Source organism: Cydia strobilella, chromosome Z (genome assembly GCF_947568885.1).
Source record: "Cydia strobilella chromosome Z, ilCydStro3.1, whole genome shotgun sequence".
Classification (NCBI taxonomy): Eukaryota; Metazoa; Arthropoda; class Insecta; order Lepidoptera; family Tortricidae; genus Cydia; species Cydia strobilella.
In genome coordinates this window covers 35084707-35196901 of record NC_086068.1, presented here as the reverse complement: position 1 = coordinate 35196901, position 112195 = coordinate 35084707, and the positions used below count along the sequence as shown (strand labels likewise).

Genomic DNA, 112195 nt, shown 5'->3' with positions numbered 1-112195 from the left:
TTTTAATAAACCGGATGGAGTACACGGGCCAAAAAGTGTGTCCACATGAGAAGTCAAAGTGGGCGGTTGCATCTCTTTCTAATTAGGGTGACCATAAGTCATATGTATGTGGGATATTAGGATAAGTTGGAATGTATAGTTTGGCCAAGATCTTTTTTCATTCATGCATAGGAAGTCAGAGAGAATGGATATAGTTTTTTTCTCCTCTGTAAAACGCTTCTCAAAACCTTACTTAATTTAGTCGTTATAAAAGCTGTTACTGATGAGTGATGACAGACAGACTGACAGACGGACAGCGGAGTCTTAGTGATAGGGTCCCGTTTTTACCCTTTGGGTACGGAACCCTAAAAATGGACACTTTTTTTCATTTGTAGTCTGCCTCTTTCGCACTCATGGTATGTTCGTATACGTAATGGCTTCTCTTTTGCACACTTCAGCTATTCTTTAAGCGTCATCGTAGTTAATTGCACCATTTTTTTTATTTGCCGCCTTCGTGTACTGACGGAAATATGTGTTCAACTTATATAGAATATTATGTATAAATGTGTCTGTAATATTTAAGGATTTTGGATTTAAATTTTGGCAATTATATAGCTCTCATTACGTGCACAAATAAATCATTTATCTATCTATCAACCAAATAATTAAACATGCCGAAATAAAGATATACTTATTTAGGTAAACTTATTTTTACATTAAGTAAGTACGTAGGTAATAAGAACTCTGTAAGGCCGATTCACATCGTGCCGACATCATAGTCACCCTAATGAGTTTGACAATGTTTTCTTGTATTTTTATCGTAAACTTTAATAGTTGAGGCTTACCTGTGAAAAGATATACCACAATCAACAAAACTTTCACTTCTGGAACCATTCACACAATATCTTTTACCCATTTTATACTTTATTTCGCAAATAAATCTTGAGCGCCGCCATTCATGTATTTTGAAAATTTCTTTATCAAGTTGGGGATACCAATTAATATTCAAAGTTACTCTACCATGTCTACCATATTAAAATTAATGTATGTTTTGTTGTGCACATGCTTGGTTAAATCAGTTAATAATATTGACATTATAACTATTTACAAATTACGTAAAAGATATCAGAACCGCACGTTGAATATAGCACTTAAATAATATAAGAAGGTATTTAATTTTAGTAGTTATTGATATAAATACTACCAAAATGGTATTTTTTTAACATTGGCAACATGTGCGAGTGGGACACCGCGACCCACTATTGCTATCTCATGTGGACCATTTTCTCTAGTCTGGTACGAACACCTTTCTGGCTCGGTGATAAGGTTCAATTTAGTATGGCAAAAAAAGTGACAGCTCGCTCCTGTTTAGGGTATAACTTCATGGTCCAAAGTAAGTCGTCCGGCTGACGCCAATGTGTCAAGATTGTCATAATCATCTACTAAATAATGCCTGCTGCAGTAAAACAACTTCTTCTGCGTTACACGTATAATTTTAGCACTTATACAAAAATATTTCGGTTCGGTTCGGTAATTAAGATCACATTTTACACGGTGTATAAAATGTCAATTTTCTTCAAAATTTATAAAAACACTTTTTCAACAGAATATTTTATCGGATGGTTGTGGATGTCTGTCTTCCGCATAAAGGGAAAAGGAATAGGTACAAAACAGGAACTTGGCCGAAAATTTAGCTGTGAAGGAAAAAATGGATTAAGGTGGTTCGATTTTCATACAAAATTCAATCTGCTTTAATTAAGGCACTACACACTATTACTACAGAAATATTTGCTCATTTATCTACTTTCGAATATTCGTTTGCGCTAAATTAATAGAAAAACTTTGTTTCATACAGAAATCATACATAAATCAACGTAATTTTTTCATCAATTTTACGTATGTGTGTGTCACAAATGTCGTGTACAAATACGTTGCGTGCGGCGTTGCCACTCTATGACGTTGGCGACGTTGCCTGGCCGACCTGGCAGGATTTGCAGTGCCGTCATGTTTAGTGCATTTTTATTTGACAGTGTTGACACTGACACATAGGGTCATGTGTATTGTGACATCAATTTGTTTGTATAAATTGAAAATGATAGCAACGTTTAAATCAAGTTACAAAAATCATCGGTGTTCTGGTCCGCGAAAATCCAGAAAAATTCAGACTCAATTGAAGCGGAATTCATGATGGTAAAGTTTCGTAAGGTAGGTACAGTTTCATTCCTTCATTGTACATTGTAATTTTCTCGTGCCGATCTTTTTAGAAAATAATTCTCACTTCTTCCGTAATGGTAGATATAAGCAGTGAACAATACCTATATAATGTAATTATTACTGTTTTGGTTGCCGAATAGTCAATGTGTCATTAACTCTAGGTTTTTTTAGGTATCGTGCAAAATGAAGAGGCATTCTTGGAAATAAAATGTTTTCCTTCATTAGCCAGAAAAAATCAGGACATCCTCACTGCAATAAAGTAAAATAAAACATTTCCTGGGGATGAAAATTATGGAATTTTGTCTATGAATGAAAAACACAATTATTACTAGGTAAGTAAATTATAACTTTATTAGAATCCATATTGTTGCATCATCTTTCTTCCTATAACATTAGAGATTTTGTGCTATCATGATATTATTTTTCTTTCAGGTACAGGGACAACTACGGATAACAAATATGAAAAAATGTTATTTCATTTGTTGTGTGAATCCATCTACACCAACAAGACATCCACTGCTGGACATAGGCCTCCCCAGGGATCTCCACAACGACTGGTCTTGCAAGACCGGCCAAAATATCGAGAAATAAATAATATAAATAAACATGATAAATATCCCGTTTACTATAATAGTTATAATTAGAAGGCCATGCAATGTTGTTACTCACTGTACCTACTTGAATCCAAAAAAAAAATATAATTTTTTTTTTGTTTATTTCACAATTACTACTTTATTATTAGTACATTACGATACAAGTTCGAAAAGTAGGAAATTGGCAACGAGTGGCGATAAATTGAAATACGACCGAAGGAAGTGTTTTAATCGACACGAGTTGCGAATTACCTTTTTGCACGTGTATTGTACAACGTTTTACATTACATAATTATGGCCCTTTACATTTTCGACATATGCACGTATTGTACTAATTGTAACGTATATGTAGCACCATATGTACTAAAAAGTATTTTACAGTACATATGGTGCAACTTTCTCGCCCTAGTGCGTAAAGAGCACTTTTCATGCATATGTCGAAAGTTTAAAGGGCCATATGTACTGTAAAACGTTGTACGATACACGTGCGAATAGGTAATTCGCAACTCGTGTTGATTTGAAACACTCTCTGCGGTCGTGTTTTAATCTGTGGCCACTCGTTTCGAATTTTCTCTTTTCCGCACTTGTATCGTAAATAACTATTTCAAACTGCAACATGATAGATCTCAATTCAATATAATTTTGCAACATTTGGCATTATTAGGTTATAAATTGTATGGAGATGAAATCTATCATCGTACCCTTCCTTATAATATATGTGGCGTTTTCAACCAAACGGGTACCTACTTATTGTTGTCATATTTCCATAAAGCTTCAAAGTGAAATCTACCTAATCGACAACCGACAATGTGGTACCTTTTAGTTCAAAATGTCACATATTTTTATAAAACGTTATAAACTAATTTATTAATAATACTGAATATCTGGGAGAAAAAGAAAACATAAGTAAAAACTCAAAAATGCTCGTTTTCCCAGAGATAAGACCTAGCTAGATCGAACCCCTTACAGCAAATTTCATCGAAATCGTTAGAGCCGTTTCCGATATCACTGAAATATATTTCGGTTATATCGGAATCGGACAAAAATTCGAAGAATAAAAGGTATAAGAAACATAAGATAACACAAAAAGGACAAAAAAAAGTACCCCTGACGTACCAGTCTCGAACCCGAATCCTCTTGCACGTATTTTCACGAACATACCGCAACGCCATTGCAGCATACTTACACTGCATGAAATTGTCTACTACAAGCATCACGGAAACACTGTTTGCATGTGTGAGTAATAGTAGGAAATAGCATGACAGAAACACTCTGTCGACTTTAAAAGTGTTTTTTGCACTAATGAAGTATTCAATGATTATTATAATAGTTCAATATTTATGTAAAGAGTGCGCTAAACATACTTTTAAGTATACAGATACCAACACTATACCACAAAAAAATAAAACCTGAAAATTTGCGAAAGTGACGCCATCTAGCGGGGTTTAAGCTTTGGGTAACCTAGTCGAACCACCTTAATGAGATGTGAGTGGTATGGACGATGATGGCTGATTCACTGGAAGAAGGAAATCTAAATTCAAAACCGAATATTTATATCGCCCGTCAAATGAGGCAATTTGAAATTTTGAGAGTTTTAAAAATGCGGATCACAGATAATTAACAAAGGTTGGCAAAAATAGAAGAAAAAAACTATGGCAAATAATTAACTGGTTACAAAAAAAGGAATCGGATTTATAACATTAAAATAAACTAAAATAAAAAGTAATCTTGAAGCTTGAAAAACTTGGGTTCAAATAGAGCACGTCAAGCCGCAGCTCGCCAAACCCTCAGTTCTACCTGACCAAACCGCGCGGACCACGGGCTCGAGTCCTTTGATGACGGCTGCCGATCGTCCCACAAGATCGGCACTCACGAGCGCCCTCCGGGGCCCTCCCAACGGAAGGCTCAAAACGCTCTCCTCAGCACCGCCTTCCGGAGACCGGAGCCCTCCCAACGGAAGGCTCAAACGCACTCCTTCAGATACGCTTCACAAACTTTTTCCAGCAACTAACTGATGTCTATGAGCACATATGTTTTCACAGATGCAAATCGTAATTTCTTTGGATATCACCCAAATTACATAAAAAATATTGACTACACGCCTTAAAAAATCGCGAGCGCACAAAATATAACGCTCTGCAGTCCCAGACTCAGTCACACACTTTCAGGGAGCAAAAAATGGACAAAATAATGCACTGTTCCGACTTTTTAACCGACTTCAATTTCATAGAAGGAGGAGGTTCTGTATTCGGTTGTGGCTATTTTTTTTTTGTTTTTTATGTATGTTCACCGATTATTCCGAGACCCGTGGTCCGATTTGAGTAATTCTTTTTTTGTTCGAAAGGAGCTACTTCCAAGTTGGTCCCATATTAATCTGGTTCTGATCTGATGATGGGATCCCTGAGGAATTGAGGGAACTCCTCAATTTTTAAAGGCACATGTATGGTGATTTGGGTGTTTTCATAAGCAACTTGAGCATTTTTTCTCGAAAACCACCAATTTGATGAAGTGGAGCTGATGATGATGATTGTTTTGATGATAATGATTTCAGCGATTACTCCGGCACCCATGATCCGATTCCGATTTGTTATTCTTTTTCTGTTTGAAAGAAGGTACCTCTCCAAGTTGTTTTCGTAATATTTTTGGTTTTAATCTGATGATGGAATCCGTGAGGAATTGAGGGAACTCCTCAATTTTTAAAGGCACGTGTATGGTAATTTCGGTGTTTTCTAAAGTAACTCAAGCATTTCCTCCCCAAAACCACCAATTTGATGTAGTGCAACTGTAGCCTAACCACGAGTTTGACACTAAATATTCTTCGTAACTTACTTTGTACACTAATATGCCAGTACGAGCGAGATGCATAAACAGTAAGTTACGCACATGATAGCGAATATATCAATGTCAAACTCGTGGTAAGGCTACTGATGACTTCCCTCGTATGTGTATTATGATTTTTGATGTAGGTAGTGTTGGAAACAACCAAAGAGACTGAGAGGTGAAGGTAGAGGGTATTAGTGTTTGGGGGGTTTGAGGTTGGGGGTTGAGGGGAGGTGAGTTGATGGGTCGGGGACTGAGGGATTGGGGGTTAGGGTTAGTAGTTAAGGGGTCGGGGAATGGCGGTTGAAGGGGTCGGGGAATGGCGGTTGAAGGGTTGGTGGTTTAGGGTCGAGGGGTTCAGCGATCAGGGGTTGATGTGCTGTGAGGTTGAGTGATCAGGGGGGTTTGAGGGATTGGGTGGGCGGGGCGGAGAATGGATTTAGTGACAGGAATGATTTCCCAGACGGACTTGAGGAAAATTCTGATTATTTAATAAAGTTTACGAATTTACAGTTAAACAGGATTATGTTTTTCATTCATCCGTCACGCTCTTAACAATGTCTTAAAACTAAAAATGGAAAAATTAAAATTTTATAAAAAAAAAGATAAACCGACTTCAAAAAGGATGAAATAAAATATTATCCTTTTTACGGTTTCGTGTTTAAGTATATGCGTTACCAACTGATATGTTTGAAGTCGGTGCCAAGCCAAGTACTCCAAGTAGTAACAATACCAGTCAAAAATAATCAGCTTTATGTCTATAAATCCCATTACAACTGTACAAATATTATAAACGTGAAAGCAATTATGTCTGCCTCTTTGTTACCTTTTCATGGCTAAACAACTGAACCGCTTTGGCTGAAATTTTGCATGAAGGTTCCTTGAATTGTTTTATATTTTGAAATGTAGTCATCAGGATAAGCGACAGAAAATAACTCAGTCCCAATCCCACACTTGCGTGCTATGACTGTTCAAGAATTAGTAAGAAATGCTCTTTAAAAAAATACGACGACAAAACGTATTAGATTTACACTAACGTGCCGACAAGCATGGTACGAACTGCGCCAAGAAGGTTCAACCGTGTGTTATGTTCTGAGGTATACAGAAAGTTCGTTTATTGTCGTCGTGTAACGCTGCGTCTTACATAGGCGAACACTCGCGAACGCGAAGCGAAGCGACGCGGCACGGCACGGCGCGGCCGGCCCAAGGCGTTCGCGTTCGCAACGAGATTGCCCACGTAGGACACTTCTATATAGGTATCAAAGGATTAATTAAGGCGCCGTGCCGCGCCGCTTCGCATTCGCGTGTTGTTCGCCTACGTAGTACGCTGCGTTAGGTAATCCAACGTACATACTTATATAGCCGCATCTTTATCGAATTGCACCAAAATCATTATGAATATATAGTTTAAAATTTGGCTTGGCACCGACTTCAAACATATCAGTTGGTAACGCATATACTTAAACACGGAACCCTAAAAAGGATAATATTTTATTTCATCCTTTTTGAAGTCGGTTTATCTTTTTTTATAAAAGTTTTTATTCTTTTCAAGTCTCTAGATCAATCTGACGTCTTTTACAATCTCAAAATTATAAAATTATTAAATCATTCAAAATTAGCGCGAATATTCTCTTAAATTTATAACTGCCAGCTCTCTCTAAAATACAAAAAAAAATCTAGGTTCTTTGGCAACCTTTGACATAAGCGCCATCTAACCGTACTTGCGTGAATCAATTCACACTGTACGACACGACTAAACGAACAAGCAAACTAGACATGGAAACGTAGTTTCCAAGAATGACGACAGATGTACGTCATGCTACAGCATCTCCCTACCAAACAAAGAAACAAACAAACAACAAAACAAAACAAGCAACAACAACAACAACAAGAGAACCCTAAACGAATTCCAAATAAAATAAAAACAAAACCAACCAATCATTATTAACATTACCTTAAAAGACTAACCTAATAAATTACAAGATGACACGAGGCCAACCAACGCGTCGCGCGGTCCAAGACGTGACGGCTGGGATAGGACAGAAACTGCACCTAGCCACAGGCCTTGATCCGTCACATCGAGTCATCAAATTACATAGCCAGGCTATCATAGACCGGGAAAGATAAACGAGATCTTAAGCACCAACGGTAAAAAAAGGTCAAATCTGGACAAAAAGAAGCAAGAAAATGCTCAAAAGGTTCCTTGAATTGTTTTATATTTTGAAATGTAGTCATCAGGATAAGCGACAGAAAATAACTCAGTCCCAATCCCACACTTGCGTGCTATGACTGTTCAAGAATTAGTAAGAAATGCTCTTTAAAAAAATACGACGACAAAACGTATTAGATTTACACTAACGTGCCGACAAGCATGGTACGAACTGCGCCAAGAAGGTTCAACCGTGTGTTATGTTCTGAGGTATACAGAAAGTTCGTTTATTGTCGTCGTGTAACGCTGCGTCTTACATAGGCGAACACTCGCGAACGCGAAGCGAAGCGACGCGGCACGGCACGGCGCGGCCGGCCCAAGGCGTTCGCGTTCGCAACGAGATTGCCCACGTAGGACACTTCTATATAGGTATCAAAGGATTAATTAAGGCGCCGTGCCGCGCCGCTTCGCATTCGCGTGTTGTTCGCCTACGTAGTACGCTGCGTTAGGTAATCCAACGTACATACTTATATAGCCGCATCTTTATCGAATTGCACCAAAATCATTATGAATATATAGTTTAAAATTTGGCTTGGCACCGACTTCAAACATATCAGTTGGTAACGCATATACTTAAACACGGAACCCTAAAAAGGATAATATTTTATTTCATCCTTTTTGAAGTCGGTTTATCTTTTTTTATAAAAGTTTTTATTCTTTTCAAGTCTCTAGATCAATCTGACGTCTTTTACAATCTCAAAATTATAAAATTATTAAATCATTCAAAATTAGCGCGAATATTCTCTTAAATTTATAACTGCCAGCTCTCTCTAAAATACAAAAAAAAATCTAGGTTCTTTGGCAACCTTTGACATAAGCGCCATCTAACCGTACTTGCGTGAATCAATTCACACTGTACGACACGACTAAACGAACAAGCAAACTAGACATGGAAACGTAGTTTCCAAGAATGACGACAGATGTACGTCATGCTACAGCATCTCCCTACCAAACAAAGAAACAAACAAACAACAAAACAAAACAAGCAACAACAACAACAACAAGAGAACCCTAAACGAATTCCAAATAAAATAAAAACAAAACCAACCAATCATTATTAACATTACCTTAAAAGACTAACCTAATAAATTACAAGATGACACGAGGCCAACCAACGCGTCGCGCGGTCCAAGACGTGACGGCTGGGATAGGACAGAAACTGCACCTAGCCACAGGCCTTGATCCGTCACATCGAGTCATCAAATTACATAGCCAGGCTATCATAGACCGGGAAAGATAAACGAGATCTTAAGCACCAACGGTAAAAAAAGGTCAAATCTGGACAAAAAGAAGCAAGAAAATGCTCAAAAGAAAACAAAAAAAATTAAAAGATAATAAACGAACAAGTAAGGATTACCGATAAGGGAAGGGCGGACTAAAGCACATTTTAGAATTTTGAACGGGCCGAAGGAAGAAACTATTTTAAAATATCTTTAATATGATAGGTACCGATGTGTTCGGAATCGGTATCAGCCAGTACGTATACCTGTGGAGACACCCGTCTAACCACACGGCACCGAACGAAACGTGGAGCGAATTTACCGCCCCGAAAAGGGTCAGCGGAGCCACGCTGGAAATTCCTGCGCCAAACGATTTGGTCACCAACGATTCTGGGCGAAGAACGGTTAAAAGTTGGACAAAATAGTAAATGTCAGCGCTGTTAAAAACGAAAACATTTTCTACGGACCAAGTCAATGGGGTTGGCAACTGTCAAAGGTTTGCAGAGATGGCGCCATCATAGCTTGCCCCTTTTTCTATGAGATTTGGCTTAAAGGGCTGGCATCCAGGGCATTAAAAAAACAAAAATTTGACACAATTCTAGGAACTGACAGGGCAAGCTATGCTGGCGCCATCTGCTAATTATTTCGACCGGCCAACCCCATTTAGATTTGCGGGACACTAGGGTCTAACTAATGCTCCTCCGTATTCGACAGTCGCACGTTGGTGCGCCGAATTTAGACGTGGAAGAACATCGACCATGGACGACCCCCGCTCCGGACGCCCTATTACAGCAGTAACTGAAGAAATTGTGAAAAAAGTCGAAAATTTAGTTAAAGCGGATCGTCGTGTCACGGTTCGTTTTATTGCTGAAAATGTAAAAATTTCAACGGGGAGCGTGCATAATATTTTTCATGAACGCTTGGGTATGAAAAAGGTATCTGCGCGGTGGGTACCAAGAATGCTTACTGACACGCAAAAACAAACTAGAGTCTTGATGAAAAACGGCGAGGTAAACTTTCGAAAGTTGTGCTGTTCCACCAGGACAATGCCCCAGCACACAAGTCTGCCGTTGCAATGGCCGCAATTCGTGATGCTAAGTTCGATATCCTTAAGCATCCTCCGTATTCACCAGATATCGCCCCCAGTGATTTCTATTTATTTCCGAGATTGAAAGAATACCTGAGGCCAGAAATTTGAAGACGACGACGCGGTAGTCGCTGCAGTACAAATTTTTTTAAGTACTCAAGATGAGACCTTTTTAAAAAATGGAGTTTTAAGTTTATGCTAAAAGGTTACTATGTCGAAAAATAAAATGACATTTAATAAAAGTTGTGTATAACATACTCATTCTCACTTTTTATTGAACTCCCGCGTATTGAGTTTTGATTGCCGCCTAATAATTTAATTGTTTCTAATTCCACAGTACCTGGAAATAACATTCCTAAACTTAAAACTTGTTCCGCATCATGTTGTTACTTGTTATGCATCATGGTGGGGCAGTGTGCATATGAGTTTATTTAACAATATCTTATGATAATACGCCTAAATAGGCTCAACAGTTTCTAGGTGCAAAAGTTGTATTATTTGATTGCCTCAATTTGTCCAGTCGATTTGTCATTTTATTATAAAATCTGTACAAAATCAGCGTAATGGCGTAGTTGCCTAAAAGAACCAGTAAAAAGGCAAGCATAGTTAAATTAAACCTTTTTTTATTACAACAAAATTACATAATGCGTATGTAATGTATAGAGGAGAAAGTTCATTTAATAGCCGCTTGCCACTTAGCTAAAGGAAGATTCTCCACACTCCTGTTCAAGGTGCGTACGATGATCTTGTTGATTTCTCGCACAAAGGCCGGCTTCAGGTCGCGGACCAAATCGTTCACATTCCGGTTCAGGGATTCGTTAATAGACTCACCTGAAAATAAACGATAAATACCCTTGGAATTAGGTCCTTCCATCTAGCGATTTATTCTGCCTTATTAAGTTGAAAAATCAATGACTCATGCATTCCAAGAATTGTACTTTAACACATTCACTGCCAGCGACCCGCTAGGCGAGTTCTCTGTTCGTAGGCGCTTTTCGCTACGTATGTTTTTTTCTTCGTTACCTATATCGGCTACGCTCGTAGTCCGTAGCACGCGCTGGCACTGAATGTGTTAGGTAGGTATAGATGGAATCATATCAATTGAGCTAATGCACTTACCTGTTTACTTAAAGTCTCAAGAATACAATGCCATTGAGTGGTAAACCACAAATTAGGATAACTACCTCGTAGTAAAAGCAGATTATTACCGCCTTGAAATGTTAGTATAGATTAACGACTCTATTTTTTAACAATAGGCTACAAAATACACTAACTAAATAATGGCTAACATAACTTTATTTGCATTTTACAACCGTCGAAACCCAAAACGAATGCACTTTGTAGAAAACCATTTATTACAACATGTTTTTAGACCATTTTAACCCCATTCAACTCCTGGAATAAGGTTAAAAATTAAATATACATGCAATGCAGTTCTAACTTATTTTGTAAGTAATTAGTTGGCGGCTACGAGAACAAAAGCAGATGTATTGTAATAATACAATGCCATTGTTAGTTGATATGATTCGATCTATACTCATACGTACCGACAGTGGAGCCCTTAAGCAAATTCTCCAAATGAAATTGCAAGTTCTCGACAGCAAAATCTGTTTTTGATTCCGACAGAAGAAGATGGCCGTTTTTGATAGTAAATTTATTTTCAACAATGGCGTCAACATCAGCTGGAAATAGTTTATAATAGGCATGTTAGGCATTAAATAGTATAAAAGTATGAAGTCCCTAGCTTCTGCCCGCGACTTCGTCTGCGTGCGTGGAATGATGATGACGATGACTGATAGAAGCTACCCTATGTCCAGAGTTGCATGGGCGTTATCAAGATAATTTCTTATCTAGATAATTATTTTAAATAAAATCATTTCAAATAAATTTATTCGAAGACAAATTCAATCACAAATCACAAATAGTGCGTTGACAACTTTTTTATTTAGATAAATTATCTAGATGAAGATAACTAACCTCGTTTGTTATTGAAGTAAGCTTATTATAATAAATTTATAGAATGTCACGTCGGGTCAAACCGTCACACTGACACTGTACTACTGACATTCATCTTTTATTTAAAATCCCAACTAATTTATCTTTATCTAGATAAAAATGAAACTGATCTAGATAAATTCAAAATAACAAATGATGGATTATTTAGTTATTTCAAATAAAAGATGTTTTAGTTATCTTCCCGGTTATTCGTAAATAGATAATTTTTGCCCAACTCTGCCTATGTCCTTCCTCGGGCCTCAAACGATATCCATGCCTGTCATGCAAAATCGGTTCACCAGTTTACAAGAACAGCAGACAGACAAACTGAGTTGCTCTCGCATTTATAATGGTAGCCAGCTAGAGCATAAATTTTAATCAAAAAGAAAAAAAAATGTATTTGTTAACGGCACCAATCATGGAACATTTAAGAGAAAATAATAAGTATTTTTGATATTTCACCGACACCTGTAAAATTTGTACCGCCTTATGCGTTATAAGTTGAATGTCCTATTCGTCCGTTATGTTTTCGATGTATTTCATGAAAGATACTGCAAATACTGCAATTGGTTTCAATATTATGAACTAATTAAAACTATGTTTTTTTTACTCCAGTCATGGGCAGTAGATATGGCGCCTTTAACTTTAAAACTAACAAAAATCAAGCATAAGCAGCTCTATGAAACGTTGCCAGTGTTTAAAAACTGATGAAAAATACTTATTTTACAGGATTTGTCTATACTATCCCATTATCGATGCCTCGCCCATCATAGGGGTGTTTGTTTACTATATTGGGACCGTGCACGACGACAGCGTCACACAGTGTGTGGCGACACAGCGGTTGCAACTATAGGCTTGTATTTTATCGAAACTATTAAGCGAGAAGTAAGTAAATCGTAATAATTTCAATGAAACTACTGAACGGATTTTTATGCAGCTTTTCCCTATGAATAGAGTGATTCTTGCGGAAGGTTAAGGCGTATAATTTGTTAAGGTTTTGTGTAAATTGGTTGAAATATGACGATATTTGCTAATGAAGTCAGAAAAAATCACGCTATCTTTAATCGAAAACGCTGCCCAATCCGTTTAAGATACCTATAACAACAGAATGTATGGTGGAAATATCTCTCTTTCATTGGTCTACAAAAAAGTCCGCGATGGTGTATGTCTATCTTTTAAAGAAAACTTACTATACCCATTTTTGTCTTCTACAAAAATATTTCATAGTATGTTGTATTTGCAAAGCTATTTACACGGTTACAGTACTAATAATTATTAAATTAAATACTTTAGTTATATTAAGCATTTCATACAAATTAGTTACAATGGTACCTTACACCATATAATTTAAATGAATATCTCTCTCATAATCGTAAATTAAAGTTCCAAATGTTAAAGACGCTAATTCCCGTTAGTGCCAATTTTTACCACCTTATGCGCTGCGATCGCTTTACTTACCCCCACCCATGGATGTAAGTAAAGGGAGGTAGATATGGTACCAGGCGCACGATCGTGAGCCATCAAATATAGGTTCCGGAACCTATATTGAGTTAGTCGTACAGGTGACGCCAATGTGTCAACATTGTCACAACCATCTAGAAAATTATACGAAAAAACGCCGTGTTGCGCCTTTTTCGGCTGTTTTAACAGCTCGAAATATAAAAACAAATCTCACGGAATCACTTTCCATTCGTAAGTACTGTTATAACATTTAAAAACATTATTATTTGTAAATAATTTTAAAATTATCTTTGTTATTGAGTGAGAGAGATAGCTAAATAATGCATTACCTATGTGAGAAACACGTTTATCCGAGTGTCAAAACTGTCAACTAGGCATGCCCGCTTCAGGAATAAGCTGCAATTGTATAATCTCTTCCCAAGCGTGTCTTTTCGGTCGAACCATTTCATGTGAAACCTCGAGATCCCTACTGCCTATGCGTAACCAGAGATCATATCTTTATACTGTTTTTTTTTGAGGCGATACGTTAGTTTAACATGGCGAATACTTGACCAGGGTTTCAGAAGTATAAAACGAGGGTCAATTTCATGCTTTAACCTTTTGACCGCCAAAGACGGTAAATCACGTCGTCGACATTTTGTGCCACTCACGCCGCCGACGTCATTTGCCGTCCAAACTTAATTTATCAAAGACTCTTTAATAAATGACTATATTTCTTTGTTTGTATTTGCATTATTTTATTTTGCCCTTCTACTTTATTGTATAACTTTATTACAATTCAACTATGAATAGAAGGTTAAAAAAAACAACATTATGTTATAATACGACTTACCCAGTAAATAGCATAGCTAGCCACGCCAAAAACGGCACTTGACGTCGCCTAGTGATGTGACCGAGTCATGGAGGAATAATATTATTATATGAAAGTAACAATCTCCTAATAGAAATCGTTTCGCGCAGTTCCGACAAACACGCTAGCGCCATCAATAATAGATATGGCTTAATCCCATACATTTTGTAATAGGAGTTGTTTTTGCTAAAATAACTGCTATTTGTGCTGTTACGGTACTTGTTTTCGTGCTTAATTTAAACAACTTGGTTTGAAAGACGGTACTGACCTTTTGTGATAATGTAACCCCTTATGCATTTATTTTATTGTAACGATACTGCAGTTTGCTAATTAGTAGGTAATAATAATCGACAACGGGTTTGCACATCTCTGAGTAACGCGCGCTTATCAGTGTTCCGTGCGCCCATGACGGCACTTCACGTCCGATGCCTGACGTCACCACCAAGTAGTGATGTTGCATTATTGTGAGATTTGAGTGGAAGTTACAAGTACATTTTGATATTTAAATACGTTATTTAAAGGTTTTTAGTAGAGCTAAAAGCCAGAATTATCTAATATTATATTGTAAAACACCTGTGTAGTGGTTCTTCTAATCTAAGTATGTCAAAAACGAAATCAGTGAAAATATCGATATCCTGTTTTGTAATCACTATTGTTCTCTAAGGTTTTATTTTGCTTCATTGCGGTGTCACGTCGAGTTACGTCAATGCTTGGCGTTCAAAAGGTTAAAATATGATATATACTCAATGATTCGATATTAATCTCAGTGCAACTCGCTCGCTTATATATTTGCGTGAGAGAGACGGACTAAGATTAGATAATATCAAATCGAGATATTTTTTAAAAATCGAAATTACTTAATGTCACCTTAAGACGACAATGTAAGAAGTATGTAAGTCTCGCCTACACATCTGTATGTGTTATAAGTTTATCTCTATTGCACCTCGAGCAATACGTAAATTATAGGGGTCTCGCTTGCACAGTTGTGTTAACTGTATTCGGTTATCCCTGTTGCTCGTTGTGCACATATACATTATAACGGTGTGTAGTATTTGCAAATGTGTGGGTGCTGGACCAGATCTCAGAATAATGACTAAAGCAAAGAAGCCGGGCAAAAATAAAAGCTTGGTAAAAGATATCGTATTCACAACACGTTATTACTTTTTGTCTATGAGTGAGTGAGACAACAATCCGCAAGTTCTTTCGTTTTTTTCAGTATTGTCATAAGATAAACTGAGGGAAATGTCAAATGGTCCTATGTGGTTCTATAATATAATCCAGCCAAATAAAATATATGTTCGTTATTTCACAGGTAGGTGTCAACTGTAACAACTTGACATAGTCGTATTATTTTAGTTGAAATATTTCGGGATGTTTCAGCGGTCATCTTGGTTTATTTTAATTATATTTTTGCTATTCCTGAAAGATTGTTGGAAAACGTGCTGAGTTTTTATTTGTAATGGTTTGAAGTTCCCTTTGTGATAATGTCTTGTGTGATCGAGGGCTGTAAATCGCATACAGGAAGAAAAGAAAATACGCACGAACCGATAACCTTTAATTGGTGAGTTTTGTTCAATTTTGAAGAAATTTATTTATAGGACCTGACCCTAAACATAGAAATCGATATGTTGTTTATGTAATTATTACTTGCATTCAAGTCTATATAGATTTTTGCATATATTTTCGAACTTTTCTGCTAAGTATGAAAGGTTATATTTTTGGCATAGTGATGTATCGACCTCAGATCAATAACCTATCGACATTTACAGCTTTCTTATAGTTTGGCCCAGGACTGTCTCATTTTAAATATATATACATTCCCAAAGTCTCAAAAATATGTGTACGCTCAGACAATAAAATCGTGTTCACATATTTTTAAGCCATTTGTCTGGATCGATATTTTTGCCTTCGACTGTACCTATAGTTTTCTTTGTTCCTACTTACTGACAGATTGTGTTTGCCAGACTATAGTTTAATACTAAAAACCGGTCAAGTGCGGGTCGGACGCGCGCACCAAGGGGACCGTACTTTTTAGTATTTGTTGTTATAGCGGCAACAGAAATACATCATCTGTGAAAATTTCAACTGTCTAGCTATCACGGTTCATGAGATACAGCCTGGTGACAGACAGACGGACAGCGAAGTATTAGTAATAGGGTCCCGTTTTTACCCTTTGGGTACGGAACCCTAATAAAAAAGACATTAATGATCATTGATGAATGTTCCTTTTATTAATATTGTTGGTCACAAAACTCAACTTTTTATTTCAGATTTCCAAAGGACGATGAATAGGGGATATTACTGCAATGTTCTGCCACCAGAGTGCAGCACTAGCTTTTTTAGTGCACCGTAGAGTAACTTATTCATACTGTACCTTTAACAGGTTTTTGACAAGTTTTCAGGGGACCTACCGGAAAACTCGAATCCGAAATTTCGTTATCTAGCTGCCTCTTTATCGCTCGAATACGCAAGAGTGACAGAGATGTTAGATAACGAAAGTTCGATTTTCTTGTTTCGCGATAGACCCTCAGATTGTGATAGTGGCGCCACCTACGCCGAGTTTCGCGTAATATTCCCTATTATTAAATAATAAAAAAATATTACACGAACATTTTTTATTATTATTTCCTATTTGGTACAGTCAGCTGCAGAGAAAAGGTACCCCACGTCAATACTAATTTACAGAACTTTGTATGCAGGGGGGTGCCTTTTCTCTGCAGCTGACTGTACATGACTAGAAACTATACTTAGTCTTTTAGCATTAGAAAAAACGGTAAACCATTTCCACGTGTCTTTTTATTGACAAGTTTTTTTATAAATATAACAATATTTTACTTATGAAAGCAAAAGTATGTAAATGATCGTATATTATATTTGTTGTGACTTATTTTCAAAGTGTTTTTCGATAAAACGACACGTTAAGATCGCTCGCCTTCTTTCTAATGATAAAAAAACGAGAGGTATAGTTAGACGGTTCTGAGTGGTAGACTGCAAATGAGATAAAAGCTATATTAGGTACATGCATTAATCCTCATATCAGGCGGCTCTTTGATTCCAAGGATTGCATAATTTTTATACTTTTATATGATTTTTAGAATATGAAAATTATAAAAAGTGTAAAAGTTATGCAATCCTTGTATTCCACGCATTTCATTTCAACGAGCCGCCTGCTACAGATTTCTTGAAATTGCCGCGTTTTTTCAGGTTCAACTTTCATTAGCCAGACTATTATCAATTTGCCAATTTCGTGATTATTATTTTACACGGCACATAAACTTATGCATAATTTATCGATATAAAAAGTCGACACAGTTACATCCCTAGCAAATTATCAAACTTATGACACCGTACGTAAATGAGAAATAACAAGCATATATGCATCTCTTTTCGGCACATTATCTAATTCGTAAGGAAGTAAAGTACGGGTATACATATTTGCGAAGCATTTTTGCCCGACTTCTATGCTTTAGTCATTATTCTGAGGACCAGATTTTAGTTTTGTCAACTATTAACGTCACATATCTACCTCTTTTTACCTACATCTATGCCCCCACCATGTACTTCGCACGGTGCCAAATAGTCTGATTGTTTTTACTTATACCATTTTGGTTATCGTTTTTGATAACAAGCCACACACTAGGTATATACCTATCTCAGTTGTTTTTAACCCGTGACGCAAAAAGAGGGGTGTTATACAGTACCGGCCAATAATGTATCAACTCCATGTTTTTACGGTATAACTTTTTTCCCCTCACTAGCTCGGAAAGCCGTCTTTTATCCATTCGTAAGTACTGTTATAACATTTAAAAACATTATTATTTGTAAATAATTTTAAAATTATCTTTGTTATTGAGTGAGAGAGATAGCTAAATAATGCATTACCTATGTGAGAAACACGTTTATCCGAGTGTCAAAACTGTCAACTAGGCATGCCCGCTTCAGGAATAAGCTGCAATTGTATAATCTCTTCCCAAGCGTGTCTTTTCGGTCGAACCATTTCATGTGAAACCTCGAGATCCCTACTGCCTATGCGTAACCAGAGATCATATCTTTATACTGTTTTTTTTTGAGGCGATACGTTAGTTTAACATGGCGAATACTTGACCAGGGTTTCAGAAGTATAAAACGAGGGTCAATTTCATGCTTTAACCTTTTGACCGCCAAAGACGGTAAATCACGTCGTCGACATTTTGTGCCACTCACGCCGCCGACGTCATTTGCCGTCCAAACTTAATTTATCAAAGACTCTTTAATAAATGACTATATTTCTTTGTTTGTATTTGCATTATTTTATTTTGCCCTTCTACTTTATTGTATAACTTTATTACAATTCAACTATGAATAGAAGGTTAAAAAAAACAACATTATGTTATAATACGACTTACCCAGTAAATAGCATAGCTAGCCACGCCAAAAACGGCACTTGACGTCGCCTAGTGATGTGACCGAGTCATGGAGGAATAATATTATTATATGAAAGTAACAATCTCCTAATAGAAATCGTTTCGCGCAGTTCCGACAAACACGCTAGCGCCATCAATAATAGATATGGCTTAATCCCATACATTTTGTAATAGGAGTTGTTTTTGCTAAAATAACTGCTATTTGTGCTGTTACGGTACTTGTTTTCGTGCTTAATTTAAACAACTTGGTTTGAAAGACGGTACTGACCTTTTGTGATAATGTAACCCCTTATGCATTTATTTTATTGTAACGATACTGCAGTTTGCTAATTAGTAGGTAATAATAATCGACAACGGGTTTGCACATCTCTGAGTAACGCGCGCTTATCAGTGTTCCGTGCGCCCATGACGGCACTTCACGTCCGATGCCTGACGTCACCACCAAGTAGTGATGTTGCATTATTGTGAGATTTGAGTGGAAGTTACAAGTACATTTTGATATTTAAATACGTTATTTAAAGGTTTTTAGTAGAGCTAAAAGCCAGAATTATCTAATATTATATTGTAAAACACCTGTGTAGTGGTTCTTCTAATCTAAGTATGTCAAAAACGAAATCAGTGAAAATATCGATATCCTGTTTTGTAATCACTATTGTTCTCTAAGGTTTTATTTTGCTTCATTGCGGTGTCACGTCGAGTTACGTCAATGCTTGGCGTTCAAAAGGTTAAAATATGATATATACTCAATGATTCGATATTAATCTCAGTGCAACTCGCTCGCTTATATATTTGCGTGAGAGAGACGGACTAAGATTAGATAATATCAAATCGAGATATTTTTTAAAAAACGAAATTACTTAATGTCACCTTAAGACGACAATGTAAGAAGTATGTAAGTCTCGCCTACACATCTGTATGTGTTATAAGTTTATCTCTATTGCACCTCGAGCAATACGTAAATTATAGGGGTCTCGCTTGCACAGTTGTGTTAACTGTATTCGGTTATCCCTGTTGCTCGTTGTGCACATATACATTATAACGGTGTGTAGTATTTGCAAATGTGTGGGTGCTGGACCAGATCTCAGAATAATGACTAAAGCAAAGAAGCCGGGCAAAAATAAAAGCTTGGTAAAAGATATCGTATTCACAACACGTTATTACTTTTTGTCTATGAGTGAGTGAGACAACAATCCGCAAGTTCTTTCGTTTTTTTCAGTATTGTCATAAGATAAACTGAGGGAAATGTCAAATGGTCCTATGTGGTTCTATAATATAATCCAGCCAAATAAAATATATGTTCGTTATTTCACAGGTAGGTGTCAACTGTAACAACTTGACATAGTCGTATTATTTTAGTTGAAATATTTCGGGATGTTTCAGCGGTCATCTTGGTTTATTTTAATTATATTTTTGCTATTCCTGAAAGATTGTTGGAAAACGTGCTGAGTTTTTATTTGTAATGGTTTGAAGTTCCCTTTGTGATAATGTCTTGTGTGATCGAGGGCTGTAAATCGCATACAGGAAGAAAAGAAAATACGCACGAACCGATAACCTTTAATTGGTGAGTTTTGTTCAATTTTAAAGAAATTTATTTATAGGACCTGACCCTAAACATAGAAATCGATATGTTGTTTATGTAATTATTACTTGCATTCAAGTCTATATAGATTTTTGCATATATTTTCGAACTTTTCTGCTAAGTATGAAAGGTTATATTTTTGGCATAGTGATGTATCGACCTCAGATCAATAACCTATCGACATTTACAGCTTTCTTATAGTTTGGCCCAGGACTGTCTCATTTTAAATATATATACATTCCCAAAGTCTCAAAAATATGTGTACGCTCAGACAATAAAATCGTGTTCACATATTTTTAAGCCATTTGTCTGGATCGATATTTTTGCCTTCGACTGTACCTATAGTTTTCTTTGTTCCTACTTACTGACAGATTGTGTTTGCCAGACTATAGTTTAATACTAAAAACCGGTCAAGTGCGGGTCGGACGCGCGCACCAAGGGGACCGTACTTTTTAGTATTTGTTGTTATAGCGGCAACAGAAATACATCATCTGTGAAAATTTCAACTGTCTAGCTATCACGGTTCATGAGATACAGCCTGGTGACAGACAGACGGACAGCGAAGTATTAGTAATAGGGTCCCGTTTTTACCCTTTGGGTACGGAACCCTAATAAAAAAGACATTAATGATCATTGATGAATGTTCCTTTTATTAATATTGTTGGTCACAAAACTCAACTTTTTATTTCAGATTTCCAAAGGACGATGAATAGGGGATATTACTGCAATGTTCTGCCACCAGAGTGCAGCACTAGCTTTTTTAGTGCACCGTAGAGTAACTTATTCATACTGTACCTTTAACAGGTTTTTGACAAGTTTTCAGGGGACCTACCGGAAAACTCGAATCCGAAATTTCGTTATCTAGCTGCCTCTTTATCGCTCGAATACGCAAGAGTGACAGAGATGTTAGATAACGAAAGTTCGATTTTCTTGTTTCGCGATAGACCCTCAGATTGTGATAGTGGCGCCACCTACGCCGAGTTTCGCGTAATATTCCCTATTATTAAATAATAAAAAAATATTACACGAACATTTTTTATTATTATTTCCTATTTGGTACAGTCAGCTGCAGAGAAAAGGTACCCCACGTCAATACTAATTTACAGAACTTTGTATGCAGGGGGGTGCCTTTTCTCTGCAGCTGACTGTACATGACTAGAAACTATACTTAGTCTTTTAGCATTAGAAAAAACGGTAAACCATTTCCACGTGTCTTTTTATTGACAAGTTTTTTTATAAATATAACAATATTTTACTTATGAAAGCAAAAGTATGTAAATGATCGTATATTATATTTGTTGTGACTTATTTTCAAAGTGTTTTTCGATAAAACGACACGTTAAGATCGCTCGCCTTCTTTCTAATGATAAAAAAACGAGAGGTATAGTTAGACGGTTCTGAGTGGTAGACTGCAAATGAGATAAAGCTATATTAGGTACATGCATTAATCCTCATATCAGGCGGCTCTTTGATTCCAAGGATTGCATAATTTTTATACTTTTTAATGATTTTTAGAATATGAAAATTATAAAAAGTGTAAAAGTTATGCAATCCTTGTATTCCACGCATTTCATTTCAACGAGCCGCCTGCTACAGATTTCTTGAAATTGCCGCGTTTTTTCAGGTTCAACTTTCATTAGCCAGACTATTATCAATTTGCCAATTTCATGATTATTATTTTACACGGCACATAAACTTATGCATAATTTATCGATATAAAAAGTCGACACAGTTACATCCCTAGCAAATTATCAAACTTATGACACCGTACGTAAATGAGAAATAACAAGCATATATGCATCTCTTTTCGGCACATTATCTAATTCGTAAGGAAGTAAAGTACGGGTATACATACTTGCGAAGCATTTTTGCCCGACTTCTATGCTTTAGTCATTATTCTGAGGACCAGATTTTAGTTTTGTCAACTATTAACGTCACATATCTACCTCTTTTTACCTACATCTATGCCCCCACCATGTACTTCGCACGGTGCCAAATAGTCTGATTGTTTTTACTTATACCATTTTGGTTATCGTTTTTGATAACAAGCCACACACTAGGTATATACCTATCTCAGTTGTTTTTAACCCGTGACGCAAAAAGAGGGGTGTTATACAGTACCGGCCAATAATGTATCAACTCCATGTTTTTACGGTATAACTTTTTTCCCCTCACTAGCTAGGAAAGCCGTCTTTTATCCTTTAAAACAAGCGGGTAAAAACGCATTTTATCCACTAGTGGGGAAAGTAATGTGACCTTGGAGCATGTTTCAGTAGTTTTTGACAGAAAACAAAACGTGTAAGACGCTCATAATAATGGTTCGTTCGATATTAATTATCATAAAATAAATGGTTTGAGAATTTAATAAAAAATACCAAATTTAGCTTTATTTAATGATTTTAAGCCATAAACCTTAAAATTCCATAAGAAACATTTGTTTTTTTATAATGATGTTGAATATAATTCTGAACGTACAAGTTGAGTCGATGCAATTTCAAAACACATCGTCAGAAATGGCAACATTGTCAACAAAAATTTTACATAATGTTATACTATATTGATGATGATTATAATGTGTACAAATAAAGACTTATTTTTTTATGAGCTGTTTTTTGCATGTTGCACTTTCCTCGCTATAGTGAGGTGAAAAGTTTTGTGTTACACACGTGTGCAAATGTTTTTACTTCTCTTTTATTCTATTTTAGAACCCTTCCGCTTGCTCGTGTTTCAATTCCACACTCGCGGGTAAAATACAACTTTGCACTAATAACTATTTTATATTTGTGAGTGACTTCCACCTCACTGCTTTAGGTAGTCTAGTAGTATTCTTTTGTACGGGCGATAACCTGTACTGGTTTTTTCATAAAATAGAGGTTTTTTTTAAATGTATTGTCAACTTCATTTTTTACTAGAGGTTTTTTAGTTAACGAAGCTTCTGCATGTGCATTCTAGCCAATCGAGAACGGCGCGCGCAGTTCACATTGTAGGACATGATCACGACTGTCTGCACTCCAGAAAAATACGCTTAACAAATCACTGCAAATGTCCGCCATTAGAACAAGTCTTGAAGCAAAAACATCTGGGTCTCTTAATTGACAACCGTTTTGGTTGGGATGCTCATGTTGACCTTGTATGTAGTAAGTTAAGGGCAGTTATTTATTTATTTATTTAAACTTTATTCCACAAATTTACACAAAAAGAGTACAAATGGCGGACTTAACGCCTTGAGGCATTCTCTACCAGTCTAACAGTCAGTTATGGCAAAAATGTATATATTACGTAATAAAAAATTTGCGTGAAGACAGCGTACAGAGCGGACGCGTCGCTAAATAAATCTAAAATTTAAATATTTGCCGACAAACAATTTTCATCTTTAAATGGTGGCTAGTATAGTAGCTTTTGCCTAGTGAAGAAGTGTTTTCTACGACCTTGTTCTACTGCACACGTCGAGTTACCGGCTTTCTGGCTTATCTGCACGTGAGTAACCACAGATCAATGTTTCACTCACCGACTGGAAGTGGCCGAGATGGCGAGCGCACTCTGCGCAGTGGATCTAATCCGGAGTTAACTAGTATAAATCTTCTTACGGAGACTCCTCACTTACGACAATTTATTAGACAAAAACGCAAACTATATGATGAGAACGAATCAATTACAAATGAGATATCCGAAATGCGCAAGCAAATGTCTGAACTGGCGTCATATATAAAATCAACACTTACGAGTCAAACAGAAAACCTTACCAAATTACGTGATGATATTACCTCGATTAAGAACGACGTAAGCGACATTAGGTCGACTGTGGAAAGATTAAATGATGAACAAAATCAAATGAAATTGGATTTGGTAAATTGTCTTCAATTAAACAAGGAAACCGAAAAAAGGATCGATCTCTTGGAAGCAAGCGTGCAGCAAAAAACACAAAACACGGCTGACTATGAAGACATAATGGCTGAAATGCAGAATCGTAACCAAAGAGCCAAAAACATAATCATTACAGGGCTTCCTGAAACGGTCGCATCGCTGGAAAGTGAAAAAGTAGAAATAGATGAAAATGCGGTCAAAGAAATTATAAAAGCTATTTCATCTGTCCAGAACCCATTAAAGTCTATCGCCTTGGAAAAGCCAATCCAAATAAAATAGACTCACTAAAGTCTGTTTTGCAGCTCAGGATACTGCCATATCTATATTAAAGCAGAAAAAGAAGCTGGAAAGTGAGGCAGTCAGAATTTTTCCCGACCAAACTCCCTCCCAGCAAGCGTTTTTTAAGAACTTAAAAGATGAATTAAATCAGCGAGTAGCGTGCGGAGAGTCAGATTTGAGAATTAAATACGTCAAGGGAGTACCCAAAATTGTGCAAATACCCCCAAAAAACACCAATGCGTGGAACCCAACAGTAACAACCCCGAAGTAATTACTGTTAACAACGCAACTTATCAACTAGCTACTTGTTATGAAAATATAATAACCAACAAAGGTGCACTCAAATTCTTTTACTGCAACATGCGAAGTACAGTAACGCCTGGGAAGTTCGACGAACTTAAATGTATTGTGCAAACATTTCAAGATATAATTCACATCGTAATACTGACAGAGACGTGGCTTAAGTCCGAAGACGAGGCGAAGAGATATCAACTACCTGGCTACACCCATTATTATAACTTTAGGACTCACATGCGAGGTGGCGGAGTTTCCATCTTTGCGCACAATAACCTTAAACATAACATTATCGAAGAAAAAACCCTAAATGAAAATCACTACCTATGGATACATATCGATAAATTTTCTGTTGACATTGGCGCTATCTATAGGACGAATCACTCAAATATCAATGACTTCCATGAAACTTTGTCACTGCAGCTACAAAGAAGTAAAAGGGCAATACTATTTGGGGCCTTTAATCTAAACTTACTCAGCAAAGAAAAGAAAGTTATGGATTATAAAATGATGCTAAAAGAGAACAAGTATAAAATTAAAAACAAAATAGACAAATCCTTTTGTACACGAGAAACACCCGAATGCAAAACAATATTGGATCATGTCTGTACTAACCTGAACGAAAATGATTTTCATTTTGCTATTATTGATTCAGCCTTATCAGACCATAAGCAAATATATTTTGAGTTAAAAAAGTATAAACCTAATCTTCATCAAAAAGTTAAATATGAAGCCATACATTACAACATATTATACAAGACAGTTGCAGACATTGAAAGCAAAAATTAACTCCATGATTATACCCTATTGGAAAACAAACTACTAGCAAGCATCCGGCAAAGTAAAACTACTAAAGTCAAGACCCTTAACTTACCGAAACAGGACTGGATAAATAAAGAAATTATTCAAGAAATAAATGCAAGAAACCAATTATGGAAGAAACTTAAACAAAACCCAACGAATAAGGAAATGGAAGAGCAATTCAGAAAGAAAAGAAATGAAGTAGCAACAAAAATACAGCAAACTAAGAAAGAGTACTACTACAAGAAGTTCATGGAATGTAAAAATAACTCTGGAAAAATGTGGACTCTTATAAATAGCCTAGCGATGAGGATAGATATTCCACCCGCTAAATTGATAAATGATAACCTGATGATTACAGACCCAAATGATATATGTGAATGCTTCAATGACTATTTCTCAACAATTGAATCAAAGCTGGCTGCAGAAATTCCTAATGTAGACTTTGTTCGAGAGGCCGACCACTCTACTCAACCTATGGGAGCAAGCTACAACCTTTCTGAGGTGACTCCAACAACGAGTGATGAAGTAAATAATGTGATAAATAACTTAAAATTAAACACGAGCTCTGGGTTAGATGGCATTAACACCAAATGTATATTATGTGTAAGGGATATAATTGTTGATGAGATTGTGTCATGTATTAACCAGTGCCTTGAAGCGGGAATGTTTCCAGATAGTCTTAAATTAGCAAAGGTAACTCCCATATATAAATCAGGAAATAGGAGTGATCCAAGCAACTATAGACCCATCTCGGTACTACCAACTATTTCCAAAAATTTTGAGAAAATAATTTATAATCGCCTAATAAACTACTTAAATTCTATAAACTTTCTATACGAAAAACAATATGGTTTCAGAAAACAATCTAATACGTTGTCAGCTACGATAGATCTTATAACGAATATTAAAGTTCATATTGATCAACGGAAAATAGTACTCGAGTGTTTATAGATTTGAAAAAAGCCTTTGATACGATTAGTCATGACATCATTCTAAATAAACTAACTAACATAGCCATTGATAGGCCGGCGTACAATATTATTAAGTCATACCTATCAAATCGTTATCAGGTTGTTAAAATAGAAGATCACACAAGTACCCCTAAACAAATAAATTGTGGCGTGCCGCAAAGCTCAATTCTAGGGCCTCTTCTGTTTCTGGTCTATATCAATGGTATTAAAGCGATAGGTCTGACGGGAGATATAACACTCTACGCTGACGATACAGCCTTATTTTACTTTGGAGACACTATAGACAATGTTATAACGAAAGCACAAAGTGACCTGGATCTTCTCAATGCGTGGTTTCAGAGTAATTTACTTACCATTAACACTACAAAGACTAACTATATTATATTCTTAGCAAAAAACAAGAAAATTGATGAATTTGATCCGATTACAATAAATAACCAAATAATTGAACAAGTAGACAAAGAGAAATATCTTGGCCTAATTTTAGACAAAAGCTTAAGTTGGAAACCACACATTGAAAAAGTAAGAAACCGAATATTTTCCTTGACAGCAGCCACACGGGGAATTGCACGTTTTCTGCCCAAAATAACGCGTTATATGATTTACAACTCCCTCATTAAACCATATATTGATTATTTGATTGAAGTCTGGGGCTCGGCAGCCATAACGAATCTACAGTTACTACAAGTAGCCCAAAACAAATTAATAAAAGCATTATTTCATTATGACTATTAACACCAACAACAAAAATATACAAAGAAACTCGGATACTTAATATCAAACAGACATATACATACAATACATGTTTATTAGTACGAAAAGTAATCAATAAAAATATACACACTCAAATAGGTTTTTCGAAAAAGAATACTAGACAAAAAATTAAATTCGGAAATGCCAATGACCTAATTCTACGGCAAACCAGAACAAAATTCGGACAAAAATGTATACTATATGAAGGCGCTCAGCTGTATAATAAACTGCCAAAAATATAAAAGAAATCAAGTCTATGTACAGCTTTAAAATACAATTGAAAAAAACACGTAAGCAATTATTCGCCATAGAATAAATCTAAATATTCGGAAAGTAAATGTCAATCATAAACAGCAGCTGTATAAAACAAAACAAAAATTCGCATACCTATATAATTTATATAAATTAAAAATAACATTACCAAAAAAATAGACCATTTAAAATTTAATCTTGTCTATATATACCTAAATAGCACCTTTATAATATATCATTGTGTATATAATCTACATATCACATTACCAAGAACGCTTAGAGTTATAAAATTGAACACCTAATAAATAAAATAAAAACAATAACTGTAATAAAACTATAATATAATTGTAATAAAACATAAAAACATTGCCACTTCCAGTATCTGTAAGTTAGCGTACTTGCTGCACTGCATTGTACCATTTATACGATAAATAAAATATGTACATGACCATTACAAAAAAGACCCTAACATAACTAGGTAATAAGATCGATAGTTCAATATTTAATAAGCTCATAGCAACTAAAAACCAGTCCCGACATTCGCGACACCTACGGTCTACTTACCCATTATACTGATCAGTACAGGAATGATCACCGCTGACGCACAGTTATTACGAATCTCGGAAATAAGAAACTGGGCCTTAGCTTACTGTCAACTACAAAACGTTTTGTGTACATCTCAAGTAGACGAAATGTTAACCATATGCACCACTAATCACCTTGTTTTGTTAAAAGTGTATCGGCCGATTTTATTTTACTGTATGTTTAAATAGTAAATACCCTCTATGTTATTAGTTCTTTCGCTATTTTCATGCAAAATAAATGTATTTGTGTAGTTTTAAGTTCTCATGTAAGTGAATTGTCAAATTCTTAGTGAGAATAAAGAATCTTAAACCTAAATACCGGCCGGCGTAATGACGACCGGTCTGGCCTAGTGGGTAGTGACCCTGTCTGTGAAGCCGATGGTCCTGGGTTCGAATCCCAGTAAGGGCATTTATTTGTGTGATGAACACAGATATTTGTTCCTGAGTCTTGGGTGTTTTCAATGTATTTATGTATTTGTATATTATATATATCGTTTTCTGAGTACCCATAACACAAGCCTTCTTGAGCTTACTGTGGGACTTAGTCAATCTGTGTAAGAATGTCCTATAATAATATTTATTTATTAGAATCCCGTTTAACTCGGTTAGATATTTATAACGCGCTTGTTGAAAGCATTACTTCATATGATCTAAGTAGCTATGGTCGCACATTTAAGTCTTATCTTGACAAAATATATAATTTACAGATTAGGTTACTTAAGCTTGTCGTACCCCCAAATGTTAAAAACAGCCGTAAATCTGATAAAGATCTCTTTAGTGTGTGTAAAGTTTTACCAATACACATGAAATTTGAATATCAAATATTAAAAGAACAATTTTCTAGGACCGAGGTACAACATTTAGTTGATCATCCAAAAACGACCAGGCAAGTTACAAAAAGCATGCTAAAGAAACCGCAATTTAAAAACTTTTATGGGTGAAGAACATCGGAATATATATTACTAGATCTCATAAATAAACTCTCAACTGAATGTAAGGCACATATCTCTTCTAATATCTCAAGGTATCTCAAAAGAGATATGCTGAAACAGTTGCAAGAAAATTAGTGAAGTGATCATTTTGTCCTTGTAGAAGTGGTACTTTCATGTAGCACTCTCATAATAATGTAACATTGATGCCTACATTATAATATTATTAAATAATTTTAAACATTGCACTAGGTAAACGTTAGGTATAATGGGTAGTTATATCGCCTCTTAAGTAGTAAGTTAATTTAATTCTTGTACTAGTAAATACATAGTTGGAGCATCCTGTACTCGGGCGAATAGACCGGTTCGGCCAAGCAAGACGGCCGGCACAACAATAGGATAAGCAAAACAAATTGCTGTTTCGGTGCTCGGTGTAATTATGTCGATTTTTATAATTTATAAACTGCTGATAAATAGTTTAGGTATAGTTATTATGTACAATTTAACACTTTGTTATATTTTTGTATAAGATGTCATGTTTCCGAATGCGGTATCGAGACAAACCCTACGGGTTTAACGATACTTTGTAAATTAGTTAGATATTGTTGTTGTAATTAATTAAATAAATATATAAAATAAAATAAATAGTAATATGCTGAGTATCCTATTGTAATTCACAGTATTTCATTGCAGTATTCATCATATATTTGTATAAAATGACTAGTATAATATGCAATCTACAAACTAACCTATTATATTGTTTTTCTACTCGTCGAGTATAATCTGTGTATTACAACTTGATATGCTACACTACAACCTTACTCTTTTCAACGTTGGATAGTCTATGGCACTTCCGACTCAAGCATAAGAATTTTATCGATACCGTTTAGTCAATTAACATCCTATCGAAAGCACAATACGGCTTCAGAAAAGGTATTTCAACGGAGGACGCTGTAACGGCACTATCTGAGCTTATAATTAATAACGTAGATAAAAACAAAAAATGTTTATCGGTTTTTCTAGACCTGAAAAAGGCGTTTGACACCGTGTCGGTTCCCATCCTTATTAACATCTTGGAAAAGAAAGGCATAAGAGGCACCTCTCTATCTCTCTTTAGTAGTTACCTCCAGAACCGAACACAGAAGGTCAAACTTGGTGATTGCATCAGTGATGAAAGCCCCATATCCTACGGAGTGCCACAAGGTAGTGTTCTAGGCCCTACGCTGTTCCTAGTTTATATAAATGAACTATGCAACATGTCTATTGAGGCGGGAACTATATTTACTTATGCAGATGACACAGCTGTGGTATTCTCAGGAGACACGTGGGAGGAGGTCCGCCTCTCTGCAGAACTTGGCCTCACAAAAATCGCTAACTGGCTGCAGAGACACTTGCTCACCCTTAACACCATCAAAACCAACTTTATTTGCTTCGCCAACTGTAACCGTTCACAGCCAGAGAAAGAATTCTCAATTAGGATACATAATTGCGGCAACTCACTGGCCATCTGCTCCTGCCCATCTATTTGCAAAGTGGAATACACAAAATACCTTGGAGTTACAATTGACCAGCGCCTCACATGGCATCTTCATGCTGAGAACATAATGAATAGGATCCGCAAACTGACCTGGACTTTCAAAAATCTTAGGCATGTAGTAACAAAAACTGTGCTAAATCAAGTTTACGTATCGCTGGCTCAATCCGTCATCACATATTGTATCTCTGTATGGGGTGGTGCCACAAAGACTAAGTTTCTTGAGCTTGAGAGAGCTCAAAGAGCATTGCTAAAAGTCATGCACCAAAAGCCATTCAGATTCCCTACTAACGACCTCTATTTACTCTGCAATCTATTATCTGTAAGAAAATTGTATATTCTAAATCTTATTCTAAAAACACACAAGCGAACCACATACAAAAAAGACAATACATGCACACGTAGGAAAAAGACTAATGTAATTAAAACCCATACAGTGAAAACTGCATTTGCCAGAAGACAGCAACAGGCACAATCTTGCAGTCTATATAATCAAATTAACAAACACATTGACATTTATTCCTGCACTACATACGAGTGTAAAAGTAGGTTAACTAAATGGTTACAAACTAAAAGCTACAACGACATAGAAAACTTGATTTTGAATTATAAAAAAATTGAAAATAGAATGTCATACATTTCGATAAAATATTTCTTGTTTAAGGAGACTCGATTCAATGCAAATTAGCCTACTTAAACACGCTGCTGGGTCGCATCTGCTTTGTGATTGGTTGGCCAACAAAAACATTTTATTTTATGAACATAAATGCGCATGTGACACCCTTCATATAGCAACATCCATACCCTACGAAAACCTCTTAGCGTTGCTTGTTAGTCTCCATAGGCTACGGTGGCCAAAATCGAGAAAAAAACTGTCTTAAAATGGAATTTAGCAAGGAGCAGGTACCAGGGCCTCATGAGTTACGAGGTGTCGTTGACCAAACCGCCGGGGGCGCCGGGCCCGCGGCGGCCGCGGCCGGGGCGCGTACGAGTAAGAAGGTATCGTGGGCTGCGGCAGCTCGCGTATCCTGTATACTTTTGGTTTGTTTACCTATATGATTCTACTAGTTGAAAGTGTTATTTTTTTGTCTCGTAGAAAAAGTATTGTATACAATAGTAATATAATCAAGCTATTCAATCTCGTACCTTACCTTAAGCAACTCAGCAAGCTTCGTTGCTTAAACACGGTACTCGACTGAAAAGCTCTCTATTATATCACGATTGTATAATAGTACATTATTGTCGAGGTTCGGAAGTAGCTACTTGCTGGCTGAGGATTCGTTTTAAACGGACGAGCTTGGGAGTCCGTTTAATTGAATCCGAAGCCAGCAAGTAGCCTTCCAGCCGAGTCATATATAGTGCTTTTCTCAAAAATGGCGCAATAAATACAAGTATAATAGAAATATTTTACAGAAGCAACGTTTTTATGTATATATTTTCACAGAAAAAAGTAAAAGATTTGCTTTGCCGCCGTTTTTTTTTTTTTTTATTAAAAATAGAAGTGTATTTTTCTGCTGAAAATATGCCAACCTATTTGAGACACCTAAATAGTCGCGGTACCAACATTATAATAATAAGTACTGATCATCTGTTTGGCTGTTTAATGGACCTATGCCTTCATTTGATATGGCCACTTCAACTTTTAAAAAGTTAGGAACTCGACAAATAATGGGATTTGTATGCAACATTGCAGTCCCGAAATCGAGACTGCAATGTTTTTAACTTTTTAATTTTTTGCCTGACCATAAACAACGCACTTCGCGACCAACTTTTTAACCGGCAACGTCGACTTTGCCGTCCATTTTTGAGAAAAATACTATTACTCTATACAAGCTCATACAAAAACACTCAAAGGTAATATATTATTGGCCGATACTGTATGTTTGACGCTAATGTGTGTCTATGTCTGTGGCATCGTAGCTCTCTAACGGATAGACAGATTTCGTGGCGGTTTTTTACCTAATAGCGATTTTCCTTGCGGTGGTTCTTAGGTATGTTTGATAAAAGCAGCAAGTTGAAGAGCAAGCACTTCTCCAAAACAATGTAAGGCATTTTTGGCATAAAATTGATTTTTTTGGCATATAGGGTAGGGGGTTTTTAATAATTTTAATAGTAGTTTATGTGACTGCTACATAATGAAAGGCATTAAAATATGTACGAGTGTGGGTTTAAGAAATTTAATAGTTATGGTATAAAGCATAGGTACGTAAAAACATAAATATAACACTTACTCAAATTTGCGGTGAACGGACCATGATCCTTCAATTCTAGGATAAGTAATTTACCATCTATATCGTAATTTCCTAGCATTTGTAGGTCTTGAAATCTCACCTTCATTTCAAAAGAGTACTTAGCAGGATGTGTCCTGAAAAACAAAAACGTATTGATTATAATAATATAATTTTATTTTCCCCTCACTAGCTCGGAAAGCCGTCTTTTATCTTTTAAAACAAGCGGGGAAAAACGCATTTTATCCACTAGTGGGGAAAGTAATTTGACCTTGGATGGAGCGTGTTTAAGTAGCTTGACAGATAACAAAACGTAAAACGCTCATAATAATGGTTCGTTCGATATTAATTATCATTAAATAAATGGTTTGAGAATCTAATAAAAAATAGCAAATTCAGCTTTATTTAATAATTTTAAGTCATAAACCTGCAAATTCCATAAGAAACGTTAGATTTTTTATAATGATGTTAAATATAATTCTGAACGCACAAGTTGAGTCGATGCAATTTCAAAACGCATCCTTGACACTTCATACGTCAGAACAGAAATGTCAAGATTGTCAACAAAATTTTTACTTAAAAACACTTCTCACCGACTCACGTAAAAATCAGAATTTCCAGTGTTTTCTGTTATAATATCGTAAATAAATAAGTGATTCCAGTGATGAAGATGATCTAACGTCTGTAAATGTTGCACTTTCCTCGCTATAGTGAGGGGAAAAGTTTTGTGTTACACACGGGTGCAAATGTATTTTTCCCCTCACTAGCTCGGAAAGTTGTCTTTTATCCTTTAAAACAAGCGGGGAAAAACGCATTATATCCACTAGTGGGGAAAGTAATTTGACCTTTGATGGAGTATGTTTAAATAACTTGACAGATAACAAAACGTAAAACGCTCATAATAATGATTCGGTTGATATTAATTATCATTAAATAAATGGTTTGAGAATCTAATAAAAAATACCAAATTTAGCTTTATTTAATGATTTTATGTCATAAACCTTAAAGTTCCATAAGAAACGTTTGTTTTTTAATAATGATGTTAAATATAATTCTGAACGCACAAGTTGAGTCGATGCAATTTCAAAACGCATCATTGATATTTCATACGTCAGAAATGTCAACATTGTCAACAAAATTTTTACTTAAAAACTTCTCACATAAAAACACAGAATTTCCAGAGTTTTTTGTTATAATATCGTAAAAAAATGAGTGATTTCAGTGATGAAGATGATCTAACGCCTGTGGATGTTGCACTTTCCTCGCTATAGTGAGGTGAAAAGTTTTGTGTTACACACGGGTGCAAATGTATTTTACTTCTCGTGTGTTGAAACACTTGCTACGCTCAGGATTCTATTTTAGAACCACTCGCTTCGCTCGTGGTTCAACTATAGAATCCTTTCGCTTGCTCGTGTTTCAATTCCACACTCGCGGGTAAAATACAACTTTGCACCCTTGTATAACAAATAACTATTACTTCTCGTGTGTTGAAACACTCGCTACGCTCCGGATTCTATTTTAGAACCACTCGCTTCGCTCGTGGTTCATCTATAGAATGCTTTCGCTTGCTCGTGTTTCTATTGCACACTCGCGGGTAAAATACAACTTTGCACCTTTGTATAACAAATAACTATTGATTCGTGAGTTGGTTTTAATTGCAGATCTTGGCGCTGGTTTTCACTCACTGGTTGTCTAAGAAATGTTAAGGTAAGGCAACCCTACGAGTGTAACAATTATAAATGTAGACACAAAAATGCGAATACAGCCGTTGCTTACCAGGATTATATTGATTGAATTGAAAAAATGCACAACTTACCGAATATACTCAATCTTATAGTCGGACAAACCATACACCCATACAGAATTAAATTCCGCTTTGAAATTATTGCCACCCTTGTTTTGTGTTATCTTTACTGTTTTCAAAAATAACGGATCTAATACAGGTATATTCCATAATTTTATGCCTGAAAATTAACGATTCAATAAATACTAGGTATAAATCCATTTAAAAATTACTACACTCACCGACTGACGATAAAATATGCACACATAGGCGATGCATAAACAAGTAGGTAAGTTTAATCAGGTGGTTGTAATCATTATTTTATTGGGCATTAATAATAACTCATTTTACATGCTCTTGCACTGCGTTCTTTAGGCTTTAATTAACGAATAACAACTCCACAGCAGTAAGCATGCGGTTTTAAATCAAGCACTATATGTTGTACAATATTAAAATAAATAACCCAGTCATTTAATTGGTATTTCGTACAAAAAATATTCAATATTTTGATTTCGTTTTAGTACAAACAAATTATTTTTTAATATTAGATACAATTTAAAAGCCAAACATACTCACCATGTTTCATGTAAGGTTTAAACAAATCCGATACCTTGTATAGAGCTTTATTGAGGCTATCTTCATCGTGGATATCAAACTGATTTATCTGGTTTTCTGGGAAAATTAAATATAGTTTGTCAAAGGACTGTCTCATTTCAAACATAGACAGAGAGAATCATACTATCTTTGTCTTACACTAGTACTAGCACCCAAAAGAAAGGGATGAGTATAATTTTCCTGGTTGTTACTGACTGACAAATTGGTTTGACCAACTGACCAACTATAGCTCTTTATATCTAATGCCCATTAAAATCTCAACTTCTAAACAAATCCACTATTAAAAACAGACTCACCGATATATTTTATTATTTCTTGTTCCTGTTTTGCCGTCAAGGGTTCGGCAGAACAAACTAAGACGAAACAAGCAGCAAATAATAACACAAGGCCGACCCGGAGGTACATCTCGGATAAAATGATGAAAGCAGCACTGACCACCTCTATATGTATCTTTACTTGACACTATTGTTTGCGCTGCATGGTCATTATAATTCGATTAACTTGGCATAAACTCGTTTATGTGTCTGCTCTTAAAACTGTTGCGGTCGCATTCATGTGGAGTGGATCATTAATTATTTTTTAATAGTCGCGTGTCGGTGCACGCGGGTACTTGATCCTCGAATCCCTTCCATTCCATTGTGATACAGCAACATGGTTACCACGAGCAGTTGAAAAAGATACTATTTATAAATATATAATCCGTTTAAGTACTTGAAAATACTCCTTCTTCCAGGTCGAACGATTTGCCACGGTCGTTCTACAAAGCAAACCCGATTCTGAAAGAGTATTTTGAATGGCCCATATAACCATTCCGGTCGCAGAATCATCAAAGTAGTAACTAAATGTCAGATGTGTCGTAACAGTTACTACACTTCGCGACTGTGTTCAGTTTTGGTTACTTAGTGTGGTAACAGCTTTCCGCTAACAAATGGTCGAAACATTGTGTGCACTTTGCGTTCAGTTTGTGACCAAATCTGTACACAATGTGTCGCAACGGTTACCGAACTGTTTCTAAACATTGTGACAGCAAATGACAATATAAAATACCTCTTGAAAACCAAGGTTTGTCAAACTGTACCATTAGTGTCTCGTGTGCTCGTAATGCTAGTAAGTCATCATGAGCAATCCAAATGATGATATATATAATGATAACCATATAAACACTTGACATTTTACAAAAAAGTGGGAATATTAAAAAATGTACAGAATAAAGATATTTTATTAAAATAGAAGAAAACTAATATCAGTAGTTTTGAAAATCGTCCCCCAAGGTGGAGAAAAATGGGTTGAAATGAAAGTTTGTAGAAAGGCATATTACTTATTAGAATACAAGAAAAGTAATTTCAACGTTTTTAAATATTCATCCCCTAAAAGAGTTAAAAGGGGGTTAAAAGTTTGAATCTCTTTCCTTTTTCTTCCTTTTTCTTGGGCTATCCATTTGCTGGGCACAAGAGATATTAACTGGGCCTTGCCCTCTCTCGTAAGGACAATTGAATAATTTTTAAGAAAAAAAAACCGACTTCAATGGGGGATGCCGCTAAAAGTTCACTTATTGTTGATGGTGCACTCTTAGATTCCAGACAATGAAATGAAAAAGACAGCATCTTTTGCCTAATTATGTAGAAAAGGAGGTAAAATGACCCACTTTTCTAGTAGCATTTCGTTTTTGTAAGGGTCGCAGTTCTAACCTAACCTAACCTACTTTTCTGATAGCATTTCGTTTCTGTAAGGGTCCCAGCTCTAACCTAACCTACTTTTCTGATAGCAGTTCTGTTCTGTGAGAATCGCAGTTCAAAACCAACCCACTTTTCTAGTAGCATTTCCGGGTCCGGGTCTGGGTCCGGATCCGAGATCGGGTCCGTGTCCGGCTGTCCGGGTCCAAGTTTGGGTCAGAGTTCGGTCCGGGTCCGAGTTAAGGTCCATGTTCAGACCCGGGTCCAGGTCCGAGTCCGGGTCCAAGTTTAGGTCTGGGTCAATAAGGAAGAAAACAAATCGCCAAACGTGAACTATGTGTCATTGAAGAGTTCCATTCTGATCATCATCAGCAGTTCCACTTCATAAAATGTCACTTTTTTAAATGCAAATGCTGGATTTGTTGATGAAAATACAAAAATCACTATATGTATGCCTTTCACATTTGAGGAGTTCCCTCGGTTCCTCGTGGGTCTCATCATCAGAACTCGAGCTTGACAAAAATATGTCTTAAAAACTTAAGTAGCTTAACAAACATAAAGAAGAGGACAAATCGCCAAACGTAAACTATGCGTCATTAAAGAGTTCCGTTCTGATCATCATCAGCAGTTCCACTTCATCAAATGTCACTTTTTAAAATGGAAATGCTGGATTTGTTGATAAAAAAACAAAAATCACTATATGTATGCCTTTCACATTTGAGGAGTTCCCTCGATTCCTCATGGATCCCATCATCAGAACTTGAACTTGACAAAAATGTTTCTTGAAAACCTAACTTGCTTAACAAACATAACGAAGAGGACAAATCGCCAAACGTGAACTACGCGTTATTAAAGAGTTCCGTTCTGATCATCATCAGCAGTTCCACTTCATCAAATGTCACTTTTTAAAATGGAAATGCTGGATTTGTTGATAAAAAAACAAAAATCACTATATGTATGCCTTTAATATTGGAGGAGTTCCCTCGATTCCTCATGGATCCGATCATCAGAACTGCTTTTTGACAAAAACGGGACCAATCTGTATGTATATACTTATTAAAAAAAAGAATTTTCAAAATTGGTCCAGAAATGACGGAGTTATGGAGTAACAAACATAAAAAAAAAAACAAAAAAAACATACAACCGAATTGAGAATCTCCTCCTTTGAAATCTTAAAGTCGGTTAAAAAGGCATTGATGTGTCGAAGTTTGAGAATGCCGCCATTATGTAAATTTGGTAAAATTGTTACTAGTACTACTTTAAGTTTCAAGTTGAAACGATGTGTACTCAATCTGGTACCTTTGTGACCGATTTAACTAAAATATTTTTCTTCTTGAAAACATTTGTTTTCATAATTAAATGGCTTATTCATACCACAAAAGCTTATTTTTATCATTAACATTTGTTCCTTTACTATTGCACAGGATTCTGTGGACTGGAACATTAAAAATATGTCACTAAAATTTATTAAATATTTGTTTACAATCGTTAAATTTTAATTATTTTAGAGGCGCGTTGGCAAATTTTAACATTTTGTTATAATAACACGATGTATTTCTTTTCGCAATACTTTTGCATCCAGTAATTAACAATAAAACTAAAAATAAAGTACTTACATTATCAAACAGCAATGGCGTGGCTTTTTTCAATTGTAGCACTATTACGTCGTACGTACGTTATTTCGTTTCACGTCAACTGATGACTTTTATTGAAATTATTTGACATTTGACGAAAGTGCGACTTTCCTCACTCCAGGGAGTGCCTTGGAGTGAGGAAAGTCGCACTTTGTTTCACAAAACAAAGTAGCTTTTTAATTTAGTGAAGGCCATGAACTGCCACTTCATACTTCGGGGTCTATTACAAATTCGAAATACATTTTAACCTTTAATATGTTCTCACTACTGAGGTGAAAAATTATATGTGTCACACGAGAGCAAAGTTATTTTACATCTCGTGTTTTCGAGTCCTTCTCTCGCTTCGCTCGTGATTCAATTATAGAATCTTTCGATTTCTCGGGACTCAAAATCAACACTCGCAAGAAAAACCAACTTTCCTCTCTTGTTGCATAAATATTACAGAATTTTATGTATTTTAGTCATAGCAGGTTTCATACAATTTTTAAATGCTAAACGGTCGGGCATAGCTATGATTAAAATACACCAAATTTGTAAAAATATTTTCAATAATGTTAATATCCAGAGAGGAAAATGGGGACTACGTTTGTATGGAATTGCGGTTTCGGGGCGGTCGTCCCCTTTCGTCTTAAATCATCGGCTATCGTAACGTGAGTACTGGGTCGATACGAAAGTGGACCTTTTGTGTGAACTTGTGATAAGTGGATAACCCTAGCATAAACGTACAAAAAAGCACAGGCTTATTGATATATATGCGTCTAGCGTATGCTTGCATGTGTGCGTGGCTGCGCCCACCACGATACCTATACGACAATAAAGCAGTGCATAACTAGCTACCGGTTGTTTCACTTGTGTCCACGTCTACGTATCTAACAGTGGCGACGAATACCCACATTTAAACAAAAAGTAACATGTCGACTGGATTATTTGGAATTTTGACCACAATGGACAGGAGTGGAAGACATACAAAAGTCGCCTGACACAGTGGTTTGTGGCAAACGACATCACCGATGTGACAGACGCGACTAAAACAAAGCGGAGAGCTATTTGCTAAGTGCACTCACGGAGGGTACGTACAGACTCGCTGCAGATTTGGTTTTACCAAAGGATGTACCAATGGTGCCCTACGACGATATCATAAATAGTTTGGATACCCATTTCAACCCTAAACAAGTTGGGTTCAGCGAGAGGCATAATTTCTACGCAGCGGTACAACGAGAAGGCTTTGTGCTTCGCTTTGTCGCTTTGTGCCTTCAATAATGTGGAAGAAACGCTACTCGATCGCTTTATTATGGGAATGAGGGTTGGTTACGAAAAAGAAAAGCTCTACGCGCAAGATTTGGCTGGCCTTACACTTAGCAAAGCTGTGCAGTACGCCGAGAATGTTAGCACAGCGCGTGCAGCTGCCGCCGCCAGCGTGAGCGGAGCTGGCGCATCTGCCGCGGGCGCCGCGGCGCGGGACCCGCTATTAAAGATTTCACGCAGTGCTAGTGCCAAGGGACCGGCCGCTACAAAGAGTAGCCGTGTAGGAAAGCCTAAGTGTACCATATGCGGTTATACCAACCACAAGACCGCGGAGTGTCAGTATAGTGATTATGTGTGTAAGAAGTGTAACGTTAAAGGCCATCTACGTAGGGTGTGTCCATCAAGTGAATTACGTAGACAATGGAGCCGGAGACGAGGACTTCGGAGACGATGGTGAGGTATTTACTATACGTTCCTTGCGGGGAGAGCCAATGGTAGGCACTGTAACTGTTCGCGGATCAAAATTAAATTTTGAGATAGATACCGGTGTCGCCGTAACTGTTATTTCAAATGATATTTATAAATTATACTTTAAAGATGTGCCATTGGGTCCGTTGCGAAGAAGGCTGGTTACTTATAATGGCGATAACATCGCATGTGTAGGCGTTGTGCGGTTGCCTGTGTGCTACGATGACTACACACATTCGTTAGACATACATGTCGTACGAGACGACGGAGTGTCTCTTCTAGGTAGGGATTTTATATCAGCCTTTCAATTGGAACTTGTCCGAGTTAATCACTGTCACCAATTGTCTTCAGTTGAACAGCTACAAAAAAAAATTCTAGATTATTTTCAAATTCATTAGGCTGTTTCAATAAACACAAAGTCAGACTGAGACTCAAAGATAACGCGAAACCGGTTTTTATTAAAGCGCAGCCGATCGTATTTGCAATGCGCGATAAGGTAAACAAAGAAATCGACCGGCTAGTACAATTAGGCATTTTTAAACCCGTAGATCATGCCGAGTATGCTTCGCTTCGCCAATAGTCCCAGTGTTAAAACGGAATGGCAGTGTACGACTGTGTGCGGATTATTCTGTTACTTTAAATAAGCAATTGATATAGTCGACCAGTACCCCTTGCCAACAGCAAAAGAATTATTTGCAAAATTATATGGTGGCATTAAATTTAGTAATCTCGACTTATCAATGGCTTACAACCAATTTGTTTTAGATGATGAGTCACAGTCGTACACTTGCATAAATACATCTCGGGGACTATATATGTATACTCGTTTGGTGTTCGGTCTCGCCAGCGCGCCGGCCGTGTTCCAGCGCGCCATGGAGGGCGTGCTAGCCGGCATGGAGGGCGTGCTGTGCTTGCTCGACGACGTGCTCGTCACGGGCCACGACGACGCCGAGCACGCGCGCAGGTTAAACGCCGTGCTCAATAGGTTGCAAGACGCAGGATTGACGTTACAACAAGAAAAGTGTGATTTCTATAAAGATGAAGTTAGTTATTTAGGCTATGTTATAGACAAAAACGGCTTACATAAGTCACCCGATAAGGTCGAAGCATTAGTAAAGGCTCCCATTCCGAATAATGTTAGCGAGCTCCAATCATTTTTGGGGTTAGTAAATTATTACAGGAACTTTGTACCAAATGCGTTGTCAATCTTGTGTCCTCTTTATGACCTTTTAAAAAAGGGGTCTAATTGGCAATGGAAGGATGCACACCATACCGCTTACATGGAGATAGAAAAATGTATGGCATCAGATCAGGTTTTGGCTCACTTCAATCCGGGGGCTAAGCTATTTTTGACAGTCGATGCTGGACCCCGGGGCCTTGGTGCGATTTTATCACAACTGGACCCCGGAGGCCAAGAGAGGCCGATTTCTTTTGCCTTGAGGACATTGTCGGTAGCCGAAACACGATACTAACAGCTTCAAAAGGAAGCTACTGCTATTATTTTTGGTGTGCGTCGCTTCCACCAATATTTATATGGAAAATCAGAGCCGTTCATCCTTCGCACAGACCATAAACCCCTTGTATCGATTTTTGGACCATATAAGGGTATTCCAGAAGTGACAGCAAATCGCCTCCAAAGATACGCAATATTTTTAAATGCGTATAATTATTGCATTGAGTATGTGCGAAGTGCTGACAACAGCGCTGATTTTTTGTCTCGCGCTCGTCTGTCGGCGCCGGCACCTGCGCCGACAGACGAGCGCGCGGCCTGCGCCGACAGACGAGCGCGCGGCCTGCGCGGGCGCTCGGGGCGCGGCGCAGGAATGTGCTGATGTCGGCGCGGAACCGTGCGATCGCGCCGCTTATGTACATTTCGTTCTAAGTGGTAGTCTGCCTGTCACCTTTTCGGACGTATGCAAAGAAACCCGTAATGACGTTATTTTAGTTAAGGGGCTACCCGAGGTTTTCATCGATTTTTGACAAGTTTTGAATCGTATCTCCTTCTTTTGTACTAGTACATATAGAATTATAAGACAAACGGCTATCGTTTCTTCAATCTTTTATCTCTATTTTTGTCTACCGGATTTTGAAAGAAATGAATACTTATTTATTTATGATTCTTTTAAACATTATCTAAAAAAACACTTGTTTCGTATCTCGATTGCTGTGAAGGATCTTACAGATACGAAATCTACATATTTGGGTTCGTCCATGACGTCTCTAAAAATGTGTCTAAGGTTTTAATTTTAAACTAATTAACCCAAAAGTTATGGCCAGAAAACCAGTTTTTTTGGCCTAAAATTGTTTAACTTTGATGCCAAATATCTCGAAAACAATGAACTTTGAAGTAAATATGGGATACTATATTGCTTAAAGCGATTGCTTTTATTATGATAAGCTACAAAAAACATTAGAAAACTAAGGGCTTCCGATCGAAGGTCATTGGGGCATGGGATCCCCTTAAGGTACGTAAATATATAATGGAGGGATGGCCAAACAAAGTTAACTATTTACAAATTAAACCTTATCTCTTATGTCGAACACAGCTATCATACGAAAACGGATGCATTATGAGGGGTCATAAGGTTGTAATTCCAGACACGTTACGTGAAAAAGTGTTGTCGGAGCTCCATAAATCGCATCTAGGTATAGTGAAGACTAAGGCGGAGGTTAGGTCTAGATTTTGGTTTAAGGGCGTGGACGAAGCAGTAGAACGAATGATAGGGTCTTGCAATATTTGCATACAGATGCGACCAGCGCCAGCCCGAGTCAAGCCCGTTCCGTGGACACCGCCTAAGGAAGCTTGTAGTCGTGTCCACGCCGACTTCCTCGGCCCAATAAATGGTCGAATGTACCTAGTGCTGGTCGATGCGTTTTCCAAGTGGCCAGAAGTGTACGACATGGCCAACACAACTACATCCACCGCCACTATCGATAAATTGTATGAATTTATGTCCAGATTCGGTATACCGCTAACTTTGGTAACGGACAATGGCACAGCTTTTTGTTCCCAAGAATTTCAATCTTTTTGTATCCTTAATGGAATAAAGCATGTCACGTCACCGCCGTACCATGCTGCAAGCAACGGCCAAGCCGAATCATATGTGAAAATAGTTAAAAAAGGAATACGGTCTAGTCTTATGTCGAGCAGTAACGTTAAACAAGCGAAAATGGAACTTTTAAAATATTTGTTTGATTACCGTAATTCGAAACACACTACCACTGGGTTCTCCCCCGCGCAATTAGTCTACGAACGTAAAATGAGGTCACGTATAGATCTGTTATCCCCACCCTCACCGCTGCCCTCGTCTGCGGCTCCAAAGTCTGATAAGCCCGATGTTCAGTGCTCACAGGATAATAATAATGTAACTAACCGGAAACAATTCGCAATTGGCACCTTTGCACTCTATACAAAAAATGTAAACAATAATAAAATTACGTGGAGTAAAGGAACGGTAGAAAAGCGAATAGGAAAGGTTATGTATTTAATTAAAGACTGGGATTCTCAAATAAGTTATCGAAAACATGTAAACCAACTAGCATTGTATAAAGGTTACCTGGGAGATGCTAATGTATGGGACTATGACGATCACGATAGACTTACGCACTCACCGCCTGCGCCAATTTCTATTTCGTCGTCGCCGCCGCCGCCGCCAACGCCGCCGCCGCCGCCGCCGCCGCCGCTGGCGCGAGCGGAGCTGCCACCGTCGGTGCCAACGCCGCCGCCGCCGCTGGCGCGAGCGGAGCTGCCACCGTCGGTGCCAACGCCGCCGCCGCCGTCGGTGCCAACGCCGCCGCCGCCGCCTCAACCGTTGATGTTGCCATCGCCTCACCAGAATGAGTCAGGCCATACTCACCCCGTGGAGGAAGAAGAGTACAGCGAAGACGAGGAAGAGTTTCATGAGGCAGAATCCGACAATAGGCCGCCAACAGGCGAGACACGGAGAGTGATGCGTCCCCGTCCCAAAATAGATTTAAAAAAAATATTACTAATGTTAATTTGAAATTAGGTTAAAATATTAATAGTTTAATAGGTGGAGGGATGATATATATGCATCTAGCGTATGCTTGCATGTGTGCGTGGCTGCGCCCACCACGATACCTATACGACAATAAAGCAATGCATAACTAGCTACCGGTTGTTTCACTTGGGACCACGTCTACGTATCTAACACTTATGGTGTTTTCAATTCTAAAACGCCCGTATAGGTAATTTTAATGTTTTACTTGCGACATCGAAAAATAAATAAATATTCGTTTATGGTATTAAGTTCCATTTATCCTGATTAACTTCGTGTAGTAAACTTTATTTAAAAATCTAAAATAGCGATTAAAGTGATAATTAAAATAAATACGTCGATGATTTCGATTGACCGAGGTTGATATGCTTGTGTTTACAAATCAGTTAAATGTACATACATTTACCTATAAACACATTAATAAATGATGCTTCGTTTTATTTAAAACTAGTAGTATAATCAGTAACAGTACACAATTACAGTTAGGATTGGGGAAAATGTAGGTACATACTCATGCATTCTCATTAAGACAACTCAACCAAAATAACTAAACACGATTTTGTTACAATAATAACATTGATTGAAATTCAAGCTACAAGATTTGTTGTTGTATAATTAACATTATTTTAAGCTGGCCACTAACGATTCTACTGATTGTAAGTAACACAACCTGTACATCAAAAGCATACATGTATATTTCTAAATCAACCCATCATTATTTTAACATAGACAAAGAATACAAAGACGCGTACAATGGGGCTGGCAACTGAACCCTTTTTTCTATTAGATTTGGCTTAAAGGACTGGCATCCAGGCTATGAAATTCCATTAAAAAAACAAAAAATTGACACAATTCTAGAAATTGTCAGAGCAAGCTATGCTGTCGCATATTATGCCAAATACTTCGAGCGGCCAATTCCATTGCGCCAAATAGCGTGGTCGCAAATTGGACACGTGAACCTGTACACTGTGTACATGTACATGCAGCGTCGTACATACATGATGCGACAACTATTTAGGTTCTCTGGCGCTGTTTGACACCAGTAACCATAAAGCAGTAAGCCTAACGCCGTTCAGCGCCATCTACTTCAGTTGTTTGTGCCCACCTTTGTCAATATATTTAACAATATAACATTTTTACTGTCACTGTCAGCAAAGATAGATATAACTCCGTAATAGATGGATACAGTCTAAGAAAAAAACGTGCCTCGAAAATCACGAACATTTGATTCTCGATCAGATGTCGCTACTACCTTTGGCCTACTCTCGTATAGAGGGCGTTGACGGTTTCGTTTGTTATTTAGCAATTTTAACGCATATTAGTGACAGAACATGGGTCAAAATAATAAAAATAATTAATGCAAATAAAAAAATCGTTTATCCATATTTAAATACATTTTATCGTATTTTTATAACTCTTCATTTTTAGTTTCAAAGTGTGTCGATAGATGGCAGTGAATTTACTGTGGTTACAAAATTTACTATGACAGTACCGCTCTATAATATTATATCCTCTTTGCTGTCAGTTATACCTAACTGTCGAGCCTAATTACTACTAGTTAACTTGATGTTTTAAGTGACGATCAGAATTGGTGAAAGATGTCATTTTAACTGAACGTGAGAACACACCAAAAACAGGGAAAACTGTATACATAAAAAATCGGCCAAGAGCATGTCGGGCCATGCTCAGTGTAGGGTTCCGTAGTTACCCTTCTGTCAGAATTGGCTAAATCTTCGCATCGCTTTGTACGTCTTTTTACTAAGAAGAGAAAACTTTTTGCAATAACTCAAAAACGGCTGTAACGGCTCATGTTCGCTATAGGTAGTTTTCATTAAAAGTATTTATTAACCCGTAAAACCCGTTCACTATCCTGCTGCACAATCTCTGTTCAAACAAAAAACACAAAATATTAACGCTCGGTAACGGTGTAGCGTGTATATATACATACATATATTATACTGACCGCATGTATATATACCTATATACATGTATGTCAGAACAAACACTACACTTGCATAAATCCAGTGGATCTACCCGTAGTGGCCCAGCCCGCAGGTTGCCTATTCTACTCGCTCCTAAATGCAGGCTCGCGAACTCACGAAAGTCACTAAATATTATGGGACCAAAGCTTTATAACTCAGTACCGACCGATATAAAAGAATCGAAGAGTGACACAATATTTAACATAAAGCTAAAATCGTTACTTGTAGAAAAGGCTTTTACTACTCGATCGACGAATTCATGCTGTCTATGCGACATGATCATTGATTCCATCTCGTAACTTCCTCTAAATAGTACTATGCCTTATGGGAAATGGTCGAAGACATAGTTCAGATCCGGAAACCGCTACCAAATTTTAGTATGTTGTTGGGCATGGTACTGAGTCTCCAAAACTGCCGGGAGACGGCGTCGCCGGCCATCTACTTCAGCGGAATGACGTCATCAAAATGACTCCCGCCTCGTTGCGAATATTGCATTTTGCACCCAAACTATGCATTGCACATACACGTGTGGGGTATTAAACGAAAGCCAATAAAATATGATATATTTCACTAATACACTATGTACGAAAATATACAATAGTTTAAGAAAAATTTTATAAATAAATAAAAATGAGGATTTTTTTTCCATTATTTGGGTTTTTCAACCAAACCGAAAGTCGGACGTTAAAGCAATGTACTACAAAATTAAAGCTGATGTCTCAAGCCATACACTGATATCAAAATAATCAAAATCAGACCAAAAACGTGAAAATTATGCATCAAAATGTAGGTATTTGCTAGAACAAATGCATTAAAGTTAAAGAATTCGAAATTGGTCATTTTCAGGATAATCCGCATAAGCTTCTAGTATATTATAACTATTATAAGCAATATAAAAAGGATCATAAAACTGCTGGGAGACAATCTCTATACTGCCTGAGTAACAAATAATGGCGTCATACATGGGACCGCTGCCGAAATTTGCAAAATCTAAATTATAACTATACCATGAGTCATACATACACGTGTGCTATATCAAACTAAAGGTTATTAAATATATTATGATTCGTTAATACATTATTTATAAAAACAATGTATATTTTAGGAGCTACAAACAAAGAAAAACAACTTTTTTTGAGCAAAGTTCGTGTATATATATTTTTCCCCTCACTAGCTCGGAAAGTTGTCGTTTATCCTTCAATACAAGCGGGGAAAAACGCGTTTTATCCACTAGTGGGGAAAGTAATTTGACCTTGGATGGAGCGTGTTTAAGTAGCTTGACAGATAACAAAACGTAAAACGCTCATGATAATGGTTCGTTCGATATTAATTATCATTAAATAAATGGTTTGAGAATCTAATAAAAATACCAAATTTAGCTTTATTTAATGATTTTAAGTCATAAACCTTAAAATTCCATAAGAAACGTTTGTTTTTTTATAATGATGTTAAATATAATTCTGAATGCACAACTTGAGTCGATGCAATTTCAAAATGCATCGTTGACATTTCATACATCAGAAATGTCAACATTGTCAACTAATTTTTTACTTAAAACCTTTTCTCACCGACTCGCGTAAATATACACAACTTCCAGAGTTTTCTGTTATAATATCGTAAAGAAATGAGTGTTCCAGTGATGAAGATGATCTAACGTGCGGATGTGGCACTTTCCTCGCTATAGTGAGGTGAAAAGTTTTGTGTTACACACGGGCGCAAATGTATTTTACTTCTCGTGTGTTGAAACACTCGCTACGCTCGTGTTTCAATTCTACACTCGCGGGTAAAATACAACTTTGCACCCTTGTATAACAAATAACTATTATAGCTCAACTAAAAACGTTATAACAATGTTGCGTCTAATATAAAAGAAACCAGTTATTCAACTGTACGTCACAGCTTAAATTTTTAATTTCTGATAAAAACTGTGGAAGTTGTACCAAAAAACTAAAGCGCGCCAACAATTCTACCTTAGTGCGCTCATATTATGCAAAGAATAGTTCTAATTATGGGGTTTAAATGAAAGAACATTACATAAAATACATGAAAACGACATTTTGGAGTGGAATCATAATTTATAAAATGAATTTGAAAAAAAAATTAAAAAATATATATATTGACAGAAGCAAGTACAAAATAGGTGTTGAAGTCCCTGACTTCTGAGCTAGGTAAAAAAACCTGTTACAGAAGTCAGTGTCCTCTCCCAGACAATAGAAATGGGCAGAATTTGCTGTCTACGTGTAATGTATTGTTTACATGGAACTACTGAACTGGTTTTGATAAATGAGGCGTCAATTCATTCGCCTTTGTGGCCCAGGTGCACAAAACTTAAATTTTAACCGACTTTCAAAGGAGCAGATTAGGTACGAAACGAAACCGTTGTTTTGGTTATTTATTAAAATAAATTCAATCTATAAATTATAATTCCACTCCAAAATATCGTTTTCATGTGTTTTATGTAATGTTCTTTCATTTAATACCCGATAATATGGACTATTCTTTGCATAATATAAGCGCATTAGGGTAGAATTGTTGGCGCGCTTTAGTTTTTTTTTGTACAATTTCCACAGTTTTTATCAGAAATTAAAAATTGAAGCTGTGACGTATAGTTGAATAACTGGTTTCTTTTATATTAGACGCAACATTGTTATAACGTTTTTAGTTGAGCTATAAAATATATATACAAGAACTTTTCTCAAAAAAGTGGTTTTTCTTTGTTTGTAGCTCCTAAAATATACATTGTTTTTATAAATAATGTATTAACGAATCATAATATATTTAATAACCTTTCGTTTGATATAGCACACGTGTATGTATGACTCATGGTATAGTTATAATTTAGATTTTGCAAATTTCGGCAGCGGTCACATGTATGACGCCATTATTTGTTACTCAGGCAGTATAGAGATTGTATCCCAGCAGTTTTATGATCCTTTTTATATTGCTAATAACATACTAGAAGCTTATGCGGATTATCCTGAAAATGACCAATTTCGAATTTTTTAACTTTAATGCATTTGTTTTAGCAAATACCTAGATTTTGATGCATAATTTTCACATTTTTGGTCTGATTTTGATATCAGTGTATGGATTGAGACATCAGCTTTAATTTTGTAGTACATTGCTTTAACGTCCGACTTTTGGTTTGGTTGAAAAACCCAAATAATCGAAAAAAATTTTTTTATAATTTTTATTTATTTATAAAATTTCTCGTAAACTATTGTATATTTTCGTATATAGTGTATTAGTGAAATATATAATATTTTATTGGCTTTCGTTTAATACCCCACACGTGTATGTGCAATGCATAGTTTGGGTGCAAAATGCAATATTCGCAACGAGGCGGGAGTCATTTTGATGACGTCATTCCGCTGAAGTAGATGGCCGGCGCCGCTGTCTCCCGGCAGTTTTGGAGACCCAGTACCATGCCCAACAACATACTAAAATTTGGTAGCGGTTTCCGGAGCTGAACTATTTTCCCATAAGGCAGTGCACTAAAACAGCTGTAACATTTATATCAACTTATTATTGTGAATAATAATTTTATTTTTAAGAATTGAGTGACTTGTAAAATGTATTTTATTTTACCAATAAAGATCTGTATATCTGTATATTAAGCTTTTGTTTTACGATTTTTTTCAGATTTTTTGGACCCATGGTTCAAAATTTAAAGGGATAGATTTTTTTTTCATTTGTCATGCTCTGAAAGTGGGTCGTTGTTGTTCTAAGAAGTGTGCAGAAAATGATACGTTTCTGTACTAGAGCATTTTACTTTCGTAGTATTTTTTTTTACGATAAGCAAATAAAATTTAATTTTAAATGGATTTGTTGCGCAATTTCCATTCTGATATTTAACTTCTCATTGCATAAAATTTATATAATAACGATACTTTTACCTAAATTGTTAATTAAAAGTAGTTACCCTCAAGAAAAGTTTACAAATAGCCATAGTTTTTTAAATGCACATGTATTTTACTTTCCTCGTATTCGAAATGAAAAGTAGAGTGTTTAACTCGGGTGAAACTACCTCGACAGAAATGGGTGCCTTTCATCCCTTGGTTAACAATCTACTATTTTCTATCGGAGCTATTATTTCCGAAAATATTCACTTTATTAAAAACCGGCCAAGTGCGAGTCGGACTCGCGTTCCAAAGGTTCCATACATTACACAATTTAAACAATGTATTTTTTATGTGAAAAAACCCGTAGGGGTCGGATCAAAAACTAAGTAATTAGGTTCGACTCACGCTTGACTACAATTTCTAATAGGTTTTCCTGTTATCTATAGGTAAAGATCTATTTTGTGTATTTTTTTCAAAATTTTAGACCCACTAGTTTCGGAGATAAAGGGGGGGAATGTTTTTTTTTTCTATTTTCTTGAATAACTTCTAAATTGTTTATCGTAAAATTATAAAAAATATATGTTTGAGATTCTCACAATTAGCTCTTTCATTTGATATATAACACGATATAGTTTGAAAAAAATTATTTTTTAATTTTCTCATTTACCCCCCAAAACATACATGTCCGTCTTTGGGTCACAAACTAACATATGTGTACCAAATTTCAACTTAATTGGTCCAGTAGTCTCGGAGAAAATAGGCTGTGACAGACGGACAGACAGACGCACGAGTGATCCTATAAGGGTTCCGTTCTTTCCTTTTGAGGTACGGAACCCTAAAAAGGGTCACCAACAACCATTTTTAGGGTTCCGTGCCTCAAAAGGAAAAAACGGAACCCTTATAGGATCACTCGTGCGTCTGTCTGTCCGTCTCTTACAAATACGTAAGTTTGTGACCCAAAAACGGACATAATAATAATAATAATAGCTCAAGCTCCTTACATCCATTTTGAGACCAAAAATCAACGCGCACATTGTCGCTAACAACATTTTGGCGTCCGCTCAAAATGGATGTAGGGTTGGGTCCCGTGGTACTAAAGAGCTCCTCCTCATAGACATGACCATATGCCAGCAAGTTCGGCGGAACAGGGGGGGCCTCTCGGCCGCCTGGATTGACTATAATAAGGCCTATGATTCGGTGCCTCACTCATGGCTGAGAATGGTATTGGAGCTGTATAAACTTGATGCAGCTTTAATATCCTTCCTAAGTGCGTGTATGAGGCAGTGGATCACAGTCCTTCGTCAACCAGGAGGTGGAGATGACCGCCCTGGCCCGCAGGACTTTATAAGGATCGAGCGAGGAATATTTCAGGGTGACAGTCTGAGTCCCCTGTGGTTCTGCCTAGCTCTGAATCCCCTCAGCACCCTGCTGAAGGATTCAGGGTTAGGTTGCCAGCTTCGGAGAGGGTGAAGTCATTTCTGACCTTCTGTACATGGATGACCTCAAACTAATTGCGCCAAATAACCAAGACTTGATGGTGCTATTAAAAATACACAGAAGTTTTCAGTACTGCCATCAGAATGGAATTTGGTGTCGATAAGTGTGCGGTTATGCATGTACAGCTGGGGGAGGTTGTAAATTCAACAAATTTACAACTTTCTGAGACAATGTCTTTCAGATCTATCTCTGAATCAAAAACCTATAAATACCTTGGTATGTCACAGTCGTTGGGTATTGAGGGTGAGAGTATTAGACGGTCGGTGAAGGAGCGCTTTTTCAGTCGGCTCACAAAAGTTCTTAACAGTCTTTTGTCAGGAGGCAACAAAGTGCGCGCCTTCAACGCCTGGGTAATGCCCCTACTCATATACTCCTTTGGCATACTAAGGTGGACTCAGACCGAGCTGGACGCCCTGGATCGGAGGGTCCGTCTACTGCTCACCACACACCGTATGCTACACCCACGCTCGTCAGTTATGAGATTGTACATCCCACGGAAGTGTGGAGGTCGAGGCTTCCTTAACGCCAAAGATCTCCACAACCGCGAGGTGTACAATCTCAGGAATTATTTCCTTAACAACGAGTGTGGGATGCAACGTGATGTTGTGGCAGTGGACAGGAACTTCACGCCGCTCTCCTTGGCAAACGAGAACTGGCACAAACCTGTGGTACAAAGTACTGCGGACCGCAGGGCGGTATGGGAGAGTAGGGTGCTACACGGGCGGTTCTACAAGGCCCTCATGGGACCCGATGTAGATCTGCTCGCGTCGGTGAACTGGTTACGATTCGGGGACCTCTTCGGAGAAACCGAGGGTTTTGCCTGTGCAATTGCGGACGAAGTTATGATGACGAACAACTATCGGAAATATATCCTGAAGGACGGTACGGTCGACATTTGTCGGGCATGCCGCCGTCCCGGAGAGTCACTCAGGCATATCATTTCCGGTTGTTCTCATCTTGCTAACGGCGAGTACTTGCACAGACATAATCTCGTAGCCAGGATTATTCACCAGCAACTTGCTCTTCTATACGGCCTTGTGGACCGCGAAGTACCGTACTACAAGTATTTACCTATGCCAGTTCTCGAGAATGGTCGTGCCACGCTCTATAGGGATCGATCTATCATCACTGACAGGACTATTGTAGCCAATAAGCCTGACATTGTGATAATAGATCGATCGCAGCGCCGGGCCGTGCTCGTCGACATCGCCATCCCCCATGATGAGAATCTCGTTAAAGCCGAGAAGGACAAGTCCAGTAAGTACCTAGACTTGGCTCAGGAGATAACCGCCATGTGGGATGTTGATTCGACGATCATTGTCCCGATAGTCGTTTCAGCGAACGGTCTCATAGCGAAGAGTCTCGACCAACACCTTGAGAGACTCTCGCTAGGTGGTTGGATCAAGGGTCAGATGCAGAAGGCGGTGATCTTAGACACGGCGCGGATAGTCCGCCGGTTCCTCTCTCTGCGGCCCTGACCACCGGCAGCTTGGGCCCTGCCCCGCTGCCGGCGGCACCCTAGGTTAGGTTTTTTATAATGTGTTTATATAATTTTGTAATGTTTTGTAAGTGTTTTTATATTTTACTTTTATACTCATATTGTAAAAAGCCTAGCCTAAGACTAAAAATAAATAAAGGAATAATAATAATAATAATGCCCGCAGGGCAGCTTGTGGCTAGCTGTTGGGGAGTGACGACCCCACGGACCCGAGTGCTCCAGAGAGTCGGTCAGGGTCTCCGTTTCCGGCGTGTCTTCGTCGGTCGGAGTGGACCTCAAGGGGACCCGCAGGACTCTCAGCTCTGGCTTGCCTTCATTGGCCGTCCAGAGGGGAGTCGTAAGAGCTATATGCTCCAGGGGTGGAAGTGAAAGATGCATAAGACGCGAGTTGGCACAGTGGCTGCTAACAGCCACTGGGTAGAAAGCGGCGCACACCTCTCGACACCCCTGAGCCGCTCACACCGGTGTTGCTCCTGGTCGTCTTCACAACGGCAGTTTCAGGGGCCCATCTAGTCAGCGGCAAGTCACCACCTGCCTCGATAACGTGTTTTAACATTGTTATGGCAGGTGTCCGGAGTTCTTTACAATAGCCCAGTCTCATTGTCCACCCAAACTTCAATCCATAGACCGGTATACTGTTCACTTTTTCTGCAATAGTCCCAATGCCTGCTGCGACCGGTTCATGGGTGTCTATTGTTGCGCCTGTGAACGGGTTCCAGCAGGCGTTCTACATGACATTAAAGCTCTCCAAGGGGCCTCTACGTGTTGGATCTATATCCCCACGCAAGCCTATCAAAAGACCGAGATTTATAGGCCCGTGATATCGAAGGAGATACAAATAATAATAATAATAAATATTATAGGACATTCTTACACAGATTGACTAAGTCCCACAGTAAGCTCAAGAAGGCTTGTGTTGTGGGTACTTAGACAACAATATATATAATATACAAATACATAAATACATAGAAAACACCCAAGACGCAGGAACAAATATCTGTGCTCATCACACAAATAAATGCCCTTACCGGGATTCGAACCCAGGACCATCGGCTTCACAGGCAGGGTCACTACCCACTAGGCCAGACCGGTCGTCCAAATCGGACATGGACGTGTAACGTAACGGTCGGTCGGACATGTAACGTAAACAAATGAATTTTAAACATGGGGGCCACTTTAGGGGGGTAAATGAGAAAAATAAAAAATTAGTTATAAAAGTATATCGTGTTACATATGTATGAGATGAAAGAGCTCGTTATGAGAATCTCAATTTTTTTTTGTAATTTTAAAATAAATAGTTTAGAAGTTATTTCAGAAATTAGCCAAAAAATTACCATTCCCCCGTTATCTCCGATACTACTGGGTTAATTTTTTTAAATAAAATATACAAAATAGCTCTTTACCTATAGATCACAAGAAAACCTATTAGAAATGTGCAGTCAAGCGTGAGTCGGACTTAATTACTTAGTTTTTGATCCGATCTCTACGGATTTTTTAAAGACATCTCACGTTACACATAACAAATAGGTACATTGTTAAAAATTGTGTAATGTACGGAACCCTTGGAACGCGAGTCCGACTCGCACTTGGCCGGTTTTTCGTTTTGATAAACCTATCCAACGATAAAGTCGCCGTCAATATAACTTGTAATCAAACCATTTTACCTTCATTACTTCGTAATCTCGCTCTTTAACCCTTGGAGCGCCCTTGTATTTTATGTATACATTTTTAGTTAAATTTAATGTTAATTATTATTATTTCAGGGAAAATAACCTTCGTAAAAATGTTAGGTAATGTGTTCTTTGTTAACATTGTTTGCATTTGACGACGACTCCCGTCCGACCCGTTACCCCACACCACACCATTGGGTTGAAGTGGGAAAAACTTTTTAACCCTTAAACTCATTTTTGAAGTAAAACTTCTTTAGGAGCGACTAGAGGGTAACTCCGATTTTTTTTCTGACGGAAGTAACGATTACACGCACACACTTTTTTATTTTTGTAGTTTTTATTTTGCCGTTATGTCGCCATGCATGATTTATGTATCCATGCCAAATTGCAGCATTCTAGCACTAACGATCACAGAGCAAAGCCGTGAACGGACAGACGGACGGACATGGCGAAACTATAAGGGTTCCTAGTTAACTACGGAACCCTAAAAATGCATGCAGGGGTTATCAGATGGCGCTGCGTTGGGCGTTGTCACCATAATACCACAAAATAATATTTAAGGTGCCGTGGGTTCAGCCAGCAGAGCTTTTGAAAAATCGTAGCGTTTTTTTAGATCATAATACCGATAAACAACTTTCCCTTGATAGATAAAAATCACGAACATAGATCTGAACTGCACTATTAAAAATTTACTCATCGATTACTTTTTTTTCTTAAATCTAACTAAAAATAAATATGATATCCACGATCCCGGGCACGCACAGCCATCTCGCTCACCCTCACGCTCAGATCAGTGAGAGAAGGACCCGTACTCATGGCGCCTAGAGCCGGTTCTTACATCCTATTTCCATATAAATCTTTAATTTAACCCTTTATTAAATGCAACAAAAATACGGTCAAAGCTTACGTTGTTAGAAACAGCATAACTTTTGACCGTATTTTTGAATTTTTTCCTCACCAGTTTCAATAGGATGTTAAAATTAAGCGTAGAGGAGGCTTGGACTCACTACCTCGGCAAATATGTTGAGCAATAGGGATTCAAAAAAACATGCGACAGTCGTTCGGCCTATCACATAATTCATACATACATACAAAATGTTGTACCTCTTTGGCCGAAAAACGCAGTTACGTGCTTGTTTTTGTATATTTCAAGATCCATATGGACTATAGACAATGCGCTTAGTGCCGCTTAATCCGAATATCGGTAAAGAAAGCTTAACCCTTAAATGCATAATGATGTATATATGCATCGTATATTTGATGGTTTTTTGAAATACTATGATTTTTTTCTTTATTTTTCCCTCAATCTATACAACATGACACATCTATTTCAATTTATTAAAAAGTTATACAAAAAATCATGCATTTAAGGGTTAAAGTAAATTATAATGACATATGCTTTTACCGAACTTTTGTTTTCATGGTAACTTTACGCTTTTGAAAACCTTATTCCATCAGAGCGATTATCCGTCTACCCTAAAATACGTGATGTTTGCGATTTATATCATTATTAGACTACTACATTCGTTCCAAAAACGAGTTTCCTCTGGATATAAGGCAATTTTGGGAGATGATCTACCGCAAAAGATTAGCAACAAGTGAATATAGCTGGAAAGCCAGAGGAACGGAAGGAATAGAACCTGCGTAATTCACACGGGATCTAACATCAGTGTGTTTTTGAAAATATTCGATAGGACAGCCAATCACTTTCTCATCCCCGGTCCGGTAACGAATATAGTGGCCGTTGTAGCCGATAACATACAGCGTTTCCTTTGGCAGGATTGGTCCTTAGGATTGATTTAAAAAGTGGAGCCGCCAAGATTTGACACCATTGAAAAACATAAATTTTTTTTTTTTAATACAGTTGCTCAAAAAGTGGTACTTTTTGTGGCTGCGTAGCGTGCGAGAAGCTCAATTTCTCGAACTAGTGCTTTTTAATTTTTAGTTCCAAACTATACTTTCGAAACGCAGTTAAAATTGAATTTAGCGCGGAGCAGGTACCAGGGCCTCATGAGTTATGAGGAGGTGTCGTTGACCAACCCACGCCGGGCCCGCGGGGCGCGCACGAGTATGAAGGTATCGCGGGCTGCGGCAGCTCGCGTATCTTAGCTGTATAGGTACTTTTGGTTTTGGTTTGGTTTGGTGGTATGACTCTACTAATGATATATTAATTTATTATTTTTTCGCAATTGTATTAAAAAACGTCGTTTACAACACGTGTGAAATGTCTTTTTACCACTCGTACCGAGTCTTGCCACTCGCTTTCAGCTCGTGGCAAGATACCTCGGTACTAGTGGTAGAAAGACATTCTTTTCACCTTTTCACACTAGTTGTAAAATGTACTATTTTAATACAGTTGCTCAAAAAGTGCTACTTTACGTAGCTGTTTATCGTGCGGAAAGTTGGTTTTCGCGAACTAGTGCTATTTACTTTTTCAATTTTTTTAAATTTATTCTTGTTCCAATTCATGACTACTTATTGATGAGTGTTAATATTAGTTTCCTTTAAACGTCGTAATCAACATAAAAACCTACTGTTAATGTAAGAATACGAAAAATATACATATTTCATATTTTATTACTTATCTCTTCATCATTATAACACGTCAAATTTTTTTATATTGAATATTGAAAAATCGTTCTTAATAAGTTGTCTGGATGGAACGGAACGCTTGTCAAAGAAGAGGCGTTTTTTCTTTCTGCTGTAAGTTTCCAAAGGCAACATTCGATATTGTTTTTATAAATGTACGACACACAAATAATCGTAATTAACGAAATTTGGGTAATAATAGTACAATGTTTTATATTTACAATTGTTTTTGTCTTATAGAACATGCATTTAAAAAAAAACTTTCATTGAAGTGGGTTCAATAATAATAACACCCAGCTAAAAAACACTTCTTCATAATGTCAAAGTCAATGATGTCACATAATTAATAATATAAAAATTTCGAATTCCTTACATGTTGTTTTTCTTATTTTTCGCAACTGTATTAAAAAACGTCGTTCGATACACGCGCGGAAATGTCATTCTTCACTCGTCCTCGTCGTCGATATCTCGGTACTCGTGATGTAATGATATACTTTCCGCACTAGCATCGAAATGTACTATTTTTTAATTCCTCTTCACTCTTAAACCGCTGAATTAATTTAGTTAAATTAATTTGGTAGAGATAGTTTGAGCCCCGGGAAAGGACATAGGATAGTTTTTGAAAAAGGGAGTGGAAGTTTGTAAGGGGAATCAATAACCGCGGAAACGATTTAGATGAAATTTGGTATGATCTACATCTTTGTTTTAGTTGAAAATGATACCAAACGTGACTTAGAACAGTTATTAACCTCAGACGTCGCCGAAGATTAATTCTGCCAAAGGAAACCTTTGGTTCCAAGAAAGCCGTATTAACGCAACTAATAGCGGCCGACGGCCGTGTGCGTTGAAGGGTAGGGTAGGCGACTTTGTGACCCAAGTCGAAAATGTAAACTTGGGATTGAGACCAGACTCCAGTAAACAGGTGCGGACCCGTTCAGTGGATCCGTTGCGCGTTGTAGTTGTTTAATAGTGTTCCGCTGTGTGACGTTGATAGGTCTGTCTTAATAGAAAACACAAAACTGAAATTTTACACTTCGCGCCCTTAAAATCGGGGAATACGTACATAGTGAAAAAAGTTAAATATGGAGATTATTCCGCGCTCATCCCTTCAGGATTAATTTGACTTGTTTTACAGGCGAACATTATGTCGTGAACATTTATTTGAATTTGAGACACTTAAGCATTGGTATTCATCAGGTGGGCCTCTGCCCAATGGTTAGGCCACCCATATTGCCATCTCTTGATCTGTCCGGCAGTTTATGAAGTAGCTGGCTCCAACTTAATGTAGTCTGGTTACAATAAACCGGCGTTAACCAATAAAAATAATGAATGCCACAACTACTTCATGAACTAGCCAAATGTTAGTGGTCAATCGTAAAATAGATCATGATAGCTATAGATGAATCACTTGAATCAGTAACTCGGCCCGAAATACAATACATTATATGATATTGCTGGAATGGGCGCGCGTATTGTCAGGCGGGACTATGGAGTGTTTACTATAGTTATATAACTACGTCTTCTTTGTCTTGCCTTTGCTCGAGCTAGCGTTGTCTTTTATTGTACCAGCTTCATCTTTTTTACCTCCGGTTTTCTCATTGTTCTTTTTTTTCTGAAATTAATTAAAATAATTTATTATTAGTAATGCTTAATACACGTAGCAAACAATTACCTATACTTGAGAAGTGTCTTTTCAAAAAACACACAAAAAAAAGACACACAAGGCTTTTTTGTATGGTTTTCATAGAGAAATAAACCCTTTTCAAAATACACTCCTCACTTATTCATCTGCTTTAACTTACTTGTCTAATTCGTGTTTATGCTGATTTTAAGCGGATAAATTGTTTTGCGGGGCTTGTTTAGACAACATTATTGTTAGTGATTTAAATGAAACCCACTCTTGCGTTGGTTTGTTACTTGCGTTTGTAGCAAATGTATGAACTCGCACTAAACACTAATCAATGTGCAAACAGGGCCTTAGTTACGAATGTGAAGTGTACCTTAATGAGAAGGTCATTCTCGGGGTCGCTGTCATCTTCGTCGTCGTGATCGTCGTCGTTGGCGGGCGCGACGGTGGCGTCGACGGCGCGCGCGCGCTTCACCTGCCCCGGCGCGTACGGCAGCGCCATCGCTTTCTTGTTATATGTGCGGGTCATTGCCGCTTTTACCTGCACGACAATTACTACACCTTCATTATTCCTAATCATGTGATTACGACGGTTATCACCGTGGCTAGTAGTAAAACCACGGCACTAGATCAAGACGAGAGGCAAGGCAACGATTCGAGCGTTTTCATATTCGGCTAAGTAATAAATAGTTTGGATTTAACAAAATCAAATAAATAGGAAAATAATGAAAACGGAATTTTTAATGGAATTGAAAGTGTTTTTAAAAAACCGGTCAAATGCGAGTGGGACTCGCACACCGAGGGTTCCGTACTTTTTAGTATTTGTTGTTATAGCGGCAACAGAGATACATCATCTGTGAAAATTTCAACTGTCTAGCTATCACGGTTCATGAGATACAGCCTGGTGACAGACAGACGGACAGCGGAGTCTTAGTAATAGGGTCCCCCTTTTACCCTATGGGTACGGAACCCTAAAAATTACCATACAAAAACCCGTTTTGAATAGTTTTGAGCTTGTTTGGGTGGATAAACTATTTCTCGTTGTTATTTTATCCGTTGTTAGTCAGACAGAGGACAATAGTAGAATAGTTTGTAAAAGACGTTATAACACGTTCTACTAACACGCTTCGTAAAGGGCTTACAACTACCACAAAAATCCATTTTTGGGGCTCCAAAATGCCATAAAACCCAGAAGAACTTACAGATGTAGTGCATACTCCTTTACCATCGTATCTTCACGGAAACGTTTCCTACGTGTCATGCTATTTCCGTCAGCACAGATTATATAATAGTTAATTTAAACTTTCACGATTTTCATCATTAGTAAGTGTAAGCGAAAATAAAAATAACGAATATTGTGAGTGTCGTGTCGACCCGGTGACATCCCTAGTGCGCAAAACGTTCAAGTTAATAAACGAGACCAAGTGCGGGTAGTTCGAAAAACTCGCGCGCCTAGAAGATGTTGATGTCAACTTTAGCCACTCTTCTCCGAGACCACGGGGACAACGCCGTATTTTACGCGATTAAGTCCCGTCGTTGTTGAATAATAATTATATAATAGTTCTTACGAACAGATACTTATCTCTCAAAGAAAACGCAAATACCTACCGTTTTGATACCTACACAAAAATACAATGGAGTGACCTTAAGCGCGCCGCTCCCCGCACCGCGTGCACCGGCACAACGCTAGGGTTGCCGACGCTTAGAAATGATACACCTACTTACAGCGGAGTGAAATAAAATAAAATCTGAATCTTAAATAATGTATTTTAATCATTTATTTAAAACTGTTTTTCTTTTACGTAATGTATGATTTTTTTTCTTCTTCTCTGAGTGATTATAATACCTACATAATAAGCAAGTTAAGTTCCAATAATTATAATATTTCGTTTATACGTTAATGTTTGCGAAATAGTCATTTTAAAAGGTCATATGTGTCTGCAGTAACCGCAGTGTTTACGGCGTTTTATAAACCGCGCAATGAACCCAGCAAGAAATATTTTTAAAACTTCGTGTAGTTTTAAACCAGATAGAGATTAATGTTACACAAAAAATAAAATAAAATAGAGAACCCATGAATACAGGTAATTATAACAAGAGTGTAAAGTTAAGAACTTACTGTCGTTAAAATAAACAATTACCAAAATAACAAATAGGTAGATATCTAACTATAAATTGTTCGTAATAAATACTATGTAATTAAAGAAATAGTACTTACGTAGCTTATAACTATCGTAAAATTTGCCAGTGCGGCGCGCGGTGACGTGCGTTCGTGAGCGCGTGTGGCAATCAACTAGCTTGCTTGTCTACCGTGAACGGGAGGCGATTCATAGGTATAAATCCAAGCTCGCGCGGAGAGTTCCATAGGCCTGCCGTCAGTCTCAGTACAAAAAGTAGTGAGGTCGACTGAAGTAGCATGACAAATACGAACGAACGATTCCGAGAAAATATGAAATCAAAAATAAGAAAATGAAATATGAAATATGATATCATGGGAAAGGATTATACAGTACCTATATATATGTAACGATGGCAAAAATTGACAATAAAAAGTTGATTCACTCATTGACGTGTTTAATATTACCTTCGAATCTATAAGAATCATTGGATTCCTTTGGCCTGGCCATAGTGACATTTCAGTCAAGGATTCCAAATCGTCTCTTAAGAGATGGTACGCCTCGAGTACTTCCAAGGAGTGCGCGATGCCGTCGTTCTTGTTTCGGATGAGAGGCGTCACTATGGCGTCGCGCAGGTGCGTGCAGTAGTCCAGGAATATGGACGACTTCGAACCAGATGTGCTGGACGTTAACGAAACATATTACATTATTATAGTTACTCTAATTGGAGCGGGGGAATTTATTATTAATATTAATCAATAAACAAAGTTATTGTTAATGAGTTACATTTATTATTTTAATTTTAATACCTATTATAGGCATACCTTTGAATCAGATATTTGGTGAAGTGGAACTGCCAATGTAGGCCATAAAATGATGGCATACTCATTTCTGAAGTCACTTTGTTCGTTAAAGGATTATGTTGAGATTGATATGATCAAACACCGGATTGACAGGGGCAAAAGTGCACCAGTGCTAGTAATTAATTAAAAATCGACTAAATTTATCGACATCGTAAAAAACAATTTTATCCATCATTATCAAAATTGCTAATGGCTAAGTTTGAATACATTTAATTGTGTGCAAACCTCTTTCATTTATACTTATCACAAGTATAAACAAAAACAACCGATATCTGACATTGACGGTGTCGAGTCACTTGTGACAAGTATTGAAATTACCTATATAAAAAACAAATGATTGAAGACAAATATACTGAAGACATTTTTATTGGATTTGACTTATGGATTTAAAAAACGGAAGACTTTATATCTGAAACTGACTTATGAAATTTAATCTTACTGAAGAAGAGGCAGTATGGCCTATGGTCTTAGCCTGTCCAGAAGGACGAATATAATTTTTTTTTACATTGAATGATTAATTCAGTACAACAATATTATTTGGCATTCCGATTAATTACAAAATGGATATTGTCGCCCAGGCGACGAAGATTAAAGTCTGAAAATGTGAAAAAATTTTGATTGTACATTATGAAAACTATATAAAACATGAAAAAGGTTAATTGTCCATAAAGTTTATGTGTATGTCGTTTTCTTCTTAATTCTTATTCTTAAAATTACACAAGGGTTGTAAGTCATTTTTATCGATATCAAGTAACAAAATTAATTTAATTTGTCCTCGCACTATTAAACGTCAGTTCAGATTTGCCCCCGTCAATCCGGTGTTTGGATATGATATAATGTAACTTATTTATTTCCATCTACCTTAAAATTGTCTGGATGAGATCGCAAATAGCGATAAGACCGTCTGTTGCTACATTTATTGACAATGTAAATTAATTTTTATATAAACTTTGTTTTCATTTACAATATTTAGTTATTTGTAGAATAATATGGGTGGTTACGAGTACCTCAGCCTGGTGTGCGCGTGGATCTCCTGGCAGAGACGGTGCATCTTGTTCTTGCGCGAGTTTTTGCCGAGCCAGCCCGGGAACTGTATCTGGCCGGTGACGTGGCCCGCCATCGAGTGCCCGGGGATCACTGAGCTGTACATCGCCTGCACACATTCATCATATCATAAAGTTTAGGTTACATTTCGATTGGGTTACATTCGCAGCTGCGTAACTAACTACTGCAAGCGCAGCGATACATGGCCGTAGCATAACAATGTCAATCTCCTTGACAAACTGAACAAAGGATTGAACCTTTTAATTGCGACAGAAATGCGGCATTCAATTAAAAAGCAAATTGACAGTGACATCGCCCATACAACCAGTCAACGCGCCAATGCAACGATGCAGCATAAAGCTGCTGTGGACGATTACCACCTTGAGAACTCTTGACGTGACGTGTACCTAGCGCTTTTAAGAGCCCGGTTACGATTTTAGTCGCAAAAATGTAAAGTTGATAGATTTCTTCTGTGAAATTGTACACCTTTTGTTACCTAAATGAAATAACAAGTACTGGTTTCTATTAGCACGTCTTCTTATCTGGTTTATCAGATCAATTTTTTGAAAAAAGGCTTACTAAATTAGTAATGAATTTTTTTCTGATGGACGTTTAGGTAAACGCGTGTAAAGCACGGATTTTGATGCTCTTATTTGTAAATTTCGTAAAGTTTGGACTGCTAAAAATGGTAAATTTGTATTACACATATTCTGTACTCTAGGTTTATCAGATTACATTGTTGTTATATGACTTAGAGTTCGAGGAAATGAAAGTTAAACGAATTCAATTTTCTCCAGAAATGACCTCAAAACAAGTGACAATTTCTCCGAAAATCTACTTATTTTCGACGTAGATTGCATACTCAAATAATCTGCAATGTTTACTTAAACTGTTGCTGTACTTCATTTTATTTAAATTGCAACTTTTATTTTCTGACGATTTTTTAAAAACTTCCCCTTTTATTGGTATAACACCGGTGACGGGCGCTTGTGGCCTCAGTCCCGCGCGGGAGCTGGTAGAGGCAGGACGTTTGTTGATCGGCTCCGTATTTTGCATCGACGACGACGAAGTTATTTATCATTGTGTGCGTCGCTCGCCGTGTAAAACGTTATATTTGTTTGCGTGTTTGGCTGTACTGTGTGCGTGTAAACTGCGACCAGAAATTTTAATCCTTGGGTTGTAAGTACTTGTTTATTTTCGTGTATAGTTTACAGTTTTATCATCTATTATTGGTAATATGTCACATTTTCAACCAAAAGGTACCACATTGTCGCTTGTCAATAAGGTTGATTTAAAATTGAAGCTGTATGGAAAAAGCGCCTTATTGACAACCGACAATAAGTACCCTTCTGATTGAAAATGGCACATATCCTGTTTAGGCTTGATTGATTCTTCTCAAAAAGATATTCGACACGAGGTGGAATTCAAGGTCTGATGATGGAGCCGACAGGTGCTCAAGAGTACTTATCAACCAGGTAGTGAAACCACTTCGTATTTGGGCTCGTTCGATTTGTCTCAACAAGATCTTTGACACGAGATGATACCCAGGGTCTGATCATTAAGCCGAGAGGTGCTCAAGAGTACTCATCAACCAGGCCGTGAAACCACTTCGTGTTTGGGCTCGTTCGATTCGTCTCAACAAGATCTTTGACACGAGATGATATCCAAGGTCTGAACATGAAGCCAAGAGGTGCTCAAGAGTACTCATCAACCAGGCCGTGAAACCACTTCGTGTTTGAGCTCGTTCGATTCGTCTCAACAAGATCTTTGACACGAGATGATACCCAAGGTCAGATCATGAAGCCAAGAGGTGCTCAAGAGTACTCATCAACCAGGCCGTGAAACCACTTCGTGTTTGGGCTCGTTCGATTCGTCTCAACAAGATCTTTGACCCGAGATGATACCCAGGGTCTGATCATAAAGCCGAGAGGTGCTCAAGAGTACTCATCAACCAGGCCGTGAAACCACTTCGTGTTTGGGCTCGTTCGATTCGTCTCAACAAGATCTTTGACACGAGATGATACCCAAGGTCTGAACATGAAGCCAAGAGGTGCTCAAGAGTACTCATCAACCAGGCCGTGAAACCACTTCGTGTTTGGGCTCGTTTGATTCGTGTCAACAAGATCTTTGACACGAGATGATACCCAGGGTCTGATCATGAAGCCAAGAGGTGCTCAAGAGTACTCATTAACCAGGTAGTGAAACCACTTCGTGTTTGGGCTCGTTCGATTCGTCTCAATAAGATCTTTGACACGAGATGATACCCATGGTCTGATCATAAAGCCGAGGGGTGCTCAAGAGTACTCATCAACCAGGCCGTGAAACCTCTTCGTGTTTGGGCTCGTTCGATTCGTCTCAACAAGATCTTTGACACGAGATGTTATCCAAGGTCTGAACATGAAGCCAAGAGGTGCTCAAGAGTACTCATCAACCAGGCCGTGAAACCACTTCGTGTTTGAGCTCGTTCGATTCGTCTCAACAAGATCTTTGACACGAGATGATACCCAAGGTCAGATCATGAAGCCAAGATGTGCTCAAGAGTACTCATCAACCAGGCCGGGAAACCACTTCGTGTTTGGGCTCGTTCGATTCGTCTCAACAAGATCTTTGACACGAGATGATACCCAGGGTCTGATCATGAAGCCGAGGGGTGCTCAAGATTACTCATCAACCAGGCGGTGAAACCACTTCGTGTTTGGGCTCGTTCGATTCGTCTCAACAAGATCTATGACACGAGATGATACCCAGGGTCTGATCATGAAGCCAAGAGGTGCTCAAGAGTACTCATTAACCAGGCCGTGAAACCACTTCGTGTTTGGGCTCGTTTGATTCGTCTCAACAAGATCTATGACACGAGATGATACCCAGGGTCTGATCATGAAGCCAAGAGGTGCTCAAGAGTACTCATCAACCAGGTAGTGAAACCACTTCGTGTCCAAACACGAAGTGGTTTCACTACCTGGTTGACGAGCCCAAGCTCGTTCGATTTGTCTCAACAAGATCTTTGACACGATTATGTCTGTAAGGGTCGATTGATGAACCCAAAAGTTGCTCAAGAGTACTCATCAACCAATGCCAATTGATGTTTGTTTAGGCTTTCTGATAAAATGGTTTATGATCGTATAAAATAATAAATAAATAATAAAATAAAATAATATAATAAATAATAAAATAAAATAATAATACCTTTTGGTTGAAAACGTCACAATTATTGTATTTGATTATTGATTTTCTGTAATATACTATGATAATGTTAATGTTTTGTTAAAATTTCATTATTTTTAATTGATAAACTTTGAAGATTAGGGAGGGGGGCGATAGTATTTTTTTGACATTTTCCTTCATAAATCTTTTTTTTTTCACTAAAAAAAAATTAAACATTGTTTTGAAATGTACGAAATATCATTTAATATTTACCAGTCGCTTTTCGGTGAAGGAAAACATCGTGAGAAAACCGGACTAATCCCAACAAGGCCTAGTTTCCCCTCTGGGTTGGAAGGTCAGATGGCAGTTCGCTTTAGCTAGTGCCTACGCCAATTCTCGGGATTAGTTGCCAAGCGAACCTCAGGCTTCCATAAGCCGTGGCAAAAAGGCTGGAATAACGCGAGTAAGATGATGATATATATATATATATATATATATATATATATATATAACCTTAATACAATCATTATTATCATACTATATAATTTATGTGTATTATATGAATACATAGATATGATAAGAGTAATAAACAATTATATCAAATTTACCGAAAGTTTTATTTTAACCCAACTAAAGTTACAAAGTGACGCATAATGTTGCGAAAGTATCAATACTGTTTGGGCTGTCGCATTGATTCACGCAGGTGGCAAGCGGTCGGTTACTGTGTAAAAGTCGTATCTTCGCGCGTTTTCAAATCGACTACGGGCTCTTAAGTCAATCTAATACTTGGTGACATCAATTTATATCGCAACACATCCTTATTCCCATGGTAATAAACTAATAAAGGTATTGGAATTACCATTTTCAGCCATTTTGGCTATTACCAATTATTTATGTACGTAAAAGACAACGTCTCTCCTAACTATAGCTAGTGAACGCAGAACCGACATTTGCGTCCCCATATCGTGGGCGAACTTATGAGGACCCTCTTAGCACGCTTTTGGGCCACACATTACACGGTGCTTCACATTAATTATGTAACGATGCGTATTACGGAACCTTACACTATCAACCCTCCTATTATTTCTGGTACATTAACATTTTTTTCAAATTCAAATCATTCTTAAGCAATACCTTTCGCAGCCTCAGATTTGCTGTTTTATCCAAAAATTTGATCGATAAAATATCTTTATTACCTACATATCTCCTCCTCCTTAAGCTTATTTTCCAATCTTCTAGCTAGTTCATTTGTGATTGTGATCAAAATATTTTAGTGCACTCAATAACTGCGCGGTCACTTAATCACCCAAGCGCATCTTCAGATTACCTACATCATAAACGAACATAAATTGTAAGTTTTTGTAGTGTTTTTTAGGAAAGTGTTTCATGTGTCTATCTGCAGCAGCCGGCACGATCTATAGATATATACAACTATATATCTATATATATGTCGGTAAATGACTGAATTTTGCCATCTATCGCCTTTCATAGGTGTTATCGCGCAATCTTTGACAAATAGAGCAAACTAGGGTGTTACAGTACACTTGAGTGGCGTTCGACGCAGTTCCGCCAAGTCGTCATAGAGTGCGCTGCCGCTGCGGCGCTGCCTAAACAATAGAATCCATGGGCCCTATTCGAGATGCACAACTGTCAGTTTCGGCTTCAACATCAGTTCAACAGTGGAATGAATCATTTGTTCATCAACTGTGGAAAGTATCATTTGGTACAACCAAAACTCATTCATTGAAAAAATTATGCAACAAAAATCAACTTTGTTTTCTTACTACTATACGGTTTAAAATGGCTCTGAACTCTGCGTGGTTCGGTTTGGTTTCGTTGTCACCTAACTGTGGATTGCTAATGTCAAATTTACCTATTCGACAACACACGATTTCTTCCATTCAACTGAAGTTCAACACGAAACGTCACTTAACGCATGTCGAATACCGCTCCAGAACAATTGAAGTGTCAATCAATCTGCTGATGAGCACGAACGGGAGGAGATGACGATGTTGGCAGTTCCTGGGTCTAATCCACTGGTTTGCTTTGGATAAGAAATGTAACGTGCTGTGATTTGTAAATAGTCTTGTGTAGTAAAGACTGTGAGTTGAATATAGTATTTCATTGAAAGCCCTCGTCATCCACGATTGAAGGTTCTGATGCGCTGCCGATAGTAAGATACGCCCACGGTTCGGACAATATATATATATATATATATATATATATATATATATATATATATATATATATATGTATATTCTGGCTAACCTCGTGCTTGGCTTGTTACAGGCGCCGTTTATTTCTATCAATAAATACATCGCCGTCCCTGATATAGGCATATATGAGTTGGTAGTTGATCAACTTTGTTGTTACAGTAGATTATTTATCTCATTAAAGATAACAACACAGTATAAATATGTAGTAATATCAAAAATATACAAATGTTCATCATGATTAGTCGGTTGGGCTTCATGATGTCACCTACTGGTATCTTTTATCGTAATAAAGGACTATTCACATTGTTAAAGTTTGTCGTACGATTTTAAGCAAAAAAATTTGGGTAAGTATTAGCAATAACCGCCTGGCAAATTTTATATTAAAAAAATTACATTCAGAGAATTAAAAATATCGTATGATAATGTGATAGAACACTCGTCGAGTGCACTCGTCTGTTCTAGCATACAATGTCACATTCCATTTATTTACCGGGGAAATTTAACTATCAAAGTCGAGGATTATCACCTTCCGAGCTACGATATCTGGCGTGTAGTTTATATAATTATATTGATAATGATTATTTCTCGTATTACGATAGGGACAATTAATTATTGAAGCAATTTGCATACGCCGAAGTAGGCTGTTGGTGATGATGATGATGAATAGTGATGAACAAACCTGCATAGGCAAAAGGGTCCAGCAGGCGTGGGTGCCGCGAATTCTCGCCTCGACGAGGTCTCCCACGCTGATGCTGTCGGCTGCCCTGCTGACCCGCTCCAGCACCTCATGCCTAAACCAACCACACATTTATATTATACCTCACCTACTCAATCACATGCCAATACACAATCAACTTTTTTTTCTCAAACATGCTATGTAATATGGATATTACGTTCTTTATATTAGGCTGGGAAGTATCACGACTCCGGCGCGGCTAGACGAGGGGCCTGTAATGAAATTTCATACAAAGTTGCAGGCCTAGGCCGGGAAGTGGCTCTTTTTTAATTTCCATTTCACATATATTTGTGACACAGCATCATGGCATTCAGCCAAAAAAAAAACTATAACCAATATTTGCTTATGGTTCGGAATGACATTCTGCCAATACCCCTTAAAAAAAACAATAAACGATAATTAATATATTTTGCAGTTTTATTTGTATCGAATTTACAAAAAATATATAAATAAAACATTATTAACAAATTCCAATAATATTGAAATACAAATTTACCTACAAATACAGATTTAAAATATAGTTGGTCAAACCAGTTTGTCAGTAAATAAGAACAAAAAAACTATACTCATCCTTTTCTTTTGGGTGCTAGTACCAGTGTAAGACAAAGATAGTATGATTATCTCTGTCTATGTTTGAAATGAGACAGTCCTTTGACAAACATATTTCATTTAAATATTAGCGGTAAAAATAAAAATGTCTACTCAAACACGCGTTGGTGTTTTTTTAATCGTTTTGGAGGTAAAGTTGAAAATTTTTCATTGTGTATCTGTAATTCTATTTTATTGGATTTATTGTGCGTTGTTTATTGTGTTATTTAATATGAGTTCCGACGAAAATATTAAATGAATACCTGTTAATTATACTCCATGTTTAAGGCAACGATGTATGTGAAGCATAATATCAACATAAAAAACGATGTAATCTTAGTTATGTGGCTAAAACTACAGTCAGAAGGATGCAAGGCGAAAAATCAAAGATACATAAATATACCTTTGAACATTTGTGTAATAAATTGATTAACTACATGTGTAAAATATACGACACGTGTGATAAAGATAGGTACAGGTGGTAGTTATATTTTGTGCCTCTTTTAATTTTAGTTTCTTTAGAAATAAAATTGTAATTTCGTGGAGATTTCTTTATTTATTTCATTGCATGTTTGAGAAAAGCACTATACATACATCGGCGTGGAAAGGGGTTGTCGGCCTCATAACTATCCGGTATACAGTGTGTAAATCTAATACGGGCGATAAATTAAACCAGATATAGAATTTATTCGTCTAATCATTAATTAAGAAGTTTTTTTAATTTACACTTAATTATGACCCCGTAACTATTATTATTTTTAATTTACCGAGCAGCAATGTACTGCAAACATTAAGAAACAAGATGACATGACATTACGAGATACGAGCTTTTTAATAGTAACTGCAAACAAGCGTTGACAGTTACTTTAAAACGCTCGTATCACGAAACTTGTGTGGTGTATTACATTGCGGGCTGAATTATTTTGTATGGATAAAATTTTAATTGCAATTCTAAGTAAAAGTTATCTATTTACATTTCTTATGTCCTATACTAACCGCCGTTAAGAGATTCGCCCGTATTAGATTTACACACTGTATATGCATTCGGCCGGCAACCCCTTACTTCCCAGCGTCTGTAGTAATGTACTATTAGAGCCTACTGTATATGTTTACTGTTTTTAGGGTTCCGTACCAAAAAGGTAAGGAACCCTTATGGCGCGAATCTGTCCGTCCGTCCGTCTGTCTGTCACATCGCTAAATATCTCGAGAACTACTTAAAGTTTCGATTTGAAATTTGGAATAGTCATGAACAACGCTAACCCAGACACATTGAAAGGGTTATTTTTTTAAGTCTAATTCTATAGTTACTAGGTCAAGTGGGGTATCGTTTGAACTAGCTCAAAAAAAATACCATCCCCTCTTCCCCCTTCCCCCCATAACATTAACATTATCATAAATATTACAGGAAAAATATAATCACGCCTCTTTCTTCTTCTTCTCGTCTTTCTTCTTTTGAAAACTTTTTATTTTATTATCAAAAACCTTTTCCGAAGTGAATTTGTAATTTTGCCAACTTTGCGAGTGTTTATTATACTTGAAATTCAAAACACATTTAAATAAAATAAAAATAATTGAAATCGGTTCACATGATAAAGAATGATCCTTGAAAAACCAACATACATACAAAAGGTCGCGCAAATTAGTTAGCCGATTTGCCGATAGATGGCGTTATACATAATTTTGCTTAGCATTTAGCATGCTTCTGTCAAGTCTTTTGTGTTTATAGTAACATATGATAATTAAAAGATTGTACGGAACCCTCGGTGCGCGAGTTAAACGAACTCGCACTTGACCAGTTTCTTTTTTCATGCGTAGCATCTGTAACTGAAGGGTAGGGATCCGTTTCGATAAAAGGCGCAATAAATAGCTACCGGGTAAGTGATAACTCAATAACTCTACAAAGGCGAACTACTAAGGGTACGGTCTCAGAACAGGCATGGCTCACTCCGCGATTTCGTCGCGTCGCTACAAGTACATGCAGCCCACACCAATTTTGGTGTCTAGCCATAGTAGTTGCCGCGCACCGCTACGGAACGGATGCCTGTTCGCGCTTGCGCCACCTAGCGGCCATATCTGTCGTAATAGACGCGTTTTGTTAGACAGTGAATGTTCTGTACCTAGTACTATTATTTATTCTGTGCTCAAAGGCGAACCTCTTAGAGTAGCGTTCGGCGGGGCGGACAGCGTGGCGTCAAGCGGAGAAGAGATCTAACGGCTCGGCCACGACTGCGCGATTCGCGACGGCGGCGGCGACAACCATAGGTGGGAATGAAAGGTCCGATCGCTATGTTCCGCTCCAACCTTTGGTTATCGCCGCTGCCGTCGCCGGTCGCGCAAAGTCGTGTCCGAGCCGTAAGAAGAAAGAAGAAAGAAAGAAAATACATTTATTTGACACCACAACATAGTACATAAAAAAGAAAAGCATGCAGACAAAAAAACATTTGGACGCCAAAAAGGATAGCATAGTGCCGCGGCAAACTGTGGCGCCGGTTTTCTGTGGGGACCTGGCTTAATCTAAAAATTAATGGCGACACGTACGCCAACGACACACAGATAAATTTATATACTTAAAAATACAAACATTATTAAACGCGCTCGCGTACGTTTGCATTTGATTGTATGAACGTCGCACGCCGCACGCCTCGCGTCCACTCGGTGTGCACACTTACTTGGGGCAGTGTGGCGCGACTTGCAGGTAGTTCTCCTGCACGAACAGCGGCGCGAGGCTGTAGTCGTAGAAGAACAGATCACTTTTGTCGTGAATGCTCATGCTCTTATGTTCTTCCGCAGAGAACACCTTGCGTATGGCTTCCCAAGGCCCCTGTGAAAACGATGGGCGCTCTGATTACTAAAAATATTTCCTTAATATTTTTTTATTATTTTCCGGCTGCTACTATCATCATCTTGCATTCAGCGGACACTTAGGGGCGCGTAAGGCGTTTTCAACATTGAGATATAAAGAGAACCTCATAAATAATTTAGGAACTCAGTAAAGAATGTTCGTTAGTCCTACTTTAAATCGCACCCAATTTACCTCCCAAAGTCAAGTTAATCCACTAACCCACTACTGAGAGCACACAATATATAAAGCATTGTAAGTACAGCGAGCTGCAAAAGTGCATAGCCGCTTTAAGAATAAATTCCATTCATATAGTGTGTGTTCATGAAAGGTTTCTCGTGTAAGCTGCGATGGCAGCGTCGGAACAGGCGGCATAATTGTATAGTTGTATCTAAAACAAAGACGTATGAATTCACATGTCCACAGCGATCGCGCACACTTGACATTACATTTATATGACATTAGTGTTTTGTCCTTCTCCATTTTCAAATAAATCGCAGGGCAATACAAGTAGATGCTGCTTAAATTATCTGTAAAGATGTACAAGGCCTGATGATGATGAATACATTTATAGCTATTTACGTTGCGTAGTATTTCGTACATGTCGAATACTATAAACTACTTAATTACAATATTGAAATACATTTTACGCCTATGCAGCGCTAATTCTCAGTGTAATTAATTTATAACGTTTTAATACCTTTCCCATCATAGTAGGTCATGATAATAACTACGCTATATCAATAAAATCGATTTTATGCCAAAAAAGATCATTTTGGAAAAGAGCTGATACTCTTCAAACTGCTGGATCGATTTATATGAAACACAACAACAGCTAAGAACCACCGCAAGATAACTCGGTTTCACGTAAAAATAACCGCATCTAAATCGGCCCATCCATTGGAGAGCTACGATGCCATAGACAGACAGACAGACAGACATTGGCGATGGCATCAAACATATTAATAAAAGACATGTTAATAAAAGACAACAAAGTAGCTGGATGACTGATAAATTATTGAGCATGTGTGATAAAAAGAAAGAACTGTTAAAAATATATTTAAAGGACACTACAAATAAACAAAATGAGTTAGTATATAAAAAATATAGAAACAGGACGAATAGAGTGATATGTAACGCCAAAAATAATTGTATAAAGAAGGAAATATGTAATAACTTTAAAAATCCAAAAAAATGTGGGAAATAATAAACAGATTGACTGGTAGAATTGTTAAAGCTATCGATGATGTGATACTTAAGTCCTTTAGATTAAGAGCAACACAGTTATGTAACAAATATGCTATCGACTTCGATAGTAATGTCAACAACATTAAAATAAACTGTAATACGCCGTTACTTGATGAGAAAAATTATATAAATTCTCCATTGGTGTCAATGCGATTAAAAAAAATCAATGAAGAAATTTTACATAAAATCATATTACAAATAGATGACAAAAAAAGCCCAGGATATGACAAGATAAGAGCTAAAGACATAAAGTACATCTCCGGACAAATTACGCCTGTTCTGACTCACTCAATTAATTTATGCATATCAAAATCTACATATCCTGATAAGTGAAAAGTGGGAATTGTAAGACCCATACATAAAAAAGGTAGTTACACAGATACTAATAATTATAGGCCGATAACAATTTTATCTGTCATACATAAAATTATAGAAAAATACCTAGGTAACTCGATAAGTACATTCCTATCAAGTAACGGCATAATACACGAAAAGCAATTTGGTTTCCAGCGGAATAAAAATACGTCGCAACTTCTGTCCTTATTTACCGATGAAATCAGTGACTACCTAGATAAAAAACACCATGTACTCGCCATAATGATCGACTTTTCTAAGGCATTTGATACTTTATGTCACAGTACACTTTATGAAAAACTAAAACAAAATGGTATACAAGGACCCATGCTGGATCTCATAAAAAAATATCATAGTAACAGACACAACGCGGTTAGCATCGCAGGCGAACAAAGCGACCTAATTCCGACCTTATGCGGCACCCCGCACAAGGCTCAATTGTAGCTCCCACGGAATATTTATTATACGTCAATGATATGTATCATATATTCCAACATGGATTTCGCAAATCAAAACAATTTGGTTTTCGCAAATCAAAATCTACGGAAGATGCAATATTGGAACTCACTACACTAATAGCTGATAAGACCGATAAGGGAAACAAGTGTCTTGCTGTTTTCCTAGACCTGCAGAAGGCATTTGACACCGTCTCTCTCCCCACTCTTATTCACAAGATGGAGAGGGCTGGCATAAGAGGTACTCCACTAAATTTGCTAAGTGACTATTTACAGGGGCGATCCCAGAGAGTTAAGATAGGTGACTTTATAAGCCAGGAGGCAGACATTCGGCGTCCCCCAGGGTTCTGTCCTTGGGCCTACATTATTTCTACTCTATATTAATGACCTGACAAACCTCGGAACACAATGTGGGCACATCTTGTCTTACGCCGATGACACTGCCATAGTATTTGAAGGTCCATCCTGGGAGTCTGTGTTTGAAAGGGCTGAGATAGGACTCAGTAAAGTGGCTTCTTGGCTAAAAACGAACCTTCTAACTCTTAATGTTAATAAAACAAGTTACATATGTTTTACTAAATATATCAGCTCACAACCTAATAATAATCTTAACTTAAAAATTCATACTTGTAATAATTCTAATCTACCTTCATGTAACTGTATGGGAATTGATAAAGTAAACTCCACGAAATATCTAGGTGTAATGCTGGACCAGCGCATGTCGTGGTATACTCATACTGAATATGTAAATATAAGAATACGAAAACTGATATGGCTATTCAAAAAGTTAAGACACATTACAACAAAAAAATCTATTAAATCAGTTATATATAACTTTAGCTCAATCAGTAATGTCTTACTGCATATCAGTGTGGGGTGGCTCAACAAAAACCAAGTTTCTGGAAGTTGAAAGGGGGCAACGTTGTTTACTAAAGGTTATGTACTCTAAGCCATACAGATTCCCAACGAAAGACCTCTACCACCTAAGTGACTTACTAACAACAAAGATAGATATAACTCCGTAATAGATGGATACAGGCTAAGGAAAAAACGTGCCTCGAAAATCAAGAAAATATGATTCTCGTTCAGAGGGCGCTACTAGTTTTGGCCTACAGTCGTATAGATGGCGTTGACGGTTTCGTTTGTTATTTAACAATTTTAACGCATATCAGTAAAAGAACATGGGTCAAAATCATAAAAATAATTAATGCAAATAAAAAAACTCATTTATCTATATTTAAATACATTCTATCGTATTTTTATAAATCTTCATTTTTAGTTTTAAAGTGTGTCGACAGATGGCAGTGAATTTACTGGGGTTACAAAATTTACTATGACAGTAACGCTCTAGTATCAGTTACTCTATGCTAACAATGAGGAAGCTGTATGTACTGAGTCTAACAACGAGACTACATAAAACATTACCATTTAACCCACAGCTGCTAAATCGTAGAAGAAAACATAATGTTGCCCCCATATCAACTACAAAATCTGTATTTGCTAAGAGACAATTTGGAGCGCAATCTGCATATGTGTACAATAAAATAAACAAAATACTAAATATATACAATTTTCTCAAACATGCTATGTAATATTGATATTACGTTCTTTATATTAGGCTGGGAAGTATCACGACTCCGGCGCGGCTAGACGAGGGGCCTGTAATGAAATTTCATACAAAGTTGCAGGCCTAGGCCGGGAAGTGGCTCTTTTTTAATTTCCACATCACATATATTTGTGACACAGCATCATGGCATTCAGCCAAAAAAAAAACTATAACCAATATTTGCTTATGGTTCGGAATGACATTCTGCCCCTTAAAAAAAACAATAAACGATAATTAATATATTTTGCAGTTTTATTTGTATCGAATTTACAGAAAATATATAAATATAACATTATTAACAAATTCCAATAATATTAAATTGCAAATTTACCTACAAATACAGATTTAAAATATAGTTGGTCAAACCAGTTTGTCAGTAAATAAGAACAAAAAAACTATACTCATCCTTTTCTTTTGGGTGCTAGTACCAATGTAAGACAAAGATAGTATGATTATCTCTGTCTATGTTTGAAATGAGACAGTCCTTTGACAAACTATATTTCATTTAAATATTAGCGGTAAAAATGTCTACTCAAACACGCGTTGGTGTTTTTTTAATCGTTTTGGAGGTAAAGTTGAACATTTTTCATTGTGTATCTGTAATTCTATTTTATTGGATTTATTGTGCGTTGTTTATTGTGGTATTTAATATGAGTTCCGACGAAAATATTAAATGAATACCTGTTAATTATACTCCATGTTTAAGGCAACAATGTATGTAAAGCATAATATCAACATAAAAAACGATGTAATCTTAGTTATGTGGCTAAAACTACAGTCAGAAGGATACAAGGCGAAAAATCAAAGATACATAAATATACCTTTGAACATTTGTGTAATAAATTGATTAACTACATGTGTAAAATATACGACACGTGTGATAAAGATAGGTACAGGTGGTAGTTATATTTTGTGCCTAGTTTACTTTTAGTTTCTTTAGAATTAAAACTTTGATTTCGTGGAGATTTCTTTATTTATTTCATTGCATGTTTGAGAAAAGCACTATACATACATCGGCGTGAAAAGGGGTTGTCGGCCTCATAACTATCCGGCCTCACTACGTTCGGCCGTATATATGCATTCGGCCGGCAACCCCTTACTTCCCGGCCTCTGTAGTAATGTACTATTACAACTATATAAATGTAAAAAAATATTAACCGAGTGGCTTAAAATACTTAACTACGAGGAGACAGAGGCTCTGATATATTAAATTAAGTTGATATTAACTTAAACTCTAAATTACCTACTTATCAGTTTTAATATAATAAGTAAGAAAATATGACATTTTACTTTACGGTACCTATTGTATAAGAAAATACCTATTGTGTAAGAAAAGTACGATACATAGTTCTATGCTTTACAGTACCTATACTGTACCACCACCAGTGTAGTCACCACCTGCACTCACACGATCTCATACACCTACACACACACATACACTCACTCACTCTCTCACACACACACACACACACACACACACACACATACACATTTAATGTAGATAAAATTGTATTAACTTAAGTTTTCTTTCTGCTTTTGTTAAACTAAAAACTACTTGTTGCTACGGAGGAGCGGGGCTTCCTGATACAGGTATAATATACTTAAAAGGAAGTCCCAACCTACTGCCTTGTAATGTAACATTTTATTAATGAAATAAAATATTTTCATTTTCATTTCATTTCATTTTCATGGATCCGTATATCAGTTCGCAGACGACACATGTATAATTGTAGCCCACGAGGACTTGGAGACTGCACAGGACATGATGCAAAATGACTTTGATGCACTGTGCAAATGGGCCCACGATCTAGGTTTATCGCTAAATTACTCTAAAACGAAACTTATGTATCTATATACACTCACCTTATAAATATGTAACCATAACGCCAAAAATCGTGGCCCACGAACATAAATGTATGCACATGCCCCGTGCGGCCTGTAACTGTGCTCACCTGGAGATTGTACAGGAACACACCTACCTTGGACTAAAAATAGACCAGGCGTCGTAGCACGGTACGCTTATCACCATGCCTGTCACGTTCTAACAAGTATGTGAGTGCGAAAGTGACGGACTTAGTGATAGGGGAACCATGCTGCGCGGGCAGAAATTCAACTGGAATCCACATATTAATCATGTTTGTAACAAACTTAGAGCTATTTTGTCAAAACTATTTATACTTAAAAACAAAGTTCCCTACACTACATTAAGACTTTTGTACATGTCAATGGCCGATTCCCTCATAAGTTACGGTTTAGAAAGTTATGGAAGAACATACAAAACATATCTAAACGACATTTACAACTTACAATTACGTCTACTTAAAACGATTGTACCTACAAAAATCAAATATAAATTCAAAAATAACTATGAAAATCTATTCAAATACTGCAAAGTGCTAACTGTGTTAGAAAAGGTTGATTTAGCCATTATAACCCAATACTATAATCATATAACAGAATTAAGGAAAAAAACACGACCCGCGCGATTACGTAACCTAGCGAACCTTCCGACATTTGAAGTTGAAAAAACAAACAATGTATACGGGCAAAGAGTGTGGAAGACGTGGAAGTACATCTTACCGAGTACCTTGAATAGATTTTAAGAGGAATTATTAACACTTATAGAAGGACGAACGAGTAAACAAGCAAGAAATATTATTAAAAAATACTTAATTAAAATAAGAGGCCAGTCTACCGAAATCGCTTAATTTAATATATGACCTATGTACCTAGAAAAAATTATATGTATAAATATTGAATATAAGATAACTTAACTCAAAAAATCTTTTTAATTTAAGATTAGTAGTTAAGTTTAATATTATATGTGCTTTTTTATAGAAATAAACAGTAATTTTTTTTTTAATATAACACCCCTCTTTTTGCGTTAGGGGTTAAAAACTAGTTAAATTGCGATTTGCCGGATACCTGGTCTTCATATAGTGAGTTATGTATTTTGTCTAAAGTACCTATGCATTAGTTATTGGTAATAAGAACAAATGTCCGTAGGCTTAGAGGATATAACCAAACGGAGTAGCCATTAAGCCAATGGTCATACACAATGTATGGATTGACGTTTATCTGACATTGCTATTTTTACGTTACGTATACATTTGACGTTCCCCTCTCCCGCAAAAATCGGCAGACTGTTTTGTACAGAAAATTACAGACACAGAACACAGAATGTCGTAGGCATTAATTGTGTTTTGCTTTGTGTCTTCGCATTGGCAATTGGACTAGTACTACTGGCTATGTTAGTTGTAGACCTCATGGCTCCGCAATTTTGAATGATTTCCAAAAACTGGATCGACAATAGATTCCCTATTAATACCTATTATACCTAACTGCGAAAGTAACTCTGTCTTTCTGTCTGTTACCTCTTCACGCTTAAACAATTAGTTGTTTAAGCGTGAGCAATATGACCTATTTAGATAAAATTTGGTATGGAGATAGTTTGTGGCCCAAGTATTATGGGCATAGGATAGTTTTTATCAATCGTCATCATCATTCCATGCAGACGATCTCGCGGGCCGAAGCTTGTTCTTTATAATTACCGAACCTGCTCACAAAATTTCGTGAGAATCTGTACTGAATTAAGAGGAGAACAGTCGGACAGACCGACAAACATGCGACAGCATGGTTTTCCAAACTCGAATGTTCACCTCGCTCGGTCAAAAAGCAATTGAGTAAACAAACAATATTACTCGCGTATACATGATGTAATGTTTTGCAGTTCACATTGCTCACACTAAATACGCTGAGCTTCCATGTGCACTGTGCAGTCGCAATGCAGAATGTGAAATTATACTAACAACATTTCGCTTTGCATCATGTTTGCATCCAAATATTACATGCTAATTTAAATATATTAAACGTTTGATAAGATTTTAAATATGAGACATACATTGGGGAAGTAAATCCGCAAGGCAAAATATACATTGTAATTAACTGTAATCCCGTATGATAACATTTAATTTAATAATTACAACTTAATAGTTGGTTAACACAAACAACTCGCGCGCTTTAAAATAAAATAACTCATGTCATGGCCACATTAAACGCATAGCATAAAGCTTTAGTAGGCGACTTATATGCATTAGCAAGGCTTTTCGAACACTTTGAACCGTAATGTTCGTTCAGTCCAAATTTTTTTCTCCTATTCATAAAACTTTACAAGCCTCAATTAGTAAATTTTTGTTTTATCCCTTTCTTACAAATACATAAACAGACTTTGGGTGTCGACTTGTGGAAAATTTCCAGAACAAGTTAGTGCGTGGCAATGAGGTTAAATACTTATTTGTTTGAAGCCAGGCATATAATATTTGTATGCTATGGTAGTACAGTAACAATATCGAACGAGAAATGAGCAGTGAGTGGTGCACTTACCAGTTTGATATCCTTTTTAGTTTGCGAGGCGTCTCTCACGAGGGTGTCGGCGTCGGCGCGGCCGCGGTCCACGGCCCACATGGAGAGCAGGTTGAGCGTCTGGCGCACGTCCTGGTTGGCGGCCACGATCAGCTGTGACAGCGCCTCGCCGGACACTTTGATGCCCTCCTTGCAGCACACCGACATCATCGCCGCCTGTCCAACAGACACCGTTATTACACTATGGGTCGATTGCAACAAACTGTTTGTGACAAAGAGTTCGCTAAATTTTATGATATGGAAAGTTTCATAGGAAACCGCCGCGGGGCGCCGGGTGACGTTGATCAATCTGTCAAGTGCGGATGGTGCAACTGGCACCTATGTACTTAGCTATGCCAACTTGGGTTTTGCTGTGACAGCTGATTTTGACTTGCTAGAAAGTAAAAATTTAATCACGATCGTTGCGATTCTAATAAGGAAGCCTGAGCATAGCGAGATACCTAACTTTGAATTTAACGCAGGTAGCTCTAGTCTGGTGTGACACATCCAGCTTCTTTTCAACATAGAGAATATTGCACACTGTTTTCTAGTAGCAAAGTACGACTATTCTTGCTCCTTGCTATGCAAAGTATGCTTTCAGCGTTAATATTTTTTTACTTATATATTATGTCAGAACGAGATTATTTTAAAAGAAGAGCTTAAAAATGCATAGGTAACGTTTTTTTATCGCATTGTTCATACCACTAAATATTATTTTAAAATTATTTTAAAATAACTGTCGAACGTAAACGTTTTACCTTTATTTGATCAACTCGAGGCCTGCTAAATCTCAAATCGTAGCAATAATTGAGGAGAGATCTCATTTTCTGAGTGGTTCTATCATTGCACATGCATATGATAGGTACGGATGCTGACTTTATGAGACTTATCAACTCTTGGAGACCGCCTGCAATTCCGACAAGTCACATTAGATACATTGGGTCACTATCAAATTTACCTTATCGCTAAAGGACAATATAGCTGAAATGTCTGGATTGTGTTATGTCTTTGTAACTACCTATACATAGACATGAATGCTAAATGCCTCTTTGGCTAAACGTCTGGATCTTAGAACGTAACAATTTAAAATGATCTAGCAACAAAACATCTTTATCTTCGAATGTCTTTATTTCTTAATAGACACAAATGCTAAATGGTCCGGTAGCAACACGTTTGTATCTTAGAACGTCTTAATTACTAAACAGACATGAACGCTGAACAGTCAAGAAGCAAAAAGTCTGGATTGTGTAATGTTTTTATTGCTAATATTCCTTACAATCTTTCCGCGTTTTTACACTGCCTAAACCCTTCTGTGGTCTAATACAAACATTTCAATGCCAAAATTAGCTAACTCGGCCCAGCGGTTCTCGAGTTTATGCGCGACTAACAAACGCATTTTATTTATGTTTTTATTTCATGACGTTTTGCTATTAACTCGTTCTGTGTTTATGTCAATTAACTAATTTCACTTTCGGCTCATTAGATATTCTAATCATATGGACTATTTATATTTTCAGACGATTGGCTACTTATTCATTCTAATTCTTAGCCATCCAGCTAAACTGTCTTTTTGCTGACTGAGTATTCTACTTTCATGTCGTCGCAGCTGAATTGACTATATGCTGACTGTGTATTTAAATTTGATGTCATCTAACTCATCTTGCTGAAATGGTTGTTTAACGATAAGGTCTATTTGATAGTGACCCGATACATTACATTTAAAAATAACGACAAATAATTATAGGTACCCAGAGAGATTCCAGCTTAATATCTTTTTCTAGAATTTAGATTTAATCTAATGATACATTTAAACATAATAGTGTCTAAATGACCTACCTCTATCTTCGTTGCCAGCCATACCGTCAACTTCGTCCATTACTAAAACATGTTTCTTTGAAACAGCTTGCTTGCCCATCATTCCTGTAAATAATCAAGCTGATCAATATTTCACTACGTTGTATATGTGTATAACGAGTTTCGCAGACCATACAAAATCACGGAAATTTATAAGAGTTACCTTGTTAGATAGATTGAATAAATTCAAAAAATAAAATATACCCGACAACGATAGCTAAACATAAATAAATCCTAAATGGTCACTTAAAATTAAAAATGATACCCCACTAGCTTGAATGAAATGTGTGGAACTTCCCTCATATGTGTATTATGATTTTGGATGTAGGTAGTGTTGGAAACAACCAAAGAGACTAAGGTGAGAGGTAGGTGTGAGAGGTGAAGGTAGAGGGTATTAGTGTTTGGGGGGTTTGAGGTTGGGGGTTGAGGGGAGGTGAGTTGATGGGTCGGGGACTGAGGGGTTGGGAGTTAAAGTATTGGGGGTTAGGGTTAGGAGTTAAGGGGTCTGGGGTTAGGGGTCGGGGAATGGCGGTTGAAGGGTTGTTGGTTTAGGGTCGAGGGGTTCAGTGATCAGGGGTTGATGTGCTGTGAAGTTGAGTGATCGGGGGGGTTGAGGGATTGGGTCAGGGCGGGGCGGAGAATGGATTTAGTGACAGGAATGATTTCCCAGATGGACTCAAGGAAAAATCTGATTATTTAATAGTTTATGAATTTAGAGTTAAACATGATTATGTTTTTCATTCATGCGTCACGCTACTCACGCTCTTAACAATGTCTTAAAACTAAAAATGGAAAAATAAAAACGTTTATAAAAAAAAGATAAACCGACTTCAAAAAGGATGAAATAAAATATTATCCTTTTTAGGGTTCCGTTTTTAAGTATATGCGTTACCAATACCAACTGATATGTTTGAAGTCGGTGCCAAGCCAAGTAGTAACAATACCAGTCAAAAATAATCAGCTTTATGTCTATAAATCCCATTACAACTGTACAAATATTATAAACGTGAAAGTAATTCTGTCTGCCTCTTTGTTACCTTTTCATGGCTAAACAACTGAACCGCTTTAGCTGAAATTTGGCATGCAGGTTCCTTGAATTGTTTTATATTTTGAAATGTAGTCCTCTGGATAAGCGACAGAAAATAACTCCCAATCCCACACTTGCGTGCTTGTGGTTCGACTAGGTTACCCAAAGCTTAAACCCCGCTAGATGGCGTCACTTTCGCAAATTTTCAGGTTTTATTTTTTGTGGAATAGTGTTGGTATCTGTATACTTAAAAGTATGTTTAGCGCACTCTTTACATAAATATTGAACTATTATAATAAACATTGAATACTTCATTGTGCAAAAACCACCTTTAATGTCGACAGAGTGTTTCTATCATGCTATTTCCTACTAATCCTACTATTACTCACACATGCAAACAGTGTTTCCGTGATGCTTGTAGTAGACAATTTCATGCAGTGTAAGTATGCTGCAATGGCGTTGCGGTATGTTCGTGGAAATACGTGCAAGAGGATTCGGGTTCGAGACTGGTCAGACTCTAGGGGTACTTTTTTTGTCCTTTTTGTGTTATCTTATCTTTCTTATACCTTTTCTTCTTCGAATTCTTGTCCGATTCCGATATAACCGAAATATATTTCAGTGATATCAGAAACGGCTCTAACGATTTCGATGAAATTTGCTGTAAGGGGTTCGATCGAGCTAGATAAGACCTAGCTCTACCTCTGGGAAAACGAGCATTTTTGAGTTTTTACTTATATTTTCCGAGTAAAGCTCGGTCTCCCAGATATTCAGTATTATTAATAAATTAGTTTATTAACGTTTTATAAAAATATGTGACGTTTTGAACTAAAAGGTACCACATTGTCGGTTGTCGATTAGGTTGATTTCATTTTGAAGCTTTATGGAAATATGACAACAATAAGTAGGTACCCGTTTGGTTGAAAACGCCACATATATTGACTTTCACAAATCTCACCTTTTTGGGTTCTTCCAACTCAGAATTACTAGCATATTTATACTGAATCCTGATGCTAATATATAAAACATGGCCCAAATATTTTTGTATAGAAGTTTTACTTTGTACTACCTGACGCAAACTGGGAAAATTTGTTGATACTAAAACATGACGTGATGGAATCGATATTTTAGGATATCTTTTTATGTTAGGATTAGGATGGAGAATACTGACGATTCTTAGTAGCACTAGCCCAAGGAAGTCCAGGTTTGTAAGTGTCATGTATCAGTTTTTTTTTTAAAGCGCTAAATATAGTTCTACAAGTAAAGCAATCCCTTACTGCCCAGCCTCTATAGTATTTTTCAAACTGGAAGGGTACAAACGTTGTACAATACACGTGCGAAAAGGTAATTCGCAACTCGTGTCGATTAAAACACTTCCTTCGGTCGTGTTTCAATTTATCGCCACTCGTTGCCAATTTCCTACTTTTCGCACTTGTATCGTAATGTACTAATAATAAAGTAGTAATTGTAAAATAAAATTAAAACTTTTTTTATATATTTTTTTTGGATTCAAGTAGGTACAGTGAGTAACAACATTGCATGGCCTTCTAATTATAACTATTATAGAAAACGGGATATTTATCATGTTTATTTATATTATTTATTTCTCGATATTTTGGCCGGTCTTGCAAGACCGGTCGTTGTGGAGATCCCTGGGGAGCCCTATGTCCAGCAGTGGATGTCTTGTTGGTGTAGATGGATTCACACAACAAATGAAATAACATTTTTTCATATTTGTTATCCGTACCTGAAAGAAAAATAATATCATGATAGCACAAAATCTCTAATGTTATAGGAAGAAAGATGATGCAACAATATGGATTCTAATAAAGTTATCATTTACTTACCTAGTAATAATTGTGTTTTTCATTCATAGACAAAATTCCATAATTTTCATTCCCAGGAAATGTTTTATTTTACTTTATTGCAGTGAGGATGTCCTGATTTTTTCTGGCTAATGAAGGAAAACATTTTATTTCCAAGAATGCCTTCATTTTGCACAATACCTAAAAAAACCTAGAGTTAGTGACACATTGACTATTCGGCAACCAAAACAGTAATAATTACATTATATAGGTATTGTTCACTGCTTATATCTACCATTACGGAAGAAGTGAGAATTATTTTCTAAAAAGATCGGCACGAGAAAATTACAATGTACAATGAAGGAATGAAACTGTACCTGCCTTACGAAACTTCACCATGATGAATTCCGCTTCAATTGAGTCTGAATTTTCCTGGATTTTCGCGGACCAGAACACCGATGATTTTTGTAACTTGATTTAGACGTTGCTATCATTTTCAATTTATACAAACAAATTGATAAGTCACAATAAACATGACCCTATGTGCCAGTGTCAACACTGTCAACAAAAAATGCACTAAACATGACGGCACTGCAAATCCTGCCAGGTCGGCCAGGCAACGTCGCCAACGTCATAGAGTGGCAACGCCGCACGCAACGTATTTGTACACGACATTTGTGATACACACATACGTAAAATTGATGAAAAAATTACGTTGATTTATGTATGATTTCTGTATGAAACAAAGTTTTTCCATTAATTTAGCGCAAACGAATATTCGAAAGTAGATAAATGAGCAAATATTTGTGTAGTAATAGTGTGTAGTGCCTTAATTAAAGCCGATTGAATTTTGTATGAAAATCGAACCACCTTAAAAAATACCACGACAAATAAACGCATTAGATTTACACTAATGTGCCGACAAGCATGGTACGAACTGTGCCAAGAAGGTTCAACCGTGTGTTCTGTTCTGAGGTGTATTCTTAAACTTAAATACCTAAGAAAGTTCGTTTATTGTCGTCGTGTAACGCTGCGTCTTACATAGGCGAACACTCGCGAACGCGAAGAGAAGCGACGCGGCGCGGCGCGGCGCGGGCGGCCCAAGGCGTTCGCGTTCGCAACGAGATCGCCCACGTAGGACACTTCTATAGGTGTCAAAGGATTAATTAAGGCTCCGTGCCACGCCGCTTCGCGTTCGCGCGTTGTTCGCCTACGTAGTACGCTGCGTTAGGCAATCCAACGTACATACTTATATAGCCGCATCCTTATCGAATTGCACCAAAATCACTATGCATATATCTATGGTTCAAAATTTGGCTTGGCACCGACTTCAAACATATCAGTTGGTAACGCATATACTTAAACACGGAACCCTAAAAAGGATAATATTTTATTTCATCCTTTTTGAAGTCGGTTAATCTTTTTTATTATAAAAGTTTTTATAATTATTTTTTTCTATTTCACAATATGGCGTCTGATTGTCGTCATATTGTTTATTTCTTACTATCATGTCTTTAGTAACACTCGGACATTGACAAATTTATCGACTGGCGTAAGAAATGCTAAGAATCGTTAAAATCGGCCTAGGCGTTTGATCTCTAGGGTGCCACAAAGTAACAAACACACATAACACACGTAGACTGATAAACACATTACGCTGTCTGCGTTGCGCTGTCGGGTAAAAAGCACCAAATATAACAAAATAACATCTCAAGAAATTTTATTTTGGAATGTGCTGTCAAATATAAATTGTAATTTGTAATAATACACAAACACATATACGACCGATTGAATGGTTGTATGCGTATTTGGTTCAGGAGCCTTAGGCGCTTAGGACACTGGATACGATTCGCACGTCGTTCCGATGTGCGAGCGGGATGTCGCTATTGCATATCGTTGTTTCGCTCAAACATCGGAGCGACTTGCAAACCGTATCCAGTGTGCTAAGCGCCATAGTAAGATAATGGAGACGTACCCTTGGCATACCCGGAAAGGGATGTAGTGGTCAACAACTCGCTGATCTGTTCCTTTATTAGGGACTTGTTCCTGGTGTCGGAGGCATTAAACTCCACCACGTCGAACCCGAGCTCTTTGCACACCAATGTCACCGTCGTCGTCTTACCTGGTGCTCATATGCTGTTAATTAACTTGTAACTAATCTATCCGAGAAGTTAATATAATGACAGTTAAATACATGTCACATAATAATGGAAAACAATGTATTTAAGATACCTCTTTGAACGTTAACTATATTCAGTTCAGGTATCCCACTACAGTTACACCATTGACTGGGCATTGAGGTAACGCACACAAAGTCGCATTTGTTGTTTTTTTTTTGCTAACAAAACAAATTACAGACAATTGCAGAAATAAACTGAAATAAATATCATATACGAAGGAAAAAATGACCAAAGCCTCCAGTGTGTTTTTCCTTCGTATATGATATTTATTTCAGTTTATAGTTTAAATAGTAGTGTGTCTACTTGAAAAACCACAAATTAATATATTTTCATAGAAAATAATTTAATTTGTTGTTAGAGTAATTGCAGAAATTACAATATTAGCCAATAGTTCAGATCTACACTATACCTCCAAACATGTGTGCACAGGATAAGAACATTTAATTACAATTTATCGCTAGAGAGTAGAGAGGTGAGATGTCATTTCTACGCTAGATATGGACGAAGTAAAATAAACAGTAGTAAGATTTAAGCATACCTATACACAGAGTTGCGTAAGCTAGTAATTATAATTAAACTAACTCTAAAGCTAAATAAACTAAAATAAATATTTATATTGGATTAAACAAAAAGCGTTTTAGAACACTAATAAGTGTGAACGCAGCTTAAGGACACAAAATTATGCGGGCTGTATTCGAAATAAAAAAATTCGGAATTATGTAGTGTACCCATATTGTAATACTGTGGTACTATTATAATCCCGTAACAAAGAATGTGTCGCTTATACAACGAAACCGTTACCGAGAATCGGTTCATAGTACCTATATTTAATACAATCCGCATAATTTTGTGTCCTTAAGCTGCGTTCACACTTATTAGTGTTCTAAAACGCTTTTTGTTTAATCCAATATAAATATGGGTACACTACATAATTCCGAAATTTTTTATTCCGAATTTTAGAATGTCGAATTTTATCATTCCCATTTTTAAATGCTCGACCCGTCAAAATTCCGACTGTCGTAATTACGAATGATGAAAATCACGAAGATTTATATTTCCGAAAACCCAAAAAGCCGAATTTTGTAAATTCCGAACCACATAATTTTTTTTTATGTAATAGGAAGCAAACGAGCAGACGAGCCGCCTGATGGGAAGCAGTCATCGCCGCCCATGGACATAAGCAACACCAGAGGAGCCACTTATGCGTTGCCCACCTTTGAGAACCCTAAATACCTGCTTCTTGAAGAACCCCATGTCATAGCGCAAGCGAAACACCTTAGAAGGTAGCTCATTCCACAACTTGCACGTTCTGGGCAAAAACGAGCGAGATGCCCGCTTGTTTTTGGTTTGCCACGTGTCAAGAAAGTGAGGATGGGCTTTGTTTCTTTGGCGGGAGGTGCGGTGGTAAAAACGTGACGGTGGCACCAGATCAAAAAGTTCTTCAGAACATTCCCCATTGTACAGACGGTAGAACACGCACAGAGAGCCAACGTCCCTCCGAAGGCTAAGAGGTTCCAAACCGACTGTGAGATCGGGATCGCCAACAATACGAACTGCCCGACGTTGGATGGAGTCAAGTGGAAGAAGTTGGTATTTCGGTGCTCCAGACCAGAGATAAGAACAGTACTCCATATGTGGTCGAACCTGCGCTTTGTATAACGAAAGCCGGTGACCTGGTGTGAAGTACTGTTTCGCTCTATTGAGCACCCCAAGCTTCTTAGAGGCCAATTTGGCTTTGAGTTCCAAGTGACCCCGAAACTGGACTTCGTTCGTAATGTCGACACCGAGTATCCAGATACTCTTGGATATGGCAAGGGGAATGTTCTGGAACTTAGGCGCTAAGACAAATGGAGTTTTTTTTAGCGGAAAACGCGCAAAACTGTGTCTTACTGGGGTTAAACTGGACGAGATTACGTTTACCCAACTCGGATACCTGCTCAAGAGAGGCCTCGATTTCGGACACAAGTTGCATTCTACATTCCAACACCTGCTCACGAGGGGCATTTGCACGACCTGTGTAGAAGCTATCACCTGTGCTGTCATCCGCATAACAATGGATATTGCTAGTCAATAGCATATCATTAATATGAAGGATGAACAGAGTAGGTGACAGTACAGATCCTTGGGGTACGCCGGCGTTAATGCGCCGGTGATCTGAGCATTGCCCGACGATGACGACTGCAATGCTACGCCCAGATAGAAAGCTGGCGACCCATGTGCATAGTTCCTCAGGGAGCCCGTACGAAGGAAGCTTGGAGAGAAGCGCTTTGTGCCAAACCCTATCGAAAGCCTTTGCGATGTCTAGGCTAACTGCCAGAGCTTCTCCCTTGCTCTCAATAGCGGTATCCCAACGATGAGTGAGATATACCAGAAGATCACCAGCGCCGCGACCATGGCGGAAGCCATATTGCCGGTCACTTATAAGCTGGTGGTCCTCGAGGTAGGCTAGGAGCTGGTTGTTAACCACACGCTCCATCACCTTGGAGAGAAGAGAGGTAATCGCAATCGGCCGGTAGTTGGAAGGGTTGGTGCGATCACCCTTTTTAGGGATTGGATGGACCCAAGCAGTCTTCCAGGATGACGGGCATTTACCTGAGCAGTATGAAAGCGAGAATAGGCGCGTTAAAACCGGAGCTAGCTCTGGAGCGCACGTTCTAAGCACAATAGCGGGTATACCATCAGGTCCACTAGACTTATTGACGTCAAGAGCAAAAAGTGCACGCCTTACTACGCTTTGAGTGAAGCGGACCTCGGGCATGGAGTGTTCACAGCGCGGGATGGTGGGTGGCGTGCTGCCCCCGTCGCCAAGTGTCGAATTTGACGCAAAAAGAGAACACAAAAGATCCGCTTTCTCTTTTGCAGAATGAGCCAGTGAGTCGTCAGGTTTGTGCAGAGAAGGAAGGGAGACCTTACAGAAGTTCCCCTGTACAGCTTTGGCGAGAGACCAGAAATTACGAGTCCCAGCGGGCTGATTTATCAGTCTCTCGCCAATTCTGTAAGTGTGTTGGAACTTTGCTGCAGCAATACGCTTCTTGCAGGATCTGGACGCAGCATTATATCGCTTCTTCAATACGGAAGCATTCGGATCGTTGACTCTACTGGCGGCTACCCAAGCCTGGTAGGACTCGCACTTAGACTTGCGAACTTCAGCGCAAGACTTACCGAACCAAGGCTGAGATCGACCACCGACACGAACCAGGGAGCTCGGAATAAAGCATTCCATACACTGAAGAATTGTGTCGGCTACCAGTTCCGCGCAGTCGTCAAGATTATCCGTAGAGAAACAGAGCTGCTTCCAAGGATAGGACGCGTAAAACTCCCGCAACCCATCCCAGTCTGCTGACCTATAGTGCCACACACGTCTGGACCCAAGGGGTCGAGTATGCCCTGTCCGGTCCGTTAATGCGGTACTACGAACCAGGCAATGGTCTGACGAACCCAAGGGAGCGAGACGGGAGACCTGGAGATGTTCAGGATGTGATGTCAGCAGCAAGTCCAATCGGGCGGGAGTATGACCTTCGATGTCTGGGATTCTAGTAGGACCATCGACTAGTTGGGAGAGGTCGTACGCTGCAGCAAGGTCGAGAACAGCTCTCCCGGCATAGTCAGTGCGCACAGATCCCAACCACTCAGTGTGGTGTGCGTTAAAGTCGCCGAGAATTATTAACTCTGCCAAGGGAAGCCGCTCGAGAACTTCGTTGAGTCCCGCTTGTACGCGCTCCAAGAGACGATCGGTCTCCGAGTCTCCGTAAATAAATCTGTAGATGAAATATTTCGAGAGGGTTTGCGAGATTTGTATCGAGTGATAAAATTGAGAAGAGATAAAATTAAACTGTAATTTTTAAACACACGGAATTAATGTAAACAAACTACTGTCACTGTCAAAGTGACACTTGCAGAGGCAAGTCAGGGGTTCTCAAAGTAAGGGCTCGCAGACAAACCATACTTACTTACAAAACAAACGATCAAATTGATAACCTCTACCTTTTTAGGGTTCCGTCCCCAAAGGGTAAAAACGGGACCCTATTACTAAGACTTCGCTGTCTGTCTGTCCGTCTGTCCCCAGGCTGTATCTCATTTTCACAGACTATGATGTATTTCTGTTGCCGCTATAACAACTAATACTAAAAACAGAATTAAATAAATATTGAAGTGGGGCTCCCATACAACAAACGTGATTTATTGCAGTTTTTTGCGTAATGGTACGGAACCCTTCGTGCGCGAGTCCGACTCGCACTTGGCCGGTTTTTTAAAATTTGGTTTGGCCGGCCACACCTTTGTTTACATTAATTCCGTGTGTTTAAAAATTCCAGTTTAGAAGGGTGGGACAGTCAATTTTGGAATGTATAATTTTATGAAGTAATTATTAACAGTTCGCTGCGTTTCCTACGACTTGTAAGCCATGGAATATTGAAGTGCTTGAGCCTGCTGGCATATGATCTGAGGCTGAGGTACCAAGCAGGAGGTACCTAGTAACTGAGGATATTAAGCATTTAACACACAACTGTGTGTAATTATTTATATTTGTTTCTAAGGCCTCTACTTAATATGCAGTAGCAGTCTTCACGTTATATTATAAAGTTAGCACTGCGGTGGAGTGGTGCAATTTCGAAACCTTGCATCCACATCCCACCCACTGTATTAATAATTACTTTGAATTTAAAGATCCTTTAACAGATCACATTGAAATAATTCGCGCGAGTCCCGCCACGACTCAGCGTCAAACGCATTTATACGTAGCGAGCGCCGCATTGTGTTTCTCGCTTAACTATTAAGTTGATAAATATAGGACATATAGGTATTAGTACTCACCAACGCCCGGAGGTCCCGACAGCAAAGCTGCTTTATAATATCCTCCGTCATCGTTTTTCGCCCACGGACTAGGCTTTGGTAATTTCGCTTTTCTATTTACATACCATTTAGAAAGCCAGTTGCATAATCTAAAAAATACAAGCGATTAAGAGTAAAATTGCTATTCATTATAAATAGAATATTACTTGTTAAGACAACCAACTTTTTAACGTTGCTAGCTTCCCCATGTTGACCAATAATTTGTTTGAGTGATTGTGGTTTATATTTTTCCACCCACATTGCAGACTGCACGGAAACAGTTGCCGGTTTTGTAGTTGAGCTGACCTGTAAATCTATAAAATGTTTTAATTAATATACACAACATGAAAAACAAAATTAAATCAGCATGAAATGTCATTGTACAGAAGATTGGGCATAGTTTTAACTTTGTATCAGGAGCAATTAGTTAGCTTAGAACAGGGGTCGGCAACCTTTTAGCAGCCAAGGGCCGCATAGTAGTTAACGAAAATGACGCGGGCCGCACTTTGTTAATATTTATGACTTTATCAGGTCAAAATTATATACAAAATAGCCCAGGAGGCCCGCGGGCCGCCTGTTGCCGACCCCTGGCTTAGAACAACACCAGTTACTTTCTAACAGTCCCAATGTTAAAATTTCACTAATACGAAGATAATTTAAATTTAAAGTTACGATCTAGGTACTAGTAATGGAGTTTGTCATTATAATATACTAGCTGTTGCCCGCGACTTCGTACGCGTGGATTTGAATGTTGGTGGTTATATATTCTACATGAGCATAATATAGAACATTCTGCAGCTAAAGATATCAGTAGGGACGGTTAATCATTCGTTAATAATTATACAACGCATGAAATTTGTCTTTCACAAACTACGAAGTTAGAAGATTGGTATTTAAAAAAAATTCGCTTCCGAAACTATTAATACAAACTTTTCAAAAACGGTGTAAGTAATCAGTTTTCGTCTATTTAAATATAATGCCCTTTTTATCAAGTTTCAAGTTCCTAGCTTAAAAGAAAATTTGTACCACATATAAACTTACATCCCCTTTTTAACACCTTTAGGGGTTGAATTTTTAAAAACGTTGAAATAACTTTTTTGGAATATTATACAATGCCTTTCTAAGAAGTTTCAAAGCATTTGTAATAGATTCACTTTCAACCCCTTTTTAACCCTTTTCATTCATTCATAATTTAAGAGCATGGCTCTTGTCGGTGGAGTATGCGCCAGTTTTCTCGGTCCTCGGCCAGGTTCTTTAGGTCCCTGTAAGACACGACATTTGCTTTCGCTTTCAGTTGTTGTGTGTAGCTTGCTCGTGGTTTTCCGCGGCCTCTTCTCGCTTAACCCTTTTAGGGGATGAATATTTAAAAACGCTTAAATTACTTTTTTTGTATCATAATAATATGTCTTTGTACAAAGATTCAAGTCCCGCACTCAAAAAAATATTTGATCTCCATACAAACTCCCCATTTATACCACATTGGGGGATGAATTTTCAATAATGCTGAAATAAGTTTTTTTCTCTTAATTATATATCTTTCTATGAAGTTTCAAGTACCTAGCTTAAAATAAAATTAGGACCACGACAAACTTTCAACCCCTTTTTAACCACTTTAGGGCATGAATTTTTAAAAACGCTGAAATCACTTTCCTTGTATTCTAATAACATGCCTTTATGCAAAGATTCAAGTCGCGCACTTAAAAAAATGTTTGACCTCCATACAAACTTTCTACCCCTTTTTCACCACCTTAAGGAATGAATTTTCAAAAACACTGAAATTAGCTTTCTTCTCTTTTAATGAAATACCTTTTTCGAAGTTTCAAACTCTTAGCTTAAAATATAATTTGGACCCTATACAAACTTTCAACCCCTTTTTAACCCTTTTAAGGAATGAATTTTTAAAAACGCTGAAATTACTTTTCTTGTATTCTAATAACATGCCTTTATGCAATTCAAGTCGCGCACTTAAAAAAATGTTTGACCTCCATACAAACTTTCAACCCCTTTTTCACCACCTTGGGGGACGAATTATTAACAACGCTGAAATGAGTTTTTCTTGTTTTTTCATTATAATTAATAAACATTTATATTATAAAATTTGAACCCCAAGACACAGTTTCATCCCCTTTTTAAACCCCTTAGGGGTTGAATTTCCAAAAACGTCAATATTACTTCTTGTAATCGGCTATTATGCCTTTCTAGGATGTTTCAAAGTATTTGTAATGGATTCAAACTTTCAACCCTTTTTAACCCATTTAGGGGATGAATTTTTAAAAACGCTGAAATCACTTTTCTTGTATTTTAATAACATATGCCTTTATACGAAGTTTCAAGTCCCGCACTCAAAAAAAATTATGATCTCCATACAAACTTTCAACCCCTTTTTCACCACCTTAGGGGATGAATTTTGAAAAACCCCTTAGTGGATACTAACGTCATAAAAGCTACCTATTGTGAAAAATTCAGCTCTCTAGGTCCAACGGTTTGGGCTGGGCGTTGATTTAAGTGAGTCAGTCAGTCAGTCAGGACTTGTACGTTTATATATGTAGTAGATAATGGCTCGTTAGTGTCGTTTGGTGGTTCTTCTGATGAAGCATCTTGGTGGTTCATACAGCAAAATCATTCATACATTCTAATTGATGCAGTTTATCCAATTTAGTTATACTAAAACAGGTTTTAGTCGTATTCCAACCAATTAATTGTCTAACAATGTACCATGTAATTTATTTGCTAGAGTTGCTGCTATGATTAGATTTAGGTATAAAAACAGTTTTAAAATATAACCAAGTCCAACGTTTTATTCTTCTTCGTTACTATAAGCATAACAGTGAGTGTTTACTAACCATTAGTAGAATTCACTTTTATATTACTTTCAGGTATATTAGTACTTAATTTGGGTTTACTTTCTGGCTCAGTAGACCTGTTTCCATTTTTATCAGCTTCCAATTTTTTTACTTTTACATCTACAATGTCTCTTTTGATGTTTTTAACTTTTGGGCTAGTTTTAACTTTTATAGATTTCTGATTGCTTGTACTGGTGTCAGATTTATGATTATTTTTATTTACTGTATGTTGTTTTTCCTTATTTGATTTCGGAATCGGATTTTTTTCTTTTTTGATATCATCTTTGTTTTTCGTCTTCTCAGTCGTGTTTCCTTTAGACAAAGCCACCATCAATTCCAGAAACTCATTTTCATTTATTATTTTAATTCCTAGGTCTCGAGCTTTCGCTATTTTCGCCGGACCCGCGTCCTCTCCAGCCAACACGTGTGTTACCTAAAATATTCATTATTGTTATTACGTACTTCACATACCTACCTAAATCTATTTATACAATAAAACCACTAGTAAAAAAATTTACACCTTTTTGCTGATAGAGTTTTTGATAGTTCCACCCAGTTTCGTAATAGCTTCAGCCACCTCATCTCTTTCAAAGGAGTCCAACACCCCAGTTAACAAAAAGGCACAATCTTTTAAGCAATTTGGTGTACCCTGTAAAAAGTAATGTATATATATATATATGTATATCATATAATATGTAGTCAGCATCCAATACATAGTGACGGCCAAAGTGGCCAAATATACTTGTATCATAGCATATCCTTGACAGGTTAGAAATAAGGATGTAATCCAATATATTTTGGCCATCACTATTATATATGGTTGATGCTAACTACACAAGTGCACACATTAAGCGTTTTCTTTCATTTCTGGGTTTGCTTTTCATTAAGAAAACTGACATGTGCAATATAACCACAATGATGATTGTTTTATGTAATTTATTAACAATGTATTAAGTGAACAAGTACAAATGATACATACCTCTGGAATGGTTCTAGCTCCCAAATGTTTAGGTCCACACCTGTTCAAATACTTTTGGTACAAAGCTGCAGAATGTCGTTTACGTTCATATCTCTCTTCATCAGTAACAACTAAAAGGAAAAACAAATTAATAGTGTAGGTATATGTGTTAACTATAACATACTTGTGTTATGTGTACTTCTAAAATAGTATGTATAATTGAATTAATTTATAACACAAGTCCCAGTGCTCACTGCACACTGCTCTTATATTTGAAATGTTCAACCCTTATTCCTAGTAATACAGGTGAGGTGACAAGGGCTGTTAATAAACATTAGGATGCTTACCTAACTTACTAGTCAAACAAACATGACATTTATAAAAAAATTAACCTTACCAGACTCATTTAGGCTCTTCTCAAGTTTCTTATTGCTTTTTACTTGGCTTGAATCTAGTTCGAAGTCTGTTGCTTCAAAAATATCTTTATCATTTGGAGATGCATTCTCATTAGTACTATTACTCGCCTTTGACTTTGATTTGGTGATTATATTTTGCTTTGATTCATATGTATTCCCTGATGCTAAATCAAGGTGCCCCTTTTTTGCTTTTGGTGAAACGGCTTCTGATTCATGGTTTTCTGCAGACAAACTCCCATTTCCATTAAAAGTGTTCATTTCCAGCGATTTGTTTTTTTTGATATCAGTATTAGTTTTTGTTGAATTTGGGGTAATGTTTGATTTGTCATTGGGAGACTTAACAGGGATAGTTTCCTTTTTAACATTATTCAGAGCTAATTCTTCAGTACTATCAAGTTCCAAAAGGCTTTTATCAAAATCATCATCTGAATGAATACCAGTTTCAGTTTTCTTTTGGACTGATTTTACATTTGGCTCTGTTCTTTTAATGGGTCCACTGCCAAAGATGTCAGCTGCTTTAACTTCTTTCAGTTCTGTTTTAGCAAGGGCCTTATGTTTGGATTTCAGCGATGTCTTATGACTATCTTCATTTGACTTTTTCTTCTTTGTAGAAAATATTTCTTCATCCGAGTCACTCAACACTCGTTTCTTTCTATTTTCTCTCTTCTGAAATACAAATTCCTTTAAATAAATGTTGCTACTACACTTACTACTATTGGGTTTCCAGAAACATTGAACCCAAAAAAATGTTTTCAAGTATACACAATACAGTACCTATGTGTATATTAACTAAAACCATTAAGGAAGAATATTTTTTCTATTATTTTAAAACCCCTTTTATTATTAGTTTATATTCTCATGAGTGACAGCATCTTAAATGCAACTTCATGTTGAAGTTTGAATTTCCGCCTGGTTACAAATAAACAATACACAAAATGCATTTACATTAAAGTTTTGAAATAATATAAAGTTTTAAATTAAAGGTTTGATAATAATAGTTTTTAATAAGTGTCGAAATATCGGGAGCTCACAAATAATACAAAAGGTAATCACGGTCTATATCCCGGTCAGAGATGGGCAAAATGTAATCGACTAACGATTAACGATTAAGATTACAAGAATTAATTGCGACTGACGATTGAAAACGACGATTGATCAATCTTAGTTGTATAGAGTGCAACTAATTTAGTTGCAACTAAATTAGTTGCCGATTGATTTCGGACAACTAAATTTTGTAATCGACTAATTAGTTAGACTATTTTCTCGCGACTAATGTTAGAAGCAAATTTAATAGAATACCTCGGTATGGCTATGTTGACAGACTGATTAGGACATCTTAACGGATGTTTAAAAATAAAATAGTCATGTATTACTTACGATATTTTGACCGTTTCTAAAGAGTGAGATCTGTTCTCACTATTATTTTGCTACTAAAGTAGTGCATCTCTCTGAAATTGGATTAAATTTCTCTTATCTTTTTTTTTAATTTATTGAATAAGGAAACAAATTACAGTTTTTTAGATTATTACAAGACCCATCGTAGGCAAAACCTTATGGAGGTTTGTGTGCCGATGGGGAGTTCGAGAATAACATAAAGAAAAACAATATTATATCCTATATCTTATCATAAATATGATTCTTAGTATACATAGCTTGTGTCGTTAGTTTTTAATAAGTGCATTTTAACGACTTTTTTTATATGTTTACCATTTAAATATTTAGCACAAACAACTTCTGGCAGATCATTCAATATTTTAGGTAATATATATGTGTACAGCCTAGTGCCATAACTGCCATATATGTTGTTATATTTGGGTATACAATATTTGTTTTGGTTCTGTAGACTTCTTAGTTTTGTACATCTTTTGTGTTCTTTTAGTTTAGTAACATGGTGATATTCTTCTGTTAGTATGGCTAGTTTACACATATTTTGAATTTATCTAAGGGTAAATAAGAACTGGGTACTTTGTGCATTAGTAAAATAACACTTAAAAAAACACAATTATATAAATCAAACTTTGTATATTAAATATAAAAGCAACCATGATATGTATTTAGTTAAACTATATGAGGTTAGTCTTGCAATCGTAAAAATTCGTCGCAAAATTCTACCCAAACTAACATAGGTACAACATACGAGTACCTCCGTATGTTACATACATACGTACTTGTAGTTACATATTGCAAGATAAAAAATGCAAAAACGGGCGACTACGTAGTTTTAGTATAGATTTAATCGTGAAATTTAGTCGATTGAAACTAAAACTAATTTAGTTGTTAGTCGAACATTCTCACAACTAATTTAATCGCAACTAAATTAATCGCGATTAAAAAATGACGATTGATATTTTTAATCGATTGATTAGTTAACTAAAAGATTAATCGATTAATGCCCATCTCTGATCCCGGTCAATATAAGTCTGCATTTACATTGTCATTGTAAGTTATAACACTTTAAACTCTCGCGTTTTGTACACATAATTAATGTCATTACCGGGTCTAACGCGATAAAATTTCATTATTTTACCTTTTTAGCTAGTGCAACCTAGTTAAAACGTCGAAAAAAAGGTAAAATACCTAATGAAACTTAATCGCGTTAAGCCCGGTAATGACATTAATAGCACAATCTGATTAGGACTAACCTCGAAATCTCTTCCAAAGTTATGAAATTTGGTATGTATGTTAATTAAAGGTCTCTTTTTCATGTCCACACTATTTGATATTTAGGGACCTCGTGGAATCGCAGCCATCTTGGAAAATGTGTACCATTCTGGAGAAATTTGCGTTTTACTCTAAATCTACGTTCTCTGTGAAAATATGGTAAGGAAACATTAAAGCTTATTAAATTCTACACAAAACAGTCCTAGATATCTCTGCGAAAGAATACATCTTGTTATAGAAAATAATTGCTGAATCCAGATTTAGCGCTTATACCTTTTCAGGGGATATTCTCTTAATAGGAAACTTTGAGGAATAGTAATTCCACTTTTGTCTATACATTTGTACACATTATACCCCAATATCAACATTGTACACGACTGCGACTTAAACAGAAAGTAGAGTTATGGGTTTAAATACTGATAATCAGTACACCCTGTAGCTCAGCAGATTTAGAGTAAAACGCAAATTTCTCCAGGATGGTACACATTTTCCAAGATGGCTGCGATTCGTCGAGGTCCCCAAATGTCAAATAGTGTGGACATGAAAAAGAGACCTTTAATTAACATACATACCAAATTTCATAACTTTGGAAGAGATTTCGAGGTTAGTCCTAATCCGATTGTGCTATAATTACACATTGTCATTGACGACTGCCACTGTTGAAATAATTACCTACGTTAGTTATTAATAGTTCTCAAAGTGCATGAGCGTTGTCAATAACAATGTAACTGTTGTTGTTGTTCAACATTTACATTGAACCCCTAGTTATACATATCAACATTGCACAGAATGAATGCACTGTCATAAATCAATTGCTCAGAAGCTGCTAAAAAGCTTGTCATTACAATGAACTCCAGCTCCCCGTCACCCAGTTTAAGAAATTGTTTTCGTTGGTACATACTAATAATTAGAAACATTTTTCTTTAAAAAAAATATTTTTCAACAGCTACAAACTACGCCTCACAAGACTGCCAACACAGCCGGCGAAAAAGGGTGAATTCCACACAATCCAGCCCACAAAAAGGAAAGTAGAGGCATATCTGGGGACCTAGGGGCAAAAACTTTGAAGACCCTTGGCACAGACTAAAATTAGATTGAATATAGTAAAATAATTATTAACATAGTTACCCACACACACCTCAACACCTACATAAAGTACCTGTTTCTGACAATGAGATGTATTTACACAAAATTAATAGCCATGCTGAATTAATCATTATTAAAACTAACTTGTCACAGTCAGTTTTAAGAGCTTAAAAAAATTGGGTGATAATACATAGTATCATTCAATTATATTATTTATGCTGGAACTCCCGAGGACTGTCGTATTTTCGATTTTTTTTAAATAGCCTCCACAACTCCTGCTGTTGTACATTTTCCGGCCAGTTACTGATGAAGGTGTCTAAGTCATCCCGCCATCTACGTCTGGGCCTGCCACATCTGCGCTTCTTTTGCGGCATCCACTTGGTGGCTAGCCCACTAGCCCACCTATCCGGATGCATGCGGCAGACGTGACCTGCATAGTCCCACTTCAGCCTAACGGTCTTCTCCCCCATGTCAGCTATGCCTGTTTTGGAGCGCAATGTAGTGTTTCGGATGTGATCCGTCCTTGTGCCACCTAGAATACTGCGCTCCATTGCTCGCTGGCAAACCTTCAATTTGGACTTCTGACTCTCCGTGTTCATGTTTGGGCACCGTAGGCAAGGCTAATTTCAATGCAATAATAAGACTTCCTTAGAAGAAACGCTTTATCTAAGGAAGTCTTATTATTCTGTCCAGGACTTTATTAATGATAATAATCTTTATTAACTAAACCTATAATATTTCATTGTATATGATTTTCTCTTTTTCTGGTTGCCATCTGACATTTAAATAATTATTCTGACCTGACATACCGACATACCATATTTGTAAATATAATTAAGTCGTGTAAAATAGTTGTAGTTGCATGATATTATTTGTTTTATTTTTAATTTTAATTGTAGTTTAGATTCATATAATTGCTATACAATGTCAATTGTGACTGAATAAATAAAAATTAAACTGTACGCTAATAATAGTCACAGATGGTGTCCGTAAAATATGATTTAGTAAAAATACCTTGATCTTAATTGCCACATCAGGAGATTCTGGTATAACGTCAACATCATCTTCTGCTCTTGGTTTTTTCATTTTCTGGGGCTTAAAAAACGATCGAATATCCTGCGACAGAAACAAAACAATTTGGTATTGTAAAACCCAAATAGTATGCCATTTACTTTACCACCTATATGACATGATGTCAGTACGTGAGCAACAGCGCAAAGGAAACAGTAAGCAAATGGTTTTTTTCTAATATCACACATACCTTAGACATCTTTGGTTTGCGATTCTCGGAAATATAATATCATTTATAAGTAATAAGATTATGATTTAAAAAAACCAAGTTAATAAAGTAACATACACCAATTTCGCGCCTCTTAGAATCTTCGCCGTTATTTTTTTTACATGGATGATGGATGTGACATTGTGACATTAACAACTAAATGGCGTAACACACCATCGCACCGCACGAAGGTCATGTGCGACGCACCCATAAGTAAGAGCGAGAAGGAGATATCGCTTTCTCGCTCTTATTTATGAATGCGTCGGACAATGACCTTGGTGCGGTGAGACGGTGTTTTACGCTTAGTTTTTTTTTCGTCCATCTGGACAGGCTAAAGCTCTAAGCTATACTGCGATATAATACTAGATTCAGGGAAGCTGCAGCAAAGAATATAATACTCACTAGGATTGGCTGTAGCATGAATCTAGTATAACTGGATCGGTCATGAGGGGTGGGGGAAAATGACCGAACGGGATAGTCTTATGTATCTTTCAGTAGGAGTAGCAGAGAAAGCGCTGTTATTGTTTGTCCTTGTCATAGTTTCACTTTTCCACCGCTGCCACAACCGAGGTTGTGGCAAACAAATAAGTACGTGTCATGTCATGTTTGTTCGTTGCTGGTTTAATTATCGTTGTTTTGTATGAAATTGTGCTTTCTCTTATGAAATATAGTGATGGTTAGCGTTTTGAATGCTTGAACTTTGATAAAATACTGGTGAATTGTTCTGTAATCGGCTGTAATAGCCGCTCTGGGCAAAAATATGAGATCATAACCTTTCACACGTAAGTACGGTATTTTACACCTTCCTCTTAACGCAATATGTGAGAATAACATCGTAAAATTACGTTACACTCAAAGCAATGTAGAATCAAACGATTACAATAAAAATATCACAATTATTTACGCAAATTAACAAAACATTATTTTCTTCTTAATTAAGCTGCATAACAATCATGTTAGGGATACCAGATGAAAATATCATAATTTTATGGGTAATTTTGACCTCAAAGTTTTTTCGTACTTCTAATTCCAAAAAATAAATAAACAAATGTTGTGAAGATTAAATGTGGTGTACATTAATTGGTGTGATTGCGATTTGTGATTTCTTTAAATTAAAACCCATAATACATTTTATTTTACGTTTTATTTACTAAACATGTTTAGTTTTGTACCACCTGCGCGAATTATAGGCGGTATTTCATTGTTTATACGCCTAAAAAGAACGGCCCATTGACATTTTATTTAACAATTTTTTAATACCGTCAAACAAGCTAACTTTGCCTCCAGGGTAATCGCCCCAACGTGATATCAAATATTGGGGTAATTTTTACCAATATGGTATCCCCACGTTTATGACGTCATCTATGTCTATCCCTTACGGGCGCACGCGTATAGCTGGTCTATGTAATGCTAGGTCTATGGGCTGTAGCTATAAAGGCAGCTCCAGACTACGCGACGAGAAGCCGCGAACGCGAATGTGGAGCCGATTTCGCTGATTAGGGAACTAGACTCCAAACTCGCGTTCGCGGCTTCGCGCCGTGAATCGCGCACGAGTGTGGAGGGCCCTTAATATTTACTATTATTTTGTAACCAAAATGTTGGAAAAACATAAAGGGCCCTCCACACTCGTGCGCGAATCGCGGCGCAAAGCCGCGAACGCGAGTGTGGAGTCTAGTTCGCTAATCAGCGAAATCGGCTCCACACTCGCTTCGCGGCTTCGCGTCGCGTAGTCTGGAGCGCCTTAAAATAATATCTACTACTGAAACGTTATTACTTTATTTTACTCTAATTCTAAACAATAATTATGATTTAAAGTAGTGTGAAACTGAACGTATTTTGAAACGCCGATCTATGGAATGTAGAGGCTGCCACGCTCTATTGGGATCGAACAGATCGAACGCAGCACCAGACCGTGCTCGTCGAGGTCACTATCTCCCAAGATGAGAATCTCGTGAAAGCCGAGAAGGACAAGTCCAGCAAGTAGGTACCTAAACTTGGCTCAGCACGAGCTAACCGCCATGTGGGACTGTTAGAAAAATACACTTTTTCATTTTTTGTCTATGCTCCCTTGGTATAAAAAGTTGGGTGACCATAGAGTTGCTCTCTCTTTCTGATCCTGGCAAACATGGAGACTATATAAAGGAGCCAAATCTCTATGTATGAAAAGTGTCCATCAAAAAACAGTAATTAGGCGGCGCCACCATACACCGAAATACTACCAAAAACAACCTACGTAATTTGGTCGGGTTATTTGTTGCCTTATATGGTTCATGTTATACCAAAGAGTAGTATAATATGTTATACTCATGTCCCAGAGCCTAACTAGCGCCACCGGTGAGATTAGGAACTATTATTTAAAGCTTAACGCGGTCACTTTTGCAACAATTCTGCCATAAGAGATTGCGATCCTTTCTATACCATCCATACTACGCACATAATAATATGGTCACGATTAATCGAACTAGTACATTTTACAACTAGTGTGAAAAGAATGTCTATTTACCACTAGCACCGAGGTATCTTGCCACGAGCTGAAAGCGAGTGGCAAGACTCGGTACGAGTGGTAAAAAGACATTTCACACGTGATGTAAACGACGTTTTTTAATACAATTGCGAAAAAATAATAAATTAATATATCATTAGTAGAATCATACCACCAAACCAAACCAAAACCAAAAGTACCTATACAGCTAAGATACGCGAGCTGCCGCAGCCCGCGATCCTTTCTATACCATCCATACTACGCACATAATAATATGGTCACGATTAATCGAACTAGTACATTTTACAACTAGTGTGAAAAGACATTTCACACGTGTTGTAAACGACGTTTTTTAATACAATTGCGAAAAAATAATAAATTAATATATCATTAGTAGAATCATACCACCAAACCAAACCAAAACCAAAAGTACCTATACAGCTAAGATACGCGAGCTGCCGCAGCCCGCGATACCTTCATACTCGTGCGCGCCCCGCGGGCCCGGCGTGGGTTGGTCAACGACACCTCCTCATAACTCATGAGGCCCTGGTACCTGCTCCGCGCTAAATTCAATTTTAACTGCGTTTCGAAAGTATAGTTTGGAACTAAAAAGTAAAAAGCACTAGTTCGAGAAATTGAGCTTCTCACACGCTACGCAGCCACAAAAAGTACCACTTTTTGAGCAACTTACTTCACCGTGATACAGTTTTAACTAGTACGGGGAGTAAAGGACTCATTCTTCTCATAATGTATAACTTTACAACTAAATTAGTTTATTTACGTACCTAAATCAGACTGATGTATGTACCTCCATCCTTACCTATTTATAAGTACTTAATGTAACTTTTAGTTGTGTTATTGAAATAAAGAAATTTATTTATTTATTATTATTATTTGTATCTCCTTCGATATCACGGGTCTATAAATCCCGGTCTTTTGATAGGCTTGCGTGAGGATATAGATCCAACACGTAGAGGCCCCTTGGAGAGCTTTAATGTCATGTAGAACGCCTGCTGGAACCCGTTCACAGGCGCAAAAATAGACACCCATGAACCGGTCGCAGCAGGCATTGGGTCTATTGCAGAAAAAGTGAACAGTATACCGGTCTATGGATTGAAGTTTGGGTGGACAATGAGACTGGGCTATTGTAAAGAACTCCGGACACCTGCCATAACAATGTTAAAACACGTTATCGAGGCAGGTGGTGACTTGCCGCTGACTAGATGGGCCCCTGAAACTGCCGTCGTGAAGACGACCAGGAGCAACACCGGTGTGAGCGGCTCAGGGGTGTCGAGAGGTGTGCGCCGCTTTCTACCCAGTGGCTGTTAGCAGCCACTGTGCCAACTCGCGTCTTATGCATCTTTCACTTCCAGCCCTGGAGCATATAGCTCTTACGACTCCCCTCTGGACGGCCAATGAAGGCAAGCCAGAGCTGAGAGTCCTGCGGGTCCCCTTGGGGTCCACTCCGACCGACGAAGACACGCCGGAGACGGAGACCCTGACCGACTCTCTGGAGCACTCGGGTCCGTGGGGTCGTCACTCCCCAACAGCTCGCCACAAGCTGCCCTGCGGGCTTATTATTATTATCTTTATTTATCTTTCATCTTAGGCTAGGTTTTTATAATATGGATATAAAAGTAAAATACAAAAACACTTATAAAACATTACAAAAAATATATAAACACATTATAAAAAACCTAACCTAGGGTACCGCCGGCAGCGGGGCAAGGCCCAAGCTGCCGGTGGTCAGGGCCGCAGAGAGAGGAACCGGCGGACTATCCGCGCCGTGTCCAAGATAACCGCCTTCTGCATCTGACCCTTGATCCAACCACCTAGCGAGAGTCTCTCAAGGTGTTGGTCGAGACTCTTCGCTATGAGACCGTTCGCTGAAACGACTATCGGGACAATGATCGTCGAATCAACATCCCACATGGCGGTTATCTCGTGAGCCAAGTCTAGGTACTTACTGGACTTGTCCTTCTCGGCTTTCACGAGATTCTCATCATGGGGGATGGTGATGTCGACGAGCACGGCCCGGCGCTGCGATCGATCTATTATCACAATGTCAGGCTTATTGGCTACAATAGTCCTGTCAGTGATGATAATTATTATTATTATTATTTGTATCTCCTTGGATATCACGGGTCTATAAATCCCGGTCTTTTGATAGGCTTGCGTGGGGATATAGATCCAACACGTAGAGGCCCCTTGGAGAGCTTTAATGTCATGTAGAACGCCTGCTGGAACCCGTTCACAGGCGCAACAATAGACACCCATGAACCGGTCGCAGCAGGCATTGGGACTATTGCAGAAAAAGTGAACAGTATACTGGTCTATGGATTGAAGTTTGGGTGGACAATGAGACTGGGCTATTGTAAAGAACTCCGGACACCTGCCATAACAATGTTAATACACGTTATCGAGGCAGGTGGTGACTTGCCGCTGACTAGATGGGCCCCTGAAACTGCCGTCGTGAAGACGACCAGGAGCAACACCGGTGTGAGCGGCTCAGGGGTGTCGAGAGGTGTGCGCCGCTTTCTACCCAGTGGCTGTTAGCAGCCACTGTGCCAACTCGCGTCTTATGCATCTTTCACTTCCACCCCTGGAGCATATAGCTCTTACGACTCCCCTCTGGACGGCCAATGAAGGCAAGCCAGAGCTGAGAGTCCTGCGGGTCCCCTTGGGGTCCACTCCGACCGACGAAGACACGCCGGAGACGGAGACCCTGACTGACTCTCTGGAGCACTCGGGTCCGTGGGGTCGTCACTCCCCAACAGCTCGCCACAAGCTGCCCTGCGGGCTTATTATTATTATTATTATAACTGTATTAAAAAAATATTTTCAACTTTTGTTAGTTTTTATTATAAGTATTATATAACATACGACATTTTATTAATTCCTATACCTAGTCGGCTCATAAGTTCTGTCATATACATAGTATCAAATAAAATCAAAAGTTTAAGTTTATTCCGTATAATTTGTACAGCGTTTGAAAGCTTATAAACTAGAGAATCTAAATGTATAACATTTATTCAAAATGACCGCCATAATTATCTACACAGGCTTGAAGTCTTCGTGGCCAGTCGTCAATGGATTCACGCACCACTTTCATGTCGGTATTGGCCACTGCCGTAGCAAGAGATTTTTTCAGCGAGTCTAGATTTGCATGAGGTTTTGAGCACACCTTTTCCTCTAAATACTGCCATATTTTATAGTCTAAAGGATTAAGATCTGGGCTAGAGGAGGGCCAATCTTCATGCCGTATAAAGTCGATTTTATTGGAGGCGAGCCAGGCTTGTGTAGACTTTGCCTTATGGGCTGGAGCAGAGTCCTGCTGGAAAACTCAATGCTGGTTTAGAAACATCGTATGGGATAGTGGTTTCACAATATTAGTCAACACCGTGTCTTGGTACACTTTGGCACTAGTTTTTACTCCTTTCTCACAAAAATGCATACTAGTGACGCCCGCATAAGAAACTCCCAGCCAAACCATCACAGATGAAGGGTGATGACCTCTTTGAATACGGGGAATGCTATTAGACGCTTCTTTACTATTGCGAGCGTACACTCTATCATTTTGTTTATTACAGTTTTCTTCTATCTCAAAAATTTTCTCGTCCGAAAACAGTATACAACGGTGCTTATTTTTAGCGTACTTCTTCAATAAAGCTTTAGATCTTTTAAGCCTTAAAGCTTTAAGCCGACCATTGAGAAGATGGCCAGTTTTTCGTTTATAAGCACGAAGTCTCAGGTCTTGATTAAGCACTCTTTTCACCGTGTTTTTGCTCAAACCCATCTGGAGGGCCATAACTTTTTGTTTCCTAGCGGGATTTCTGGCAATGCGTGCCCTAATTGCTTGTACAACCGCTGGAGTCCTAGCTGTACGCGGACGACCGCTTCTTTTCTTGTCATTTAAACTAGAGACCTCACTGTATCTTTCTATGGTACGATACACAAATCTTAGAGAGAATTTTAAATTTTCAAGTAGCTTAAAAATTTTAGTCGGCGAGTGACCACAACGATATAGTGCAATTATTGCGGTACGGCTATCTTTAAGCGTCCACTCCATGTTGAAGAAAACAGAAAATTGCAAAATTATACTACTCAAATATTTAATAAAGATTCGAAATTCAAATGCAGAACGGTTTTTGTTTTAGGAGTTCCAAATTTAAATTTTAAAGGCCAGTGACAGAACTTATGAGCCGACTAGGTAGCTTTAAGTATAACACTTTTGTATGTAATTTTAGTTTTAAGTTTATCACGAATAAAACATTTGATTCTGATTCTGATATAGAGAACCTATCGGGAATCGCGAATCCGAAATTTCGCTATCTGCCTCTTTATCGCTCGAATACGCAAGAGTGACAGAGATGTTAGATAACGAAATTTCGATTTTATTGTTGTGCGATAGACCCTCAGATTGTGGTAGTAGACTAGGCGTAGTGGCGCCCCTCTGCGCAGAGTTTCGCGTAATATTCCCTCGCTAGCCCCTAGCATAATTATTTTATAGAGTTAGACCAAGAAAAGTGCAACGATTTCTATAGCACACGCAGCGTAAGTGTTATTTTAAACGTCAAACTTCTATGAAATTATGACGTATAAATAAATAACACTCACCGCGTGTGCTATCAAAATCGTTGCAGACTTTTCTTGGTCTAACTCTATGTCTGGGAATTTGCTGGGAATCAAAAATTGATCAAAAACCAAAGATAATGAAATTATTTATCTTTACCAAAAAGTAGAGGTATTATAAGTTTATAAGTAGGTACACGTACACTGTCAGGAAAATGTCATTTTGCCACAAAGCGTCGAGCAATGAGTAATTTTTCAAATACAGTATTAGTTAAGCATAATTTGCCGGACATTCACTTTACTAATGCTTCTTTTTCTCGTGCTGTTCGTCGTATTAGTTAAAATCAGTACATCGCAAAGTAGTACTGGTACTATATTGTTTTACAATAAGCACATCGACACGGATTGCTGGAGTCGGGAAGAGTTGGCAAAGTTACAAGCTCGAAAGATTTTGAACCAATTAATACCAAAGCAAACGCCACCAGATCAAATAACTAAAAAAATTGCAAATGAAGCTTTGCGATACTACCGGGAAGCCTTGCACACTGTAGATAAACAACAGCGTTCTGCATCTAAAACGGTGCTAAGGGAAGCTCTAGCAGATACCATCGGTGGTCATTTGAGAAGCGAAGTGCTTCCCGCCGTTAGACTAGCTTTTTACGCCGGGTATGTGCCTTATAAATCAGTTAGGAAATTACACGACCTTTACAGCGAAATAAAGACCACGTTAAACACCGAGGGACGTGGTTGGAAACCTCCTCCCAAAATTCCGATGACAGCTAACCTGACAGTTAACAAAATTACCATAGGACGCGGCAAGCTCTACGATCCATGCAATTTTTTAGTCGTTAAAAGAGATTCAAATGCATGTATACGAATGCCAATTCCAATAGTTGATGACGCTAATGACCCCTCTGCGATTGCACTGCCTTTCAAGAGTGGGGGCTTAGTTAATATGCTGTCCCCAACCTCCCAAAATATATTCCTAAAATATTATACTATGGCTTCTCGGTGTATTTTACGTAGGTCACCTGCAACCTGTCGTCATTCCGATATTGTAAAATTTAATAGTGACTTATGGTGTTGGATGAAAAATGATGTAGCACCTCATCTGATGGACGAAAAGCTTTACGCAGCGTATGGCGGCGTGCTTAGAGTAGCTGCAGCTGTACAAACTTACGGAAAAGTGTTACCCAGACGTTATCTCTTTGATAATTACAGAAACCCTATGGAATGGCATTCTTGGAGAAAATTAACCGAGCCATACTTTTTCATAGACTCAGACTGGACTCCCAGCATTTACGTTGGAGTCGTTGTTCTAGCTGCATTAGCTATTTGCTTATTACAAATGTTTTACAATTATATATTTGGAAAAACTAATATGTGTGCTTGTGGAGGACAGAAACAGTCTGTCTTTCAAAAGATAAAGCAGCAGCATGTCCAGCATGGAGCAACTAAAAGCGTTTACTACAATGAACCGCAGCGGACATGTTGCTCTCCAGGCAGTAGGGAAACATCATCACAGATTCCTTCGAAGACACAGAGAGTTTACGACTATAATGACAATCTGTTAGATGTTATCATGAGTGACGCCGAAACGGGCGAATACAGCAGTTCAGACTCTAATAACGGATATGATAGTATGAAAGAAAACGAGCATTACGGAATCGAGACAAAAGCAGTAGCGAGGTCGACGAGCCCACCAAAAATAGAAACTTCAATCGAGCAGCTGAAAATCAATAGAGGTCGAGTCAGTATTCGGGGCGATGGAGCACAGATGACGGATAAGTGGGCGTCAACCGAGAACGGCAGCACGTCGTGCTGCGAGTCGGCGAGCAGCGGTACTCGTAGCTCCACGTCGCGGCCGCGCACGCGGCAGGCGCGCCCGCGCGTGCGCGTGCGCGTGCGCGACCTGGCCTGGGCGCGCCAGGTGTTGCACTCGGAGATCTCGCCCGCACCGCGCCCCAGGACATCCAGAACCAGCCCACACACAGAAATGGACTCATTTACCACGTCTACGACGCAAAGATAGACGACTTTAGATAATTGTTTACTATTGGTAATAATATATTTTTAGGAAAATGCAGGTTTATTTAAGATGGTTACTTTGTTAAGAAATATTCTATTGTAAGATCTTATTGAAGTGGATTAGATATGAATAAAAAGACTATTTATATACATATAGATATATATTTTATCTATCTTTGATTAAACTAAATGAAGCTTAGGTATTTGTATCACCTGAACGTATACGTCTGCACTGCACTAGGTAATATGTGTATCTTTAAGATAAGTATATAGTATTAATTTGTTTAAAACTAACTGCAGTTCATGAAACACGTCGAAAACAAAAAAAACGGCCAAGTACGAGTCGGACACGCGCACGAAGGATTCCGTACCATTATCTACAAAAACGGCAAAAAAATCACGTTTGTTGTATGGGAGCCCCCCTTAAATATTTATTTTATTCTGTTTTTACTATTTGTTGTTATAACAACAGAAATACATTATATGTAGGTGCAGGAATGGCCTTATCTTGGTTAGACATCGTGGGTGTTTGGGCGATGAGCTTGATTAAAACACTATGTGATCAACTAGCACTTTAATTTACAGGGTAACAACCAATAAATCACCAAATGTGACGCCCCATGGCTAAAGGTACCCTTTTCATGTGGGACGCCACAAATATTTACTAAATTCACACTCGTTATCAATTTAGGCAATAACTTAACAATAAATCAACATATATCCACTAAATTCACACTCGTTATCAATCCAGGCATGAACTTAACTAAATTAGGACGTATAATGCAACTATTAGCGATTCGTCGAGGACGTGGTGCCCGTGCGACCGTTGTTTTTCTTATTATTCAACTTGATCAGCGTTACGTCATAACGGTCGCGCGGCTACCATCGATACGACGCTTCGCTAGAGCGAACCTACTACAGCAGGCGAGCAAGTTCGCTCTTGATCAAATAGATGGCGCCACGTTGGGCGCCGTTACCTCACTACAATCGATAGAACAATCAGCTAGCGAATTCACTACGTTATCGGAGTAACTTCGATCTTATTTGGGTAGATGGCGCTACTGCTAAGCGCCGTCATATATGTGAAAATTTCAACTGTCTAGCTATCACGGTTCATGAGATACAGACAGACAGACAGACAGCGAAGTCTTAGTAATAGGGTCCCGTTTTTACCCTTGGTTACGGAACCCTAAAAAAGAGTAGACCACGGATGTAGATTTAATAAGCCGGATAGTGTACACTGGCCAAAAAGTGTGTCCACATGAGAAATCAAAGTGGGCCGTTGCATCTCTTTCTAATTAGGGTGACCATAAGTCATATGTATGTGGGATATTAGGATAAGTTGGAATGTGTCTAAAAATAAATAAATAAATGTCAGCCCTTGGCGTCCACTGTCGAACTCAAAAATGGTCACGTTTTTTCATTTGTAGTCTGCCTCTTTCGCACTTATGGTCTGTTCATATACGTGATGGCTTCCCTTTTGCACATTTCAGCTATTCTTTAAGCGTCATTTATAACATTT

The 112195-nt window shown here is 37.6% G+C and overlaps 4 protein-coding genes across 4 annotated transcripts; 2 read left to right on the top strand and 2 right to left on the bottom strand.

Annotated features, from left to right (window-relative positions):
- Positions 1–10759: 10759 nt before the first annotated feature.
- LOC134754409 (circadian clock-controlled protein daywake-like) lies at positions 10760–35916 on the bottom strand. Its single transcript, XM_063690725.1, has 6 exons — positions 35597–35916; positions 35262–35357; positions 34719–34866; positions 32906–33039; positions 11670–11804; positions 10760–10953 (listed from the first exon to the last, which is right to left on the bottom strand). Exons 1-6 carry the CDS (start codon positions 35703–35705, stop codon positions 10796–10798), a joined length of 780 nt encoding a protein of 259 aa, XP_063546795.1. The 5' UTR covers positions 35706–35916; the 3' UTR covers positions 10760–10795.
- A 6974-nt stretch (positions 35917–42890) lies between these two features.
- LOC134753746 (uncharacterized protein K02A2.6-like) lies at positions 42891–45109 on the top strand. The gene is made up of 2 exons (XM_063689683.1): positions 42891–44253; positions 45069–45109. The coding sequence occupies exons 1-2, from the start codon at positions 42891–42893 to the stop codon at positions 45107–45109; spliced, it is 1404 nt and encodes a 467-aa protein (XP_063545753.1).
- Positions 45110–56202: 11093 nt separating this feature from the next.
- LOC134754178 (replication factor C subunit 1) lies at positions 56203–101713 on the bottom strand. The gene is made up of 18 exons (XM_063690307.1): positions 101574–101713; positions 101327–101428; positions 96547–97231; positions 96171–96280; positions 95712–95840; positions 95192–95624; positions 92533–92662; positions 92331–92458; positions 87314–87460; positions 82492–82575; positions 81414–81562; positions 80638–80832; positions 72422–72573; positions 69108–69219; positions 63032–63177; positions 61629–61842; positions 59418–59585; positions 56203–59029 (listed from the first exon to the last, which is right to left on the bottom strand). The coding sequence occupies exons 1-18, from the start codon at positions 101580–101582 to the stop codon at positions 58931–58933; spliced, it is 3192 nt and encodes a 1063-aa protein (XP_063546377.1). The 5' UTR covers positions 101583–101713; the 3' UTR covers positions 56203–58930.
- Positions 101714–108863: 7150 nt separating this feature from the next.
- On the top strand, positions 108864–110677 carry LOC134753744 (uncharacterized). The gene has a single exon (XM_063689682.1). The coding sequence runs from the start codon at positions 108950–108952 to the stop codon at positions 110675–110677; it is 1728 nt and encodes a 575-aa protein (XP_063545752.1). The 5' UTR covers positions 108864–108949.
- Positions 110678–112195: the final 1518 nt, after the last annotated feature.

Bases quoted from the DNA above. Each gene is read 5' to 3' on its own strand.
- LOC134754409 (XM_063690725.1), bottom strand. From the start codon at position 35,705: ATGTACCTCCGGGTCGGCCTTGTGTTATTATTTGCTGCTTGTTTCGTC. The intron at 11,805-32,905 runs GTAAGTGTTATA...AACTATTTCCAG, and splicing joins TCCGTTCACCGCAAATTTGA to CTGATGTTGACGCCATTGTT. The intron at 10,954-11,669 runs GTACGTATGAGT...GTTTATTTTCAG, and splicing joins GCTTAAGGGCTCCACTGTCG to GTGAGTCTATTAACGAATCC.
- LOC134753746 (XM_063689683.1), top strand. From the start codon at position 42,891: ATGAGGGGTCATAAGGTTGTAATTCCAGACACGTTACGTGAAAAAGTG. The intron at 44,254-45,068 runs GCGAGACACGGA...ATTTTAACATAG, and splicing joins CGACAATAGGCCGCCAACAG to ACAAAGAATACAAAGACGCG.
- LOC134754178 (XM_063690307.1), bottom strand. The intron at 92,459-92,532 runs GTTGGTTGTCTT...TGTATTTTTTAG, and splicing joins GAAGCTAGCAACGTTAAAAA to ATTATGCAACTGGCTTTCTA. The intron at 69,220-72,421 runs GTAAGTGTGCAC...TGGTTGGTTTAG, and splicing joins GTCGCGCCACACTGCCCCAA to GCATGAGGTGCTGGAGCGGG.
- LOC134753744 (XM_063689682.1), top strand. From the start codon at position 108,950: ATGCTTCTTTTTCTCGTGCTGTTCGTCGTATTAGTTAAAATCAGTACA.